Source organism: Carassius auratus, chromosome 19 (genome assembly GCF_003368295.1).
Source record: "Carassius auratus strain Wakin chromosome 19, ASM336829v1, whole genome shotgun sequence".
In the NCBI taxonomy this organism is placed as follows: domain Eukaryota; kingdom Metazoa; phylum Chordata; class Actinopteri; order Cypriniformes; family Cyprinidae; genus Carassius; species Carassius auratus.
Window position 1 is genome coordinate 3641854 of NC_039261.1, and position 144179 is coordinate 3786032.

Genomic DNA, 144179 nt, shown 5'->3' on the forward strand with positions numbered 1-144179 from the left:
ACTCCCACTCACTACACATTTATATTACATACAGGATGTTCGGGTTCACTGGACCTGGAGCTAGTAAAAGAGTATAAATTTTAGGTCCTGTGTACCTTCACTCTGTCTTCCTATTTTCTGGGCCTGCATTAGTATGTTTATGTTTGTGGTTGTGTGTTTGTGTGTGTGAGTGAGAGAGAGTTTGTAAGAGTGTGAGTTTAGTCTTTCTGTCCCTGCCATTCCCACACAAGGTTGTAGCACTTTAATTCATGAATGTGATCTAACAAAGGTAAAGTGCACGTTTTGACCATATATCCTGTCTATATTCCATGTAATTGGGATGAAATAAACATCTGTTGAGTATTTTAAAATATCATTTTTGATTGTGTTGAATTCAAAACCCAAATCTGCAGTGGGTCCACCAGACCCATAAACACTGGCTGAGTAACAAAAATATGAACACCACACAAGGGTTAAGAAAAAAGAGTGTGCCAACTAGAGTTGAAGGGGTTCAACCCAGTAAAAAACCTCACCCACTCTTAAACTGGACTCACATGATTGCTGCCAATGGTGCATTCTGGGTATTTGTTGGGTAACTGACTTCTCTGAATCCACAGTCTTTATACTGATGCTCTGCTTACCTGCAAGGTAACAGTTTACTGATGCTGAGAATATTGCATAACCAAATCCTTTTGGACTAATATGTGAAGCCTACAACCACGTGTGCAAATCTGACATCTATAGCAGACATCTGGGTTTACTTGCTACCAAGTACATTAGACAAAACTTGAATATATTTAAAATATCAGATGACATTAACTAGATGCAGTTTTATTTCATGGTTCTCTGAAATACTTGATTCTAATTGGTCAGTCGCAACATTGAGCAGTCAGATTCACTTTATTCGCCATTGTCCATGGCAATGCTGCCACCAATTTACTCAACCGGGTAACTGAAACTGCATCTACTTCCATGTGCATACTCTGTTACTGTAGTGCTGTTGTAGTGTTTGTCTTTGTGCTGGGTAGATAGTTTTTGAATGGACTTTAATTTCTTCTTAATGTAAGCTTTACCATAATATAATCAAATGAATACTGTATATCCCATCTACAATAGCAAGTATATTCTTTATTATAAGCGGGGTAATGCACAGCCTGTTATAATTGCAAAATAAAGACCAATCAGCTCACTGTTAGGGTTTGTTTTGTGATAATGACCAGCTGATTGTGAATTTTTCTTACTTGATTTCCCTTACTTGAGGCTCATATCAGGGCAATATTGTTCTCATTTCTGTCGCAGGTCAGTATTGCATTGAGAGAAAAATAAATAATAAAATCAGATAACCTGCATCAGTGTATAAGTCACATTTTATTAAAATGGCAATAAATGAAATGAAAAGATGCAAACAAAAACACATGTATTTTAGTGCCCCTAACTCCACAAAACAAATCCTTTACATTCAACAGTATTCAGAACAGAATAGGACAGAACAATTTAACAGTAAAACATATTTTCATTTTAGTGGCATACATTGTAAACAGCATTTATTATAAATGCCAGGTCTAAAATAATTTATTCAAGCAAAACATAAATTACCGCCATGTGGGAAATACATACATTTTGACTCATGTACTGTGGCACAAATCCAAGTGTGTGCATTTTGTGTATGGTTTGCATCCTTGACATTAAATGCATTATTTTCAAATTAGTTTTACACAACAATACTCGTAGCCAATTTTAACTTGCATGTGCAAGGCTTTTGTTTTTGTTCGAAAACAATACATCATGCTGCTTGATTTACAAACTGGTATTTTTTAATCGTATTATTTTAAGTGATTATCATAGAACACATTTACTGCACTTTCATATATATCTCGCACATTCACTGAAATAAGATTACTTCTAAATTGAAAAGAAAGGCAGATAAGTAGCAGCATGTTTTATATGCTTTAAAAAAAAAGTGATTTATAGCTAATGTGAAAAATTCTCCCTCAGAGAAATCATTGTATAAACTCCTTCCTTGAAAGTATTCTATCCTTCTAGCACACTGATAAAACTTATGAATTTTGGAAAGTTACGTAAAAGTTTCAGCCTGTTCTTCTATATGTTGTGTGCAGTATAGAAGGTCTTGGATGCTGTATGATGGATAGATAATACAGTCTAGTTTCCATTCTAGTTTCCATCCGTGATAAAGTTGAATGGTTTGTCTCATTCATGTGACTGTTTATCCATAAGTATTATGCATATATATATTTTCAAAGTAAATCACATGGTCAGTGAAAGGTCTGTGTCTTAGTCTATGTGTCCTGTACTTCACTCTGTACAACTTTATGGTACTTTTATTTTATGCAGATTAGATGCAGAGATGTCCAAAGGAAAATACTGCACAGCAGTAAGCGAGAAAGTAAAGTAGTAGCATCTAAACATGAGGAACAGAGACATGATGACTGCGCTGGAAGGTTTTTGTCAGTCCCGTCACACACCACCACAAGCATCTGCTGGAATTCCATCACAACAGAAGCTCTGAAGCCCGAGGTACGAAAATCACAGGGTGTGCATGAGAGCCCAGAGGAAACGCTTAATCTCTTTTCCTGCCTCCCTTTCTTGGGTTTGCAGTTCTGAGAAGAGACGCACACACGTGCCGACCAGGCCTACCATCACAGTTTCCATTCGCATGCTATCTGGGAGCCGGCAACTGAATATTTACAAGGACGGGGAATAGAGAAATGACAGGAAAACCGGAAAGTACCAGAAGTATCAGCCTGCCTTCAGAAAACATTAGAAAGTGACTCCAGTGACGGAATTAGCAGAGCTGTCACTGTGGGCTTAGTTAAATGTAAATGTGCATTTAAAGTCGGCGTATACTCTCAGACACAAATGAATCCATCAATCTAGTCTGTGATTTGAGAAATAGGAGATTGTCAGTCAAGTCACGCGTGCTTATGGAGAAACAATCACATGAATATGACATAGACAAACCATTAAACTTTATCCTGGATGGAAACAATACTGTAGCATCTAGACATCACACAGCATCCAAGATCTATAGAGCTTGCAGTTCAGTTGGGATTGGGAGAGATTTAATAAAAATCATGATCTATTGAACATATCAGAGCATCTCAGGCTTAAAACAATGCTGTAACTTCAAAGTTAAATACTGTGCTTCATTTTACATTGCGACGTAAAAGATTTGTTTTGAGTTTATCGGACGTTGAAAAATGTCCATGAGTACACCATTGATCTGTACCACTTGCTTGCCAAGGTATGTTACTATTGCCTTCCAGACTTGTATTTGGCAGTTTGAGATAAGCCAGGTATGTTCATAGTGATACACCCGTGCCTGTGCGTTCAGCCCAGTTAACTCAAATAACCTTCACAATGTGCACAATCAAAGAAACCCTGAGGAGATTCTGCAATTTAACCTCATTCTGAATTAATTAGCAGTCATAAGTAACTACCACTAATGACAAAGCAAAATCTATCATTATATTAACTTAATTAAATGGTTTTATTGACCATGAAGAAAGATAGCTTTCTCAGAACTCTCTAATTAACTAAGTATACTACACTTGGCATGTACGACAGATTTCCATGCATTTTCCAAACCTGTTTGTCTTGTGTAGAGTCATATGGATACTGGAGCCTGCTGATGCAATGCACTGTGTTGCATCTGACTCTAACGGATTCTGCAGTGGGGCCTCAGTTTTAGTTTTTCTATGCTGTTACACTTTTTGCAATTTGGTCGGAACCTTGCACTTGGATTGATGACTGGAGAGCAACTATACATCATGACTTTCAGTCTTATAGGCAGCAACCGAGGCTCGAGACGTAATTTTAAATTCTGACACCATTTTTGTACACCAAATTGACATTTTGGAAGTTTTGCTCATGCCGTATGCTGAGTAAAACACAACACAATTGACCATCCTCAATCTGATGATCTGTATAAAGACTAACAGTCAAAAACACACACAATAATGCAGCAAGAACTGCAGGCATATTGAAAACGCACCATCTAGAAGTGGCACAGAAGTTTTTTGAAAGTGTGCTGTCAGATCTTTTGTTCCAGCACCTCCATCAACAAACCCATTAATCACAGCTTTTCTGGTCAGCGAAAGAGTCAGAATGAGGCAAACACAGATCATGTAGACCAATCATGTGGTCTTTGTTTGAGTACTTTGTTTGATGTCAATCTCTAAATATGATGGAAAACACCAAATCAGCCCAATAAAAGTAGTCATATGACTCATATGCTGTATTCCAGGTCTTCTGAAGTCATATAATAGCTCACTGGGTGAACATTTAAGCTTCCTAAGCTATATTTTATCAGCACAGCACCTCTCAAAGGGATTTCTTTTTCTCTAGCAAACTCGATAAATGCTTGGCGTTCATACCTCCTGTGTGTCCTGAATTTTTCCCTTTAAGCTTCTGGAACTAACTCGTAACTCATGCAACGAGCCCGTTTTTCACGTTCTCACACTGTTTCGTTAACTTCTGAGCTCTAACCTTTTAAACTCCAGCAACGCCTGTCTCTCGTATACTTTTAACTTAAAATCCTGCACCTTGAGCTTCTGTTGTTTCACTCATAAACCAAGTGTCTTTAAGTGAACTGAAGCTGGAGACACGTAGGGACGATCAGGGGAATTCTTTGCATGAATATTAGGTTCGACTGAAACAATTCCAGTCCATCATATGAAGAGACTGGTCAAACATCATGGAGTCGTGATGGATGTCTTCTCACCTCAGTGTTGTTGAAGAGTTTCACATGATGTCAGAGTAAACAGAAGTGCATCTGGGAGCATATCTGCAGCATTTCCAACAAAGAAAACACAGTGCTGCTCCAAGATAAGATTCTTGGCATATACCAGTCAAGGTCAAAGATAGGTGAAGCAGGTGAAACCTGTCATAAAAAGATGAAAAATGTGGAACAACTGTGAATTTGCTTGGAGTTGACTGATCTTCCAGACATGAAGAGCTGTAGAAGAGTGGCTTTCAAGAGGCCTACAGCAACTCTGAAGGTTGCAGAACCAAAAAGGGCACAGTGTGTGTTGGCGGTGACAGCGTCATGCTTTGGGAATCCTCTTTGTGACAGGAACTGGGAAACTCATCAAGAAGGAGGAATGGATGAAGCTAAGTGTAGAAAAATCCAATAAAAATGTGCAGAATTCCACAGGAGCACTGGGACCTGGAAGATGATTCGTTTTCCAACAGGACAGTGACCCGTGATGCTTTAAAAACATCACGTTAGTGACCTGGAACGGTCCTGTTTAAGTACAGATCACTCAAATTGAGCATCTGTGGAATGAGTTTTGAAAATGCGATTGCAGTTTCCATTCAACTGAATGGAGCTTGAGCAGCTCAGCAGCAAATATTCCAGTAAAGAATGCTTAACGGCGGATCTAGGGAGATGTTGTCCTGGTAAGATTGATGATATCCCAACTTTTTACACTACACTGTTATAAAGTTTTGATAAATAGAATTAATGTCTAACTCAAATTACGGAGTGTCTATTTCAGTGTTGGGGGTAATGCATTACAAGTAACGCAAGTTATGTAATTTTATTACTTTTTTAAGTAACTGGTAAAGTAACATATTACTTTTCAATTTAGAATGAACTATCTGAGTTACTTTTCTCAGTAATAAGCAACGCCAGTTACAAAAAGCATTTGAAAATATTATATAGTATCAATATTTTATTTATAGTTAAATATTTTATAATATAAAGTATATTATAGTAGTAGCCTTTCTATTTAATATATAAATCTGTTTATTTTAAAAGTATATTGCCGAATCTTTTTTTTGAGCTTGCTGTGATTATTAAATCAAAGGTCGCAGGATCATGAAGTACAGTCTGTACAGTCTTAATGCTGCTTTTCACAAACTCTAGCTCTGCATGCGCTGAGAGTTTCACGGGCATTAAGGAAATACTTTTGGGAATGTGCTTGGTTCGATTTATTTGCACATTCGCACAATGTTTTGACATTTCAGAATGGTATGTTACTTTGTTTGTTATTGTCTCTTAGTACTTTTAGATACTCCATTATTTGTAAATGTTTTGTTAGCTTCTAATATACGGTTTAATCCCAATTAAAGCTTTAACACAGCAGAGTACATGATTGCGCTGTAGCATTTTTGTAACAGTAAGAAGCGTTTGCTAATGAGAATTGCTTGCCTCCATAACAACTGGTAAATCCTGGAGTTTTCAAACTAAAATGGGGTCTAATGGGGGCGTAACCTTAACAAAAGTTATTTGTTTTAAAACGAAAATGCACTGGTGTAAACGTAGCCTAAGAGCTACTGCTTTAGAACATTGATTTTGAAACTTGTGAATCCATTAGAATCATAGAAGACAGAATTGTGATTCATATATGAAGAGATTCTTTTGTGCACCCCTAGTTTTGATGGCATGGCAACAACCGCTCTTCTCTAAAGCAGTGCAGCATGGCCTCGTCTCCTTTGTTGCATGCCCCCAGGTTTATGTACATTTCTGGGTTTGTGATGTCAACAACCCAGGAAGTAGCTTGTTGTAGTCCCTACCAGCCTTGTCCCTAACAAAGTAAAGCATAATATATACCCCAATAATGAGATTACATCCAAATTTAGTAATCCTTACGAACATTATTATTATTATTTTTTTTTTTTTTTAAGTGCCCCCTTATTAAGGAATTGTGGTACGACATGACAAAAAAAAAAAAATCTTCAAAATCCAATGTGGACATTGATTTAACTATGTTTGCTTTATTTTATTATTTTTCTCATTGTAAACATAGCACAGAATATATAGGAAATGTATTTATTTTATTGGGAAAATATTATATTTAAAATTACAATTTTCTTTAACATGCCCTAAACTACTGTACCTAACTATAACAGACAAAAAATATTAACACCAAAAAAAAAATTGAAACTCTGATCTGCTGAATATTACATTATTTTCATTTACTACCTCTGTATTTCTTTGTTTTATCTATTTATTCTTATTTCATTTTTTTTTATTTGTCTTCCAATATGATTTCTGTATTCATAATGTCATCCAATGCTGTATTTAATTGTTGATGTTAATTGTTTATACATATAAAAAAATCTGAAAGACAAATCTCTGTTTGCAATTGAACTTTCTGCATTGTAACTTTGCAGATATTGTTTATGCTCAAAAAGCAACATTACACACTAAATAACGTTAAAAAAGAAAAAGAAAAAAGTGTGTAATCAAAATCAACCACCCCTTTAAAACTAAAACTAATACTAATAATAGTAATAGTAATAATAAACTTTTCCTTTTTGGCCAAGTTGTGCAGCCCAGTAGCACATATAAACAATATTAAAATTAATATGTTTAAAATAAAATATTAACTGCAAAAAAAGATGATATATTTGGTCTGTTTACCTGTTTACAAGTCACTTTTGACCTGAGACTTGTTTATATGGAAGCCCGTTCCCGCCACTAAATCAAACAGGAATGAAGTCAGAATTACGAGATGTACAGATTCACAATTGCGTGTCATTTAACCATTAGTCAACAGCAGACTTCAAGTAAATATTTAACATCTTAGGGGTTCTGCTGACAAATATTAGGAAACCCCTGCACCGAGATATTGTCATCTGTAATAAAAAATAATAATAATAAAAACAATAATTCTTTCTTTATCACAAGCATGGCAGTTACTCTAGTTAGTAACATTTTCCAACTATAATGATTCACAGACAAATAGAAGTGTTTTAAAACAGAGTTTAATTTCCACATAATAATCACATTTCCAAAATTCACAGATTTTCACTGTTTTGAGTGAGCGTGGGAAAGGCGAATACTAAGACGGCTGTGACACACACTTTCACACAGTTTGTGTCTCCGCTTTCACAGCAGCCACAGGCAGCCAGACAGGAAGGGCCGTTCACACACCGTCCTGCCCCAGAGAGATCTCCAAACACACCCCAGATACATGTGATGCATGTGACCCTCTGGGGCCAGGACCCGCCCCATACACAAGCAGAACCTTTCCTACCTGATGTGTGCTTACGACCGACACGCTGAACACACCGCCTCCACCTCACCGTCTCAGACACACACGTGCACCTCAAAGACACTTTATCTCACATCAAAAGCACACATTGTTTTTGATCGATTTTTTTGGAGCGTGCTCAGGCATGACTAGAGTAACATGAGCTTTGCCGAGGAGCGTAGAGTGAACTGTGTTGAAAAGCTGTGACCTGGAGCTCTGTCGCCCAGACAAAGGTGCCTCTCATGTGCCCCAGACGTGGGATATCCCTCTCATCTCATACCAGCCAGCCACACAAGCGCAACTCCCCGCCTGGCTGCTCTCCAAACACACATTTATTTTTCTAAAGAGCTCATGAATGCTTCAGAGTTGCTTTTCTCCTCTTCCACTGTCCCCCATCTGATCTGACAGACAGCAGGAGAATTTATGGCATGTGGAGAGAAGGTTGAGATCTTATTGCAGGTCCTTGTTAGCAGTGCTGGGTAGATTACTTACAAACTGTAGTCTGTTACTGATTACAGTTAACATGACAAAAACTGTAGTGTGTTGTAATGTAATCTAGATTACTTTTAGATTACTTTTGACCTGAGACTTGTTGATATGGAAGCCCATTACAACCACTAAATTAAAGAGGTATGAAGTCCAAATTGCGAGATATACAAATTCGCAATTGTGAGAAAAAAAGTTGTGACTTCATATCTCACAATTCTGACTTTATATCTTCCAATTTTGACTTTATAACTCACAATTGCGTGTTATAAAGTCAGAATTGCAAGATATGAACTCCAAGCCTTCCTGCTTGTTTGTTTTTAATATAAAAAGTTCAATATTTGGCAAAAGTAACCAAAAGTGAAATGAATAAGCCTCAGGCTGAAGAATTCAAAAAGCTCAAACAAACCGTTAAGCTGTGCCTCCATTCTGCATTCAGAGAAAAAGATGCAGTTGAAGAGAATTTCAACACTTTCTTCTCAATTACATAACAAAATGATATACAAATTTTTATGCTTAAAGGTACAATTTGTAAGATATTTGCAGTAAAGTATCCAAACACCACTAGGCTTGTGTTATATATTTTGTCCAGCTGATTACTAACAATATGTAATGTAATGTAACCAAACGACCCAAGAAGAGTTTGGGACAAGAGGAGAGAAAGAGCGAGGATCAATATTGGTGTTGCATTTTCTAGATGGAGAGAGCTTCGCGACAAACTTCAACTAGAAAGAGAAGCCGATCTCACTTGTGTTTTACTCGACAGGTGAGTTGATTTGATTCGTATCTTTACAGAAAACGTATACTATTATAACGATCAACAAGATCAGTATTGCAGGGCATACACGCCAAACGCAGGACATCGCGTCTGATCCATAGTCTGATCGCGTCTTTACATAGACTTTATGTAATCTACTCGCGCAAATCGTTGAACTCGCGTTTGGAAATTATGACATCAAACACAACATTTATAAAACTTTACCTCATCCGTTAAATCCATGACTTATCTTTCCGTCTGATTGATGGCCGTCAGTGGTTGGGTAGAAGACAACAAATCCCATAATTCCATGCTCTTTCTTAGCGTCATCAAACCATGCACTTGTTATTGTTTTGGTAGTGCGCCCTCTAGTGGCAGGTCCTACAACCTGTACCTTTAACTAAATATTTAATAATCGCAGGTTTGTGTAATTTCCTAAGTTTGCAGTCCACTCCTTTATTAATTTTGAGGAATACTGAATCTGTTCTTGTGTGAGTGAGATGAGTAAATGCATGTTCACATTACGTCTAGATCTACAGTATCATCATGTCCACACTGCACAGCTCTGCACTTACTCCTGATTTCTCTCAACATGGCAACACAAGAGCTGTCAGTCAATACATGGGGAAACTATTTTTGTGTGTGTGTGAGAAAGTAACTTGAATATGTAAAACGATTTTCATGTAAATGAAAAAGGAATCCATTGCTTTACTCGTTACTTGAAAAAAGAAATCAGATTACTTAACAAGGATTACACACATGTTATCATAACCAATCTGTAACACAAGCCCCCGTTGTTGTTCAAAAGCTAAAAAAAAGTCTTTGTTTATTACAATATACGTGTGTACAGAATTACTGAGACAATGTTTGTTTTAAAACATAACTCCACTGCCTGAAATTAATTTCAGCCTTCTTAAATTGAAATATAATTTTCATATCATGCAGGAGTAGCTATAGGATAAGATTGGGGAGGATACTGATTGAGAGCAATGTGTATTTACTTTTAAATTATACAAGACATAAGTTCAGCATGTGCAGGATGATGGTGATGATGATGCATCTGCCAATGTGTTATCTGATCATTTAGTTATCATAGCATAAAATGTTCAATGAGGGTCTCCCAGAAGGGTCTAATTTGAACTTATTACTCAAAAATAAAAATGGTCATTTTTATTCCACACATCCAAAACATGTGCATGCCCATAAATCCTTTATTAGCAAAAAGACACACAAAAAAAGGTTGATATCTGAAACTTTGACATGATACAGTGGTCATAGATCACTATTTTCCAGAGACACTCTAAACAGCTTCAATTTACCAGTTCTCACAAATGTTGATATTCAGATGAAATGACAACATTATAAAAAGCATATCTGTTCACCAAAAGTGCTGAGATGAGATTCTGTGCCATCTATGGTTGAAAATCTCATTCTGTGTAGTGTGCAGTATGCTAGTGTTTAGTTCTGATCACAGCCAGAGAGGGAACTTTATTATAATCTTTAGCCCAATTAAACACTGACTGCTTGGTGTTGTTTCTTCAAAAATAGTTGCAGTCGCTTAATGCATTTCCATCTTTGATTTAATTTGACTTCAGTCAAATGAAGTGAACAAATTGTGGCTGTCAAACATAAGTGCCTAAAGCAGAGGACCAGCTCGAATCACACTGAATAATCTGCATGCACTAATAAGCACTTGCTGTCTTGACAGCTATTGCTGCTTTCAAGTGGGTACTGATTTTGGTTTTCCTGCTCTACAGTTTCACGTCACAGATGATATAATTGATAAAACAAAAAGTGTTTACAGTGTTGCATCGCTGGCTGTGTGATTATCATGAAGTGGCTCTTCAGAATCTACATGCTTATAAATGCTGCTTATTTCAAACTGAATGCAACATTGATTGAAATGACACTGTTACATCATCACATGACCTCATTACAGTTATGAATCCAATTTTGTGTCGAATTATCTTAACGTCAGGAGGAAAGATCAAATAATGAGTCAGAAGTGTTAAAATCACAGATGTACAGTAATAGCTCCTAGTTTATGTATCACACTGAAACGTTTATCGCATTGCATTCACTATTCTGTCAGATGAAGAGGGTCTTTTGTGTGTAAATCTGTAAACTGTAGACAGAATCAATTCTGGAGAAGCATATCACCACGCTGTCGTGTGAGTTATAGCCTACGTAAAACCACTTTTCCAAACGCAGTATATCAGATCTGTGGGTACACTGGAAAAACATGAAAACGTCTCAGATCAGTTCCAGAAGAAGCTAATAAAACATTTTAATGATTTTAGGAACTATTAGTGGGGAGCTTTTCATTTATTTTCTTATGATATGCAGTGATTTAATGATATAAATAACATTAAATATGTCCTCACTGAGATAAGCAAACAGAGCAACTATAAATAAACATTTCAGTGTGCGATCCAACAGAACAGCGTCCAGGGAACTTGCATGGATCAAACTGTTTTCTTGGCACTCAAGCGTCATCAACCAAATCCAAATCCTCGGGCTGGATTTACGAGATACTAGCGCCATCTAGTGGCACGGAATATCATGTTCAGAAAGAGCACTCCTAAAAGGGATCTGTCACTGGCAAATATTAGAGAAATGTTGCTATATAGAGAGAGAGAAAGAGCGCTGATCATTTATTTCATTTATATTATAACTATATAACTAGAAAACATAAATACAACTAAAAGTTTTGATTTATATCACATTTCAAAAATCTTCTGTCACGTATTCAGTAAGTGCACTTACCTTGATGTGTTGACAAGCACACTAAAGCACATGTGAAGTACTTGATTATAACTTGAACTGCAGTTATTTAATATTATATGTATTGTTAATATTAATGTTAATTACTTTTAAATGTCCTAAATTTCATCTTTACAAATGTATAATTACAAATATATTTAAATTCATGATGTTCTCATAGACATTAAAGTATATTTCAGTTTAGTTTAGTGTATATGCTTGTCAATGCATTTTACAACACACAATATTTCAAAGACAACAGAATTATGAAATGACAGGATGTACTATATGTGGTTAAAAAATGTCTAAAGTTCAGCTAATCGCATTTAACCCTCTGGTGCTCTTCAGTCACTTTAGACAGAAAGAAATTATGTTTAGATTTTTTTCTTTTAATCACAGCTTCATCACAACGGTATGAAAGTAACTTTTATAGCATTTGGTATGTGAACGCAAAAAATAATAATTTGAGGGCATTCAGTTCACACTTAAATGTATTGGTATGGCTATAACCACACAATCAAACCGAGAATGAGAGGTTGAAACCATATCAGACCCAGAAGAATTAAGCTCTGATAAAACATTCCTTTTTATTTTTATTATATTTTTATAGAATTGTAATGTTTTGTGTAACACAATGCTTTCTCTGCGACCAGGTTTGACGATAGTAATAATAATTCAAAAACTGACACTTTCCATTCAACATTTCTGACATTTATAAGGCTCCAGAATGCATGACGAACTCCAGACTGGTCTGTTAGTACTTGGTATTTATTTGTGCAAATGTTGCAGAGGTCTTGAGAAACACAGGATCAGTATCAGCATTCATAAATAACATTCAGTTTGCATATCAAGTCAAAACCTGGATAACAACACGACACCCACATTCCCATCCGAACACAAAGTGTCCATGCATACAGCCGCACATGAGTGCAACGATGAAGGACTAAAACATTAACGTATTGCTGCATTGAGAGTTAGTGCATTAAGACTGTTCCTTTACTAATTACTGATAGACAGCGGTGGGCAGGAATACAACGTGAAGAACAACAGACCTGACCAGGTTTAGAGAGAAACACTCAGATTAACTTTTCAACTAGATCTTCAACACGGTGATCAGGAAACTCGGAGGCTTCATCTCATTCACATTAGCAGGTACTTGTGCACACTATGACCATGTTCAAACACAAAATGTTACAAAATCATGCTCAAGTCCTTTGGGAAAATGAGAAGATTCTTGTTCAACATGATGGATCAGGGCTGCATCATGATGGTGAAATGGTTGATTGTGATTATTTAACTCTAAATGTATTATCACAACTTTATACACATCTTTTATTTGAGCAGAATATCTCAGAGATGTTTTCAGCTCAAAAGTGCTTTTTCCGTAATGTAGAGAAAGCGTGTGTGAATGGTTGCCTAGTTGGGAAGATTAGTGTTGCTCATCATTTTCAATTGAAAGTAGTTTCGGAAAGTAGCTAAAGTCTGTCCAAAAAGCTGCTAGATTTGTCGCTAGTAGCTGCATTTCCATTACCCTTTAAATTGCACAAACTGAAACTGCAAATTGAAAATAAGCTCAATGGAAGCACGTCAGACTCCCATGTATCACAAAAAGGTCCTATGCTCGCATGAGGTGGTTTTTCAGGAAATTCAAAAAGGAATATTTCGCAAAACTCCAATGGAAGGTTTTTCACATTTACAGGTCACATGGGCGTACGTAAAAGTCACATGATCATTCTTTGATGTACTATAACTTCCAAGAAGCACCTCATATGTGGCCACTCTCAAGTATAAAGGGCTTTCCTAGCCATTAATGCTTGAATAACCCTTAATTACACTGTGGCACGTTACGTCTATCACAGCCATAGAAGCTGAGCATGGCCGCTTAAGTCAGTGCCCGTGTTTATACCAGCCGTACCACAGCATGTTTCAGAAGCATCCCAGAAGAGGCTCGGGTATACGATGCTTCGCTAAAGATAACGCCTCTGTCTCCTTCTAAAAATAATGGCTAGTACGGTGGGGATGATATACATAAACCTATCAACATCCAACAGCATGACTTATCGCAAGAGAAAAAAATTGTGTTTAGGTCACTTAACACTGGTTAATGGAAATAGTTTTCTATCAACATTTATCAAATGTCGCAAAAGATTTGTCCAAATCTGTAATAGAAATGCATCGTGAATTAAAAACAAAACAAAAAAACAAGCTTATCGCTTAGCTGGCGACACTGATTAAGTAAACCACTGGTCAGAAAAAGTATCAATTCATGAAAGGAGCTATGATTGCGGGGGATTTAAACTCTTGACATCTGGCAACCGCAACAATAAAACTGAGAGGTTTTGAGGACAAATTACCAGTGGGCAAATATCACAGAAAACCATGATGGTGATTATAATACAATTCATCGTGAAGCCCTATGACGGATGAAGAATGATTGTGAGCTATATTCTCCAGGCATGCTCTTATTTTTGCATAAAGATGTTTGGTTCTTTGTTTACTGAAGCCTTACCAATGCCTCCCCAATGAGACCTAAAAGGGCAGAGAAAAGCATCCCAGAGTTCATGTCCACATCAAGGACGACAGTGTTGTTGTTCCATTAGTGATGTTCTGATGAAGCACATTTTGGATTTCACTGTTAAGATTTGCAATTGCTCTGCTTTTCACTCTTGAGACCTTTGTGCTTGTTTATATGGAAACACTTTTCCAGTTTCCCAGTCATCGATCTGTTAACAGAAGTCCATACTCATATTTGTTCTCCAGGTTGCAGATTTGATGGTGTTCCTCAACAGAAGAATAATACAGTCGGCAGTTTCATAAAGCTGGAGATCTTTCTGGTACTATCATACCTGTTTGTTTGAAGTCACAACCAAAGCCAAAGTCTGATGAAGACAAATTCAAATGATCCAGGAAATGCATTACCATGCACCATCACAGGACGTTGCAGGTCCGATGCTCAGCGCAGAGAACTGAATTTTGGGTCTCTGTTCTTGGAGTCTTTCCGTCTTGAACTGTGGCTGTGATAAGGTCTTGGCGAGGAGTTGGAGGTCTTGTGCGTGTGATGAGTGGTCTGTTTTGCCTTGGATCTGTGGTGGGAGTGATGTTTGTGAGGGGTGTTGGTCGACTGGCGTCCTCCAGTGGTTTTGGGAGGGTGGGGTTCAGGTGACGGGACGATCTCTGGAAGAGTCTCCAAGACGGCCGGCATGGCTTGAGGTTTGGCCTGCGGACAGGAGCTTGTGAGGAGAGGAGATCGAGAGGCCGTTTCCAGCAGACCTTTGGTTCCCTGTGTGCACTGTGGAGGATGACAGGAAAGATGGATGGAGGGTTATGATGGTGATCAAGAACCAGGGATAAGGGAATGGGTGTGACAAAGACAAAAAAAGAAGTAGATTTGTTGTTAGAAAGAGTGGAAGTAAAATATTTTGAGGTGGTTTAAAAGGAAAAGCTAATATACAGTAGCTAAGCAGTAATGCTTGAGCCAACCAGATATCAGCATCACTGATGACTCATGCAGATGATTCATCTTCTGCTATACTGAACTAAATATGAACAACTGAGTCATATTGAAGTGCTTGTATAAATTCTGCTAGGAGAGAACAATGGAAATTTACAGAAGCAAGATTATAAGATTAGACAAAATACCATCTTAAAGGGTATTTCACTGAAAAATTTCAATTATATGGTTATGTATTCATCCTTGTGTTGTTTAAAACGTATATTATCTCCCATACAATAAAGGAGATGTTTAGCAGTAAATGTGCTGCAAATAAAACATTCAAACTTGGCCCCTCCTCATTGGTGGAACACCATAAGAAGCCACGCCCCTCTTGCTGACATCATCAGTGTTGCCAGATGGCATTTTTGGGTTTGATTGTGTGGGTCAAAATTGGTTTGGGTGGGTAAAAAAAAAATGGGCTAGTTTGAAAACAGTTTGTTATATTTTAATGTTTACATTTTATAGGAAAGTAACAAATTTGCCTATAGAAGGCAGATGTGATGATTCATGAGTGATGGGTTTTTAACACAATAAGGAGTCAGATTTAAAAATGTGTTGCTGTGTTTTAAAGTGATTGTTATGTAAAAGTTCATACATTTAAGTTGTAGCTACAGTAAAAAGTGAAAGAGCTGAATATAATGGGGTGGGATTTTCTTGAAGTGTGCAGGTTTTAAAGAGATTGTGTGCTTAAATTAATTTAGCCAATCTGGCAACACTAGACATCATATCAGTTGCCAGAACACATACAACCCAACCGACTCAAGACTTCCTGTGGAAAGATAAGTGATGATTTAACTTGTTTCCCAAATATTGTGTTTATCATGCATAATAATTCTTTCTTTTTTTTACATATATGAATGAACACACACTGGCTGCAATTTGCAAGCAATTTTAGCCATCTTCAGGCTTGTTTACTTGTGTCAAGACAGAGGAAATTATTGGAGCTCTCCAAACTTTGAAATAACCAGAATATGATTTACATCAGTCTATTTACTGACTGTTCTCATATGACAATGTGTCATTAAAGATGCATATTGTAATAAATAAAGAATCAATATGATCTGAAGCACTTCAAAAAATAAAAAGACAAATAAAAAATAGAGCGAATAAGACTGAATAATGTAATTGTTTTTTTCTGGTTCCTCTCACAGAGCTATGGCATGGCGTCAAAATTTATATCATATTTATAGATCATTCTGACTTACTGAATTTTTTTATGATAATTTTACAGGAACAAGGACTGTAAAAGCTTGAACATGCATCCATTGTATGGAAAACAAAGAGCTTGGACATTCTGCTTAACATCTCCTTTTGTTATCCACACAAGGATTTGCAACAACATGAGGGCATAAAAATGACTTATGTTTGGATGAATTTCCCTTTTAGATTCTGGTCCATGGCATGATACTACAGCTTGTCTAGTAGTACCACACTGACTAAATGAAAGTCAAAACATTTATACACAAACGAAACATGAAATAGTGGTAAGTGGTCAGACTGGGAGGAGGAGGAGCAGTGCTGATCGTGTGCTGATGCTGTAAAACATCAGCCGTCGAGCATCAGCACTATTAGCTCTAGCAGCAGCATGCAGACCGAAAGCATGTGGAGCCAATGTGACACCACCTACAGGAATATATCAGTGTGCCCCAAACACCGGCCTGAGTCTTACCAACCTCCCCACAATCCCCTACTTCTGCCAACTGAACCATCAGCCGGCACAAGACAGGGCGAAATCCAGGCAATCTTTCTCCTAAATACACATGCACACACACACACACATATAGAGGACAAGGGTTAATGCGCTAAGACCGATAAGTGTGAAATGCATCAGAGCATGCCAGGAAAACATACACAACTGTGAGTAAACAAACAACTGGATACCTACATAACAAATATGCATGCAGGACAAGAATTCTGTGGTTTAGTTTGAAAAATATTTATTTAACATTGAAATGCATTTTTAATATTTACAAGCAGAAATATGTTCAAAAAGTACAAAATGTCAGGAATGTTCCTAATTTCAAATTTGAGCCCATGCATTTATAACACATAAAACCCCATAGGGACATTTCCAGGTCACATGCAAACCATTTCACAATATATGCACATGCACACAGACACAAACACACATCAAGTACTGGATCCCTACACTGCTGTGCAGAGATGCATTAGCACCTTATTAACTTTACCTGCATTTTTTTCTGTAACTCAAACAGATATTTTTCCATAGTTTAATAGAAGTGATATTTACCATAGCTATTTATTTTGGACTTCACAGAACAGGATGACATGGACTTTTGCGTAAAGTTACAACCAAAGAAATGCACATAAACACTAGAGCTTTTAGCTATTGGTTTGTTTGTTCACTGATGAGAGGCACTTTTGTTTTGGTGATATAAACCAGAAAGATCAAGGCACATTCACATTGATAAACAGCCACAAGAAAATTCAAAAACTAAAAACAAACATGTTGCTTGTTTCTTTGAACCAAACAACCCAAATTATACAAACAAACAAACAGCTTGAGTTGTTTTTACATGCTCAAAACAAACAACTTTAATAAATTAATGAAAAATAAACAACATTTGTGAGAGGTGTTTGCTTATACTCAGATGTTTTTCAAGAGCACCACTGTGCATCATAATCTCAAGTCTTTGAACCATCGTTTGAACCATCGAAGAGCTTAAAAAAAGAAACACCATCACCTGAAACTACAGCGTCTTTCCTGCTCACAAACTGTGAATTCTACCTAGTGTCACAGGAAGCCAAAAGTTTCATTTCCTTTTTTTGTAATAAGATGCTGCACAATTGTGCAATGTAACTGCTACACCCATTGCTCTATAAACCATAAACACTCTAACCCACTATCTACAAGGGAGCCAATCCATAGAGAATGAGTCCGTTAACAATTATTTCCCTTTCAAACTCTGAGTAAACAACACAAATCTCATCTATAGAAGTGACTTTAACCAGCTGTAACAGCTCTCCTCAACACCAAACAGATCTGAGACAGCCGCACTTGGCTGTAGCCCAGCAAGCTGAACGCTGTCGGACATCTAAATGAAGGGTGCGACCCATGCCAAAACGCATCAAACAATGCAGCAATAAGAACAAATGCTGGCTTTGGATCAGACACAGGAAGTCAGGCTGTCGAGTGGCTCTGAATGGAGATGGCAGGTTGCTGTAGGGTTACGACCGGGGGTGGAGGAGGAGGAGGTCGGCCTGAGGTGACTGCTCGTCCTACCATGTTTTTGTCGTTTTTAGCAGCTGGGAGCTGGATTTCCACAGGACTGGTCTGGACGGAGTCATCGGAGGGCACAAAGCCTCGCCTGTCAATCAAACTGACAAGACGAGAGGAGTCAAATGAATTACATCAAAGCCACAGTGATAAACAGAGGCTACATATTGTGGATCCTGTTTTTACTGGCACACTGGAGACCATATACACTCATCTACACGCGTCTCACCTGGGAGGCATGGGTCCACAGAGCACAGAACAGCAGTTTTTGATAATGCTGTTGTAACTGTAAGGATTTCCAACATCCTCACCTCCACTTTTCCCTGACCAGGAGCCTTTAATCTGTAATAAATACACATACAATCCATGAAATATCTAGGCCTACATAATAATAAAAAAAAATATATATATATATTTGTATGCATTTTCTATTTGGTTTCATTGTGAGTATTTGCAGCATGTTTCTGTAATTAGTTATGGTTATGAGTATTTGCGGCATGTTTCTGTATTTGGTTTCATTGTGAGTATTTGCAGCATGTTTTTGTATTTGGTTTCATTGTGAGTATTTGCGGCATGTTTCTGTATTTGGTTTCATTGTGAGTATTTGCGGCATGTTTCTGTATTTGGTTTCACTGTGAGTATTTGCAGCATGTTTCTGTATTTGGTTTCATTGTGAGTATTTGCAGCATGTTTCTGTATTTGGTTTCATTGTGAGTATTTCCAGCATGTTTCTGTATTCAGTTATGTTGTGAGTATTTGCAGCATGTTTCTGTATTTGGTTTCACTGTTAGTATTTGCGGCATGTTTCTGTATTTGGTTTCACTGTGAGTATTTGCAGCATGTTTCTGTATTTGGTTTCATTGTGAGTATTTGCAGCATGTTTCTGTATTCAGTTATGTTGTGAGTATTTGCGGCATGTTTCTGTATTTGGTTTCATTGTGAGTATTTGTGGCATGTTTCTGTATTTGGTTTCATTGTGAGTATTTGTGGCATGTTTCTGTATTTGGTTTCATTGTGAGTATTTGCAGCATGTTTCTGTATTTGGTTTCATTGTGAGTATTTCCAGCATGTTTCTGTATTCAGTTATGTTGTGAGTATTTGCAGCATGTTTCTGTATTTGGTTTCACTGTTAGTATTTGCGGCATGTTTCTGTATTTGGTTTCACTGTGAGTATTTGCAGCATGTTTCTGTATTTGGTTTCATTGTGAGTATTTGCAGCATGTTTCTGTATTCAGTTATGTTGTGAGTATTTGCGGCATGTTTCTGTATTTGGTTTCATTGTGAGTATTTGTGGCATGTTTCTGTATTTGGTTTCATTGTGAGTATTTGCGGCATGTTTCTGTATTGGTTTCATTGTGAGTACTTGCGGCATGTTTCTGTATTGGTTTCATTGTGAGTATTTGTAGCATGTTTCTGTATTTGGTTTCATTGTGAGTATTTGCGGCATGTTTCTGTATTGGTTTCATTGTGAGTATTTGTGGCATGTTTATGTATTTGGTTTCATTGTGAGTATTTGCAGCATGTTTCTGTATTTGGTTTCATTGTGAGTATTTGTGGCATGTTTATGTATTTGGTTTCATTGTGAGTATTTGTAGCATGTTTCTGTATTTGGTTTCATTGTGAGTATTTGCAGCATGTTTCTGTATTCAGTTATGTTGTGAGTATTTGCGGCATGCTTATGTATTTGGTTTCATTGTGAGTATTTGCGGCATGCTTATGTATTTGGTTTCATTGTGAGTATTTGCAGCATGTTTCTGTATTTGGTTTCATTGTGAGTATTTGCAGCATGTTTCTGTATTTGGTTTCATTGTGAGTATTTGTGGCATGTTTCTGTATTCAGTTATGTTGTGAGTATTTGCGGCATGTTTATGTATTTGGTTTCATTGTGAGTATTTGCAGCATGTTTCTGTATTTGGTTTCATTGTGAGTATTTGTGGCATGTTTCTGTATTTGGTTTCATTGTGAGTATTTGTGGCATGTTTCTGTATTTGGTTTCATTGTGAGTATTTGTGGCATGTTTCTGTATTCAGTTATGTTGTGAGTATTTGCGGCATGTTTATGTATTTGGTTTCATTGTGAGTATTTGCAGCATGTTTCTGTATTTGGTTTCATTGTGAGTATTTGTGGCATGTTTCTGTATTCAGTTATGTTGTGAGTATTTGCGGCATGTTTATGTATTTGGTTTCATTGTGAGTATTTGCAGCATGTTTCTGTATTCAGTTATGTTGTGAGTATTTGCAGCATGTTTCTGTATTTGGTTTCATTGTGAGTATTTGCGGCATGTTTCTGTATTTGGTTTCATTGTGAGTATTTGCGGCATGTTTCTGTATTTGGTTTCATTGTGAGTATTTGGAGATCAATCTGTATTTATTTACCATTATGGGGTCAGCTGTGGCCTAATGGTTGGGTCGCAAGTTCGCAACTTATAAATTATCTTAAATTTAGCCTAAATAGTTGAGTGTATTAAAGGCAAAAACAACTTGTACACTACTTAAGTTATGAAAGGAAAACACTTACATCCTCATTGGTAGTAAGATTTGCAGCTACCAGGTATGTATGGAAGCCTGAGAGGCCCAAAATGGACCAAACTGAAAAGAAGCAAACCACTAGCTCAAGAGCAGTGAAGAAAGTAAAGGAAAACTTCAGAATTTGCACCAATAATGAATATTAATAGCACACAGTGCAGGAATATTCTGGGCTAAATATAACTCTATCATCAGAATCTTTTTGACTGGTCCCTTGGTTTGTAAAAACATTGCACTTATAATGAAAGTGCACCAAACTGTTGAGCCCTGGATATGAAACGCAGAGGAAAAAAACAGATATCATGGCCATGGATTAGGAATTCATTCCCTTGTTTTAGTTAAATCATGGCAACACTTTAACTAAACTAAAGGGAATAAAATATGGTCATGATTTAACTAAAACAAAAGAAAAAATACAAATGTGGCCATAATATCTATTTCCCCCACATGTCATGTGTGGTACTCCATACAGAAGTGTTCAGAGCAGAAATGTGACATTTTGGGTAGCTGGAACAATTGCATTAAGAGGCACTCAAATATGTATTGTAAAAACCATGCTGACTATACTTGCTATATCATACGATCACAAATACTGTATTTTACGTTGTTGTTTTTTTCCAGTATGACTTGCCCCATAGATTAACATTGTAAGCACATTGCTACAAACCTAATTTTCCTTTGTTTTTATAAACTGAGGCACAAGTTGACATTATTTTCTGTCATTTCTTGTTCATTGAACATCACTTGTATTTAACCCAGCACATTCCTTTACGGCAATAACAGACTCTTTGTAAGTTAAACATCTGAAATCACACAACGAATGAAAGGATATCTGGCAGGACTCTCTTGGAGAGCAATAACCAACCCATTTCCTCCTCGTGACCCTATAAAAGAGAGCATTAGTCACTAAAAGCTTTTATCAGATCTTAAGTCATTTAGGTCCAGTAAGAGATTCACATGGCATCTGTGCTTGCCTTTATAAGATCAGCATAGTGCAAACAAACCAACTCTATGATGGGAACACTACCAGTCTATTATCTGGACAAATCTTACTAAATTAAATAGCTTATGCTTAAAAAACGGAAATTAGTTTTGTTTAAATTGTTCCAATTCGGAACAATGGAACATTATAATGTTACATTTAAAAACCAACAACTCCTTCAGTGCTGTTCAAACGCATCCCATGATGCACCTCATGAAGTACATGTATTATAAGTTACACTATTATTCAAAAGTTTTTGGTTGCTACAATTTGTACGGTAATATTGTGAAATATTATTACAATTTAAAATAACTGTTTGCTATTACAATACATAGTAAAATGTAATTTATTTCTGTGATGAGAGCTGTATTTTCAGTATCATTACTCCAGTCTTCAATGTCACATTATACAGAAATCAGTATAATCTGCTGATTTACTGCTCAAGAAATAGATTTTATTATTATTTTTTATTATTAGCATTTTAAGGAAAAGCATGATTTATTAGAATTTTTTTTAGGATACTTTGATGACCAAAGTTTAAAAGAACAGCATTTATTTGGAACACAAATCTTTGTGTAACATTATAAACACTTCTAAAGTCCCTTTTTAGAAAGGCAAGAGCTACTCTGGTTACTCAACTGGAGAGTGGCACGACCTCACTGAACGAACACACCACTCAGAGATGTATGTATTTGTTTGAGCTCACAGAAACAGGAAGTGTAGTCAAGGAAAATGAAATGACACATACTCAGAGCCAGGTGTGTGGTTGCACAAGCGAAGATGAAGGTCGTGAGGAAAGACAGCGAGACGATGAAGGCGTAGAAGAAGCGATAGTTTCGTTTTCCCACACAGTTGCCGACCCAGGGGCAGTGATGATCGAAGCGCTCTGTCAAACACACACACACACACACACACACACACACACACACACACACACACACACACACGCTTGTGAATTAAACAGGCTGCTGGCTTAGGAACAAGTGTGAACTTCAGATATCAAACTGCTTCATCAACCTAACGCTATAAATAACACCACTAAATCTGAGAAGGATAACATCCTACATGCATTCACAAGCAGAAGAGTGTGAAAACTGCACATAATAAACACTCTGGCAATTCATATTGAATGTTAGGAGTAGAGTATAGTCACATAGTTAAATCTTCGGAGCAGTGTTTGCCTGAACAAAAACAGGAGCAACTGTGAAGCAAAAAAAATGTACATTCTTCATAGAGGAATTGATTTTTAACTAAATAACAAGCAGTTAAAGACAGAGCTACTGTGAGCTCCAGTCTTGTTAATCAATGCTACATGCATTTACTGAAACCAACCGATTTAAATTTGATTGTGTCGTTTGCAATGCTTCATGGGACTCTACTGCTTTTCCTCAATAAGGTTGTAAAACCACACGGTTCTGAACCTTTTTTGTATTTTCAGACACTCAAAGCATGTGGTTTTGCTAACACTTCAGATTAGGGAACACATTCACTATTAACTAGTAGCTGATAAGCTCCTCTAGATGATGGGCTCATGTTGCTTTCACAAATGTGCATTACAGAGACTCAAACTCAGAGCAGATGTAGAGCTGAGTTTATTACTGTGAGACGCAGTTCAGCTCTTCTCTTGCAGCACATACATTGAATTAAACTACAGCTTTTGCAGTTTGATCATCCCACTAAGCCATATCGCACTTCCGGTTTTTATTTCAAGTAATACTGCAGCTCCAGCATGCATCACTGGACGCACACACACTGCGATGTTGCTCCAGTTATGTCTGACCCAGTGATATCTCCGGCACATCAAACAACGTTAATGCACTTAGACTGGTGAACTGATGTGAACTGATAATGCATACCTGGAGAGCAGTGTAAGCAGCTTTAGAAGCAGATGCATGAATTTAAAATGTTTACTTATAACCTCTAGTATGAGCAATAGTGATAATGAATCTTGCATTAGCTATCTCCACTAATAGTTATCATTAAAAGCATGCGAGCACTGCTGTAGACTTCTGGAGGCTCATCTCACCCACACAGTTGTCACACAGGCTGCAGTGGGAGGTGCGCGGCGGACGGAAGATCTTGCAGGTGAAGCAGTACTTGAGTTTAACCACCTGCTGGTTGATGACGACCTCCTTGGTGCGCGGCGGGGGGCGGTAAGACGAGGACGAGCCCGTCGGGTTGTCTGCCAGAGAGGAAAACACATTAAAGGCTCTTTAGAGTTTGCTCGAAACAACTGAAACACTTCCTGTCTTTTGAAATTAGGTGAACACTAGAAAAACAAAACCACTGGCACAAGGGAGAACTGTTTTACGCTTGAAGGAAATCAATTTAGTGTAATAATTAGAGCAAAGCGTTGTTTAAAGGTGCTGCAGTGCTTTCACCACTTCACATGAAAAAAGATCCATTAATAATATGCTACATTAAAAGCATTAAGCAACGAGGCAATCAGAAAACTTTATCTCATGAAAAAAACGATTCGTCTAATGTTGGATTTGTGGTTGTTTAAGTCACACAGAGGAAAAGAATCTGTTAAATAAATGCACACCACTGTATGAGGTTTCATACAGACTCAACTAATTTTAAACTCACTTCTTGTAATCTTTCGCTATCATGATGCAAACAGCTGTGTTCCAGTTCATCAAAGCAGAGACACACGCACCTATACTAAATTTATTCTAACGTCGATTATAACGATGGCAACAGATGTGAGTAAAGGTGATCGCCTCTACAAACAGTAAAGCACACTAATAGTTCAGAGATTTATAGACTGTTCACATGAAATAAGTTTTTGCATTCAACTGCTGATTTTTCCATTGTGCTTCTATGTAAACATGTTGCATCTTCTGCAGTCATCACTCAAAATAATGCATGACTCTATTATCTGTATAGCATGTGTGTAAGACTCTAATACAATTATGAAGTAATAATTTTATGACAAATAAATATTTCAGTGAGTAAAACTGGCTGTGTCTATAGTAGGCTGTTATGGACTGCACAGCATTTGTATATTATTTTTAAATATTTTTTTAATGATTATTATTTTAAATTATTGTCCCTGGATCAGTACGATACTCTTGTAATAAAGTAGCGGTGGTAGCAGACATATTTTGAGTATCAGTTCTGGTTGAAAAGAAGCGATCTAATCCTGTTTACATGAAATAAGCTGCTCCCGAGCCGGTTTAAGCTTATGACAGCAGCTCCGGGATGAGCTTCGAAGAACCAAACGATCCAAGATCACGCCAAATCCTCAACAATCAAATCCAGCTAACTGAGTTAGCGACGTACGAAGAACGGGCCCCTGGGCAGCATTCAAGCGTAGCCCCACAAAAAGGACAATATATGGTGAACTTAACGTCAGGAGCAAGCAGTGTTAAAACTAATCAAAGTACTTCAGACTGCGAATACTTGTGACATGCACACAATTGTCCGTTTCTACAGACCAACTGCCCCCTAGTGGTTGGGAGCATTTTAGTTGTGTTGTGGCTTAATTTTGTTGTGTTATGAGCTTATGTTCGCTTTTTAATTGCATTGTGTTGTGCATTAGGGCTGCAAAATTCAATCAAAATTAAAGCGCAAAGGCAATAAAGTCGCAATCAGACAGAACCTGTATATCTATAATGAAATGCTAACCGACATAGCCTTTATCGCTGCTTAGAATACAAAGAAATATTGTGTGCCTTAATTATTCTGCTTAAGAAGTCACATCATTTCACAGAAGGATTTATTTCAAACACACGACTGATGTTATGAAGTGAGTTTGGAGTAAAAAACATGCTATTAATAGGGATGCACGATAAAGATCTGCTGATATTTAATGTGCATCTTGTCAGTAAAGCCGGTTCTGTAATCAGAAGTAAATCTCTACATGTGTGTGATTTCACATGGAGCACATTCACTACACAGAGCCGTTGTTCACCGACAAGCTGCGCCAAACCACGATCATGTTTTGCGCAGCTTGTCAGTGAACAACGGCTCGGTGTAGTAAATGCTGCTCAATCTGAAAGCAGGTGATGGAGATTTACTACTAATCACAGAACCGGCTTTACTGACTAACTGTGCATGACAATCGCGATTAATCGTGCATCCCTATTGGGCCACCGTATCAAATGCTCTCAAAAACAAACTTTACTTAATATCTGCCACTTGGATATAAATTCTGATTTTAAATTTCGACTTGCAACAGATATACCGCAAATAGCAAACTTGCAACATTCATCACAGATATAAAACATGACAACTACACGCAAACTAAGCCTTTATTCCAGAAGCAGCCTGCAGTGAAGGTCAGAGGAGGACAAGTAAGCCAGAGGGCTATGAATTCGTCTTAAAACAGAAAAATAAAATAAAATGCTGTCACAGAAAAAGAGACACGTCATGCACTTCTCCATTTCCCAGTTCCTCACAAACACATCAGTCTGAACCACTTGAGCGGATCAGAAATTCGACGATGATGATTATTTTTATTATTGTTCAAACTAATAACTGCAGCTCTCTGACTGGCAGATTATATTCCTGTTTGGAGGACATCTGAGATAATGGATGAGTCTGCACCGCAATCATGTGACCTCGTTCAGAGAGAAACATACTTCTCACTGCAACCACCAGACGTGAATGTGCTACTACTGAGCAGGTGAAGATCTCAGTTTGAGTTCTGAGGAGTGTGTGTTCATGACAGTCGTCCTCTGTAATTAGGACAGGATGTCCTCTTATTTATCATAGAGAAGAAGAGATGGCAGCACGTCCACTCGTCCAGGCCAGTGCAAAGGCTTATTTGGCATTCGGCTTTCTCTGTTAGAAGCCAAATTCCCAAATCAAACCAGCTCAGGCACTTCTCTCAAACAAGGTTATTATTTACTTTTATGCATTTAGCATACACTTTTATCCAAAGTGACTTACAGCAGATGAAAAGGGCCAACAATATCCATGATCTGCTTTCCAAATCACGGTCACTTTAGCAAAAAAATTGCAACAGCAAATCTGAGTGTTAAAAGTTTAACAAACTAGAATCCATGCAGTCAGTGATTTACTTCACAGGAACTTCCAGATCGTAGGGACTGCTATTGAGACGACTATATTTTGTCAACAGAATTTCATTACACAAAGGTAAGTGTGAGTGCAAATTTACAACATTTTGTAAAAGATAAAAACTTGTGGAAACTTTGGCAAACTTTTGCATACAAAAAGGTTGACCGTCTGTTGTTAATAGTTATGTGATATATGAAGCTCACACAGAAAGTCACTCTCAAACCAAGCAGCTTCCAGACGGTCAACGATGCAAATCCACGGGACCGACGTGAACCCGATGCAAAATTAGCATTAGGAAGTCTTTCGTGTAAAACTCTTAATCCAAACGGATACTTTGCACCATGCAAAATTTTTATAAGGTCTTATGCTAAATATGCAACAAACGACACCAAGTCAACAGTCCAAGACGTGCATCTAGTGCATGTTTACAAACGCATAATATAAATAACAATTCAATATTATATTTTCATTTATTTGTCAGCCAATGTTATTTCTGTTCATACACTGTAAAAACTAAACAAAAAAAGCTGTTTCAACAAAGCGTTTGTGCTGTTTTAAAACTTTGTTCAACTTGAAAATATTTAGTTTTTTTTAACAGTGTAGTCGATTTACTTTTTTTTTTTTTTTTTGGTTTTAAAATTGAAAATTTGGAATAACATGATTCTCTTTCTATATCTGTATGCATGAATATGGAGGACCTTAATGCATTTGCCGAAATGTAGCAGCGACAGAACACACTGCACTGAGCCCTCCATCCCATAATGCATTGCCTTATGACTTGACCTTACATATCCATAGAGACGAATGAAGCAGCAGCATCACACATCACATTTAGTCAAACCTAGACTAAAAATGCTAATCAATCCGGTGTGTTTCTGTAGATGATAACTGATAGCAGTGCTGTAGTAATCCTGAGACGAGTGCTCCTCACCGATCTGCTTCTCGACGTCTGCCGCCTCCTCTGGTGTGGCCCGGGGCAGAATCCCCGGATCCGTGAAGCTGGTCTGGAGGAGAGAGACCATCACAAACACAAACAGGACCCCTCCGATGGCCGGGATGCAGCCGGTGAGGTTCTGCACCAGGTACGGGCAGCTGGAACCACACAACACCTCCGTCAGCAAAACACCATAACATACAGATCTGAGCGTTAGAATCCAACACAGTTTCTACTTAATGTGCTGCATCCACAGGGAAGAGCTGTACAATACGGTGATTAACGCCGCAATTAAATGAGCCACGTTTAAGTAACCATACATTGTTAATTAAGTCCCTAAAAGTGACCTCAACACAAATGATGTCCTGAGAGAGACTACAGTCACTGTGTGAAGCAGCTAGTGTTTATATCACAGTTATTATTCTTGCCTACTGAGTATTTAGTTAATATTATTATTATAATAATGAAGGTACTGCATACAGATAACATTGAAATTAGCTATGCTAGGGTTGTCACAATAGAAACCTGTTTATCTTGTTGTTGCAGTTCAATATTATCTTCATTATGTAGTTTATGCTTGACTTAAAAATGAAAACCCTTTCATTTCTATTTCATTATTTCCTTTTCGTTCTACAGTGAACACAAAATCTGATTTCTTGACGAATGTTAGATTAGATTACATAACTTGTATTGACATGATAACATTGCTCACATTAAAAAAAAAAGCAATACATTATTCATCATGCACTCATCTTCCTTTATTCTTCTTTTTCACCTTTTAAAATGTCAAAGTCAAAAGTAATTTAAAAATGATCTGAAAGTATAATGCATCACATTACACTTAACATTTGTGTAATGCACTCTTTCCAGATCAAGAGATCTTTAACAGTATCTAGCTTGAATTAACAAATACGTCCAAATCCATTGGCATTTTGAAGCAGGTGTTTTATTATTATTATTATTATTATTATTATTATTATTATTATTATTATAGTTTAAACCCTGAGCTGCACAGTCGGTGACTCGTCTAATGTGTTTCAGACAGTGCTCGTGTTCTCCAGAGAACAGCACACTTACTCGAATATGAAGAAGAGTCCGCTGGTGAGCAGGATGAGCGCCAGTGTGAGCGGCAGCACGCCGCTTTGACGCGCCGCGATGATGCGTCCCTCGCAGCAGAAGCGGTTTTTCCCGGGAAACACCTCCCATTTCCTCCGGAGTCGTCTGGACGTGTGATCGGGCGGAGGCGTCGCGAGCGCCTGGGGATCTATCTGCTGATATTCTCGGTTTTTCATCCTTCCCGGCGATCAGCGTCGGTCAAACATCAGCTGCTGCGCGGAGAGATGTCGCGCGATGGCGTCATGCTTTATTAGAGAACAGACCGCAGTCCGATCGGCGCGCGACGTAACGCGACGTCACAGACGCGTCCTCGCTGCAAGCTTCAGGAAAGCGGCGGCTTTGCTGTGGTCCCTCGGTGTAATAAAAACCTTGGTGTAATAAATGACGGACGCAGAGCGAGCATCAGTGTTTACATGAAGAGCGCAATGAATGATGATCCGCGCGCAGATGATGCTCGCACACAGGATGTGACGTAACAGTCCTCAGATGCTCTTCACATGACAGCAGCTGCCCAATATCTCTCATGGCATAATCTGTTGAAAGCTTCTCATGGATTAACCATCAATGGTGTTTAGAGTCATCCTGGCATATCTATCTATCTATCCATCTATCCATCTATCTATCTATCTATCTATCTATCTATCCATCTATCCATCTATCTATCTATCTATCTATCTATCTATCTATCTATCTGTCTATCTGTCTATCTGTCTATCTGTCTATCTATCTATCTATCTATCTATCTATCTATCTATCTATCTATTTCTGTCTGTCTATCTATCTATCTATCTATCTATCTATCTATCTATCTCTCTCTGTCTGTCTGTCTATCTATCTCTCTCTGTCTGTCTGACTATCTATCTATCTATCTATCTATCTATCTATCTATCTATCTATCCATCTATCCATCTATCTATCTATCTATCTATCTATCTATCTATCTATCTATTTCTGTCTGTCTATCTATCTCTCTCTGTCTGTCTGACTATCTATCTATCTATCTATCTATCTATCTATCTATCTATCTCTCTCTGTCTGTCTATCTATCTCTCTCTGTCTGTCTGACTATCTATCTATCTATCTATCTATCTATCTATCTATTTCTGTCTGTCTATCTATCTATCTATCTATCTATCTATCTCTCTCTGTCTGTCTATCTATCTCTCTCTGTCTGTCTGACTATCTATCTATCTATCTATCTATCTATCTATCTATCTATCTATCTCTCTCTGTCTGTCTGTCTGTCTGTCTATCTATCACTCTCTATCTATCTATCTATCTATCTATCTATCTATTTCTGTCTGTCTATCTATCTATCTATCTCTCTCTGTCTGTCTATCTATCTCTCTCTGTCTGTCTGACTATCTATCTATCTATCTATCTATCTATCTATCTATCTATCTATCTATCTCTCTCTGTCTGTCTGTCTGTCTGTCTGTCTATCTATCACTCTCTGTCTGACTATCTATCTATCTATCTATCTATCTATCTATCTATCTGTCTGTCTCGCTGGTTGTCTATCTCTCTCTCTCTCTGTCTGTCTGTCTATCTATCTATATATCTATCTATCTTTGGACTTTATTGTTAAACATCTTGTATGATTAGCTCTTGAGTTCGTTTTTTTTTTCTTTATTGTTTTCATCTTTTCCTTTTTCCAAAACTAAGAATTGCAGCAGCTACAAGGATTATTATTGAAATGTCTCTGAATCACTTTTAATCCATCAATTTAACCCTTTTGAGAAAAGGTAATCATCACAGTTCTACTTTAAGTAAATACTATTCATTTATAATTTTTATTAATCTTGAAAAAGATTTCACTAAACAAACAAACTTCAAAAATAAAATCCACACTGATATGATAATCAGAAATGTTTCTTGAGCAGCAAATCATCATATTATGCTGATTTCTGAAGATCATGTGACATTGAAGACTGGAGGAATGATGCTGAAAATACAGCTGCACATCACAAATAAATTACATTTTAAAATATATTCACATGGAAAACAGTTATTTTAAATTAGAATAATAATTCAAAATTGTATTGTTTTATTTGTTTCAGGAAATGCAGCATTAAGCGGCATAATATTTAAATCTTCCTGACCTCAGTGTAAAATTCAATAATATCTGTTGGCCAAAAAAAACAAAAACTAAAAAATAAATTCAGTATTACATTTTTGTACATAACAGTGGGTACGGAAAGTATTCTCTTTGTTATATTGCAGCCAATAAAATACTGTTAGACCAAATTAAATCATGTCAATAATGCTTTTCATTCTGAAAACATGCAGCACTTTAGGGTCATTGTGTTGAGTGAGAAAAGCTTTTTTTTTCAAGACTTAACAATAAAATAAATCTAACTAAAGAAATATTCAGTTCCACACACACACACACACACAGAGAGAGAGAGAGAGAGAGAGAGAGCGAGCGAGTATCAGTGACAGCTTGCCCCATTCTCACATCATTTGTGTTTGTGGGGCCGGACACGGCTTAAAAGTACTCATCCAGTTGAATCAATCAATATATTCTAAAGCTACAATCAACACATTCTGATGCAGCTTCAATTTAACTGAGTATTAATACATCTGTGATCCCGTTCATACAGTTCATATAGTAGTGTTCATACTCATCCCTATTTCATCTATTTATATTTCAAAACCATTATTTCAATGCAACACAACTAAGAATTTTGTTATTTATAATAAAGTTAAAAAATATATATATAAATATTAAGAGAATAAAAATGTAGTTCTGTGTTAACTGTTAGTAAATGACGAATGTGTTGAGTCATTCTGTTCGTTCTTCTGGAAGTGTTGCAAAGTATTTTGCATCCTGTTGCATTTCTGAGGTTAGAAATGATAAACTATAATTAGATTAGTTCATAAGAAAAACACATACTTCATGTTTGTGACTAAGTGAAATGAAAGACTAAAATAAGAACCAGAAGGAAGATATAATGGTAGAGAATTATATCTTCTCTATCTATTATATCTTATGTATAATGTATGTGCATATATATATATATATATATATATATATATATATATATATATATATATATATATATATATATATATATATATATGCACATACATTATACATACACACACAGAACAAAATTATAAACGCAACACTTTTGTTTCCCCCCCCCCATTTTTCATGAGCTGAATTCAAAAATCTAAGACTTTTTCTATGTACACAAAAGGCCTATTTCTCTCAAGTATTGTTCACAAATCTGTCTAAATCTGTGTTAATGAGCACTTCTCCTTTGCTGAGATAATCCATCCACCTCACAGGTGTGGCGTATCAAGATGATGATTAGACAGAAGGATTATTGCACAGGTGTGCTTTAGTCTGGACACAATAAAAGGGAACTCTAAAATGTGTAGTTTTATCAAACAGCACAATGCCACAGATGTCACAAGTTTTGAGGGAGCGTGCAATTGGCATACTGACTGCAGGAATATCCACCAGAGCTGTTGCCTGTGAATTAAATGTTCATTTCTCTACCATAAGCCCAGGACCTCCACATCCAGCATCTTCACCTCCGAGATCGTCTGAGACCAGCCACCTGGACAGCTGCTGCAATAATCAGTTTGCATTACCAAAGAAGTTCAGCACAAACTATCAGAAACCATCTCAGGGAAGCTCATCTGCTGCTCGTCCTCTTCATCGGGGTCTTGACCTGACTGCAGTTCGTCGTCGTAACAGACTTCAGTGTGCAAATGATCACATTCGATGGCATCTGGCACTTTGGAGAAGTGTTCTCTTTACAGGGCAGATGGCAGACAGTGTGTACAGATCTTTGCAACATGGGGCCGTATATCGATCTGTACATCTGTGTATAAGAATGAGTAAAGCTGTTTGTTGTTAGGAAGACAAAAAGATTGAAAAGTTTAACTTTTAGACTGGTCTAGAGCCCTGCATTGGGGAGGAAGGAGATATTTGAGTATCGGTTCATTTTTGTGAAGCGCTCCTGTTAAATACAAGACGGCAGAAAGTGCACCATGATTATTTTCTTTATTTTATAAAAGCACAACGTTTTGTTGATAGTGAGTGCACACAAATAAAAGTAACCCTTTACAGTTACGAATGATGCATTACTCTTACCTTTATGAGCAAAAATGATGGCGTAACCACAGAAAAAATTGCAAGTGATTGTGCTGGCATCTCCGTGTCCTACAGAGCACACCTTAGCTAGCTCTTTCCGCACAAACGATTGGATATACAGCACATTTATCTAGCTTTAACATTTAAACATGCTTGAACTGTTTTTTACAGTATCTATAGATTTCATTTTAGGCAAGTCGTGATGATTTGAGAAGGCTAAATTGATCAAACATAGGTTCACTGTCTGGCGCTGGTCGCTTGGTCGTAAAAAAAAAAAAAAAAAAAACAAGACAAAAAAACTTGTATTTAACATACAAAAAAAAAAAAAAAGTCCAAACGTTTTTCTAAATTAAATTCAAAACTTAACGAAATATAATCACTTTGCCATTACATACAAAACTGAATTATTTTAATATCTGTAACAGTAGTAGGCTATTAGCTGTTTTGGGAGGGAGAAGAAGAGGCCCGTGCAGGGCTCTGGTCTGCCTCAGTGGTGCAACACACTCGTCAATGTCAAATTCATCGACTTGACCAATCAAATCAAATAATGCGGGTCTTACTACTGTCAGAACAGGAGTTTGTGGAAAGATGCGAGTAGTAGTCTACTGTATTAGAAAACAGTTTTAACGATAGAAATGTTTAGCAGTAATGGATTATCTAGTGATGCAAACTATTCAAACTTTTATGAAATTTCGCCGTTTTGAAAGGAAAATATGCGACAGGCAGGCTAATGATTCATGTAAAACATAAATGTGACAATAGACGTTTGCATTTTCGACTATTAGACATATGAATAAAAAAGAGTGTGCACCTTAAAATAAAATATTATTTTCAAATAGTGTAAATTGATTACTTCATATGAAGAGTTCAGATGCAAAAGCCTCTAAGTGTCGTTTGAAATCTTCTAAAAATTAGCATTTTTATCAGGCTCCCATGTGTAGGTTCTGTAATTTCACTTTAATGGCAATGAATACTCCCAATAAAGTAAAATAACTGAACATAAACATAGGAGCATGAGAAGATAATCAATTCAGAAGAACATGTTGGATGGCACTTAGAGGCTTTTGCATCTGACTCTTCATATATAACTTTCTACAAGCCTAGAACTTATTTTAGCATTCACTTATTACTTTATTATTATGCAGTAGATCCTTATGAGTGTGTCAGCGAGTCACAATCGATCATATATGGGTTAAAGTTGCCTTATAGTTACTATAGCAAAACTTACTATAGTATTTTTTCATGTGGGTTTAGAGAGCAATTCCTGTCCTGTTTATTAATTATGTCTATGTATTGGATAAAACGATCAGCCTTGAATGATGGTGTTTTCACTGTAAACACAAAGTGCTGTTATCTGCGCATAACCACTAGATGGAGCTGTGGGATCAAACATTATACTTTAAACGCAGCCTGCTTCCGTTATTAAAAGGGTTTGGTCTGATATAACGACATTAATGCAGCCACGTGTCTGCGTGCTCATTATGATTCAAAAGCGCATAACATGCATGTATAAAATACAAAGAATTAATAATCATTGAGGATTTAGAATATGCTTATAACACAATTGTAAAACACATTGGGAGGGATACATCTATAACAATGCACTGCTTTCTAATCACTCGGTTTGCAGTATGAAACATTTACACCGTGAACAAGAAAGCAGTTTTTATGTATGCATGGAATGTGCCGCTAATCCCACAATGCAATGCGCTGGCTTTGACCTTGACTTTCCCGCCTAATGAAGTGTAAGTAATTACAGCTGCAATTTTACCATCTCTTTGAGCCTACAGTGTTCTTCATTTCATCAAGCAGCCTTGGTGTTTCTCCACACGGTTAATACTAAAACCATACTGCAGCAGATGCCTGTAGAGTCAGGCCTCCAGTCTAGTCCTGTCCCATCAGTTGTGAAATTGTGGAGAATGCTGATTACAGAAGTGAACAGATTTTTGCAAATTACAGTGAAGTAGTGACAATGCAAGCAAACGGGACATGTACTGAAAAATTACCAAACGAAATGGGAGACCCGAGTTCGTATTGAAGCACCTACCTGAATTTTGACAACGTTTTGGTTGTGCAAATCCCTTCTGTACTGATATCACTGTTCTAGAATAGATTAACGAATATTAGTTGTGTCACCAATGTAAACCATAAGGATTTGGTCCTGTTAAGAAGCTTGTGTGCCTGAAGATCAATTGCTTTGTTCTGAAACCGGGATTGAAATTATTGCGTTTTATTCTGGGTTTCACACTGCAAAGTTTCTAGACGTAACGTGCGAGTAAAGATTGTCGTGTTCACATATGCCCAAACGAACCAAGCTAATGGGGTAAACACGGCAGGTATAAAAGCACCCTTAATGCATATTAAATTTGGATATTAACTCTAAGAATTATTGGACAGCAACTATGCACAGATGGTTTTTGACAGACTGCACCACAACATCTGAACATGTATTTTATCGAAGTCTTGCGACTACACTTGAAAATCAGTGGCATATGAAAATTTTACTTCCATTATAAGTGCTTTACTACTACCTTTTAAAGAGAGATTAATCTAAATGTTTTTTATGGTAATTATCGATGCAACAAATGCAGTCTGTAGAGCTTGACGTGTATTAAATTCATAGACCTCCAACTGCATGATTATAAAAGTCGTTACAAATGAATCAATCACACGCGTTTTACCAAGATTTAATGTACATTTATTCTTAACACGTGGAACATATAGTATAAAGATTTCATACGGAATAAATGATTTCATTAAGCCAAAAAAGGGGGAAAAAGGAATTTACAACAAGTTTTTAGCTACATCATCTGAAATACAAATATGAATCCATAGCACTGGAATCGACTAAAGAAACCGCTGGGAAAGAGGGAAACCAAACTCGTTTACTGTATCTGTTCTGATGAATGATGATGAAATCAGTTGGAGTAATGGACTTGTCTGGTTTGATATATGCCTCTACAGCTTCGACGAAAGGAACTGAAATGTTATGTGCATGGGATCGCAAGGGCAGAAGATTGCATCCCTACAGTCAGAGATGTGCGGAGAGGAAGGTGGTAAATAAACACATGGCAATGCGCAATGAGAGATCTGTAGAGTGAAACCTTTAATTCGTCAAATATTAAAAACGGTGAAGAGCGCCATAAGATGAGAGAGAAAGAAAAAGAGCAAAGTGTAATTTACAACATCATTATATACACTGCAGCCTGGACTGCATCTAGAGCTCAAGACCAGTCCTAAGAGGTGATTTCTTTAAGGGTCAAGTCATACAATCGAGGGACAAAGAAGAGGTCGGGGTGTTGTAGGTTCACGTTACTTTGGGGGGAAAGCCATTTTTTCCTCTCTCAACATGAACTAAAATCATCATTTTTTTTAAAAACTACAGTTTTTTCGCTGCCAAGCCAGCGTTATCTCAGTGTGAAACAGTATTGTTACAGTATGTTTACAGTTTTAAGGTGTACAGTACAGAAAAAAAGTTCTACAATCTACTGCACAGGCCTCCGATTTACATGTCTGTTCACAGCCAATGACCTGGTTCCTTTAGGGCTAAGTATATATATAATCCAAGTTACAGCAATTAATACCACACACCAGAGTCTGAGAGTCCGTTTAGCCTCAAGAACCAGATAATGGTCGCCTCCGTGCCCGTCCTCACCCGGAAGGTGAATACAGGCACAGTTTTCCCCCAAACTCACTGTAAACGTGACAGCAACTTTGGTTACAGTTTTGTTGTTTTTTGTCTTTTCGTCATTATTTTTCCTTATAAAAAAAGTCCAAAGGGCAGCGCACTCTTGCAGGCGAGAATCTCAAATTCGTATCCATACATGTTAAATCCGTCGCGACTTATATCCGTCCTTGAGAGCGAAGCAAGGGTAGACAAACAGTGGAATCTGAGGTGATTTTGCATAAATTAAAAAAAAATCAACATACAGTCCATCAGTTTCGCTGTTAAATTTTCTCCACTCACGCAGACACACACACATTAAAAACAACGAGTGGGGAAAAACATGATCGCCCCCACGGCTGTCATGACTTGCCAATCAGAAAAAGTACGTCACAGATTACATGGGACACCAAAGAGTTCATGAGCGGGGACACTGATATGTCCAGTAGCCGTGACTCATACAGCCTGAACTCCGAGTGGTTCTCTTCCACTTTGGCAAGAGCGTGCAGGGCACGAGCCGCCCGCCGCATCATGTCCACACTAGTGGGCTCGAAGTGCGCACCCTGTAAGTGCATCAATGAGCCCTGACTCTGTTGGAACTGGGTGGCTGCAAGACTGTCTTCCAAGAAGCCAAGAAGGTTTCCTACACTGCCTTTTTGCACAGCAATAGCCCGGGCCGTGACGCTGTCGCCTTGCGCCAGGTTGGCTAGCAGCACCACCGCCATCTCCCGACAGACGGGCACTTTGCGGTCGCCAACCATTCGCACGAGAAAGCCGTAGAGCTTCTCAAGGCGGCTGAAAGGCGGTGTAGCCAAAATGAGGTCAACATTGTTATCCTGGATGCTAAGCTTGCTGAGGGTTTCCAGGACAAGTCTCTGGGGAGACAGAGTCCCGTTGAGCCCCAACGTGGGGAAAGGGTCAACAGCTTCCGCCGAAGGGCACACGGCCCAGTGGAGCAGGCCATCCAGCAGCGGCAGGCAAATACTTTCAGGGTAGATGGACAGATCCAGCTGGCCTGAGATGTTCGCTAACGTGACCAAGCAGTTTTCCCGCAGAACTTCGAGACAGTCCCACCACCACTCATCTCGCTCACAGCTGACACCTTCGTCTACCTCTTCCTCTTTCTCGTAGGTAACCGGGGCCTGCTTGCGTTCAGGATGCCAATGATGCAACAGCACCAGCCGGCCAAGCAACAGCAAAAGTCCTGGATGCTTTGACATCTCCAGATCATTGCCAGGAATGAAGGAAAGGCTGCGAATGATATTGCAAACGCAGATGCAGCGGCGGGCGAGAGAGTCCTGCCAATCTGAGAACATACAGAGCGGGGTCTCGTCTTTGCTGTGTGGCTCGTCCTCTAAGATCTTGATATTGCGACTCTGTAGCGCTAGGTCGATGCCAAATAGAAACTTATTCTCCTTGTCGCTGTTTTGATTGCCTCGGACCGCTTCCTCCGTTACAGAGCCTTGCCGAGCTGAGAGTACGTCATCAATGGTGGCCGTTATACTCGTCGACGTGCTTGCTGTTGTAGTGCTTTTACCTTCGGACGATGGTTGGACTGGGGATGGTGGAGGTTGTACTTTCTGATGCTCTTCGTTTATCTGAGGCTTCTCAGCATCCTCCGTAACAGTCTCCACTACTTGAGACACCTTCTTGCGTGGCTCGACATTCACTGACATCCGTTTCCGATGCTTCAAGAGCTCAGTCCTGCTCTCAAAATGGGTTTGTATGTGTTCTGTGGTGTCTCCACCACCCACACTCCAATGAATAAGACCGCTATCAAACGCTTGTCGCCGACCCAATTTACTAGCGCGCCCAATCACAAACAGGTCTTTTTTCCTCAATATCTTGATGGGAAGCTTGTCGAATTTACTAGCCTGCTTTGGCTTCTCCTGGGAGGCACTGGTGTCCTGCAATGGGGTGGATGATCGGAAATCTTTGCAAGAATTATCTTCGCCTTCCCTCTCTTCTACATCATTCTTGTCATTAGATTGTTGGACCAGCGTAGTCTCCTCTTTCTCTTGCTTGACCTGAACCTGTGACGTATGCACAGTGTTGCTCTCTATATCTTCATCGTAATCCTCATCCTCCTCTTCCATCTGCTCTGCCTCTGGCCCTTCCTCATCAGACATCTCGGGGTCAATGGCATCTGGGTCAATTAGTGTACGTTGCCCAGGGTCGCCAACCTCATACTCTTTCAATATGCCAAATATCTCGATTAGGCACCTTCGGAAATACTCAACAATGAGCTCAAGGAAGCCAGGAAGCTGAAATGAGAAGATAAAGATCAATGAAATCACACTAGTTGACTAAACTGGCCCATCTCTAGTCATATGGTCTATACCAGCGATCACAATACTCGGTCCTGGAGGGTCGCTGTCCTGCAGAGTTTAGCTAATTAAACACACCTGAAGCAGCTAATCAAGGTCTCACTAGGTATACTTGAAGGTTCTAGTCAGGTGTGTTTGAAGCAAGTTGAAGCTCAACTCTGCAGGACACCAGTCCTCCAGAACCAAGTTTGGTGACTCTGGTCTATACAAACTACTCACCTGATTCAGATTAAAGTTAGAAATGCTGTTGTCGTCATACAAAAGAATGTTAATGGTATCCAAAGCCCAAGTGCTCTCAGCTAACAAGCCTGATTTGAGGGACATCATGACTCGCCAGGCCTCTGGTGTTCCTGAAACCAAACAAAAGCAATTTTTAGACCACCCCCAAAACCAAAATGGATTGGGACACAAGTACTCATGGGAACAATGCAATGAGCCTCTTACCAATATCCTTCATGGTAAGCCGACGCCGTGGTTTCAGAATGGGCTGCGTGGCCTCTGTTGAACCTGGTGGGAATGCCACATCTCTCCGAATCAGAGGGGGCTGCACTGGCGCCTGGGCAATGTGTGATGCAGGAACTGGAGGTCCAGCCTTCTGGATCTTCATCCCTGCGTGCATGTATAGAGACTTACTGGGTGAGGTCCTGTTCTCCATTGGTCTTGGCATGGGTGCAGGGCTGGACACTTGAGGAATGTGGTTCTGGGAGGACTGAAGGGACTGAGGAGGTCTGGACATTGGCGGCCCAGAGGCCCCAGGCCCGTACGGGTGCTGCCGCTGGTTAACATGGCCAGCCCAAGGTCCCTCGTGGTTCATGCGCTGATCTGAAGGCATCATGTCTTCAGAACGATTCATGCCATGGTAGCCTTGACCTTGGGATGGGACACCAGAGGGCCCCTGGCGATTGTGATAGTTTGGGTAGTTCATCTCATTACGCCCAGGCCACATGGGACCTTGGGGTCCATCGGGAACTGAAGGCATGGAGCCACTCATGGAGCTACCCATCATCTGTGGTGGCATGGAGGGCTGGGAGTTTGGACCACCCACGTTAGGTCCTCGATCTCTCCCAAAACCGAAAGGAAACTGGCTCTGTGGGCCCGGAGGTCGTCTTTCTGCGCCTGGATAGGCATTATACTGGTTATACATATCAGGTTGGGACTGAGGTCCACCTGGAGCCTGGGGTCCCGGCTGCTGACCACTGAAAGGGTACATGTCCCCTTCATGACGCTTTGCAGGAGGACCGTAAACACCATCAACTGGTCTCTTCTGTGTGTAATTCTGTATTTGAAAATTATAATTTTTTAATATTTAAGGCAATGTCACATCTAATAACAATGTTCTAATTTTAAAAAGATTGTATTTCACTGACCGGTTGCTGTTGCGGGTAAATTCCTGACTGTTGGTTTGGGTATGGTCCACTAGGGGGAGCACCTTGGCCAGGGTATTGATTACTGTAAGAATCAAGCCTGCAAACCAAAACATACTTGTAGTTTCAGAAAGGCCCAAAAAGCATGAATGCTCAAAAGCAAATAGCATAAAATGTTTATTAAATGCTAACCTCTGTTGCTGTGGGGGCCGGTTGGGTGAGTACATCCCTGCATCTGAAGGCATCATGTTAGGCTGTGGACCCATACTGCCATCTGGGCCCATACTTGAATCTGGTCTGTGAGGAAATAAAAAAACAGCAACTGAAGACACAACTCCTTGGTTGGGTTGTGTGTTGAAATGTGAAAAAACCATTGCAAAGCGACTATAACGTGCAACATTATCACTCAATCTGATTTCTGTATTAATGGATTGCTACAATAAACTCGCTGGCTACACTTGATGCAAATACTTGGAATAAATGCACTCACCTTCTCTCATATCCTGGACCATATGGGTACTGTTGTCTTTGACCCATCTGCATATTTCCCATTGGTCCTGGGGGGCCTCTGTTATATTGTTCAGTTATGCCACTGTTTGGGCCTGGACCTGGGCTCATGAACTGCTCCCCTGCTGAAAATGTAAGCAGAGAGTCAAACCGAGTGTCCTCTTTTGTACACTAAAATATAACATACAACCTATAATTTTATGAGTTAATTACCACATGCCAAATCATCAAAAAGCACAATCTACACTTAAAAGTATAACAGTCACCTTTTCTCATTCCACCGAACGGGTCCTTATTGGGCTCATAAGGGCCCATGCGGCCCATCATATCTGGTCCACCCATACCAGGCTGATAACCTGAATTGGGGGTCACAGAGTTTCGTCTGGAAAAAGCTGGATCCCCACCATCAGCAAACGGGTCCTGCAAATTCACACTGCTCCTGTGTGAGACAGATAATGTCAGATGTACTCTGGCCCTTGACAGTCATCCTGAATATCCTATCCCAAAACTGAGAGACAGCATTGAGATGTACCTAGCACCAGGCATGGGCGGCATCTGAGGGTGCGGTGTTGAGGCAGGTGTAGGGGGCTTTAGGTCTCCCCCTTCGGCCATAGAGCTGCTGGTCGACTGAGGCGTCTGAGGACCCTGTAACGATCCCGATCCAGCTGGGAGAAAAAAAAAGATTGGATCTGTCATTCAGCAAATCCTAAAAGAGGTTCAGTCGACATCATATTGTGTGTAGTAAACACTGTGCTTTAATAAGAACCACAAACGAGAAAACCCAAATCCTTGTCCACATGACTAGAATTTAGACATCAAATACATTCCCACAGCCTGCGATTGTCGCTTTCACAGCACTTTTTACTGTCATTGTGGACAGACAGCATGCCAACACGCAGCGACACGCTTTCGAGGAAATGCGCTGAGCTCGGCTCATTTGGCAACCTTCCCCTGCCTGAAATCACGCTGCTTTTCATGCCGCTTAATCTCATTTGAGGACTTTCCCCCACTGGTGACACAGGGAGAGGTGCTCTGCCAGCTAAGTGCTCAGAGACTATCATCCTTCGGTTTAAAGCTCCATATCCCAGCATGAGAGAGTCTCCATTACTAGCACTCAACCAGCAGCTAACACTTACCACGCAGATAAGTGCTTACTCATGTGTTGAAGAAGAAGAGATGAGGCAAAGCTTTACTTTGACGTCACCGTTTCTCCAAACGCTCTGTCAGATGCCAAAAGCAAGGAACACACTTTGCAAATATACACTCACGGTTTGCTGTAATACTGACCTTCATCTCCACACTGTTACCTCAGATGCCCAGACAGTGATTCATCTCGGGTGAAACGTTAAAATATTTTGTCCGGGATGCCATGAGCCCGGAGACCAGTGTTGGGAGTTACGTATTACAAGTAACGTGAATTGCGCAATAAGCTTACTTTTAATAAAGTAACTATTAAAGTAATGCATTACTATATTTGAGTTCGACATTTTCAAATAAGTGTACTGACTGACAGCTCTCAAGAATATCCTTTATGTACTCAATCCCATTTTAGTAGCTAATGTGTTTGCTGCTGACCTACTAATACACAAAAATGACTTTAGATAAACATTTGCGTTTCATGATTTGTTTTTTTTTATTGCTGAAGAGCGTTGAACTTTCTTCCCCTGCATCTTATTCTTTATACAATCCAGAATGGCAGCACAGCCGAAAGATTGTGGAATAAATAGTGCTCATAAATGGCTGTTCATTTAAAATGTGCAGTGGCTTGGACCTGAAAACAGTATTTCCTTATGACTGAAAGGAGCAGTAAACGATTTCAGAGAAACACTTGAACATTTAAATGAACACTCAAACACTTGCTAACTCTCGGTTCTGTGCGTGCTGGAAAAGATACTGTAATAACTGTATTATAGTGAAAAAACCGAAGCAGATTGGAGAGATCAGGCCAAGCACCACAACATTCTTGTAGCCAGTTAGCAATAGGGTGTTTAACCTCCATGATGGGGCGAGAGATAGAGAGAGCAAGCTGGAGGTTTGTAGACTGTAGAAAAAGAGATGGCCTAGGCATTAACAAACAGGAAAATATCTCAGAAATATAACCTAATAAAGAAGATTTATGAATGAGCTAGGACTCCAATTTATATTGGAAAAGCTTCCCAGCGCTGGATGTTAGAGAGTGGGAAGGACCAGAAAAGGATGCCAAGGTTGCTTTATTTCTGCTCGACATGTAACATTGGCTCTACCATTTCACAGAACCAAGACATGCTGCTGTAGATTAGCATTAGATTCATCCATACTTCAGAGAGGCGTCTGAAGGGTGAACAGTTAGCCCATGCATGCGTTGCATAGCATGGGATGAATTTGGGGGCAAAGCAATGAAGGCAGGGGTGTGTTTGTTTGGGTTTTTCTTAAATTACTTACTGCACCTTTAAGCAAACCGCAGAGGGGTCCAGAACAAAAAAATAGATGTAAGAATAAATAAATGTTTTCCCCAGTTTGAAGCACTGAATGAGCGATTACATATAGGCTCTCTTATAAATCAGCAATTATAGACGAGAATTGTAAACAGTATTGCCAATATCCACACAGCTGACAGCTGTACCTGTTGTAGTTTGTTGATGCTGTGCACTTTTACTTACGCGTGTCTCCGTCACTGATATCCCTCCCTCTGCTCAGCTGAGCTGTGTTTATCAGGTGTGTGTCAGCGCTGCTGTGCTGCAGAGATCAGCACGCTTTAAAACTGATCTTTACACTAAAACTCTGATGTGCATCATCCCAATTTAATAAGCTGAACATAAAAAATGCATTCAATAAGTCATAGTTTTGGTCGCATATGCAACCGTTTTAGTCTCAGTCTGGTGCCCTGCTGCACTTTGATCAGTTTAATTGCTTATTAACCCAACAGATAAACCCGAAATCTGACCGAAAATAGACCGAAATACTCAAATTAACAAGGGAGGCCCCATGTGTCTCATTCCTGATCTAACTATACTGTTACTTCACGTCCTTGAGTGCTCATGCCCGTCCCTCCAAGGCCACACGCCTCACTTCACTTGTGTGTGTGTGTGTGTGTGTGTGTGTGTAAATGTCAGAGTGAAAGGAATGAAGCAGAGAGAGAGACACACAAATGTTTGTGGATGAGCAGCATGTTTGAGCACCACATGTTGCAGCTCATCTTGCGGCCAGCTAGAGGATGACTCATGCTTCCATTCATTAGCTCGCACACAGACTGGGGTCACCGGCAGGTCAGACATATCCTTATCTCACACTTCACTCCTTAGACACACACACACACACAATACCTCAGCCTCCCTCCTCTGGGCAAGTACATCACACTAATGTAGATAAAGAGAGGGGAGGGTGGGAAAGAAAAAAAGATGAGGAAGAAAAACCCAGCGTGACTTTACATGCCACCACCACCTTCGTTTTTTTCCCCCATTCATCTTTTTTCTGGCTTGGCTCAACCCTCCAGGGGGTTGCCTCTGAATCCTGAGGCCAGGAAAAAGCCGTCTGCAGCAGGGAAAGAAAGCAGTCAGCCCGGAGCACCTGACCCAGTGCCAAGCAGACATGCTCTACATCACAGGGGAACCCCTTCCTCGCCCCATTTCTCTTGTAATCTCAGTCACTCTCTACTGAACTCTCTCTCTGGCTCAGAGTCTTTTACATGGGACGCCGTTCTGGACTGAAAAAGCTGGACGGAGTGAAATCGAATGGAGCGCATAACCCATCGGTCTGCTGAAGCGTGTTTAACACCCAGGCTTTTAGCCAGCTTCATACAATAGGCCGGACACACTGCCATTGATGCAGACAAATGCTGTGCTTGCTACAGTAAACACGCTCGGGATGCCTGTCCGGTACATTGCTGCTTCTGATTAATGCATTAAATAATCATAAAAAAAAACAGCATGAAGCACTGGGAACTTCAAGGACGCATCTAAATCTATCAGTTGCATATGTGCAGATAGTAGTGTGTTCATTCTGATGATACACACAGTTGAAGATGATAAACAGTCACACTTTTCAACCATTTTAACGACTGTTGTTGTAGTTTAAAAAGTCATGAACTTTCACTAAAAGAACAAATGGAAGGATATTCATTTTTATTTATATGCACCTATATAGATCTTAGAAAAACAAAAACGACAAGAAACTAATTAAAAAAAAGGATGCACCAAATGTTCAGCAAAAAAATAAATAAACATCACATTTTAGGCCTAAATAATTTTGTAGGGCTGGAACCACTGATCAAAACACTGTGACGTTTTGCATGTGTACAACGTAGATAAACTATAGCAGGTAAAGACGTGAGCTTTGTGGACACTTTACCACACCCAAAACATTTTGACTTTTAGTGTGTTCAGCTTAATGAAAACTGTTATTTCCGTTTCAGTGCCTTCTGGACTTCTGTGAACATTTTTGATTGATCACGCAAACAAACCATGGCATGAACGTTTTCAGTCAACTTCCTGAACAATCTCACAGAAATGTTTATCTTACAAACTAGTGTTTGTTTTTTCTGAACTCTGTTAAACCAAATGTAGTGATGATGAAACTAAAGTTGAAATAAAAAGTGCATTGAAAATGATGCTATTCATAATAGGGTTGGTTGAGGTCTATAAAATTGGCGTTGGACGAGGTCTACAGTGAAACGATGGACGATGACATTGGTGGAGGCGGGGTTTGTTGTGGGGTGTAGTTAGGGGGTGTGTCCAAAGCATGAATCCTTATAAGGCATGGAAAACAGACTCTTCATAGATCAGTGTATAGAACTCCGTATGATCAGTGATGCTGTCAATACTGGATGCAGCGCGACATCATAACCGTCACAAACAGTGTGCACGATCAGGAATCTCGAAATTGAAAGTGAAACTAAAAAGCGATCGTGCACTCAAAAGCAATTTCAATGACATGCATTATAGAGTCTCGCTGATGCCTGAAATATAAATGTAGTATAATTACCTAATGATATAATATTCAAAAACATATTTTCCTCCCATCTCATATTTATTCCCTTGAGAGTTTCCATAAACACGTCATTATTAGGTGTGCGGAAGATTGCGGGGATCACGATGCCGGCTCAACATCATGAAGTCTACCAGCCATTTGCGATGGACGATTGCATCGTCTATGGGACCAATCCTAAATAATACTGTTGTGTATATTGGCAGCAAAACTCATTAATATTTCCCAGCTCTACTCTGAACACAGAAGGGCATAAATAAGCAATGCTATCCCAGCAGAACAGAGTAGTGTGGTAGCTAGCAGTACCGTAAATCACTATAAACGACACAAGGAATGAGCGTCAATCATTACCAGCTGTACTAAACCACATCAAAGAGAAACTCCATTGAAACAAGACATGCACACTATAAAGATTCACATTAATCTAGCTGTTAAAGGTGCGTTATCGGAGCAATGGGAAAGGGTTTATGTCAAGGCAGTTAACGTCTTTTAAGGCTGATTATATGTCCGTTTCCTGGACACATTGTATCTGCATTTGTGAAACTGGCTCAGAATTATACCGCATTTACCTTTCCTTCAAATTTATCGCAACTTGCTTCAATTCTGCATCACACGCCAAACATACATCGGAATAAGAAATGCTGAAAGAAAGCACTAGTCAGAACATTTTCCTGAAGACAGAGTGTGGAAATACACAAATGCAAAATGGCAGAGCAACCAAGTGCAATGAAGACTGAAGCACTAACACTGAAAAGAGGTCTTTCTGCATCAAACCCGGCAAGGACATGAGGTTGGACTGGTTTCATTTAAAAGAGGTGTCTGCACTGACCTGGTGAAGGAGGCTGGACCTTGGCCTGGTTCTTTTTAGGGTCATTGTTGAAGATGTCGGGCGGCGGGTCTTCCCCTCGCTCGATCTTGCACTCGAAGGCGTACAGACACTGGATGTACTGTTTCTTCAGAGAGCTGGCAGCACTACTGGATGTGCCCACATTCAGGTTAGTGGCTATTTCCCTCCACTTCTTATTCTTGTTCACCTGATAACGGCAGACAGACAGAAACAATGACTGAGTGGATTCAAACCCAGCACATACTGTACAAATCCAGCTAAAACTAACATAGTCTGACTACAAAAGTCAACAAGAAATCATAAATGAAATATAAAACTGTCGTTATGTTCTGGTTCTTATTGTGCAAATCATATTACAATTATAATAACAACCAAGGCTGTGTGGATGGCAAAAATAAGATCTAATACTATTATAATTCTAGTGATCAGCTCTAGTTTTCATTTCTTATTCAGATATACAATACAACATTTTTTTAACTTAGTTTCTCTTAAAGTAACAATGCACATAGCATACACAGATTACTGGCTGTCAAGTACACTATGAACAGTGCTTAGTGAGGTACACACATTGACAGAAAACAGCTTAGACTAAAAGACTGTTCTTGAGATTTAAAAAGCCATCTCGGTATCAGTTGAAAATTATATTAGATATGGCAAATACAACCTTAGTTTATCCTATTTTCGGTAGCCGAAATTTGGGTGCTTTACTACAATTGTTTTAATCTGCAATCCAGTCAAACTATATAGGAATCAAATTACCCTCTAAATTAGGGCCCAATGAAATCAATTTTAATTTTTTCCAAAAAATTCCCTTTTTCCATTTTTAATGGTTAAATTAAAGTGGATTAACCAAAACGATTTTTAAAAAGTCTTAATATCAACAACAATTTTACTCAAGTTGGTTAAAAGTTTAACAAAAATTGCATTTTTAGGGCCCTATGAAATGCATTTTATTTATCTATAATTTTTTCTGGTATTCAAATTAAGTCATAAGTGTTTTGTTTCTGTGTGTATTTATGATGATGTGCACATACTTGCTGAGTGAGACAGCAGATGCTAGAAACACAGCTAGCATCATGCACACTTCAGTATTTATAGTAAATGAAACCTGCGCCATTCATTCACACAGATATGAAGAACATGCAGGATTCATATATGAATGGTCTTTTTGGGGCGGAATTTTCAGACGCTAGTCCATACCCAAATTCCGTGACATTCCAGCTTATACAGTAAATTCCATTTTTACGACCGTGTTCCACAATTCCGTCTGCGTTTTCCATATTGTATTGCGTTAAAAGCCTTGTTTACACCCTTTCATTACCTATTAGCTCCTAAAAAAACCTTTCTGTAAGGGTCAGTTTCCATATCACACCTGAGTGAGGCCGCCAATCTCTTTGACGGACACGTAGAGGCGGAAGAGGTCCAGGGGCTTGCGGCCCACCGCGGGGAGATTGTTCATGCCCATGGCTTTCTCCTCAGTAAACGCAAGGTAGCGATCCACCCACATTTTGCGCTCCGGTTCTGGCCCCAGCTCATATAGACGGGTAATCTTCTCATTAGTGGTGGTCGAGGAATTGGACTTCTACAGGGACAAAAAAAAAGGAGCAAAAAATGGTAAAATGCACCCAAGTATTAGATTACTGCTGTTTAGTTATGGGGGAAAAATTCCCCAATGCAATTTTTATAAACGGGAAGCACACACTAGTGGGTATATCAATGCACTGTATATGTGCAATGTGCATTTCAGCGGAAAAGCATTTTCATTAATGATGTATGAAGCCAGAAAGCCCTGAATGTGCGTTTCTCCTCCTGTAGTCTCCAGCTATCACAGCTCTCCATACAGAGGATCGGTCAAGAGCCGTTCACAGGGCTCAGGGCAGACCGCCCGCATCAGCCCGGACCCGACCCACTCAAATATTAATAGCTCTTCACCTTCTTCGATTCGGTCTTAGGCGTCCCATCCACTTTGTTATTCAGCTTCTGAGATTGGTTGAGCTTGTCCATGCCAAACTCTGGACTGGGAGCCATGCCTAGGAGACAAATGCAAACACTGTGTCACTGTGGGCCAAAAAGCATTTTATCCTCTTCAAAAAGCTCTACAGTTTGAACTCTAAGCAAAAAAAAACTAAAATGCTAGAAGCAAAGCAAGTGAGTCAAACTGCTTACTGGCCGAGTTGTTGGACATGTTTCCGGGCATAGGGTACGGTCCCGCTTGATTCATCATACCCTGCATGCTGTTCATGGGCGGGGCATACGGCGACCCGGCTCCCATCATTCCCTGGTTGATGTTGGGATACCCAGGCGGTCTAGAAGAGAAATGAATGAGAATTTAGCTAAACTGGATGTTTTCTGTGTCTGTCTGGATAGGGGTTCACGCTCCAGGCACACCTGTACCTGTGTAATGCGTTGGATGGGACATGGTGCATCCCCGCCGCCGCCGCAGCGGGATCCTGAGGCTTTCTGTTCATCCCAGGGGGCGGACACATTCCTGACGCCACCTGAGGAGGCATGCCGCCCATGTTGGGGCCCATGCCAGGGCCGTACGGCCTCGTACCCATCTGCCCTGGACCCATGCGTCCCGGAGGCATCCCTCCATACGGCCCCCCTCCACCCTGCCCTGCCATAGGGTTCATGTTCCCGCCCATGCCAGGACCACCCGGATAGTTAGCGTTCGGCATGCCTGCGTAACCCTGAGGCCTCGGGTAACCTGTGCAACAGATTTGAAGGTTAATGCACACTCTTGGCTTGTGTAAAATGTGTTTGATGTTCCTTGAAAAGCATCAGTGTTCAGTCGAATCTAAGCTTCTCACCTTGTGGTCCGTACTGGCCACCCTGTGGCCCAAAGTTGCCCATGGAGTTGTTCTGCGGGAAGGAACCCATCCCACTATGCATTTGGCTTCCAGATGACTGCCGTGGGGATAGAGTTGAGCCGGGTTGAGGAGAGCCGTAAGGCATCTGGGGGTTCCTCAGGTAGACTGTAGAGAGCAGACAGAGTCACGCTACAGTAAACCACCCTCCAGGTTATGCTTTCATGCTAGGAGTTGTGCTGCGGATCCAAGCTGGACTCATGAGCACACAAGTACTCACAGTACACATGAAGATGGCCATGTTTTGACCAGCTTGTCAGTGAACAACGGCTCTGTGTAGTGAATGTGCTCCACGTGAAATCACAGATGTGTAGAGATTTACTGCCGACTACAGAACTGGCTTTACTGACAATATGCGCATTAAATATCAGCAGCTATTTATCATGCATCCCTAACAAAATCCTATAACTCACTGATCTATACATGTTCTCTATTATAGATCAGTGCTATGACCGCTTCTGTGTATCACTGAGCAACACCTTTAGCAACATAACCAATAACTATAATGTATTTTGGCAGAATTAACAGTTTTTTTTATTTATTTAATGAAGTAGGAGTTACCCCTGCTGGTGTAAAGTTACATCTTTAATCATTAATTTTGAGACCCCCCCCCTTCATCAGTCTGCTTTAAAGCTAAAAGACTGAAAACAGATGTTTTCTCATGCTGAGAGATAAGATGTGTGTGTGTGAGTGAGTGAGTGGTGTTAAAATAAACGACAGAGCGGATAAGAGCTCCTCTTCTCTGTTTTTATTGGAGCTCCATTAGATGAGGCATGTTCAGACCATTCTCTTGCGTCCACTGTTGCTGTCAGGAACTATTTTTTTTTAGCAGAAGGATAGCATTTAACAAACCTGCTTCAATACACTTTTTGTGTGTGTGTGTGTGTGTGAAACAAAGTGCCGTGCTTCACTCAGACCAAACATTTAATAAACACAGCCTTCACCATTAGAAAATAGCCTTAATCCATATTGTGACTTCATTAATCGTGCAGCAAAGATCACGTCACAGGACTCACCTCTATCCTGACCCATGGAGGAATGTAACATCCCATCCGACTGGACACTGGAGGGTCTGGGGGGCATCTGGGTTCCTATAAGAGGGGTAAACGTCACAGTTAAACTAATGTGACCCTAGAGCACTAAACCAATCAGAAGTAGCTCAGGTATATTTGTAGCAATAGCCAAAAATGCACTGTATGGGTCAAAACTATCGATTTTTCTTTTATGCCAAAAATCATTAGGATATTAAGTAAAGATCATGTTCCATGAAGATATTTAATAAATCTCCTACCATAAATATACAGAAACTTAATTTTTTTTATTTGTAATATGTGTTTCGAAGACTTCATTTGAACAACTTTAAAGGTGATTTTCTCAATGTTATGTTTTTTTTCACAAACTGCATAAATGCGAGTCCCACCAGGCATGGCTCCGGGGGAGAGGGGTCCCGTGCGAGAGGCCGGGCCGCTGGCGGGCGAGCCCACAGGTGAGGGCGATGGGCCGCGGATCCCCGGCAGGTGAGGGGAGGTGTGGGGCGAGAAGGGCGACTGTGCCGGGTTGCTCTGCTCGCCCTGACTGCTGGACACTCCTGATGTACTGACGCCCGGACTGAGAGCACCCTCCGCGCCTGTGGGGAGGTCATCGATGGAGCCCGACAGATCCTGCACAGCACAACCAGACGGACAGAAACCTGTTATCAGTGCCAAGCCTCTCTCTTACTGCTGCTCCTCCCACACTGTACTATCACTCAAATCACACGCCTGGGTTTACTGAAGCCCTGAGGGGACACATGAGATGAGAGGACCAAATATTTGAAAACTGTTGTGCTCGCTTCTCAGACATTTTGCTGCTGATGGAAATATGAGATGGGAGGAACGATCTATATTTTTACGATTTCACGATTTTCACGATTCTCATATTTTACCCACAAGTGCTCTATTTAAAAAAATAAATAAAGGAGAAAATAAATAAATAAATAAATAAATAAATAAAAGGCTGTGGCTGATAAAATGAGCAATTATTGAACAAATCTAGCATCTCAACTGAAATCTTCAAGAGACCTTATCTATCTATATACTATTCAGATCTGGAGAAAAGTATAAAGAGAGCACTCAGAAGATTCTCTGGATTAATGATTTATAGTTGTACATTTGATTAAACCAAAGTTGTGTTTCATCCTGTAAACTACTGAAGACCTTTCTTCTGAAATGTACATAAAAATGTTCTAATTTAAAGCATGAAATGACAATCGGTCAAAACAACAGAAGACGCCATTCTTTCAGACGTGTTTTTGATTCATTTCAATACCAAAGTTTTAACTTCTTTAGAGTTAAGAATCCATATTTGGTGAAATAACCCTGATTTTTAAATCAAATGAAAATGCTATTTTCTCCAAACGCAAAAGAAAAAGTTTGGAAGAAATGCTATCAGACCCTTATAGAATAAAACCAATATTCACATTACTCAAGCCTAGACCATGTACATCTAGTAAACACAGAAACTAAGAATTTAGGTGGTCTCTGCTGTTTTCCCCCATAGCTGTATATTTCTGTTCATCCGTTAAAAGTCCACACAAATAAAATGTTGATGCCCTCAAAGGCACAAAATCAATGGCAGTGAATCAAGCAGTTTAATCCAGGCTTTCTACACAGATATAACAATATTCATGAAGCAAACATGGGTGTGTTGTATGACCATGTGTCTTTGATTCTTGATGGTTTTGCCTGAAAACAAGCCTGAGAGAAATGAGCAGTGAGTCCATATGGGCTGTGATGCTGAAATCACTCTGGCAGTCAGTCATAAAGCCTCCCGGCAGAGGCGTGTGTGTGTGTGTGTGTGGGAATATTTACACACTCGACTCGTGTCACGTGGAGCGCATGTGTTCAGTGAAAATTTGCAAGCTCATCTGCCAGTCAGATCAGAGAGGGAAAGGGAAAAGAGAGGGAGTGGAACGAGAAACACACACACACACACACACACACGAGGCCGACTGGAGCATGGCCAATTATTCCCATAGAAATCTCACACTCGCAGACTGGCTGCGGCCCCAAAGTCGGCGGTTTTGCACTTGAAACGGTGCCCGCTGCTATTTTTGGGCCGTGACCTGCTGGGGGATCCCCAGAGGGAGAGACAGGAGGAGGACGCTGATTCAGACACACACACACACACACAGTGTCTGCATGACCCAGCTCTGCTCTCCAAACAGGAAACAATCCTCGGCGGATTGGTGTTTATGTTGGCATGTGTGCGTCTAACAGGAGATTCCTGTGTGTGACCCATGAGGAAGGTGTTTATTACCCGAGAGTGTGGCGTAGACCCAGAGTCGTAATGTCTGTGTGTGTGTGTGTGTCCATAACATGACGCAATGGCACTTGGGAAAGTGATCTCAAAGCATCACTGATCCCAAAGCAAGGGCATTAATTAATGAAGAGACTCTGAGGACTGAGGCTCTGTGTGTGTGTGTGTGTGTGTGTGTGTGTGCCTCCAAAACAAAAACAAAAAATGCACACAAAGAAAAAAATTATCTGATTTCATCGGAGCCTATATAAGATTGGGTAAACTGATCAAAGTTCATTTATATAGAGAACATCTGTCTTTGCAGCTTACTTTCTCGTTCTTAATTAAACTGCCTTAGTGAAAATACATCTTGACTCATGTTACAAAACATATCTGTATTAAATTAACACTGTTCAGTTAAACTCTCTATTCAAAGAATGCTGGGAAAAAAATATCATATTAAAAAACCTGAAGACTGGAGGAATAATGCTGAAAATACAGCTGACAAGAGAAATAAATTACATTTTATATGATCACATAGAAAATAGGTTTATAAATTGCAACACCTTTACTGTACTTACTGCAAGATGATCAAATCAATTCATAAATGAATTAAATACATTAACTGTAGCTTAAGCGCACTTAAAGGATAACTGTTTGTCCATTTGCAGCTAGCTTTGTACAGTTAGACTGTAAACGAGAGTGGATTATGTAAATGAACAATCATTTGTTCTGCTAGATGAAGCAAAACCTTTGTGTGACTTGCTGACAAATATGTGTGTGTGCAGGTAACATGGAGAAAGTTCATTTACATAAACTACTGACATAGAAACAATACAGAGCTGGTTGAAAATCAGCAAAGTTGTCTTGTAAATGCAGGCTAAGTGCAAGAACGCTCCATTACCGTGACATTAATATTTCATCTGAAGAGAGTTCAAACAAAAACTGAGACATCTCATTAAACACAAAGCACAGTGAGAGAGTTTCACAGCTGAAGCACTCGAATCACACGAGACCAGTCATCTGACCGACGGCTGAGCGGCGATCTTAACCCCTTCAGTCCTGAACCTGTCTGACCCGGGACTCTCCTGATGACACAGAGGTCAAGAGCAGCTGCTGAGGTCAGGGCACGAGGGAAACACATCACACTGCCACTGTCTGACCAGAGATCACAGACAGACACTTGTCCTTTACTCTCTCTCTCACTCGGTCTCATTCTCACTCGCTCACTCACACGCTCTCTCGTTCACTCGCTCAGTCACTAGCTCCCTCCCTCCCTCTCTCTCTCTCTCTCGCTCGCTCTCTCTCTCTCGCACGCCTCTGGAGCAACTAGGGGTTAAGTGTCTTGCTCAGGGACACATTGGTGTCTCACGGTGGATTCGAACCCGGGTCCCTCACACCACAGACGTGTGTCTTATCCACTGCGCTAACACCACCTCTCTAGCGCGCTCTCTCTCTCTCTCTCTCTCTCTCTCTCTCTCTCTCTCTCTCTCTCTCTCTCTCTCTCTCTCTCTCTCTCTCTCTCTCTCTCTCTCTCTCTCTCTCTCTCTCTCTCTCTCTCTCTCTCTTCTCTCTCTCTCTCTCTTCTCTCTCTCTAGCTCGTTCACTCGCGCACTCACTCGCGCACTCAGTCTCACTCTCTCTCGCGCTCGCTCTCTCGCTCACACACTCTTTCTCTGAGCTTCAAACAGAAGCACATATGTGCTTCTTAAAACCGGAGCACACTGCATGATTTCTGCCCTGATTCACAGTCCAGAGAAGTCCACGCTGGCTGCAAGATTCCAGGGCTGTAAAATCAATGGATTTTGAGCTGCTCACGATTAATTGATTACAAAACAAAAAAAGTTTCAATATATACAACATATATATTTCTTAAACATATAATGATTTAATAAAAAAAAAAAAGGTGGGATACAAGATGTCATTTCGGGTAAAAAAAAAAAAAAAAAAAAAAAAAAACACATTTATTATTAGTAGATGCGTAATGCTTATATTATTTAGAGCGCGACCAATAATATTCATCAATAGTGATCTGTACCATGATGCATTGCATAGCATCATATTTGTTTTCATTGCATCGCATTGTGTTCGATCAAATCATATTGCACCACATCGGTAGCTGCTTCACAGGCATCTTTTAATTATGTTTTTATTAAATATTTATTTGTGAAAAACGCTGTCATCTAAAGTACGTTTATTTTACACATTTATTCTTTAATCCATTGTCAAATGATTTCAAATTTCTTAAATGATAATACAAAATAAAAATAAAAATAAAAGATGCTGGCAGTCAAAAAAAAAAACAATATCGGTCGACCAATAGTATACACTCATTTTTATTATGCAAGCGATTATTTGCAATTAATCGATTTTACAGCCCTGGTTCATTCAGTCGTTGGAGATCAAACGTATATTTTGAGCCAATTTCAAAAACACTTTCATTTGACTTCTGAAAAACATTAATAAAAATAAACACCCAATAAAAAGCGAGAGCTGCTTAGCGGTTGTCCCTGAACTGTGAGAGACTGGCTATATACTGGTGTGGCAGCCATTTTAAGCTCAAATTAGCGCCAGTGCTAGCCTGTCTGTCAGGTCTCAAACAGACCAAATCTAGTCTATTTAAAACACTTCTGCAGTCCAACAAGATTAGCAGAAGCAGTGACTCTGCCGAGTCTAAAAACAAGCCGCTTCTATCATAAAACAGTGAGTGGTCTACAGCAGCCATGTTGATTCACCACAGTGAGACACTCAAAGAAATCGTTTCTGAACTCTGTTCTGATGCTGTTTGTGAGGAGCTGAGGGGAGATCCTGTCAGAGATGAAACACAGGCACAGACTCTGTGTGACCCTGGCCGGCCAGGGACACCTTTCACTCACACTCACACACACACACACGGCCATTCATCTGCTGCCAAAACAGCAGAATGAGGAAGAGAGGAGAGAGGAAAGGAGGACACACACACACACACACACACAGCCGCATCGGTGAGGCTGCCATAGCAACCGTCTCCACGTGCTTGACACATTAGTGCAAAGTCGCGACGCCCCTCCCCCAGTGATGAGGTCACAGCGCAGTCGTTCACACACACACACACACACACACGATGCACCGGCACGGATGTGTTCACTCACACAGAGCAGATTAACCGTACGATTACAGAGCCACTAATTCTTGCTCTTCACACCCAAATCAGAGCAGGATGAGGGGTAGAAGCGTCCCCTACACAGTGAGCAGTGGCTGTACAGATGACAGCCATGAGGGGGAGCCAGCAGCCCACCGACTGAGAGGAGCGGGCATCACTGCCTCACACACACACACACACACACACACTCACGCACAGAGCCTGCTGATGTTAGGGTTAGGGACGTGAACAGACGATGCAGTCAGGCTCTCTGGACCCCTCTCTGATTGATCTTCCAGCACCGTGGGGATTTATGGATGGAGTCATGTTAGTGAGCATCCTTCTGGAGCACCTAGAACAACCTAGCAACCGTCTTACTGCACACTAGCAACCGTCCGCAGCACTGAGGCTGTGAGGGTTTCATGGGTGAGCACCACTCACTACAGCTGGGCAGTTTTTTACATTTTAATACATTTTAAAAACGTGTTGACAATGACCAGTTTCTCGTTACACATGTGGAAAGAGGGTTGATGCATGCTCGAGCACCCAGACAGAGCCAAACCCAAACTCAGAGCCCACGAGACACTGAAGCCCCCTGATAATGAGCGTCTCACACTTCACTCTGAAGCACAGCGGATGTTACTAAACCAGTCCAGATGCATCATGAGCGAAGCTGCAACAGTCAAGGATCGGTCTCTGTTCACACTCAGGGTCTTCTTCTCAAGTCAGGGCTCCTTTTCTCGACTCCGATGCTCAACAGGTAAACTGGCTGTTGCACTGCAACTCATCCTTTACTCAATACTCCTATTAAATAACACTTCTCAAAAAAGCATTGGAAGACTGCAGTGGTCTGGTGTGAACGCCCCCTGATCTCCTCTGGAGCGCTGCCCCGCACTCAAGATCACTCTCTGATGAATCACAAATAAAATACTAAGCCTCCTTTTGGCACATAGTCGTTACTGAATTTCAATCGGTGTGAAATGCTCAACTAATCCAAAAACAGATCAAGTCCCAGGACTATGGTTTCTGTGATAAGTCGCAGTGGTCACGTCTGAAGTACTAACAGAGAGGCCTGGAGCACAAACACTGATGTGACTGAGGGCGAGCTCTTTTCTGCTTCTACTAAACACAAGAGTGGATTTACAGGATACAAGCTGCGCTCCCTGAATGACGGCGTGTCTACTAGGGCTGCCAAAATGCCTGAACATTTTAAATTTAAATATAATTTAAAAAGCATAATTTCAGTAAATGTGGAAAAAAATAACTTTTGGCTTCTCTCCTGAGGCCACAAGAGGGTACATAGGAGTAAAATGTTAATTTATATAAACGCACGATTCTTCAACACTATAAAAAAAAACATTTTTAAACATGAGCTACATAGTGATGGGGGGGAAACCACCATTAAGTCTCGAGACATGATCTTAAACTTTTACATGACTTTCTAAACATGCGGCTCTCTCGTGCGAGACTCGAGTGTAACGGTGATAGATGTCCTTCTAGGAAATGTGATAAATATGTTCTGCGTGAATGGCTTGGTTTCAGTTTTGATGTAAACAACATCTCTGCATTGATCTTCTCTGTTTCCACAATATACTGAATGAACAACAGCAGCGCTGCATTTAGTGGCTTCAACCCGATAGACTAAGAAAAACATTCAAATGCAACGACACTTGTAAGTGTCTGATAAGGCTAATGTAGATTTTTATTTTAAATTCAACAAAATTAGATTTTTTTTACAGCCTTAAGGCTCATTCACACCAAGAACGATAACTATAAAGATAATTATAAAGATAACGATATTAGTTTCCACACCAGCGGACGATATATTGTCTGTTTACACTAAGCACACATGTGTCTGTCACTTAAAATTTTTGGACATATATGTAGTATTTTTCCCTTTTTTGTTCCATAAACGTCTGAAAATTAATGAATGAAGAGTGTAAACCATAAACTGAACCAGCTCAGAAATCATTCATTATCGATTACTTTAAATTGATATGATCAATTACTACTCTGACTTCATCGAACAGTTGTTGCAGCACTAATTTAAAGTAATTTATAATGTATAATCTACTCGTCCTATGAAACACTGCAAATGACCATTTAAACTACTGCAATATATCCAGGATTAAATGTAGTTTATTACAAAATATTAAAAAATATACCAACATAAAGTTGTTTGACTGTAGGGAGACTGACACGATTATGCCATTCATCTCCAACGTTTTATGGGACTGCTACTTTTGGCACAGTGTTTCCATGGTAACAGCGACCTCTCTGATTGGTGGACTGTTCTGTAGCATTATGGGTAATGGAGTTCTTCACTTGGAATTCTGCAATTTAGCACTTTTCCGGAAAAAAAATTCCGAAAATTTCTTCCGCGAGTTGAAATCACACTGACTACAGGCTTTTACAGAAACATACATCACTTAACCTCGGAGCTCCTGGCGTGTCTTGAAACCTCTCACACATTAATCACTACAACTCGATTTATCCATGGGGAAAATGAATGGGGTTTTTCCGGAAGCACTGTATGCCACGGTCACTCTCTCCAAGAGTGATTGAACGTCTGTGACTGGATTTAGCAGTAAACCAATCAAAGCTGGAGCCACCGAGCCAAAGACTGGCAAACGCTCTCGGTGTCTTTTGGCATTTCTCATCCTTTTTTGGTCAATAGAAACCGCACTAGATCAGATATGTTCAAATGACTGAGGGTTAGGGTTAGAGTTAGTAAAAATAGCCTTCGGTGATGCACTGAATGATTTTGTAAACCAAACGTTCCTCCATCAGAGCTGTAAATAACCTCTATTCACGTGCTTCTGGATGGATCTCTGCTGTTTGACGCTGGCGGGAGGCGTCCTCTGTGTGACTGCCCTGGGGGTCTATTGTGTGGGTCACAATAGTAGCGGGAAGCACAGATGCTTCGGAAAGGGAGGCAGCCACGCGTCTGGGTGGAAACAGAGGGACAGAGAAGGAAGGAGAGGTGGATACTGGGGGGCTGGGTGTCTGACACAGAAAAAAGAGGAGGAAAAAAAACCAGCCTGTCTGCCTCCAGTCGTCTTCTCCAGAGCAACGCCCCTCCCACAGCAGAGCGGCCCCAGAGTCACTGCTGGAGACACCAGAGAACCCAGATCTGCACACAGATTCATCTAACGATTCAGATTCGAGGTTGCTGCCATTTCTACAGATTTTGATCAACAAATTTACTTTATCCCAACTCAAGCTACTACTACTATAAAATGTGCATTTCTTAGAGATAATATTATTATTATTATTATTATTATCAGGCAACACAGACCTGTTTCTTGCTTTGAAACCATATTGCTCAGAACATGCAGAAACTACAACAAGAAATGCACTCGTTGTATTTGAAGCCTACACTGGAAGCGCGTCCGTCTGCGTCATACTGTAGTCGTCTGCTCGCCGCTTGATTTAAAGTACACCACAGATATACAGAGGAGTAAACAACACAGCAGAGTCTACCGTCAAATAGTACAGTCTGTGTAAAGGCAGCTAATGTGACCAAACATTTGAATACAATAGATTACGGAGTCATTTTAAAAAACTGAGATAGTTCTAAATAAGAACGGGTTCTAAACTCTAAACCCATCTGCAAACCTACAAGAAATAGCAACTCAGTAAAGAACACTGGATTGATGCAATTCTCAAAAGTATGGAAGAGGAAAGACGAGGAAAAACAGGAATAATGGGAGAGGCAGTGGAAGGAAAGACAGAGAGAGAGAGAGCGAGAGAGTGCTGCAGTGAGACACGGCCTTTGTGCTGCCGTCAGCCGAGCAGGAGCGCTGAGAGAGAGAGAGAGAGAGAGAGAGAGAGAGAGTGTGAGAGAGCAGGAGGGAGAGAGAGAGACCGAGAGAGAGACAGAGAGAGAGCAGGAGTGAGAGAGAGAGAGAGAAAGAGAGGGAGAGACACAGAGAGAGGCAGAGAGAGAGAGAGGGAGAGAGCAGGAGGGAGAGAGAGAGACAGAGAGAGGGAGAGAGCAGGAGGGAGAGAGAGAGAGAGAGGGAGAGCGAGAGAGAGAGAGAGACAGAGAGAGAGACAGCGAGAGAGAGAGAGAGACAGAGAGAGAAAGCAGGAGTGAGAGAGAGAGAGAGAAAGAGAGACAGAGAGAGAGAGAGAAAGAGAGAGGGAGAGAGCAGGAGGGAGAGAGAGAGAGTGAGAGAGACACGGAGAGAGAGAGTGAGAGCAGGAGGGAGAGAGAGAGAGAGAGAGAGAGAGAGGGAGGGAGGGAGGGGAATGGAGGGCTGAGAGTGGGTGTGTGAACGAGAGAGCAAGAGACAGACAACGAAGAGAACAAGAAGAAAACAAAAAAAACTACGAGTAAAACATTTGATGCAAGAATCCTTAAATTAAAGTGAAAACTGCAGCTTTTTTGCACCCAGCTTGATTAAACGGTCGCACAGGACGAGGGGAAAACTGTGTGCGCAAAAGAGAGCGCATGAAGGAGAGCAACGGCCCCTGAACCTGAATAAGCCACGTGCACACAGGAAGACCCAGAATAGCAACAGGAAACACGCCCCAGACTGAATACTGCAACGACACAGCCGCGCAAAACAGGACGAGAGCTGCACTGAACCACTGCCTTCAACAGCATTCAGATCACACAGACACACAATCAGTTTTAGTTCAAAACAGACAGTGTTGTTCTAAAGGCTCACAGTAGAAATATACACTAATAAAATCTGATGATATTTTATTCTGATGAAATTGGGAATAGTGCCTGTTAACATGCAAAACGCCACCACAATGCTAGTGTGTGTAGTATGTGCCAAGGGGAGTCAAGTTTCCATCCTAATAAAGCATTATTGTGGCGATGATATAAAGTGTCGATCAGAGACTTTATCACAATTCATAGCTGACATGCATCATGTTTTATAGAGTTATTAAATGCAATAAAATGTCAAATAACTCGATGCATGATGTGTGGAGTATTCACGCAAACACAGCTGATTTATTCCTCAAATCAATGTAAAACACTGAAGCATGCACAGTATAAATAGCAGTATAAACTACATTAAGAAATAAAGTCTGTGAGAAGTCACAATTAGTATTTTTTTTATTATTATTACCCCATGGTGGAAATAGGCTTCCATACCAGTCCTATTCATCTCCACCAGGAAAAAAAATGTTAAGCCGATTACTTTCATATTTTAGTAAAATACTATAACTATACTCAAACCACATTTTCTGAGGCATCATTAATGTAGCACAAAGAGTGCAGAAGTGAGCTACTGTTGTTGAAATCACTTACGCCAAGTATTCGTGAGTATAACAGTCGTGCTTGCTTTAGCAAACACTATTAATAAATATAAAAGCTACAAGCAAAAAAAGAGAAGCATAAATACACCACTGAGTAACCAGACAGCACAACAGAGAGAGAGTAAGAGAAGAAGGGACAAGAACAATGCTGTTAGATGGGAAACTAAGTGAAAAGGAACAGGGCAGAAAGGGAAGACGGATGGAAAGCGCCGCAGACATCTGACAGTACTGGAGCACTTGGCACTGGCGCTCTGTCAGGGTGGGAATGTGTGGAAAAATGTGGGTGGTCTTCAACTGATGTCATGATGTCAGCCGCTGGGGTTCCTGTGTGAAAATGGCCCAGTGTCTCGCTCGCTCCAACACACTTTTACTCTCTTCCCTTCTATTTCCTTCCTTCCTTCCTCAATATCCTGCCTCAATCCATCTCTTTCCTACTAAATTTCCATCTGCTTTCATCTCAGTGATCGTTACAAAACTCAATTTTTGCAGCAACTTGCATAACTAAATACTAGTTTTAATTAACTCTTTTTAATGAACTTTTCCCGCCACTGACAAAATTCTGACCTCCATCTTCTACCCCCCCCCCCTTTGAAGCATCCTAGATGTATGTGACGTTCCTCTTTCAGAATAATCCAATCGGAGTTATATTAAAAATTGTCCTTGCTCTTCCAAGCCTTTCAGTGAGGTTAGCAGGTGTTTGTTGTAAACGGTTCAGAAGACGTGAAATAAAGTGTGAGCATCTGTAATAAAATGTCCCTCACGCGGTTCCTGGGGGGGAATAAAGGCCCCCTGTAGCGAATCCAGGCGTTTTTGTAAGATAAATATCCAAATTTCAAACGTAATAAACACTTTTTTTCTAACATCTGCAGACTGTGGGAAGACGTCGAGATGGAAGCTGGATGACGTTTGCGTCGTGCGAGCCTCTGGGAAATGTAGAAGCAAAGAAAACAAAGTTTCCTTACTTAGCAAAGTCTCTTCTTGGCTTATTTCGAAAATCCTCCAACGTATTTCTTTACAAATCCTCATTTTGTGCTCCTAATTCATGACCAGTGTTTTGTTTTGGTCTCTCTCTGCACTCGTCACTAACCACACAGCACTGATGAACTACAACATCCACCTGCACGTCTACTGGTTCCCCAGAGTCAGCAGAAGTGAGATATAAAGTGTTTATTACATTTAAAAACTGGATATTTATCTTACAAAAATGCATGGACTTGCTACAGGGGGCCTTTATTCAGCCCCTGGAGCCGTGCGAGGGACGTTTTATTTAGGGCTGTGTTTTGCCAAGAATCTGGTGATACGATACGTATCATGATACAGTGGTTGCAATACGATATACATTGTGATACTGTCAGTAAAGCGATAAATTAGGATATTTCTTATTTTAGGAATAGCATAGATTTTTAAGAAAGCTATCATTAAGAACACAATTCAATTCAAGTGTATTTGTATAGCGCTTTTTACAATACTAATCGTTGCAAATCAACTTTGCACTAAATTTCTACAATATTTAGTCACTTTTCAGTGGTGACTGTCAGTTTGTGCATATGGCAGAATGAAATGTTGATTCAGGAACTAGTTTAGGACTGTGAAGCTTTGAATGAGTTGACGGAAACAATCTATTCCATCTATGTTATGATAATCACTCCAAAACGGTTTAAGACGTAGTCTTTCACATAGTCTTATACAGGAAAACTATTGTGTACTGTTTACTAAAGAAAAATAAAATAAAAAATCCACAATGTTGCTTTTTTCATGAAACAACCATATTCAAGTTTTGATAATAAAAATAATAAAAACCTATGAAGCTAAAATAGAAGGTTATTGTTTAAAAGAGCTCTGTTCTTTCTTTTGACATATTGCATGTTTAAATATTCATACACCAAAATATTCTGGGGGCAATGAAAAGGCTGGCAGGGTGTAAGAATTATCTGTAAATTAGTAAAACCAATAAAATTACAATTTGAGAATGTTTTGTCTGTTTGCACAAGCATGTTGCCCATTCGATGGATATTCAACAATTGTACATGTACACATTTAAAAATGCATGCAATTTTGATGATGCCTCTCAATCTACTGAATCGTAGCATACACAATATATTCCAGTCCCATTTTCTCGTAGCGTCCCTCTTGCATTCCCAACAGGCCGGGCCCCTCGGAGTCAGAATTACTACTCAATAAAACCCTTCCACTGGGAGGAAGAGGGGAAAAACGAGTGAGCATATGACTACCATGTGACCTTCTCCTCCAGGCCCAAGCACACTGACTCAATATGCATCTGAGAATAAGATGCTGCAAAAAGATTACAGACAACAGTTTAAGTGACGATTCAAACAGAGCACTTACAGGACACTGAGGATATTCACTGGGAAAGAAAGAGAATGAGAGAGATATAAAAGCAGCGGGGAAAGTAAGGGGCTGAGGGTGAAGGACCCCTGAAGTCACAGAGTTTAGGAGTACAGAGGGGAGGCGGATACTGCTTGGGATTAGCCACACTTTGAGGAAGGGCCACAAAAGGCCGTAAGAAAGGAACTGGAGGAGATTAAAAAACGACTGGAGGGAGCGTTCATGTTCTCTCACACACAGAGAGGATATATCACTTCCAGGGCGTCCCACAATTGAAATCCCAGGCTATTGGAAATCTTGCCACGCCAGATCTCTGTCGCTCGTATACGCAGACATAAACACCATTATCATCAACCAAATGGAAGAGGATTTGATTTGATCCTCAACCGATATGAACCGCACTGCACTGAGATTAATTTGGGAGATGAAAAAGAAAAAACATAATTCAAAACTAATTAATCAGGATCACGGCAAAAGATGCCCAGTCTTTCTGCCGATGAAGACGCAATCTGGGAAATCAGTTTTTTGGATTCAGATCCTCTTCAGAATCAGATCGGCTCCAGCTTTCTGTCCTTTTCCATCTTGGCGTGCATCAGCGTACATATGACAGAGACATTATGGTAAACCAGAGCGCGTCTACGGAGGGATATGCCAAATGGGTATTAAGTAAGACAAATGCAAGCTCATGAAAAGCTGTCTGAAGGTAGAATCTCGCCAACAAAAACCCACAAGTCCAATTATTTTTGTTGTCAATATAACTGCCAATCACAGAATGTGGCTTCTCATTTACAGCAGTAAGACTTCTTTTAAAAGCATCAATGCTGCAGGTTATTTAGGGGACAGTGAACTATGGTTGTCTCGCGTACTGTTAAAACAAAAGCACTGATGATGCCCCTTTATGATGGTGGCTCCTAACCAGGGCGTCAGGGCCCAACAGGGGCCTCAGCAAACATCCAAGGGAGACAGAAGATGACCTTTCATTGTAGGAAAATATACTGTGGAAATATTTGATATGTTAAAATCTGGAAATATTTTCCAAACATTCATTTAGCCATTAATTGTAATAATAATCTAGTGAGATTCTTGAATGCACATGCAGTCTGACAATAGCCGGTGCTCCACATGGAGATCTGATCTCGCCATTACCAAATCTGTCTGTAATTACATGAAGAAACAGATGAAACCGAGACAAACTAAACCCAGAAGAACTGTCGCTTGAAGAAACCTTCCTGCAAATCTACCTGAAAAACAATGTGCAAGTGTACCTGGACGAAAGCGGTTTTAAATGCAAAGGTTGGTCACACCAAATATTGATTTGATTGATTTAGTTAATAGAAGTGAATTGATAAAATCAATTTATGACAATATTTTTGAAAGCATCCTTACTTTACAGCATTTGTACACAAGTGCCTAAAACTTCTCACAGTACTGGAGCTTCGGAGGCAGGTTTCTTAAAAGGTCTTGAAGGCATTGCTACAGTTCTTCTGAATTTAGTTTGTCTCAGTTTCATCTGTTTCTTCATGTAATCACAGAAAGATTCGATGATGGTGTGATCAGATCTCCGTGTGGAGCACCGTCTGTTGTCAGACTGCATGTGCATTCAAAAATCTCACTAGATTATTATTAAAATTAATGGCAAAATGAATGTTTGGAAATGTAAACTGATATTTCTTACTGATACACATAATGACCCAGATTGTGAAATACATTTATTAGCCTTAGAGTATGGGACGCTTGGGAAATGAAAGCATCCAAGGAGCGTGTGAATGCTATGGATTTATTATAAATATTTTAATGTTCATTAATGTTATCCATAGTTCTTTGTGGCTTTTCTTGTTTTTTAAAGAATCGGTAAAGAAAAATTTAACACAACACAGAGTTCTGTTGATTAAAAAACTAGTACTACTAGTAATATCAGTATTCCTACACATTATCAGTGACATTAGCTCAAACAGAAAATAGATTCACAGGTGGAGAAAGTTAAATTGAAGAAGATTTTAAAATACCACTTTATTCTTTGGAACAATGTACAATGTTAAAGTAAACAGAAGTTTATTTTGACTTCTCGTCAATGCGCAAAATGTGTTTTACTGATAACATGCACAAAATATAATGCTGCCTTTATAAATTTGGCTACAGCAGCCACAACAGAATCAAATGTCCAGGAATGCTGTAAATATCGTTCAGTAAAGATAACACCACATGCATGAGAACAAACAGTACACAGAGAGCTGACAAAGTGTACGCTTGCTAGACGTGTTCATTCATTGCAGTGTAAAGCAACGATTATCAGGAAACCAGCTCAACCAGTCAAACTGGTCCCTATTCACTCGCTGCAAAGTCTCTGTAGTTGGCAGCTTTAATCCACACCAGCGTTCATGCAATCAGTCCTCAGAACCAAACAAATAAAGAGGACAATTCCAGGTGGAGAAAGAACTTAATTTTGGTATCAATCCTTGTAGACTTCAAAGCAGCAAGGAGTAGCATATAGACCCTAAAACAAATAAACCCTGCACCAGTACATGAATGCCCAGTATTGCTTGTCAGCATGGTAGTACCATTACGCTTCTAGCAGTTTTTGTTACACAGCTGGATAACTCGCTCGCAGGTCAGGCAGTGATTTGGAGGTGTTTTACCTTTGGTGTCGGCCCGGCTAAAGTCAGCAGTAGGGGCTAATCTACCATGAGAGCAGAGCATGAGGGAGATGTTAGTGGAAGAAGAGGTCAATCGAGGGCTACATTATTGCCTTTCCCGCTGGCAGCCATGGGGATTCCTGGGATTGAATAAAATCTCAGCCAATCTCAGTCACTGACTACGTAAGAGTGAAATGCATAAAGAAATTAGGAAATCACATCCTGAGGGCATCCCCCACTGGCAGAGACTGAACGATCTCCGTTCTCTACCTCATTCATCCCTCTTTTACCTTCTCCAGCCCTCCAGCTCCAGTCATTTGCCAGCTCTACATTAGACACCTCTCTCTCTCTCTCTCTCTCTCTCTCTCTCTCTCTCATTAATTATCGCAGCTCATTTGGAAATTTCGGAGGCACTGTTGCTCTAAATGAGCTATTTGTATCTGCTAACCTATAAACACACTCTGACACCATATCCTGAAAGACAGATGATGTGCACACCTTCGAGTTTTCACTGACCTGGTTTCCAAAAGCAACTAATCTCATGTAGCCGACTTCTGGCGTCTATGCTTATCTTGGACTGCAAGTAACCTTGTGAGCAACGTGTAGCATGATATGAGGTTCATGCTGGTTAAATTAGATAAGTCAGTGCCACCACAATAACATCCAGATGCAAAAAAGTATACAAACTTACTCCTGTAGGACCACGGTCCTGTAGAGTTTAGCCGCAAAGAACTCCAGCACACTAATGGGCCGTTCACACAAAAATGTGCTACTTTTCCATTGTTTTTCTATGTAAATGTGCTAAATGGGCATGTATTAAGATGCCGTTCCAAATTGAAATATTTTCAACTTTTATGCGCAGTGCTGCTCATCATATCAGTTCCAAAACGGGAACAATCAGAAGATCCCAGAGGCGGGGCCAGCGCTGCAAGCTTTTGTTTACAGAAGTTGGCGTGGCAATGGTTTTATTTGCTTTTTATTAAAAAAAGCAAATAAAACCATTTTTATTTATTTGGGGAAGTCGTGGCCTAATGGTTAGAGGGTTGGACTCCCAATCGAAGGGTTGTGGGTTCTAGTCTCGGGCCGGACGGAATTGTGGGTGGGGGGAGTGCATGAACAGCTCTCTCTCCACCTTCAATACCATGACTTAGGTGCCCTTGAGCAAGGCATCGAACCCCCAACTGCTCCCCGGGCGCCGCAGCATAAATGGCTGCCCACTGCTCCGGGTGTGTGCTCACAGTGTGTGTGTTTGTGTTCACTGCTCTGTGTGTGTGCATTTCGGATGGGTTAAATGCAGAGCACAAATTCTGAGTATGGGTCACCATACTTGGCTGAATGTCACTTCACTTCACTTAAAACAACTAAGTGTGGTCTCGTGCATTTTTAGATGCAAAGACGCTTTCCGTGTGAACAGCCCTTTACCTTTAAATTTCTAGTAATCCTGAGGACCTTGATTAGCTGGTTCAGCTGAGTTTAATTAGCCTAGAACTGGACCTAAACTCTGCAGGACAGTGGCCCTTTAGGAACAGGACTGGACACCCATGACATATGCTGTGTTCCTTTTGTACTCCGAAGTTGGAATCTTGAAGGAATCGGAACAGTGCCAACTTCAGAATTCAATATGGCTGCTCAGTGCTTCAACAGAAGAGAATCAGTAGTACGGGCTGTTGTCAGACAGTATCGTTTAGTCCTACTATTGTTTGTCTGTCTCTCTGTGGTGCACCCAGTAATAATCAAAATCTATTTGTGGACATGATACTACAGCATTATCTGTGCAAAATACCACTTTTTGTGTGTTTTAATCGACAATTATTAATGACATTGGACTTGTCCATCTCCGTTTCCTGACCTCTCTATTGAAAGAAAACAAAATTACAAACATAACACTTAAATTAAATTTTATTTATACGTTATTAATGTGTAATATGTTATATTTTTTAAACAAATTATGAGCTCTTTTACCATTTACAACTCTTTTACTTTAGACCATTTAAAAATGTTAATAAAATAAAATGTTACGGTTATCTTTCTAAAAAAAAATGCAGGGATTAACATATAATTTAATTTATAGTTATTTTCAAATCTTCAATGTACTGTCATTATAAAAGATCTTCTATATTATATTTCATTTAATTCTAACAAATTAAAAATTAACACAATTAAAAATAATTACATATCGGTATCGGCAAATGGCCAAAATGAGTTGAAAATTATCGGCATATCGGATATCGGCAAAATACAATTCCGTGCATCCCTTAATCCAAACCCTGTTTTTAGAGGAAACCAAAAAGTACACATTTTCCATTTCAGGTTGTGGAGTCCCAAGTGAACAGCTGATGTTTGATTAGGAAGAGTTTGAAAATCTGTGGGGCACCTCCAGGAACGGGTTGTGAAACACTTCTGTAAAGCTTTGTCTATGACTACAGTCGTCCAGCCAACTATCCCATAGAAAAATTAAAACAACCTAAGGCCATTAACAGATTTGCCCAGTGATTTGAGACTGAAGTGAGGACTGGAAAGCTTTTGCATATTAAGTCACAAAAGTATATGCTAGCAGAATTGGTCAAGTAAAGATATTCTGCTGAACAACCAAAGCACTTGCAAGAACTACAAAACTAATCCCCTTGTCCAAAGGGCTGGTCTCCAACCGCTCTGAAAGCTTGCATGGCATGAGGTAAATCTGGTTTGAAACCTTCATGGGACTCACAGGTAGGCTGGAAGGTCGTCCCTGCATGGTCTCCTCTGGACCTCCCTTCCCGGACCCCATGGGCTGATTGGAGGAAGGAGCTGAAGACTGAGAGCTGAAGGAGTCTTGAGATAGCTCCTGAGGAGTAAAGAGACCACAATAAAATGTAGAAGCACTTTTGAAAGGGCAACAAAGATAGTGTTCATCAAAGAAACTCCAGGTATGTGGAGTAGTCTGATTACCTGAGGTGGAGGAGGAAAGCGCTGGAAGGGCGACTGCTGCTGCTGCTGCTGTTGAGACTGCAGTGGAGGGGTTTGGGAGTAAGGTGAGGGCTGACCTTGTCCTGAAGGTTGCTGGGATGACTGAGGGGGCGCAGAGCCGGGCAGCTGTGATTGTGGCGGGCCCTGCTGCTGTTGTGAGGGTCCCTGTTGCGGAGGAGGCTGCCCTGGAGCCGAAGCTGGTTGCGAGTATCCAGGCTGCGACCCCTGCTGGCCCTGAGATGGACCCTGGGACTGAGGGGGACCCTGGGACTGGGGAAAGGGTGGCTGTCCTGACTGTGACTGTGGAGTCTGGGAGTATGGAGGCTGGCCCTGAGGGGGGCCGTGGGGACCCTGAGGTTGCCCGTAAGGGGCCCCACTTTGGCCATGGGGAGGACCAGGAGGTTGCTGGGAGTAAGCGGGCTGAGAGACCACTCCAGTGGAGGGCTGCTGGGAGTATGGAGACTGCTGGGGGCCTCCGTGAGGTGAAGGGCCCTGTTGTCCATAATAACCACCTTGGTTCTGACCATAACCACCTGGGCCATGCTGTCCATAGCCCATCTACAGAGGAAACACAGCAGGAACCAAATAGTCCATCAGTTAACAAGCAAAGTAATTTTACAACATAAAACTTTAAACTAGAGACATTTGTGAACAATCTGTAACTATCGGCAAATACTTTAATTCCTGATCATGCATTATAATTCCCATGCATGCAAAACCATTTAATGCTACGATGAAAAAAGAAATTGTGGCAGATCTTTTCTTCCATATTGCGCATACACCTGAGATGATTGTATTTTAAAGGGGTCATATGATGCTTTTTTAAAGATCATTATTGTGTGTTTTGGGTGTAACAATATGCTGACGTGCTTTAATGTTCAATAAACATTATTTTTCAAATACTGTACATTATTGTAGGTCCTCTATGCCCCGCCTCTCTCTAACGTGTCGTTTTCTACAAAGTCCCACATTCCAACAAGCGCAGTCTGCTCTGCTTGGCAGAGTGACCCAGTGCATTGTGATTGGCCGAACACCACAAGCACTTGTTGGAAATGTAACACCCCTTTCCATATTCGCGAGCTTAATCTTACAAAAAATGTAAAGACAGTTAATAATGTCCTTAGTTTTACCATCAGTTCAATCCAAAAAGGGGAACAGAGTGGTGTGACAGACACAAGTGATGAAGCTCATATTTGTTTGCAGTAAGGCTGAAACGATTCCTTGAGTAACTCGATTACAAAAAATGATCGAGGCAAATTCCTCTGCCTCGAAGCCTCTTAATTTATTTTAAATCCCGTCAGGTTCTTTCGCAATCATTTTTGTTTTAATGTGGCACAATGCGTTTACACCACCCACAAAGCGGAAGGAGACACAAGGAGGCAGCAGTGTTTTGATTTGAGGGCACGGGCAAACGTAAAGAGAACGTCGTGGCGTGTGTCTATTGCAAGATAAAGCTGGCATACCACAACTAGGGCACTATGATTTCCGCGATGCAGAAAACATGGAGGGAATTGCAGAATCCAGTCATAAAAACGGAATTTACAGTTTAATGTGGAATGGCATGGAATTTGCCAAATTTTGAATGAATTAATAAAAAATAGGTCATTGCACGATATGGACTAATATCTGTAAATATTAAGCCGGAACAGTTTATTTAAATCCTGCATGTTCTGGGTGTCTCTGTTAATGAATGGAGCAGAAGCGCGTCTTCGTCTATTTTACACACACACATAGCGCGTGATGCTCCGGTGATTTCAGAGTCTGCTGTCTCACTAAATAAGGATGTGAACACATGAACAACATCTCCAGAATTGCTCTGACCGTTTGATTTGAGTAAAACTAGCGTCCAGGTTTTGGAAGCGCCTTTCATTCGCTTGTGGATGTTTGCATCGCAAGAGATATTGCATTGTACTTGCACTACTGCTTTATTTTAATACAGTGTAGCATATTTTGCAAGTAGGTTAACTTCGTTATCCTTTTTGTCAAAATGCTCCCACATAGTAGCCTACTTTTCGCTCGCTTCATTTGACTTGCTCAGCTAAATAGGTCTATAGGCATGTGTTTGCGTATGTCAACACGCCCAGTGAGTTAACATATATTACCATACAGCAAAAAAAAAAAAAAAAGTCTAACTGATAGTATTAGGGGTCGACCGTTCACATGTAGCGCCTAAAACGCATGGAAAACGCTAGGCACGTCGCTTTCCCCTCTTTCCAAAGTGCTTGGGCAGTTGCGCTCCTGAGGCGTCTGTAGTTGCTAAGCATCCATCAGCTGTGCGCTCTGTTAAAACCATAGACTGTTTAAAAATGTTACAACAAGGAAATTTCAGCAATGGATTTCCATCAACGAAAAACACTTGCTGCTGTAACTCTGCTACAAGATTTCTTTACGTAGTAAAAAAAAAACTCTGCAGTGTATGGGCGCACCCCATTTTTCAAAAACAACGGGGAATTTCACCCCGAAGGAAGCCGACTGAGTTGGTTCTTGTCGCATGACCTGGTGTGCTTGCGCCATTCTGAAAAGATGAGGTTTTTTTTTTTTCATTTATGAGCACGCATACTGCTCTTCTACATTTGAAATCATGAACTTGAGCCCCCAAAAAATGCGATATGTGAACGGCCCCTTAATCAGTGAAAATGTTTACTTTCGGTTAACTGTCAATATGAGCATCCATAACTGGCATATACACACAATATAACATACAAACAAAATGAATTAATTTTAAGCCTCACGTTTACTTTTAAGTCAACATGTTGGTATTTCTTGCTCAGAATCTGCCACAAACACTCTCTCTCGCTCTCGTCCTTGGTGGACATAGACGGCAATACACTTTTGCTTTATTTGAACAAAGCTTGATGATTTTTTTTGAATATGGCCTGGTTTACAAATGTTTTTTGAAGTGCAATTTTGATTACATCCATTTGGTATTTATTCAAGTGCATTTTTAACATAGACTGACAGTCCATTGCTTTTTATTGTTTTTTGGTTATTTTGTTAATTTATTGTGGATATTTAAAATGTTTTCCATTTTCAGTGTTAAATATTCTCTAGAAATAAAAGTTTATTGATCTTTATTGGTTTATTGAAAAGTTGTACCTGCGTTATTATGCAATTATTATATTAGTTGAAACTGGTCTTTTACATATATTACAATACCGTTTATCGCAATCATTTCTTGGACAATTTATCGTCCAGCTAAATTTGTTATCGTGACAGGCCTAGTACCTGCATGGTGAGACGGTGTGTTCATGTTTCACAGTTTCTGAAAAGGCTCACAAGGCTCACAGCAAAGAGACATTTTTTGGGTTTCAGCAGGCCTGAGGTCAGTGTTTTACCGAGCTCTTATCCATTTGAAATACCAGTGTGCACACATGCTTTCAGAGAAACGCTTGAATTTCATTACTTTCATTCAGCATACAAAAAAATGTGACCTTGCTGGAGAGTGTACTGTGTGACACAAAAGCCTGATGGTGACGAGCTGGGCACTTTCCCTCTCAAAGAGAAAGGAAATATAAAAACGGGGAAGAAAAACGCCTCTGACAGGGAGCTTTAATAAAAACAACCTGAAGTGCATGCTCTATGCCAGTCTACAAATGGATGGCACTCCAGCGCATCTGCTTACTCGGCACAAGCACAATGGGGCACCCGGCGCAGACAACAGGATGAAGAAAGGCAGGCACTTGAAGACTGCCATGTTCAAAACTTCAGATGTGCGAGGAAATCCCCATGTGACAAACCTGAGCCTCGCCGTGACCTCATAACCACCTTCTTTGAAAGCACAGATGAAAAGACCCATGAGCTCATGCTGCTATGATCAAGAATGTCTTAAGACTGTCAGAAGCCTTCAGGTTCAAGCTGAGACTGTGAAAAACAACAATCTGGAGCAGAGGAAAGGTCTGCCCCCTGTGTAAACGAACAGAATGACTGGACCTGAAGTCTACTGTATGGAGCGAAAATAGTCTCAAAAAAGTTTCTCTACCATTTTGAAGAATGTGGGTAAAAATAAAGAGCTTCTGGTCCATTTATTGACTTCCATAGTAGTTTTTATCTTTCTTTTTTTTCTCCATATGATGACAATTTTTATTTTTGGCTTAACTGCGCTTTAAAGTGTTGTCATTACTATTAATAAGCATTGTGCCAACAATTGATTGAAAAGGCGTTTGTGATGTTTTGATGCACCAGCAACAAGTGAAGCCGAAAAGTGATGGAAAGCGACTCTTTTACAACCCATTCAGCAAAGGTGAATAAATATAAATATAGATTTAATTTCAGCAATTGTTATGCATGTGTAATTAAATATTGTGGAAACATATACACTGCCGTTCAAAAGTTTGGGATCTGCTGCATTTACTTGATAAAAACACAAGAAATAGTTTTTCTGAAATATTATTATAATTTAAAATACATTTATATAAAAAATAAAATATAAATAATTTTATTGTTACAAAGTATAATCTTTAATAAATGCTGTTCCTGAAAAAAAGACACAATATTATGCATTGCAATGGTTTCCACATTAATAATAAAATAAGCATATTGATAATGAAGGAAGGATCATGTCACACTGATAAATGCCTGATAAATTCAGCTTTGCATCAAGGGAATAAACTATATTTTAAAGCATAATAAAACAGAAAACCATTATTTGATTCATTTTAATAATATTTCACTACGTTAGTGTGTTTTTTAATCAAATAAATGCAGCAGATCCCAAACTTTTGAATGGTAGCGTATGTCGACTGCATTGGCCATTAGTCACCCTGCTCTCTAAATTACACTGGCCATCCAAACAAAAGAAAACACCCCAAAATCCCAACAACATGAACATCTGACCTGTTGTCCATACTGCATTCCACTCATGCTCCCGGGAGTGCGGCCCTGCATGCCCATAGGATACCTCTGGGGTCCCGGGGGTCCGTAACCCTGTCCTGGGTAAGGAGGACCCTGTTGGGAGCCAGGGGGAGGCCCCTGCTGCTGAGAATAGGGGTTTCCACCACCATAGTGCTGCCCTCGTATTTTCCCCACCTGGTCCATGGGGCCTGGAGGCTGAAAAAGACAAAGAGAATGAGGGTAAGTGCTAATAATCCAGAGGCACAGTTAAAATCAGCGAGTGCCACACAGGAGAGGAAATTACTGCGGTACGTTTCAGTTCCCCACAGCATTGAGAGAACTGAACGCCAGGCATCTGGGTCATTCGTTTTCTGATAGCATTCACTTAGGCATCTCTGGTTAAGATGAAGTCAATGGAGATCAATATCAAGAGAGGCTTGTTTCCGCTGTTAAGACTGAAAACAATCACAATGCCATGACAGAGTATTAGCCGGAGCATGGCGGAGTCACACCACCCCAAATCAAAAATAGATCCGTACGCTTCAAACACAGTGCCAGCGAAGGGAGGGGAAACTGGCAGTGAATGAACGAGAGCATGAAAGCAGCGGTTCATCAATCTGCCAGGGGCTGGAGACTGCATGAACAGTCAACTTCCCTTTGAAAACAGACAAGAGGAAACAAATGTGTGTGGAGACTGGAGTGCGACCCGAACATCAGACGAGAGTCGGAGAATTACAAAGAGATGGGAATAAAGTCTGTGGGATGATGGGACTAGAAGACGGTGCGTGGGAATTACACAAAGACAACCGGGACAGGAACTGAGATGAACTTAAATCTGGCGATGAACTGCTCCGCTCTGTTCTGTTTGAAAAGCGTTCCCATTCTGAAGTGGTTTTACGAGTCTTGAAACGAATAGTAATGTAACATGAGATACAGAAAGAATAAAACTACATCGTTCACATTATAAACCTGCAAAACGGTCTACAACGCAAGTGAGCAGAGCTGTGCAATTAATTTCATTAAATCACAATTTACGTTTCTCGATTATCCAAAATTAATAAGTTAAAAATCAGGACCAAACCAATCAGACTTTTTTTTTTCCTGACTATATTTTAATTTAATCTTCCCAAAACAATCTGGAATAGTTGGAGAGATTAGAAATGTTTGCGTTTCAGATTTTGAGACAAATGTTTTAACAGTTTTCATAAATATTAAGTATTAAGTCATATGATAAATATAACCAGTTAAGTACATGAGGTAAAAAATAACATACAAATGAGTGAATTTGTAAAAATAAACCTCAAATCACAAATGTGATTAATAAATACCGATTATAATTGGAGCAAAATAATTGTGATAAGTTTATCAATTATTGTTTAACCCTACTACTGAAGGTCTTGAGTCTTTCATTTTGAACTCAAGTATAGCATAATATGAAGCTGTCATTTGTCAAACTATACATGTAAAAAAAATCTAATTTTACCAAACAGTTGCTGGTAGGCACTGACATATCATGGGGGAAAAACTATTTGGTTACCGACTTTCTTCAAAATTGCACTCTCACCAAAAATAAGAGGGGCTGCAACCAATGCAGTGTGGACCGCTCAGATGATGAACGGACCAAATACAGTTTTACAACTCAAGTTCAGCACAGACAAAACGTTCAGTCTTCATTTTTAACAATACACAGAGTCCTATGATTTCTGCGATGCGTGGTTGGAATCAAGGAATGGGTTTTACTGTAATACAGGGAATGTCACAGAATTTGCCCAATTTTTTATGGAGGCAGGTCAGTACAATTCAATCAAACAGCGATATGGACCAGTGTCTGTGAATGTTAAACCAGTCTATTATTTAAATATGAAATTTGAAGAAAACTGCAGTCAAATCACATACACAAACAAATCTTTTCATGGCAACCCATCAAAAAAAACTTTGAGGTTTAACTTGAAGAAATTGTGATAAATATAACTATTCAGTACAATGTGCATCTTGTTACTACTGCTGCTGTACTGCTACTAATATAAGTATTGAACCTTTACTTTTAGGAAGAATCATTTTTACCCATGTTTTAATGTTATCAGTAAACCACCGTTGTGCAGCACTTTGACAATTTCAATTACAAAGAACATTTAATTACAGAACACAATAATCAACCATTTTGATCATTACTCCGTATTCATTTAAACGAATAAATTAGAATCCAGTTAAATTTAAATTAAAGAATTTATTTGAAAAAAAATGCAATAATATTTTATAAGGTTTATATTTAAGCTAGTATAAATGTTATGATTTTAATTAGTTAGACAAGCTTTTTAATAAATAAAATTAAACTTTAACCATTTGGAAAACCAAATAAAAAAAAAGGAATTTAGAAAAATATCAAATAAAACTGATTTTACGGGCCCTAATTATAAGAACAGTAGATGCTTGATCTCGTGATGAAGCATGAGGTAATGGAAGAGGATGAAGAAGATGAATTATCCTTGAACAAAGATCTGAGCAGACCTCTGACCTCAAGTTGCCATCTCCACTTACAGTCTTGGGATCTTACATGGTTAGAAGAAGTAAGATTTAATGCCCCTGCCTTAAGAACATGTCCAGTGGAAACCATTACTTCAACAACAAATTCATTTTTGTGCGTGGCTTTGAGGAAACGGCCCACAAATCCAGACGGCAGGCCAATGGACGTCTAATTCCTCCTCCTGCTCGAGACTGTGGTAAACATGCAGTTGCCTTCACACAGTATTATGTAGATGAACTACCCCCGGCTCCTGAAGTGTGGGACTGAGGGTGGGATGAAGAGAACGACAGTTGTGAAGAAATAAAGTGCTTTTAATTCATCCTCGCGCAAGGTCAACATATCTCGCCATCTCTGGTTTATAAACAGGAATACGTTCTTTATTGATCCCTGAGGGGAATTCAAGGATTTCCCGCCGCAGTCTTACTCGCCGAGGGCCACAGCTTCCCCTTTCACTTTTGAATGAATGATACTAGTTAATAACAGCAATAACAATGAGCCAGGCGTGGGATTTTCTCTTGAAACACCCCTGACTTTCCTGAAAACAAGACCTTGCAGAATCTGAAACCAATCTGAAACGGGATATTTAGGGAGAAGTAAACGCAGGGTGGAAATTACTTATTAACAACTGACTGGATCAGGAAATAATAATGCAGAGAATATTTTACTTCCATCTTTCAAGAAAAGCTCAAAGTTACTCTAAGAAAAAGACACAAGTGTGAACTATATTCTTAAAAAGGGTGTTAAATAAGGAAGACTAAAAAAAAAACTATACGTTTTGATTCAAGAATCTTTCATTTACAGCAGTAAACCATGGTGTAGATTGAAAAAAAAGTTATAATAAACGTTAATAAACAACTTTTCTTTCTTGGGTTTATCTTTTCCTATTGGATCAAAAAGTTAAAGTTAACCAAGAGCACATGGGATATAGGCAACATCACACTAAATAAACACTTGAAGATTAATTAGAGGAAGAGGAGGTTATTACTATTGGATTTAAAAAAATTATACTTTTGGAACAGAAAGCACATGGGGTTGGCATTTTTTATTTTTTAACTCTTATGCTCGCCTACACTGCATTTATTAAAAATGTTAAATAATTAACCATTTTTAATATATTGTAAATGCTATTTTTTCCCTGTAATGCACAGCTGAATTTATTTTAAATGTATAATTCAAACTGAATTTAAAATATATATTTTTTGTAAAATTTTCAATGTCTTTACCGTCAATTTTGATCAATGTATCCATCCCTGCTGAATAAAATTATTAGTTTCTCTAAAAACCCAACCTCGAACTTCTGAATGCAATGTATACGTGGTTTATTTGGATTCTGAAGTTGCTTGTTTCAGATATTGTCTCTAGCGTCTGTGAATCACTGGTCAAACTGAAGTAATGTTAAACTCTGCTCTCAACCCCTCCTACTCATCCACCAATCAATCGCTCGTCCCAGGCTGATCTCCTTCCTCTCTCACTCCCTCTCCAGAAAGGGAGGGGAAAAAATAAATAACTGCAATTAGCACATGGCTAATCTGCATAGAGGAAAGCCAAGCAGTCTTGGCAGAGGAGGTTACACCGGGTGGAACGTCTCACTGTCTGCTGGGGAAGCGGGAGGATGTGTGTGTGTGTGTGTGTGTGTTGGACTGAAGTATGATAGCACAGATAGCGCCGGCTCTACTGAGCCAGACAGATGGATTGGGTACGGACGATAAACAACTGCTGCTAATTTAATCCTCCACACGGACAAACGCTCCAGGCCTACAGCACAGGACGACTGTTGTGCCAAAACACCAACACACACCAACTCTCTTCACAGCCTCGTGTGTAGTTCATCCAGGAGCGTAGAGCTGAACATGTACAGGCACGCCGAAATCAGGAGCAAGCCCAGAGATGTCAGCTCCTCCAAACGTGCTGCACTCTTACTGAGGGAATTTCACGAATACACTCAACTTTAACCGTTCAATTAAATATATTGCCCGTCAATAGCATCTTATTCTTCCCATGGCACGATGTATGACGCTCCCTCTTAAATGAAATGTCTGGTACATATTGTATCTGGCAGAAAAGATAAATCATTTTTGTGTAAAGATTGATTGATTCTCCGTTTTATGATTTAATACAAATCTGTTGTTAAAAATGGTGTCTAATGAAGATGCATGGATGAAAAAATGTCTTGGTTGTATGATGCATAAATCATATCATACTAAATCTATTATTACAACTACTACTATTATTATTATTATTAATAATTCTGAGAAGCACATTCAATATTAAAGTTTTTCCATCATTTCAAGTTAAAATGCTTTAACTTGGTGGATTGCTGTGATGATCTCAAATGAAATATAAGTGTGGAAAGTGAGCTCTGTAGATGAAGTTGATGTCCTCGTATGCTGAAACACAGATGTGTCACGTATGTTTGAGTTTGAGTATCAGACAAAACCATATTATTAGTGTTTCTTCCTGCTGTTTCATTCATCCACTGAATAAAAATGTCCAAAGCTTATAGTAATTGACCTATTTTATTGCGATTACATACGGTTTATCACCCAGCCCTAATTTAAATAAGATTTAATTTTTTTACTATTCTCAAAAAAACTTCAATTTGTAATGTTTACTGTCTGAGGTCACGAGGCAATGCTTTCGAATCCTCCGGCCTCTGATTTGCTCCACAAATGAGATTGGGTCCTCTCTTAGACGAGTCTCATCTTCTCAACAGCAAATTCTCTTCATTTGTTGAGTAAAGGACCCGCTGAAGGAGAAAGCCGTACTCCCTCAATTCTCAATTACACCTCACCGGCTCGAGGAATACCCAAGCTATAAATTGAGAAAACGACCACCAGTGGCGACACGGTAAAGAGGAATTATTAGTGACTTTTGCAGTCAACAAGCTTTTCCATGCGCTCGACTCACGTAATGATACTTCAGACAAACTCAACAGCCCTGACGCTCCTGCAACTGTCCTGATGAACGCCAGAGAACCGGAGCAGATTTACAAATACAGAGAAGACCCACTGATCTTCAACTCCAGCATTTCACATACACAATGAATAAAGCACTATATCCTAATGTAATTTAGTTCCTCCCACCATGTTTACATTAAATATATTTATGTATATTAAAGGGGTTATATATATGACAGATGCTAAAAAGAACAGTATTTGGTGTGATGCAGAGTTTACACGCAGTTTAAGGTTTAAAAAACACATTATTTTCCATATACTGTACATTATTGTTTCTCCACTATGCCCAGTCTTTCTGAAATGCGTCGATTTTTACAAAGCCTTTCGGTCTGAAGCAAGGTGTGCTCTGATTGGCCAGCTATCCAGTGTGTTGTGATTGGACGAATACCTCAAGCGTGTGATGGAAATGTCACGCCGCTCACTATATTTATAAAAAAAAAAAAAAAAAAGTTACGCCTATCTTTGCTTGAACATTTGGGAGGTGTTATGCAAATCTTCCTACATAGTGATGTAAAGATGTGGGGGCGTGTTAGAACGAGCCGCTTTGGGAGGGCAGTTTTCACGATTCATTAACAGCTCATGTACCACGGTAACTGTTGTTTCTATAACCCAAAAATACAACTTTATTTTCACTTCGTTTCGTTTTGTACATGTTTAAATGACTGTGGTGGCTCAAACCAGCTTAACTATTTACAAAATCTAGTTTGGGACCACCTTTTAAAAGCCTTACATTATAGGATGTTCATTCAGTATTAATCATATTCTTAACAGTCTTCATTTTTGTGAAAAATGTTCCTTGTTTTTTAACATATATACATATACACACACCTTTATGGTCAGTGGGTCGTGGCTTGGTGACCATTTGAAAAAATGTGGGTCTCAAGGCCAAACCAGTTCTGCTCAAAAGGTCTGCTCATGACCATATCTACAGCAATGTTAGCATCCACACTAACATTATAAATACCTTATAATACATTCTGTATTAGAATACTTTAATACCTTTTTTTGAAATTCAACCAAATGTAAAAATTCTAAAGTTAGTTGATTTAATTTTGGGGGGAAATGTTTTGCATGCATGCAAAAACAAGAGATAAAACAATAATACAAAATCAATAAAAACAGTTTTTAAAAAGAATAGCTCAAACTCTGCAATGTGGAAAAGCTATTTTCTGACAATAAGGGAGACTTTGACTCATTATCCACTATAGGTAAATAACTAGAAGAATAAAGTGCAGTAAACCTATTTGTGCAACAAACCAGCATGTTAATGATTATGATGATAAACTAAAATTTGACAAATACCAGTTTGCAGTATAAATCAGCATATGAACTGCTTTTGTAAAAAAAAAAAAAAAAAAAAAAAAAAAAAATGGAAGTGAGTGACACCGGAAGACACACATAGTTACATCCAATCTTACATAAAAAATAAGGTTGATACACACGTGTGAATACATATCAGTTAAAATCTGTTATTTAAGTCAAATATAGATGCAAGTATCTAGGCAGCTGTAAACAAACAGACTGCTTCACGCCGTCCTCTCCCCACGTCCAGCCTCATTTGTTTGAGACACATCCCACTCTCACATTAGCCCATGTTTCTGATCTCACTCGTGTAAATAAAGCAGAGTAAAGCGGTTCAAAACATCCAGCATGCTACAGCGAAATCTCTCGCAGCTGACAGACTTCTAGCATACTACAGGACCAATGAGTGGGAGAATATGGAGTCACCGTGTGATAAAGTGGCATGTGTTTCCAGCTGCACTCGGTCCACGTCAATCCCAAGCTGTCTGAGTAAGCCTTCCTTTAGGAAACGCCACCATGGCTGACTACACTGACAGCAGAGATGGCATGTTTCTAGTTAGCGTGTTGATTTGGACCCGCTGTTCAGACAGTGCTTTTGAAACATCAGGAGAAGGTGGTTAGCTTCACTGCTCTGTGGTGACAGCTGTGAGTTAGCAATGCCCTCAGCACACGATTACAGAAAGAGACGTTAGAAAGAAAGTCAAGACTGATATATTGCCAAGGCCTATATATATTGCCGATGAAATGTTGAGTGTTTTTTTTATTTAGCTGCTTGACCAGTGTGTGTTTTTTTTTTTTCAACTGATATGTCAGAACATTATTTTTATGTTGCACTGGACTTCTAGATACAGGGCATCAAGTCATCAAAAAAAATATTGAATTGCTTTAGTAGTCTAAATCCCAAAGTATACTTTGGTGTTTGTGCATATGCAAGGTGTATAACAGATTTCATAAAAAAAAGTATGTGCACCCGTGCATCACCCAATTTTTGTAACCACGCATATTTTGTATGCACAAGTTTGTTTTTCACTAATCAGTTGTTCCACAAGGTGGCAATCAATTGCGTTCAATTGGCAATAAACGTTGTTTCACATTAGATACGGAACAACAAAACAGCAACAATGACATTGACAAGCACTCGTGTGAGAGGGTTAGGAGTACAAACTTCATAAAAACCAGCGCAGACAATGGAAAATGGAGCATAAAAGGCTATGTGTTTGACTGTACACACACTCTAATGTACACTTAAACTAGTGTTGTCTAAAGTACTGACCACAATATTATTCAGCACTGAAATTTTAAAAACGCCCATTTCCTGCTAAGATTTGAGCGCTATGGAGCGGATTGTTAAACGGTGCTGATTGGTCATTGTGTTCACGCGCTCGACAGATACATCTGTGATAGGGTTCAATGATCATCGTCTAGTTGTGGCGTAAATGTGCGTTAGGTTTCTATTTGCATAAAAGCCTACTGAATATTAAAAATTTGGCACTGAAATAAAGCAGATACAAATATTTCAGACTACACCCTGACTGATCATTCACGTTACGCTGTAAAAACGTAGGTTTGTTTAGCGGCTCCAGGCCTTTGCATACTTCTCAGATACCGTTGGATTGTGGGCATGCAAATCCTCAGGCCAGTTTTTATATGAACGGAGAGACTCCACATAAACAACATAAGAAGAGCACTGAAGACCACAAGACCACCTTTACGTTCTGATGTAAACCCTCTAGAGGAGCGTCAGTCAAAAACTAGTCTGTTTTCCAACAGCAAGACAAAGTGTCTTCTAATTGATGAGGTGTATTTGCGCCAACTTGAGTGATACACAAGTATGGTTAGACATTGTAGTAGTACAACATGAAAAGCAGGGTCTGAAACCAACTTTCCCACCAATCCTCATGTTGTGGTTTCAGATAACTGGGCTTTAGTGTGATTTCTGATGTGCGTGTCAGACTCAAAAGGTTAATGACGTTCTCTGCATAACACACACATGTGTGTGTCATGTAAACGAAGCCTGCAGACTCCAGGACCATAAGTTTGAAGAAGGAAATTACTATGCTAATCCGCTACATTTTAAAAGTAAATGTCAAAAGAAAATCCATTACCCTCACATTTCCAAACAGCCCTGTGGAACTGCTTAAATGTGACATTTCCCCAATTACAGAGGAGAAAGGGAACACCTCATCATCAACCGCACGCTACGGCAAATGATCAGCACTGAATTTATAAAAACTGATTGTGCCAAGGTGGTCCTTGGATGGGTGTCTGAGACTATTCCTCGCTGCACGAACACGCAGGACTTCCAACGCAGAAGAAGTGAAGGAGAAAAGAAACCAGGGACACTGCAATGGAGAACCAATGAATACAGCCAAAGAAGATGCATGTGGACTTGTGTGCACTCAGTCCTAGACAGTACACAATACAAAACTAATCAGGATTTGTTTTATATATATATGCATCAATGCTCTGCAGCTGGTGCTACTCTTACAACTCGTTTGGTTACTTAAAAAGCATTACAATAAAATGCATAAATTACAGTAAGCATTTATAGGCAGATGTAAAGTCTTTTTTCTGATGCGCATCAATAAACAGACACAGTTACATGGTTTTGTTTTTGCAGCTGTAAACTAACTAAAAGATTGTGAATAACAAATGCATCTGAAAACAGTTAATGTTTAATATACATTAGCCACTGGTAAATGCAACATTCACTTATTTACATTTAGATATGAATAAGTCAATGTGTCAGCAGAATACTGATGCAAAATGCACTGCAACTTCCCAGCAAGCGTTTCATCTGGATTCCTCTTTGTAGAGTGTAATATTTTCACTGGCAGTGCTGTAATTAGTATGCTCACAGTGTGCTGTGCTTTAGCTGAGAGACCAGCGCTTTTCAGTCCTGCAAGTGAAGAAGCACAAAACGGCACATTTTGGACGCCTCCTTTTACTTTACACAGAATATTTTGATCATCCTGAGCCGGCTGCACTAGATGCACAAGTCAAATCTACGTCTAGTTGTGGCGTAAATGGGCATTAGGTTTCTATATGCACAGTAACCTACTAAATATTAAAACTTTGTTAAATGCAACCATGTACAAACTAAATAATTATGGAGTATGAAATGGAAATGAAACTTCAAACATGCATCATGTTGACATTTATACATATTTACATTAAGAGAATGTATTATGTGAATGAATTACATGAAGCTGATCTAAACAGTGCAAATTGGTGTTCATGGCAAAAAAAAAAAAAAAAAAAAAAGAATTACGTAATTAATTTTTTGAACCAATATTAATTTATTGCCTCCTTTAAGACATATTACTGAATGTTACTAACATAAAAATGCCTAATGATATTTCAAGAAGAGTTGTGCCGATAGACGATACGATATTTAGAGATATCGCCTGGGGCTAATGCCTTTGACGATAGCAAAATTATTGTTATGTTAGAAATACTAACTTAAGCTAGTATGATTATGACAATAATATTTTTTTCATAAATATATACGAAAAAAAAAAACTGTTGCTTTTAGGTTTTTTTTTTTTTGTTAAACCGAACCATTCGGTTCACCACACACGGCTCGTGCTGGGACCACGGTTCAATTTAAATTTGACAAAGCATCTGTAATATGGTTACAGGGCTCCAGACTAACTTTTTTCACTAGGAGCACAGTGGCCCCCAACTGAAAATTTTAGGGGCACAACCAGAAAATTTAGGGGCGCACACCGTAAATCAACATGCTAACCAAATCTACTAATTTCCACTGTATTACTAATAAATACTTTAATAATAGATGCAGAAATTACAATGTGCTGTTTCAAATTCAGTGTCACATTTTATTCTGCACTTTTGAAGATGCAACAACAAGGTAAACTGACAGCACCATCGCTGTCAAGACAGTACAAATAGTAAACAAAATTCCATACACTCAGAATAAAAAATGTGCATAGTAAAAAAGTTTGTGTGCATGCTGTATCGTTGTTGTATGTTTCGTTAAGTTTTAAGCCATTCTTCCTTTGAAGGTCGAGCTGGCTTTTGTATTTGGTGAAAGGTAGTTCTAATGCTTATAGTACCTCAGTATCTGAATTCTTACAGCCAGTCTTCTCAAAAATGGTGAGTGTGGATCAGGGCCGGCCCTGACCAATTTGCTGCCCTAGGCATGATTTTACCTGGCGCCCCATGTGTATGTATGTATGTACATGTATATATATATATATATATATATATATATATATATATATATATATATATATATATATATATATATATATATATATATATATATATATATATATATATATATATACACACGCATACACACACTACAGCAGAACTGTTTCCAACACTCATAATAAATCATCATATTAGAATGATTTCTAAAGGATCATGTGATAGACTGGATGTCACATGTGACACTGAAGAATGGAGTAATGATGCTGAAAATTCAGCTTTGCATCACAGAAATAAATGATAATTTAAAGTATAATAAATTTAAAACAAATTATTTTAAATTGTAATAATATATCACAATATTACATTTTTTTCTGTATTTTTGATCAAATAAATGCAGGCTTGATGAGCAGAAGAAACTTCTTTCAAAAACTTAAAAAAATAGTAATGTTTCAAAACTTTTGGCCTGTACTGTATCCCCCCCAAAACTGCACAACTGTAGAGTAAAACATTATTTAAAAAAAAGTGATAATAAAAAATGCGTCTTAAAACTGACAAGATTGTACAAAATCACAGTCTGGGGACTCAGAACTCAGAACAACTGCTAACATTAAGTTTAAGGTAAAAATAACTGCCATGAAATTATAGTATCTTACTCCTATTCAATAAATAGTTCTTTCACTACATCTCTTTACCTCTGTCTTTATCCTCTTCTCTTCTTTTTGGCAGTGTATCTATCGCAGACTATGATCATTTATAATGTGTCATGTAAATTCGGCCTTGCGTCACAATCAGGAAACTTTCACCGTGTCTAGAACGGGCGCGAGCCGCCAGGCCCGTTTCTACGAGCTGTGTGTTAACAAAAACAGTGCTGTCTACATTGGATGTGGCGTCGGGCACGCTACACAACAAATTACCAACAACTAATCGTGCGCGCGCTCTGTTTCTGACGCACTTCAAGCACTCGATGGGTGGGGGAAGATTGAAGAGCCAGACTTTTTTTTTTTTTTTTTGCTTTATTTGGAAGTGTTTCGAATTGTTGGTTTTTAAATAGTATCCTATTATAAAAAAAATATAGGTAAAAAAAAAAAAAAAAAAAGTTCACTCATTCTGGCGCCCCTATGGATGAGTGGCGCCCTTAGCATTTGCCTATGCCGCGGGCCGGCCCTGGTGCGGACTTTTTTTCGCCACACCAACCTCTGACTCTGAATCATCATCTGACGGTGACACTGTAGACTCTGGCATTGGTACACTAGCCGCAGGTCGGAAGAACGAATCAATAGTTCGCTTGCTCATAGCTCAGACGCACGCACATATCAGGTTGTGATGATATTTGTCTCTGTTTCCTTCCCACAGATGTTTACTCGCGCTCAATTATCTCTAGGCCCCTCCCCCTCCACAGATTTTAGCCACTTGCAGTGGCCATTCCCTATTCTTCCCACACGCATTTGCCGCCTCACAGACAGGCATCACTCAATGAGACGCGAGTGTGTGCTCGCGTCTCATTAGTATGTGTGCGTGCGTGCGTGCGTGTGCAAATCTACTGGTCGCACATGTGCGACTGGATGTAAAATTCAGTCGCACACTCTCAAAATTTGGTCGCAAAATGCGACCATTTGGTCGCAGTCTGGAGCCCTGGGTTAGCATGTAAAACAAACTGGGTTCAGCTAATATATGTTTCTGTTGATGGATGTGCATTCTGGATTCCCAGACATTACAACAACAGTGATGAGGAAAAAAAGAAAAAGAAAAAAAAAAACCTGGACAAACCATTCACTCTTGATCAATGTGAATTAATGCTGGAATATGAGCAGTCATTTATTCCGTCATCACCCGGGTGCTGACAGCGCGTGAGCACAGCACACGTTAATATGCGTTTAAACTAAACTCATTTAAGCTTTGTCAGTTTAAACATTTAAGAGCCAAAAGGACACGAGCTCGCGCGTGCAGTGAGAAGAATTGTGCATGTGCTCCGCGCAAACCCGCGGCCCAGAACGTGCACAAATATTAAGATCTCTGAAGTAGCTATTGCGTTTAAATGGACAAATTCACACAAATAATATGTCAAAATGCCCGTCTTGGTAAGTATCCTACAGCAGACATAGCCGCCAATCTTTCATTTATACAGTCCAATATGCAATGCTGTTTTACATTTGATTACTTTATTCAATTTCTGTACCTAAAAACTTATGCTAGACCTGCCCAAAAAAAATAAAAAATAAAAAAAAATAGTAAATCACTGTTTGTATCTTTACTCTATTGTATTTATTTGTAGTACAATATATATATTTTTTTATTAGAAAGTATAGTTTTTCCATAAACATTGCACATACCGAACTGTACCGAAAACCGTGACTCTAAACCCGTGAAACAAACCGAACCGTGAAAAAGTTGACCCATGCCACCCCTAGTTTCTTTGTATTTATTTTAAATTCAACATTTATTGTCGATATTGGGCTTGCGGATCATGTGGGTACTAGGGTACTCTTTGCTGTGTGTGGATGACCATGTCGGTCAGCCACCACCGAAGACCAATTCTGACCCAGGAAAAACCCTGTTGGACTTGGAGAAGGAAGACCTCCTCCAGAACCAGGACTGAGAACCAGCTTTAATACAGTCAGCATGATAAAACCTCTCAAGATGTGTTCAATCAGAGTCAAGTGAACTCAAAACCAGCTCAACTATATAAGCCTTCCTGAACACCGACTAATCAAGTAGTCGTTCAGACAATCCAGCGACTAGACCGTGTTGAAATCACACACTAGTGCTTGCTTTACCTCAGAAGTACGTTCTTTGCAATCATCAGATATATCTGGTGCACAGTCGAATGCAAAGCAGTGTACAGCTTGAGCAAGTGAAAAGTGAAGAAAGATGCATGAGAAGGCCGAGCCAGAGGAACGTGAGGAGTGGAGCGCTGCACGAGTGCTTCTGCGTGGGTACAGCAAGCGTACGAGAGGCCAGTGTGTGTGACCTAAACGCTCCTGAAGAGACGGAGGGATGGCCGGCCGCTGGAGCATACAGCATGAGCGGGTCACAGCTTCTCCCGGCGTCTAATAACACGTGCACGCTCACACACAAACATTCATAAGTGCACAGCTGTCACCGGCAGGCAGCAAAGGATCATTCACAAAAACAGCCCCCTCCTGGCTCTGTTTCCCTAAGTATCTATGACACACACACACACACACAGAGAGAGAGAGCATGTGGAGATTCATTACTCAGCAGTGCACACAGTGTGCTGTGGCAGCAACGGTTCACTCTTTACCCTGCAGGCGACTGAGAGCGTGCCCTTCACTCGAGGATGCTGGGATAGGATTCTCCCTCTCAAACAGCAACTCACTGCACTGGCTCTGGGTCATAAGCACTGGTCTGAGAACAGTTTTTTGGACGACAAAACTTTACATGAGTGACTTATTTAAAGAGGTGTTTCCTGTGAATAAGGTAGCTATGACATCTACATTGTAGAGACCAGCAGAATTACAAACTAACAAACAAAGTCCTCAGAATAATCAAACATAAAATCAAACATATCCTGCTGTCACTTTAAGAGCCGGACGCATCCAAACTACTGTTACACGCGTATTTTCATTCTCAACTCTTTACGTTCATTTATTACATGAACGATGAAGGTATACGCATGAATAATCACCAAGCGCAGCACTTTGACACTTTTATTTGAAAATAAAAATGACGTTAGATGACGTTACGTGTCCGTGTCCTGATCCATCTCAGAGCGCATTTCTCTCTTCACGCTTTTAAAAACATGAAGTAATAGACTTCATTAAATTTAGCAAATGTGTCATTACATGATTTTTTGCACGGGAAATTGGGCTTTTATGGAGGAACGAAAGCGCAGCACTGCAAAAGGGGAAGAATGGAGTGAAAATCGTTTTATCTCGATTATTTTCATAATCGTTGGAGGCCAAATCGAAATCAAACATTTTTATTTATTTATTTGGGGGGGGGGGGTGTTAATTGCACAGCCCTATGATACATGTAAACACCTAAATTCATTACAGTCCCATAATGGAAATTACACAATTTCCCTCTTTTCTCATTTCAATTTCAAAACTCTTGGTCAACAATCCACAACAATTGCTCAAAAACTAGTTCACAGAAGTCTCATAAAATAAATAAATAAAATGAAAAAATAAATTAAATATTTGTGAAAAATTACATTTAACACCACATTTTACATAAAGTATCTACTTGTTAATAAATGGCTTTTGGGTGAAAATTATGGTTTCTGGAAATAAATGAAAATTTTTTATTTTTTTAAGTAGTGCTGTCAAACGATTAAGCGCATCTGAAATAATGCATGCATTTAAATTATATTATAAATAAATATTTAATATATAAATGTAACATTTTTCTTAAATACATTTGTGTGTATTTATATATTAATTCTGATAATTTTTCTATAGTGGTTAATATAGAATATCTGCATGGTTTTCCTTATTTGCATTAAATTCATTTTCACCAAACACACAATCTGATGCCCTAGTTTATAACGTCAAAATAATCTGCTAAAGAAAATCGTTTTACTCATTTTATCTTCAGGACATATTTATCTCTGGGCTAATTAATCTGACGTGAAACAAGCTCACCTGCAGGAAAAATAAATAAATAAAAGTAGAGCTGAAACAACGAATCGATTTAATCGATTAAAATCGATTATTAAAATAGTTGTCAACTAATTTAGTAATCGATTCGTCGCTAAATAAATTTTATTTGCCATAAGCGGCTCATTTCGTGCATATTTCATATCTGCGGTGACCAAAGTGTGGCAGTAATGAGCCACCGGAGCTTTTACTCAGCCAGTACAGCAGGTGAAGTAGCAAATAGCCAATAGCTGGCCTCGTTTTATGTCACGTGCTTCCCGAACAGCGTCTCTGCAGCATTCAGCGGGAAGTGGGAGTACTTTACTTTGAGCCTTCAAAATGAAGAGTAACCTGTAAACTCTGCACTACTGAACTGTTTAAAGGGCCGTTCACATATCGTGTCTTTTGCGTGCTCAAGTTCGTTATTTCCTATGTAGGCGCGAAGTATGCACTCTCATAATTGAAGCGACGCGGTCGCGACACGCACGCGGTGCGATGCGCCCGTTTTTCCAGGCGCGTTCACACCGCATCCATTTATCCTTTGCTGAAATTTCCGGGTCTTCATGGAGAGGGCACGTCATGGAGAGAGCACGTCATGGTTGCTTAGCAAAGGCAGACGCCTCAGGGGCGCTTCTGCCCGAGCGCTTTGGAAAGAAGGAGAAAGCGGCGCGACTAGCGTTTTCCACGCGTTTTTAGGTGCGATATGTGAACGGCCCCTAAGAATTTTATTTGTGCAGATTCTCCAGTACAAGGTTGTTTGCAAATGTTTAGTCGTAAAAGCTGATAACATTGCTTTTTAACAGTTAACATTTAAAGCTTTACAAACATGTTATGTGATCAGTTTGACGTTTACCAGTTCATAATTCAGACTTGCAGCCTAATTATGACTGAATGAGAGAGGTAAATGTTTGAGTATATTTAAAATGCACTTCTTTTCTAAGTATTCACTGCTCTTTTTCACACAGAAGGTTTTTTGTGTGTGTCCCAATTTTTTTTTCTGGACAACCTTCTGATGGATTTTACTTTAAATTGTGAGTTCCATTCAGGTTTCATGCCATTGGCACTCTTTTTTCGAAGGATTGTTTACAGTTTCACAGCATAAGCTATAAAGCTTTTTCCCAGTAAATAATAAAATACAATGCACTGCAATTTTATTCTGTTTTATCCTTATACTTCGTGAAAATATGTTCTCAAAGATTCCTTAAACTTTGTTTGGGATGTTAAACTACTTTAGGAGCTCTAAGGACTGCCATGGTGAAAACAATATTTGAAATCTCCTTGTGAATTTTGCTAGAGTATGGGTCAGTGTTTTGATTGCAGAAGAGTTCGACAAAGGATTAATAAAACAACTCCAGGTATATTTTTGATGAGGATATGACAATGCAAAATGGTTAAAATCTCTTAAAAATCTATGCTGAATGATAAAGACCCTTTATTAATAATTTACTTGGGGAAAAAATGGAAAAACTAAAATATAAGTACATAAACCGATTAATCGATTAATCGTAAAAATAATCGACAGATTAATCGATTATCAAAATAATCGTTAGTTGCAGCCCTAAATAAAAGCTTATGGTTACAAATAATAACTAGTAGTTTATTTTGGCACTCAAAACATATAGTGCCGGTCATTCATGCAAATCTGTGGTGCCAAAACCCTCACCACCACACATTTCTCTTGCTTCAAACACACAGATCTATGCACTATTTTGAACTGAAGGGATGAACACAAGCTATAACCAGCTCCACACATCCTTTAAATAAGTTCATGTTTTCAGCAAACACTCAGATCTCAATCAGCACTTTATACTGTGCAACCAACACAAATGCCAAGTTTTAAAACTCTCACCGAAGATTTAAAGCACTCTAGACAAGAACGGATTCATTGTTTAAGAGAAATATTCTTGTCTTCCCATCATGATTATTGCATAACAAACCGTAAGATCATCTCTGCCTCTGAGGGTCATTAAAACCCTTCATTTCCTCAATGAGAGCCCAGCCATCACGGCTTTAAGCTTCATTCTGTCATTCAGAAACAAGAGGAAAGGTGTGATCCTGAGAAAGAGCGAATAACACGGCTGACGATCACAGGACGCTTGTGAACTTTTGACATATATGTTACAAATCTGCTTTAATTCACAACAGCATTGGAAAGATTACACATGACGTTATCAGAAAGAACCGATCCATTATTGAAACGCTTGTGAATCAAAGATTGTTTTTAGTCAGTCTTAGTTTATTTTGGACTGTTGAAAGTGATCTACAGTGAGCACTTGCATTAGATGAAAAATATCCTTGAACGTTTTCCCCCAAAACCTTATTTTCTCTTCACTTGAGTAAAGAATGACCTCCACCTCTTGGTGTAAATAAATCGGGAAATTCATATTTTGGGGTGAACGGTCTCTTTAAGATATTTGGATGCCACAAATATCAGGATGTCACAAATAACAAAAATACAGCAGTTCCACATATTCTGTATATTAATATAGCATTTCACATATCAGGAAACCTGGATGCAGAGAGCTTGGATAAGACAAGAGAAGCAAACAGCACATGAGGTAACCCAATTCATCAAGTTAACTCCTTTTTATAAACAATGCAAACATTTTCAGAGCATGCAAAAAGAAAAATACATCACTAAAAAGTGTGCAACCCAACTAAACAGATTCATAAAATGTGCAATTACGCTTACTAAATTAACAAAGGATGCACTGCTGGAAAAATAACACACGTGTATCTTTATTGCATGCATTTAAATAAGACCTTGAATTTTATTACTCAATTTAAGAGTTAAAAACAAACCAGACTTCTGCATGGATGCCCTTTGCTTACGAAATGCTACAAAAAATGCAGAACAAGTTAAATAAAAAGAGTTTAAAAAGACTTAATTGTAACATCAGAAAACATATTGCATGCACTCAAACCCTGTAAAGCGCGTGCATGCACAGCGCGAGTGTAAGTGGAGCAGCTCGTCGGCTCTCTGCTGCATTAGATGCAATTATAAATGGCCAGGCGCAGGAGAAGAGGCAGCCAATCAGAAGAGAGCTCGCGTGTCAACCCAAGACCAACTGTCTCCTGCCTTTGACAGAAGGATTTTACCTCCATAATTCAAATCCCAAAGCAAAGCAGCCCGCTGAACTTCCTCACAGCTCTCAGTCTGTTTACACACACATACACACTAAAAACGCCTCAAAACACACCCGAACAAAACACGTTTCAAAGCCAGTCGAGCTTAACGGTCGACGGTGTTCACGTTTAGCCCCCGGATGTGAACATATTCAGTGTTTTTAGCGTCGGAGCAGAGTCAGGGAATAAACTAGCCGTGATCAAACAACTAACGTAGCGATAGCATCTCGCACTAAACACGGACTTTCATGAACAGCATCTGTGCTGCACAAACACCTCCAGTGTCTTCAGAGCTGACGTTAGCAGTTAGCCAATACATAACCAGTCTCCCTTTCCGATTAAAACTGGGCCGAGATACATGTTTGTAACGGACTTCTGACCGGTCTCTAGATGGAAACACATTAGACGGCTAACCTTTTTTAGGCTAGTCAAGCGGTTTACACACTGCTGTATGCACGCAGCCTCGAAAATTAGCATTACTTCCCAATTCCTCTCGCCCCTCTCACCCCAGCACACAACTAGCCCGAAGTGAGACAACAACACAGCTCAAAACAGCTAATTCTCTGGACTGTGTTCGCTGGAGAAACACAGGCAGCCATTTTAGACCAGACTGAGAAACAATGGCAGACTCGCTCTCTCTCTCGGTTTACCTGGCTCCGGTTGAGGGTTTGTCCGGTGTTCCCGGGGCTCATTGGAGAGGGGTGATGGCTTCTTTGTTGCCAGGCCGGATGTCCCCCGCCGTACTGCCCCATGTCCGCCGCTCCTTTAGCCGCCTCCGGGCCGAGCTCTGCGGCGGGGAAGCTCTGGTAGCCCCGGGCCGAGCTCGGGGAGGTCAGGAGCTGGTTCAGGGTCGGGGTGGACGTGGGCTGAGGGGTGCCCATGTTGTACCTCTGGCTGTTGTAGGAAGCGGCGGTCACGTTGGCGGTAGTTCCTCCCGGCGGCGGCTGCTTGCCTGGCGGTCCCCCGGATGGAGGCGGCTGGCTGTTCCGCGGGGAGTTCACGCCGTAGCCCTGGCCTTGGTGGTACGGAGTCCGGTTTGGGAAGGCGCTGTAGTTGTTGAAGTGGTTCTGGTAGCCGTGCTCGTGTGAATTGGGCGGGTATTGGTCCATCCCCGCCGGCCCGGCCATGCCAGGGCTTTGTTGTCCGCCATGTTGATGAAAAGCGGGCCGGTTGTAGTGCTGGTTGTAGCCGTAAGGAGGCGGAGGGAAGGCGGCCGGGTGTTGTGGAGCCATACCGGGGTGGTTAGTCCCGTCGGGATCATTCTGGCTGTTGTTATTGTTCACCCTGGACGGGTTCCCGTTACCGTTCTTCATGTCAGGGTCGCCTGCTCCTCCTCCTCCTCTCCCGGCAGCAGTGTTCCCCACATCGGCCCCGTCGCGCAGCTCCTTCTGTCCTGGGGATCCGGTGACGGTGCTCTCATGCGGCTTCTCTCCGAGCACCGGCTCGTCCTGCGGCTCCCGCTCCGGTTTTCTGAGTTCGGCGGGAGGGCTAGCGTTGAGAGTGGCGACCTGAGCGGCCATGATCTCCCTCTCTCTCGTTCACCGCGAGTCACTTTGAATATAAACACAGCGCTCTTATGAAGACGTTATAAAGCCCGCGTCCCGTAGCATTCCTTCCGCTTTCAGACCGGAGTCGGTCTTCTCTCCCGAACGCGGCTCGAGCGGAAAAAGTTTCCAGGAGAATATAAATAAAGGTCCCGGGAATGGATTTAACCGACACCAGTGTGTGTATGTGTGAGTGTGTGTGTGTGGAGGGGGGGCCTCTTACAGAGCGAGAGCGCGAGAGAGAAACCGATCAAACCAGCACGAGGCTCCGCGAGACACAGCCATTTTACTGAGGCGCGCGGTCACGTGTAAAACGCGTCGTGGAGCGCGGATCCGGAGCGGAGCAGAAGAAGTGTGTCCTCTCGAGCTTTTTGACATAGTTTGGGTTCCAGCACGAAATACGCCTGCGAGCCTCGGCTTTTATTGTGAAAAAGTGCATAAAATATGTGTTATTATTTTATCTTTTCAGACTGAATCTTTAGTATAATTTTTTTTATTATTATTTTATATTATGCTTACACTAGCACTATCTGTTCTCAATTTCTATTACATCTACTAGTTTTCTTTTCTTTTTTTATTACAAAAAAAAAAATAGTAACACTTGACCTTTAACACTTGCACTCTTTACAATACTCTCTTTCTTTTTATTTAAGAAATGTGCCACTGGAACAAGAAACCAGACTTAAGGGTCAATTTACTGAAATTAAGATTCCTACATCATTTGAAAGCAGAATAAATAAGCTTTCCATTGATGTATGGTTTGTAAGGACAATATTTGGCTGAGATACAACAATCTGAGGGTGCAAAAAAAAAATCAAAATACTGAGAAAATCGCCTTAAAAGACGTCTGAATGAAGTTTGTAGCAAATAAACAACACTAACATAAGTGCTGCTTCTGACTGGTTCTGTGCTCCAGGGTCACGAATGATCCTCTGACACTAGTGTCATCTTATTTTTTTTTATTTTATTATTATTATTTTTTTTAAATGTGATGTGCATTTAAAGATCAAAACTACATTTTTCATAAGAAAATGTGTCTATTCAAAGCTCACTGTTGCAATACATGCGTGCTGTTTCCAGGACATTATATTCCACCTCCATGTATTGATAATACCTTTGTATCTATGCCTCAGGTCCCTCCTAAACTGGCATTTATTCACCCATGCCAAGAGAAAATATGTCTTCAGGCTGAGCGCACCTCAAACCGTCTGACAGGAGACCTCTTTCATGTCACCCGCACAAACAGTGTGACTTACAATCTTAACTTTTAAAGGGGAAATGTGTCATTTCAGTGCCAAAGTGGCATCAGACAGAATTAATGATCAAGAGTAATGACTGTTTTCAAACAGGTTTCCTGAACACTCCTCCCATCTACCATTGGTCAGGACAAAAGATAAGCCCCACCCCAAACTCACACCATGGTTGTAAAGCCATGTTGTAAATCAGTATCAAATATTTTATTTACTACAATAGTATTATATTTGTATTTTGAATTAGAAACTATTTTTAGATTGTCAGTTTTCACTTGAATTTTAGTTTATTTTATTATTATTATTTTTTTATTTCAGTTTTAGTAATTTTAGTTTTGTCAAGGCAACATTTCAAATTTTTAAAATCTAATGTTTATACTTTTTTCAGTTTTATTTCAGTCAACAAAATATTTGATAATTTTTAGAATTAATTTAAATTATCTCCCTATATTCTTTTGTCATTTTTAAATCTAGCTTTTGTTTTTTTATATATATATTTTTATTTAGCTTCAATTTATATTTATGTAAGTTTTTCATTAACTTAAGTACTATTTACCACAAATATATATATATATATATATATATTTTTTTTTTTTGCAGTTAGTTGATGAGACAACATTTCTAATTTAGTTTGAAGTTGAAATTGTTCATTGTTCAAATCGTACAATTATACAAAAAATCTACATCACATGAATGTACAACAAAGCATAGCTAATATACAGAAGTGTTAAGGCCCAGTGTGTTCTTGCATATTTCGGAGAGGGTTTATTGCAGCAGCATTATGTTTGATCTGTGCAGAGGACAGCATGAAATTACAGCCTGTGTGCTAATGTGTATGTGCGCATGTGTTCAGAGAGAGAGAGAGAGGGATGGAAAGGGAAAGAGGATGGGGGATGGACCGAGAGCAGGAAGTGAAAATGAAAAAAAGTGAAATGCAGCGCAAGCCAGAGAGAGAAAAAACTGCGTAGGCCGCAGCAATCAAATCTGGCACACCAAATCCAACCCCAAATTCAACAGCGCAACGTGTATTTGGTTTGGTAAAGAGATAGAGCAGAGCTAAGAGACAGCTCAGAGTAAATAACCAAATGGAAACAGCTATGCTCTTTCCCCCACTCAAACACTGCTCTCTCTCTCTCTCTCTCTCTCTCTCTCTGTGTGTGTGTGTCTCTCTCTCTCTCCCTCTCAGTCTCTCTCTCCCCCCCCCCTCTTTCTCTCTGCCTCTCTCTCTCTCTCTCCCTCTCTCTCTCTCTCTCTCTCTCTCTCTCTCTCAGAAGCAGAAGCAGCAGAACTTTGCTGTGTGGGGGAAGGGAGGCTCTCTTCGATGCAGAACCTGCGCCTGCGCCTGACCTGTGTCGCTGCTGCGGCTCACAAACTGGTTTTTACTGTTGTGAAGTAAAATAGAGTCAAACTGCTGTTCTAAATGCGCCCGTGTGTGTGTGTGTGTGTCAGTCGCTCACTATATCAGCAGAAGTGCAGGGAGAATGTAGACAGACAGGCAGCAGAGGGGGTTGGGAGCTCTCTCTCCAGCATTTTTGCATTTAAAATCAATTTAATGTCTGTTTCGAAGCATTTCTGCTGTTACTCTGGCAAATTAATATGAATGTGAAATCAGAATTGCTTTCTTAATGCATGTTCCTAGTCATATTGCGTGCAAATTCATTGGTGCATGTTTTTTTTTCTTTACCAAGAAAGTGTTTTTATTCATATTCCTTGATCAGAATATGTGGCGCTCCCTCACCGCAGAGGACGCATGGCTGTCCGATAATGTTAATATACATAGGAACATCCCTAAGTAGTCTTTGTTTTTTAGCATTCTAGCTGCATTCTATAATCAACACTTTCCCCACAATACAAACAAGTCCAACCCTACACTTTTCCTTGAGGAATATCCCGTTTTATGTCAAAATTATGTCAAATTATGGAGGTAAAATGGTTTGCAATGGTTTGTCACATTGATTTTTTCCCCCTCCTATAAATTTATCTTGTAAGTTTATTAGACATAATACATTTTTCCCAGTGCTTGAAAAACACACTTGTTCTTATATGTTTGCCTTAACCTTTAACAATACTTAATTGTGTTGAATGTGCACCTGTAGTGTATTTCAAATCTTAAACGCAATTAAAAAAGAAAAAAAAGAAAACATAAAATATATATATTTATATATTACTAATCAAATAAAAAGACAATTAAGTGTACTTAAAATATGCTTTTATGTTTCTTAAGTGCACATTTTAATAATGTTAAAGTATATAATTTATGGTAAAGAACATTTTAAATCAATGTTTAATAATCTTGCTTTGAAGAAGTGCACTTATTTTGATGTGTTGACTATGTGACTAATAATATTCAAAATTAGATTTAAATTGAATATGAATATAGAGTTATAGTATATTTAAGTGTACTTGCATTAACATTTAGTCATTTAACAAACGCTTTCATCCAAAGTGACCTACAAATGAAGACAACAGAAGCAGTCTGAACCAACAAAAGACATGTACTTCATTACAAAAATATTTAAATACATATAGAAGTGACATTTAAGTATGTTTTAGTTGATCATAAATACTTGTCAGTGCATTGAGCTTGACATTTTAACCATGTTTTAAAAACACTTGAAGGCATTATGAAATTACATATAAAGATATATGATTACTACTTAAGAGGGTCGGAAACACTTTAAAATGTTCAGCTACTCCCGTTTCATGTAAATCCACAAGTACTTTAAGTATATTCTTGTGAAAAAAGTGTATTATTTCTGTGATAAGTGCTCTTTTTATATGAAAGCTGTGTTTCTTTTTCACGAGGGAAGGTTAAGCTGAAATCTAGAGTTTGGTAAAAAATAAATAAATAAGTAAACACATGAACACAACAACAATAAACCGATGGCAGGCTATTGAGAAGGAAAGGCAGATTTTAACAGCACTTAAGCAGTTAGGCAGTTGTAATGGGAAGATTTAGGTTGAATGCTAAGAATCCAGCACAAAGACCTTTAGATCCAGGGCTCATTGAACGTCGTTGACTTTAGGGGCCACGCTCCTTTCAAACACTTGGCTCCGGCTGCAGCTCCTGGGCTTTCAGACCGAGGGAGCAGGTTGTATAGCAACACAAATGCTTGGCCACCCGCTCTCCCCCACTTGAAAAGAGTGAATCACAGATCCTTCCACCTACATGCAGTTCACATTCACTCTCTTAGTCATAGTTGTCCAAGGATAAACTAAGCGTCTTTACCTCTAATTTCTGCTGTGAAAGTCTTCTGATGAACTCGGATGAAGAGCTTTCTCAGAGTCAGATAGCATCTTTGACAGCGCTGTGATCTACGACTGTTTACTCGGTCCCCCTCCACCACGCAGCTACCCATGAGTCTGAGCGTGATGCATCACCTGTGGTCCGCTGCCGAGGGCTCTCCCCGCCACCCCGCGCCTGGAGCCTGGCCAGAAACACACTGTATTCAGAAGATTTACACAACCTTACTCAAATATTAAGCACAGAACCTCACAGGAATAGTAAGTGGAAGCTATTTATTACAACAGCCTGTTGATTTGCGGTGAGCAGCCACTGGTTAGAGTTATTAAGAGAAGCTCTGTTGGCTTGAAATTAATATTTTGACCTTTGCATTAATTGTAAGCCAACATCTTTAATTCCAAAGATAATAACGTTTGAAATTCATTAAATAGTGGCCAGGGGATTTGGGAACTTATGTCACATTTGAAGTGATGATGAATGTGACTCAAATGCTGCTATGCAAAAAATGCTGTAACAATAGGACACAATATATAGTGTTAATATGAAGGATTTTATTTTTTTCTTTCTATATTTTGAAATTTGCACTTCATTGTGCTGTGGTGGACTGGCTAATTTGTTTTGTTCTGTTTTATTTCATGTATTTAGAAATTTGCACCTCACTGCATTGTGGTCGACTATCTAATTTGTTTGCTTTGTTAAATTTCCTGTATTTTTTATTTTGCACTTCATTGCATTATGATCAACTGGTTAATTTGTTTGTTTTGTTTAATTTCCTGTAATATAAATTTTACACTTCATTGATGTAATATGCGTGGGTGTGCAAAGGAAGGCGCATGACGAAGGAGATAACAAATAAGGCTTTTTAATAATCCACGGGAGGAAAAGGGAACATCCAAAAATAAATCCAAATAATAGAACTTAACATTAATAGCGGACAAAAGGGAATTAAACAGATATGGTATTTAAACACAAGGAAAGTAATGAAAAGAACGGGAACAGGTAGGGATTAATCTATTAACTAAACTAGGAATGGAACATGACCAAATAAGGGAAACGCAAAAGGAACAAGTCCATGAACGTGACAATTGCATTTTGGTTGAATGGCTAATTTGTTTTGTTTTGTTTTGTGTCCTGTACTTTGAATTTTGAACCTCATTGCATTGTGGTCGTCTGGCTAATTAGTTTTGTTTGGTTTTATTTCCTGTATTTTGAAATTTTCACTTCATTGCATTGTGGTCGACTGGCTAATTTGTTTGCTTTGTTAAATTTCCTGTATTTTGACATTTTCACTTCATTGCATTGTGTTGGACTGGCTAATTAGTTTTATTTTGTTTTGTTTTATTTCCTGTATTTTGAATTTTGCACCGCATTGCATTGTGGTCGACTGGCTAATTAGTTTTGTTTGGTTTTATTTCCTGTATTTTGAAATTTTCACTTCATTGCATTGTGGTCGACTGGCTAATTTGTTTGTTTTGTTTAATATCTTGTATTTTGAATATTGCACCTCATTGCATTTTGGTTGACTGGCTAATTTGTTTTGTTTCCTGTATTTTGAATTTTGCACCGCATTGCATTGTGGTCGACTGGCAAATTTGTTTTGTTTTATTTCCTGTATTTTGACATTTTCACTTCATTGCATTGTGGTCGACTGGCTAATTTGTTTTGTTTTGTTTTATTTCCTGTATTTTGAATTTTGCATCACATTGCATTGTGGTCGACTGGCAAATTTGTTTTGTTTTATTTCCTGTATTTTGAATTTTGCACTTCATTGCATTGTGGTGGACTGGCTGATGTCCTAGCAGAAAATCTTATGTATTATTATTTTTTGTTGTTGTCGTAGTTGTCTGTTTTTATATAGTGTCGAGGTCTTACAACATATTTCTGGGACAGTTTTTTTTTTTTTTTTTTTTTTTTTTATGACACCAACTGGTTTTGAGGTGATTCTTAGCAGATAATTTTTTCTCAGTTTCTTACAGGTATACTATAGCAAACCCTCATGGATAAAGAAGCACACTTTATCATTCTGTTAAAAAGAATACACTACAGGAATACTATACTTTAAAATAATAATCTTAAGTGTTAACTGAATGTAATGTTTTTGGATACTGTACTGAATGTTAACTGCAATTAGATTCAAATTAATTTAATTATAGGTTTTTTTTATATTAAATGCAACGATTTAGGTGTTTTTGACCCACTTTGTACTTTTTTTTCTTCCTTTCTTCAGTTTGAATTGGAACATCATATGTATATTATTTTATCTTGTATTAAAAAAAAGAATAAATAAATAATAAAAATACATATAATTTGTCCCTGTGTTATTTTCTGACTTCTAATGACATTCGTACAGTTTTAAGGATCCAAATACTTTTTTAACTTCAGTTTGAGCAGTCTATATATATTTTTCCATCGTTTCAAACTTAACTGACAACTATTAGTCAATTGTTTGCTTGAAAAATGTTCTTTTGCTGTCTTTCTTGAAAATAAATGACATAATTTGTTGCCTAATGCAATGACATAATATCATTTCATGAGCTTGACTTAATTGTTTGTTATTATGCTCACAGTCTGAAGAAAGGGAAGCAAAAAGGCCTCGAAATATCCAACGGTAATCAGTGTAAACGTGTAACAAGTCGTGTGAAAGATTTGAATCACCAGAGAGGTCATGAAATGTGCCTCAGTTCAGTGTAGACGTTTGTATTCGGTATCATCGTGACAATCAATGCAGCCATGACCAAATCTAGCACTTTCCAAAAGGCAACAAATCATACTCTTTTCTTATAAGATGCTGAAAACCGCTTGTAACTGACACGTTATAAACCACATTGTGTTTATACAGCTCTGAGGTGAAAGCCACAGGTTTTGATCCTAAACCAAAGGCATCTGAGGCTATATCTTTGTCTTCATAGTGTGACTCAACCACACAGATTTGCATGCTTGCTACATTTGCAGTTTTCCTCGAAGTTCACTGAGAATCTTTGTAACCACACTCAGGTTTTTCTAGAGTTTTAACTTCAAGAATAGATAAATCCTGTGTAGCGTAAATTAATAATCATTTCTGACCCAATCAAAAGACCCTGTCAGGCATGAGAAAAAGAGTCCTCAAGGCAGGTACTTTTTTCCCCATTTTTGGTAAATCCCGTGGAATCCAGTCTGGGAATGGAGCCACTGAATTGTCAAGACAACTCAATAATCCAGAGTGGAATTTTCTAACAAGCCTGGAGTCTGCTTTGGCATAGAAACACACGGTTCACAGTATTGCTCGTGCTCATTCAGCAACACATCCCGGGTGTGAACTCTAACTGTGTTCTTCACGCGAACCAAACGCATCCAGTGCATTGTTGGGTAGCTGTAAAACACACTGTCTGGAGCGTGCAGAGGAAGGAAGTGGCACTTCGAGCAGACGAGCAGATAAGCAAACTGAACAGACTAATATTTCGTCCAAACACTCCTGTGATCAAACCAATGGAAACTCCTTCTCATTGGACGTTGTTGGTGATATGATAGTGTAGTGTAATGAGCAGAACGGTTTTAGCATTTGGCTGAAACACCTGAAATGTACATAAGTGACACCGAGCTGGCAGCTGCACACTCAAACACGATCAAAACACTGCTCCAAACTCAGCGTCAAGAGCTGAACATCGGGCTTTGATGAAAAATAAACTACAGAAGAGTATTATTAGAATCAGTTTTACTGAGGTTACAGTGAACTACTGAAGATAGATATAACATATATCTTGATTATTACTTTGGATTTATCTACATGGCTTTGGTTTGGCTACAGACAATCTATCTATCTATCTATCTATCTATCTATCTATCTATCTATCTATCTATCTATCTATCTATCTATCTATCTATCTATCTATCTATCTATCTATCTATCTATCTATCAATATATTAGTGCTGGCCAACGATTAATTGCGATTAATCACATCCAAAGTAAAAGTTTTAGTTTATTTAATATATGTGTGTGTACTGTGTATGTTTATTAAGTATAAAGACACACACATACAGTATATATTTAGAAAATATTTACATGTATTTACACATATATATTTATATTCATATAATTTATATTATATAAAAATATATTGAATATAAAAACATATCTTTCTTAAATGTATAGCATTTGTATGTATTTATATATACATAATAAATATACTCTGTACACACTCATATATTAAATAAACAAAAACTTTTATTTTGGATGTGATTAATCGTTTGACAGCACTAACAGACAGGAAGGAGAAGAATGAAGAATAGTACAAGCTTGAGTTTTTATAAGAGCAATTAATACTTTGCCAGGTGAAGAAAAAGCTGACTGATCCATCGCAAGATTTGTGCTTACAGTATGAATGACTGACTTCTGCGAGAAGGTACAGATTTCCACATTATAAATTCGCCTGTATACATGCAATGTTTATTAATAGTTCAAGGAGTTCAGATTTCCCCTTGAGGACATAAAGTTCGCTTTCACTTTGAATGAATGATTTGATAAGATTTGTTTAATTTAATCATTTTAAAATAATTTACCATCATGCAATCTCTGTTTTTTGATTGCAGGCTATAGCAGATGTTAGAAAGTCAGGCACACTTGGAGGCAATGATGGTGATAAAGTTTGGGAAGCAAGAGACTTAAAGTGATAAATACACTGCAGTCATCATCTACTCACTCTCATGTACTCTAAAACAAAGACTTGCGAATTAAATCTGTTCAACATAAATAATAAACTGATTGTGTGTCTTCAGAAGACTTGAGGCATGAGGCTTATTCATTTCACTTTCGGTGTGAAAGGGCTTTTTCACTATTTGTTCACAAAGTTTGTATTTTAAAAACAAACAAGCAAGCCCAGCCCAGATGAGAAAAAGTAACGCAAAAGTAACGTGCCATTAATTTCCATAAAAAGTAACTAAATAACACAATATGTTACTTTTTTATGGAGTAACTCAATATCGTAATGGATTACTTTTAAAAGTTACTTTTGCGGGACACTGTTTTGTGGCTTTTAGCTTTTCAAGGTCATGTAATGTGCAGCTGAAAGTATTCATATTGATCTCAGAAAATGAATCAAAACTGTTGATTACATCATCAAGCTCAGAGGCGTATTCAAATGTTTTGTCGAATCATATCCTTAGAGTGTCTCTCCCCCAATACCTTCTCAAAAGTTACTAATATGCACCTATAAGGTACTTATTTGCACACTTTAGCATACTAAAGTGTTTTATTTAGCATAAGTACTGCCCCAGTGACAGATAACCCCTTTTTCTTTTTCTTTTTTTCTTTGTAGAGTGTAGCAATACAGTGCAACAGTCATAATGCAATGATAATCTGGTTCATTTCTTCACAGGAGGACTGAATTTTAAAGACAGAACTACTGTTAACCAATGGTGGGCAAATTTGGGTTTTTGTGGTATATGCTTTTATTGAAGCCATCAGCCCACATCATTCATTTATTTATTTATTTGAAATAGTAGAATTTCTGGTTAGAAACAATATTTTCCATGACTCTGCAATTAAATATCCACCAATCATTATTTTTATTATTTTCTATTTATTTTACCTATATGGGAAAAGTACTTCCAGATCCAAGGCCACTGAAAACATGGGTTAAATTTTTGGGGTCTTAAAAGTGTTTTGGTTATCTAAAAAATACCAGCCCACCTTTCTGATTTCACATGACTTCCAACAATGTAAGGGAAATTACATTTGTCAAACCATTTCAAGCGCTCTTTAAGTGCCGAAATGTCCTTTCACTGAGAGCAAAATAACAGCTATGAAATAACAGGCAGTTCTGGTGTTGGTTTGTTCAATTTTTCCCCATGTGCTCGGCTCTGTGTGTTTCTAGCGAGAGAGAAATCACAGCAATAACTCTTTATGTCTCATTGTTTCTCTAATAGACAATGAGATAACAAGATCAAAGTGAGATGTGCTAAGCCTGCGGTTTCTCAGATTTTCCCCTGTACTGTAATTTCATACGTATCTCATGTAGAGATCTCAACAATGTCTCAAACCGTGCTCGCCCTTTCCAAGATACCAAAATTTGTACTCCAAAACTCAGTTATGAATGCAAACATTTCTAAAAATTAGCTTAAAAAGGATTTTACAGCTCTGTACTCTTACTGTACAGTATGTCAACATTTGTGTCTCTTATTAATCCTCCAAAGGAAAACGTTAAAAAAGCTCATACTTCATTGAGTTGTATTACATCCAAGCTTTGAAAGAGCAGCATCTGTACATTGCAAATTTCCAGGCACAACAAGCTGGTTTGTCATGTAACATCTGCTGTGCATTTCCAGTGAAACCCTAATGATTCAATCCCTTGGATGGACACTTGTTGAGGAGATGAATTATCCCTATAATCTTGAGGCCAAGGAAGTGCCAAGTGAGCTTTAGAGACGCTTCAGGTGACCAGTAAGAGATCAGGCCCTGGAATGGATGCTGTGGACATACTACAGATGGAAAGAGTGAGTTCATGCCTGGAGCCGCTCGTATCAGTCTCTGAGAAGATGGATGGATCCCGTGAAGAGCAGCGACCGCCCAGGATCAAAAAACCTCAAGAGTAGGGCCATAAAGATGAATGCTTGTTCAGTTGCATGTGTGTTTATGTGTTGCTGTGGTAGTTACAAACTCCAGTACTTAAGAGGGCGATAGAGTTCACTTCAGATGCCTTGTCTTTAAACCGAGAGTGTCAGTGTTCAGCTAGCTAGCTGTAAACACCTCTACACTTTAACTAACTATAACTAACTTTGCTCAGCAAGAATCTCTTTAAATCGTTGCACCGTGACGGTAATTGACCTGAACGAGGATCTGACAGCAGAAGAAGATGGTTTTAGCTAAAGCCCGCTATAGCGCCTCTCATGGTAATGCAGACAATGCACTGAAAAAAAAGGTAAACATCCAACTTAACTGGTTTTTATAACTGATAAGGCTAAAATATTATCTGATATCACTAAATCAAGCTAAGTACATACATTAATTTATACCAAGAAGAAAAAAGAAAATGAATTAAAAAAACTGAAACGTTTTCAGATGCTTGCCTCCATGTTCCTGCTGAACTTAACTAAAATTAACTAAATTATACTCTAATGTCATTTCTACTGAAACTTATATGTCATGTGTTTACATATATTTGATGAAGTACACAATGATGAAGTTGCAATTTGGTGCATTTAAAATCCATCGGCTTTAAATGTAATAGTGAATAACACACTTAAATGAGAAAATAGCAATTATAATATGGAGAAGTTCAAATTATAATCAAGTACTTTACATGAGCTTCAGGCCACATTTACTTGACAACAATGAAAATATTTCCCTTTGCATTTATTTGCATATAAAAGACAAGGACCCTTTTCACACGGATTCACAAAAATGTATATAAACACTGTTTTATTTATGCCTGGCCAGTAGATGGCGCACACATGTGCGTCACTATAGACTGAACACGTAATACACACTCACATGAAGTTACCGTTTTTACAAATGTGCAGTTTCATAGTTTTCGAGGAGACAATAACAACATTGTTTTCAAAAACTTGCACTTCGAAACCTGTTTTTGAACCCCGTCTTTGTGTAAATGGCTAAATGCAATTTTTATTACGTTTTTGAAAACTATGTAGTGCACACCATCTTAATATGTCAGTCAACACATTTATATATATAAGAGTACATTACTAAAAGTACAGATTTTTATAAAAACTTCCGTTTAAGATTTAAAATTCTCTAAAGTGCACATGCAGTACAATTAAGCGCGTTTCTTTTTCACAAGGATAGCTACAAGCGTTTGCATTAGCATGCTTCGGAGTACTTTTCAGGTCTCGCTGCTCTTTCTGTCTGCTTTTTAGTATAAGATCGCTCATTGCCCCTCAAGAGGCTGGTAGTGTGCAGAAGTGCCTTTGTGCTCCTGGGCTCATGTAGGGTTCTGCTTTAGACTTTATCTTGTTTGCCGTGTAAGCAGCGCTGTGCACCCAGGGCCCGAAATTCAAATACAGGGAATATATTAACTGTGCAGATAAAGGGAAGGGGGAGGGGAAGCAGTGCGGGAAGCAGACCCAGAGGAGAAATACAGAGAAGAAGAAATAACGTGCAGAAAAGTGCATTTAGAAGACATCATATTTTACTCGGCCTGTAATTCTAATATTTGAGAAATATTAATGGAATCACATATTTCTAAACCTTCACCTCTCATCCGCGGTCTGTACAGGGTGACTGTGTGGTCCACCTCCGGGACAGCTGGGGTATCTCTGTGTGGAGCGGCACACTTTAGGCGTGACCCTAAAGTCACAGACCCTAAGCTCTCCAACAGCACCCACCAGTCATCTGTGTGAAAACAAGACGTGCTGCTGCCCCGCAGGGGGTCTGAATGCTCCTTGAGGGGTTTGAGCTTTGGGGGAGCTGGCGTGGGCTTTTGCCCCGGGGCAAGTCTGGAAGAGGTGAGGTTTGGGGGATATAGGTGCACGGGCAGGATTTGGGCTACATTGAAGTGCTGATGAGAGCACTGCGCTGTAATGTAGCCAGACCTCCATAATGCAAGAACGGTTCTTTAAAGAAAAACACTTTGAAGCTTAATTATCTTAACCTAAGGGTTGCCATGTGATACACTTTATCATATGTATTACAGAAGTATTATCAATTAATGCAATATACTTCAATTAAAATTTAATGTAATGATTTGTACATGAAAATAAATTTTAAGTGCAATTAAATCATAATGTAGTATAGTGTAAAATTATATTAAAAGCAATTATATGAATGTAAGCGTGTTGAAATATGGTTAAAATGTAATGACAGGCATTTATGATCAACTAAAATATACTTTAATGTCATTTCAGTTGAAAACTGTGTATCATGTATTTAGATAGATTTGTAATTACACATTTAGAATGAAGTTGCAATTTAGTACAATTAAAATATATTAAAATGAATACCGCTATCACACTGCAGTTTAATCAGTGTGCTTTCAGTTTGTAAGTCAACACATTAAAATCAGTGTACTTCTTTAAAACATGATAAAAGATTTTTGAAACGATGATTTAACATGTACTTTAAAATAACTTAAAATTTCAACATTATTACAAAGTGACGTTTTGTATTTGTAGATAAACATAGTCATACAAGAGAACTCTCTTTAAGCACACTTATTGGGCTTTTATTCACCTGTTTTCCCACATGAAATCAGTGGCTACACATTTTCTGAGAATTCAAACACATGACATTCACAGAGGTCCGTGTGTGTGCGTGTGTGTGTGTGTGTGTGTGTTTCATGCACAATCCTGATATGATCTTGCACAATTCAGCAGTCAACATTCTTGTGAATACAATATTAATTCTAAATAAGTAATAATCATTTTTTATCAAAATGTAATAGCTTGCTCTGCAAATAAAATGTCTTTTCTTTGTACAAATCGCTCTTATTTTTCAACACCTCTCCTCCAACCACCTGGCAACATTGTGGTATGTAACACACACTTTTCACAATTGATAAAAACGTCCCACTCTGCATTTGTTTCTTCTTCTTTCATTGGATCTCCTGTTTCAAATGGAAAAATATCTTATAACAAGTGTAGAATGGATTATTTTGGCTAATGTAATTTTATGCCACCAATTGTGTAGTACTCACAGCTCTGTTTAACACATTTTTACTTGTTTAAAGGGATAGATCCCTAAAATGAAAAATTCATCATTTACTCACCGTGTGTTCCAAACCTGTGTATGTTTGTTTCTCCTGTTGAACATAGAAGAACACTTTTGAAGAATGTTGGTAGCCACATAGTTGTTGGTAGCCACTGACTTCCATAGTATGGAGGAAAAAAATACTATAGAAGTCAATGGCTACCAGCAACTGTTTGTTTACCAACTTTCTTTAAAATATCTCTTTTGTGTTCAATAGATCATACAGGTTTGGAACAACAGTGTGAGTAAATGATGAAAAAAATGTAATTTTTGGGTAACTATACCTTTAAATGTATTCAGTTGAATTTCCCACATTTCCTCACAAAAAAAAAAATAAAAAAATAAAAAAATCCTGCCAGTTCAATCTGGGCGAGTTTACAGAGTATTACCACCAGATGCTTTTGACCTGTGACATGTGTTATTGGAAATATCTGGGATCCCAGAGCTTTGGACAACATCGGCGCTCATTTGGAAAGGATGCTGGGATTGCCTCTGAACTAATCGGGCATTAGCTCAATGCTGGCACCCGACCCTTGGACACGGCTCCTGGAAAAGGGCAGGATGCCCGCTATGGAGTTGCTTGGCAAGTGCCACTGTCTGTCATGTTTGGCCCTTCTTGAAAACAGAAACAGGACTCGATGATGCTGATGTTCAGATGCCGTTGTCTTTAATGTTTAAGGCAGGTCACTGCACAGGTGCAAACAAACAAAGCTCTCGCTGTCAGGATACGTGCGCTAATGAAGAATGACTGACTTGAGCAATATTCATCAGCCGAAGAAAGAAAAGACGAAAACGCTGCATATTTATATCTTCCTTTCTGATAGTAGTCACAAACAGAAGAAAAGACTAGTACTTTTGAAACAAGGTTACGCTGTGCACAGATCCACCGTTCATTTGGTTCTGGCAGGACAGGGACATTTTTAGATGAGAGAACATGGAAAGGTGAACTATGAGATGAAACAGCTTCTGCTTCAGTCCATTTCATTTGTAGTACAACACAGCTTATCTTAAAAGAGAAGACTATAGATGTGAGTGAATATAGCAACCAGATCTCAAAACACAAGATTTCACACGATCGGCACCCATCTCAACTCCATCTCAACCCAAACTCAACTCCATCAGGTGTCCTTGTCACTAGACTGTTGCTACGTGGTTGCCAGGGTCTGCTTGTTAGTTACTAGGCCATTGCTGGTGTGCTCTAAGTAGCTACTATACTGTTACTATGTGGTTGCCAGGGTGTTCTGGTTGTTGCTAGGATAATCAAAGAAGTATACTGTTACTAGGTGGTTGCCAGGGTGTTCTGGCTGTTGCTAGGATACTCAAAGAAGTATACTGTTAGTAGGTGGTTGCCAGGGTGTTCTGGCTGTTGCTAGGGTACTCAAAGAAATATACGGTTACTAGGTGATTGCCAGGGTGTTCTGGCTGTTGCTAGGGTATTCAAAGACGTATACTAAAACTAGGTGGTTGCCAGGGTACTCAAAGAAGTATACTGTTAGTAGGTGGTTGCCAGGGTGTTCTGGCTGTTGCTAGGGTACTCAAATAAGTATACTGTTACTAGGTGATTGCCAGGGTGTTCTGGCTGTTGCTAGGGTATTCAAAGACGTATACTAAAACTAGGTGGTTGCCAGGGTACTCAAAGAAGTATACTGTTAGTAGGTGGTTGCCAGGGTGTTCTGGCTGTTGCTAGGGTACTCAAATAAGTATACTGTTACTAGGTGGTTGCCAGGGTGTTCTGGCTGTTGCTAGGGTACTCAAAGATGTATACAGTTACTAGGTGGTTGCCAGGGTGTTCTGGCTGTTGCTAGGGTACTCAAAGATGTATACAGTTACTAGGTGGTTGCCAGGGTGTTCTGGCTGTTGCTAGGGTACTCAAAGATGTATACAGTTACTAGGTGGTTGCCAGGGTGTTCTGGCTGTTGCTAGGGTACTCAAAGATGTATACAGTTACTAGGTGGTTGCCAGGGTGTTCTGGCTGTTGCTAGGGTACTCAAAGAAGTATACTGTTAGTAGGTGGTTGCCAGGGTGTTCTGGCTGTTGCTAGGGTACTCAAATAAGTATACTGTTACTAGGTGGTTGCCAGGGTGTTCTGGCTGTTGCTAGGGTACTCAAAGATGTATACAGTTACTAGGTGGTTGCCAGGGTGTTCTGGCTGTTGCTAGGGTACTCAAAGATGTATACAGTTACTAGGTGGTTGCCAGGGTGTTCTGGCTGTTGCTAGGGTACTCAAAGATGTATACAGTTACTAGGTGGTTGCCAGGGTGTTCTGGCTGTTGCTAGGGTACTCAAAGATGTATACTGTTAGTAGGTGGTTGCCAGGGTGTTCTGGCTGTTGCTAGGGTACTCAAAGATGTATACTGTTACTAGGTGGTTGCCAGGGTGTTCTGGCTGTTGCTAGGGTACTCAAAGATGTATACAGTTACTAGGTGGTTGCCACGGTGTTCTGGTTGTTGCTAGGGTACTCAAATAAGTATACTGTTACTAGGTGGTTGCCAGGGTGTTCTGGCTGTTGCTAGGGTACTCAAAGATGTATACAGTTACTAGGTGGTTGCCAGGGTGTTCTGGCTGTTGCTAGGGTACTCAAAGAAGTATACTGTTACTATGTGGTTGCCAGGGTGTTCTGGCTGTTGCTAGGGTACTCAAAGAAGTATACTGTTACTAGGTGGTTGCCAGGGTGTTCTGACTGTTGCTAGGGTACTCAAAGAAGTATACAGTTACTAGGTGGTTGCCAGGGTGTTCTGGCTGTTGCTGGAGTACTCAAAGAAGTATATGGTTACTAGGTGGTTGCTAGGGTATTCTAAGTAGTTACAAACAGTTGCTAGGTGGTTGCCAGGGTCTTCTAGTTGATAACTAGGCCATTGCTAGAGTGTTCTCGGTAGTAGGCTATTGCTAGGAGGTTGCTAGGGTGTTCTGGCTGTTGCTAGGGTGTTCTAAGTACATACTAGTGTGATGCTAGGCTGTTGCTAGCGTGTTCTAAGTAGATATCTGACCATTGCTAGGTGGTTGCTAGGGTGTTTTGGCTGTTGCTTGGCTAGGGTGTTTCAAGTAGATAGTACACCACAGCAAAGTGGTTGCCAGGATCTGGCTGTTGCTAGGGTGTTCTAATAGTAACTACGCTGTAGTTAATTACTAAGCTGTTGCTAGGGAGTTGCTATGTAATTACTAGACCATTGCTTGCTGTTTTCCAGAGTGTTGTAGTTGATTAATAAGTGGTTTCGAGGATGATCTTGTGATGGTTAGGTGGAATCCATAGACTCGTCAGTGAAACCATCCAATAAATCAACTGAGTGTAATATTATGTATTATTAATGTCTGACTTATGCGAAAAAGTTTCATATTTAAGGTCTGCTCAAATAATGAACCCTTAGTATGAGCAATAATAACAGTGATGTCTAAACAAACACTACTAACCAGAAACAGCTTATTCGCTGATCAATAACTGAGCGTTATAACATCAGATCAGTTTTAGCAGACTCTGATGTGCGTTCAGATCTGGTGTTTATATATATATATGCACACTGACAGATAAAAGAAAACGGCTGTATTTGCCTGTTAAAGACAATGAAGCACTTGCTCTGCAAGGAAAGCAAAAGAGAGACAGAGAGGCCCAGCAGCCCAGAAAAAACACCAGAGGCCCCGTTATGCAGAAACACAGATTTAATGTAAGGCTGGGCTCCCTGTTATGGTCGACAGAGAGACAGAAAAGCTGGTCTGGATCTGACAGGGAAGGAGTGAGGCATGGAGAAAAAAAAAACAGCTTTCTGTGCTCGTTTGTACAGGACTCCTTTGAACTGACGGTCCTGAAGGTGTGAATAGGGTGATACTGGCTCTCTATATTTATGGTATTTAATTTAAGGATTATTAATCACTGTTTTGGTGCGTGTGTTTTTTGTGCTGGTACAGGCCTGTCATGGATTAATAAATATGACCACCTGTAGGTGGCAGCAAGTGATTCATTAAATCATTCATTCAAACGATTCGTTCAAAACGGCTGATTCATTCAGAAACAAAGCAAGTGACTGGCTTTATGAAGTGATCGTTGATTCATCGACTCAAATGATGGTTCAAAAACAGATTCATTCAAACAAAAAAAAAACAAACAAAAAAACACAGTGTTGCTCTGAGATTCACAAATGCTCTGTTGATCTGCCAAACAGAAAAAATAAAACACACACACACACAAACACAATAAAAAAAAAAACTAAAAATATTTAGGAAAACTGCACTGTTGCTGGCATGATATTACTAAACCACACAGGGGTATATTTTGCTTTCATAATTTGATTTATAGGACAATTCTAACAGGCTTCATCACGAATGAATCTTCAAGACGTGTTTTTTGGTTTTCTGCAAGGTGAGTGGCATATTCGATAATGTCAGCTTGCATATCATTACAAAAACAATTACGATATTATCGCAGATGATAAAAATCGTACACCCTTAGTCCCTGTGAAAACTGCTCACAAATGGGTCACGTTTCAAAAGCCAGAGGCTTTCCTTCAGGATTTCCTGTTGTCCACAATGCCATCCTGCATTAAATTAACAACCTACACCCTGGGGAAATCAGGGCAACTTGCTGTAAATGGACAAAGCCCACACCCTTCCACTCCCTTATTTATAGTTTCAAGCTCAATAACCTTGTTATTAAAGCAGGTTTACAAGAAGCTCGCATGCATCTCTGAATTGGATATATGAAGTAGAAAGGTTACCATCTGCCACAGCGATAAACACCAATTTAACCAAAGGTGAAAAAATTGAAGTGAACGCTTCAATTGGATCTTCATTTTCAATAAAGATGCATTAGTGAATCAAAACCTAAAATGCACTATAAAAAATATCAGTTCGAGAACGCCTGGATGCATTTTTATTGTCCACTAGATAGCAAATAAGAAAGGAACGCTGTAACAGAATAACATGCCAGTTGCAATGTCGAAAATTCAGAGCAAAGCTGACAGGCGCGGATGCTGTTCAGAGAGAGACGACGGGTAAAGCATGCAATTTCTGAGCGAGAAACTCTGTATTGAAATTTTGCATTGAACAGGTAATATTTATTCCCCCGTTCAACTCAAATTCTGACCTTTACTCTAATATCAAATAAATAAATAAAAGCCCATAGGTGTGAAAACCTCTTGCTTCATTAGCTCTATCACGCTGCAGTTGTCAGTAAACTGCCATCAACAGATGCATGTGATTTATGCTCATTAAGCTGCATGATCTCCATGGACTGTCTCGTGCTTTTAATTATGCCACTGCATTAACAACTAGTCTGTTTTTATACACACTACATAATATTGTGAGTGATCAATGCCATTCTGTACTATAACAGAGTCTTACACAAGTGACAGGTGCATCCTACAACCTAATTCCTGTAAAATGTGTAAAGTTTTTACAAATTATTCAAATAAAATCTGTGCAAAAGACAGTGGCATAATATTTTAAAATATGTATATGTGTGTGTGTGTGCGTGCTAATATAAGCATAATAAAAAACACAGTGCACATATATTATGTAAACGAATACATTTTTTGAAATGTGATTAATCGCATATATTTTTTTTGTAAATATTGTATTATCTGAGAATAACATGAACTACTTGATTATGTATTTTAAGTATTTCAGATAAAAAAAATTACTTAAGATATATATATAAATATATATATATATATATATATATATATATATATATATATATATATATATATATAATAGTAATTAATAATTGTATATTATAGTAAATAATATTAACTGAAAAGGTTAGGTAAACAAAGTTAGCATGAATGCACTGTAAGTTGCTTTGGATAAAAGCGTCTAATAAATGCATTCATTTAACTTAATTTATTTCAAATAAATGTAATTAAAATACTGCCCATCTCTGACACAGACCAGACTGACCAGAGGCTTCATAAACTGAACTGTTGGCATTCATATTTCTCCATTACATTTGTGAGAAACACCAAAACATTGCAAATTACAATTTTCGTGTGTTTGAGAGTGACTTTACTTAGCGATGGTGTTACAATGTTTAAAAAAATGAGCTAAAGCAACACGACACAGCATTTTGCCCCAACTTAACTATGTTCAATCCCCCCGAGTCTTAACTTGTGTGTTTGGACTTAACTAGCCGGAATCATCAGCATTAGCAGGAGAGTAAAGAGTAAAGCACAAGAAAACATCAAGTCAGATCATCTCATCGCAACAGCGTATTTGTATCGCATTCTTTTCCAAAGTGAATGGAAACAACGGTCAAAAACAATCAAAAGGTGCTCCTTTAAAGCAGTCGAGACAGATCCCAGTGTGAGAGTGAGCTAAAAGAGCTCCCCGTGTCCTCCACAGCCACTTCTCATCCACTGCTTAATCTCAGCCGCAATCATGCTCAGTGACAGGCGCACAAAGCCAGACACAAGCACAACAAGGCCTGTCTATTATGTAACCAGCGACAGCTGGGCGAGCAGAGGAGGGGCGACCCAGCCGCCCCGGCAGCTCTCTGTGACACCCAGACGTGACAATCAGGAAGAGGACAAGGACGGAGAACGTGGGGGGTGTGAAGGATAAAGCAGGATGGATGCAGCTCATGCTAATGCAGGAGGAATCAAAACACAGGCAGCGTGAGGGAGAAGGATGCTGACCTTTCTCTCAGACGCCCGTCACGCAGACAAAAGAGTCCGGCCGTGTTTAGGAGTGTTTCGGTGCAGCAAAAGCCTCGTTCAGATATGGGACGGCGAGAGAGAGTTATTCAATTTTAGCCATCTTTTCACAAATTATTATCAAATTTCATAATTATTTCAAAGCAACACATTCAATGAAATGTGAAGTTTTGAAGCAGAAAGACTAAGAGTATTATTTTTTAAAACGCAATCAAATGATAGGCTTTGCAACAAAAGTAAAGAGACTTGTGAGTGAGCTTAAATCTATTGAAATGTCCTGAAATTGTGAGGAATTGAAAAATAAGGAGAATTGTATAATAATAATAAAAGTCCTAAAAATTACTTCCTTTTCTTAAGCTATAAATATAACTCTTATTTTGTATAAAGAAAGGGAAAATATATAATAATACACTGTAAAGAAAAATTAAAAATACATTGTTACTGTATTAATATGAAGGAATTTTCCAGATCTATAAATTTTTTTATTTTTCAGATGTTTTACCTGCATTTTTAATTTTGCACTTTATTGCGTTTTTAGGGTTAGCATTATAATGTCCAAGCAGAAAATTACCAGTTCAGTTTGTGTACAGTGTGAAACATGTAATATATATATAAACACTACATGTTATTCATCCATATCTGTATATGAGCTTTTATAATTAAGATTATGAACAAATTGTATTTTATTACTTTTTTTACAGACCATGGAGTAATATAACAGTATAAGTTAAAAAAGTACTCAGTAATAATAATAATAATAATAACAACAACAATAATAATAATAATAACAATAATAATAATAACAATAATAATAATGTAAATGCATTACAGTAATTTTGGAAGAAAATTAAAATAAATTTGGTCACAAAAAAAAAAAAAAAAAAAAAAAAAAAAAAAAGTGGACCATCTCAGTGGTGCTATAAAATCATCAATGTGTAGATATTTTTATTTTATTTTTTTCAAATTTTTGCTTAAACCTGTACACTGTCAAGGAACACAAGTTTTTTGTTTTTTCCAGTGTGCAGTGTGTGCAAAAAAGGTCTAAACGTCTAGCTGCACCACACAAAGGGAACTGACTTTTCTTTATTCTTCTAAAAGGTGACACGGTGTCACTGTGTTCAGAGGCGCCCAAATGTTTGATTGAGTTCCCGTCTCGTTCCTCATGACGAGGCGTTTCTGAGGAGCCCGTCTGTGCCAGAGAGACATGTACTGGCAGACGCTCCTGGAGCCAGAATAGCAGGAGCTAATCAACAGGAAGCGGAAAGATTTGGCCGAAATCCCAAATACTTGAGTCAAATCCTTGATACCCCTGTCGAGCGTGCCAAAAAGCGACAGGGCTTCCTCACAGGTCTTTACACCAGCGCAGGACTAGCAGAATGAAAAAGCACTCACAGAGAGCCATTACACTTATTTAGATTTATCATGATAATTAAACATACCATTAATATGATATTCCAAACTTAATAATAATAATAATATTTTTATTAAACAATACTAAAATAAAAAAGCTATTTTATTGGTTTCTAATTTTTAATTTGCAACAATTAACATGATTTAAATTGATGGTTCTGTTTGTTGCACAGCCTGTATGTAGTTTATGCTGCAATTCATTCAATAATTAATCACCTTAGAAAATAATAAGATAATATTGTAGGGTTAAATGAGCTGAATTGTTCGGGAATATCCTAAAATATATATTTAATATTCCTATATATGAGATTCATCCATGCACATATATCAGATTTTACAATTCTCATTATAAACCTATACTTTTACTATAAAAAAAACAACAAAAAACAAAACAAAACAAAAACACTGGCCATCAATACAATTGTAGTGCATGCCTGTAGGAGTAGACTCAATGCAAAACATCTTGGGATCTGTATAAAGCATTGCATCGATAAAACTTCCCGACTCGTGTAATGCATGAGTGCGCATATTCCCGTCGCATTAACTACAGGACTATCAGTGTATCTAGAGGTCAGAGTACAGAGGATCCTGCTTCAGCTCGGACTGGGAGCGTTTCGAGACGCTTTACTCCTCTTCATTTGACCGTGAAATAAATAAACTAATATTTACTTTTCCTGTTTCACTATTTAAGTACCCCACGTAGCTGATCCCGGTTTAAAATCAAGCCTCAGTGTTCTTCTTTGGTGGTTTTTCGTACTTGAAAACATTGTAGTCCACTCCAGGTTTTCAGTGTGATCCTCGCTTCAATTTACTGTGTGTGCTTTCAGAGCCGCAGCACGCGCTGACAACCTCCGGGACTCCTCCGCGGCTCACTTGTGTGACACTGAGGGGTTTTTAATGCAGTGAAACTACTCGACGTCCAGTTGCTGTATTTGAGAGTGGCTTTCCATAAAATATCACGTGGCTCGTTTTTTTATGGACCGCTGAGCACTTTAAAGTATTCGAGAGGGGGAGGATTTCAATTAACTTAGGCACTACTTCGCTCATCTGCCCTGTCTCTTGCACATACAATGCATTCCAGTGTTGCTCCGCGCGTGATGTGGCCGGGCCTGCCTGCTGTTCCTGTAAACTCCCGCCTTTACTGAAGCACAGAGAAATAAATGCCGCTGAAGTCGAGCTGTGTGTGTGAGAGTTACACAGCTAGATTCATATTAGGGAGAATACTGTTAAACATAACCATTTTAAATAAAGTTTTAAGATTTTAAGCGAAATTACAAGGCAAGTACTTAATGTAAACATGAACTAACACATTCATCGAAGATGTGGCATGATATTCTGTAGATACTGTGGTGCACATGCAGTATTGCAACTGCAACTGTTTTTACATAAAGATAACTGGCCGATTTATTTAAATCTGAATGTATTTCTATAGTAAATTTCTTACTTTATAGGCTAGTTCACTTGAATAAAGGCCTATCTGTTGCCATTTACCCACCATCGTGTTAATTAATACCAATATGCTCTCAAGCTTTTGTTTTCCCACTGAAAACAAAATGAATTCTTCGGAATAGAAGAAATTTAACTCCAAATTTTTATTAAATCATCTCTATTTTGCATATTCAGATCGGTAAATAAATGTAGCATGTAAAGTCTTTTCGGGGCTGTTAACGTGACACCGTTTTGTAACTAAAGGTTACGGCAATTGGTGACCTGAAAACGCAAACTTTTAAAAGCAGATCGCAAAATGCAAGTTTCTGAAAATTATGTTTTCTCTTTGTAAACTGTGAAAATGCGAATTTGTGACATTTTTAGTCTATAGTAATATACGTGCACAGTGGTTCTTTACAAAGTGACATCGCCATCTACTGGCCAGGCATGAAAAATAAAGCGTTTGTTGTTACTTTCGTAGATCCGCGTGAATGGGGATAATTTTAACAATGCTGTTGTCTGTATGCAAAACTTCTTCCTTTCTAGTTTCGTTAACGTTTGTTATTGCATTACCGTAGACTGCGTCATATAGACTAATATAAGCACAAAAACTCTTAAAAAAATCCTCTTTTGTGCTGCTCCACAGAATGACATTAAACTAGTTCAGAATAAAAATGTCAGATATTTCTTTTCGTTACTCCTTTATTGGACCTTTATAAGTCCATGAGCGACAAAACCATTTTTCTCTTTTACTTTTATATGCAATAAAGAATTAACGATTGCATTTATCAACGGGACCATCAGTTTTCCTCCATTAACCTCAGTCACGTCTTCAAAACACTTCAAGAAACTTTTCTCCATGACATTTATTAACACTGGCGTGCATTAGGATGTAAAGGTCCAGAACTGAAAGCGAGCGATATATCTTCCCCTCAGTCTCGCCATATCTTAAAAGAGGTTTGCTCGGGATAATTTCATGAAATGTCAATTAATCCGAAGGCCTTTGCTGTTTTGCCTAGCGCTCTTAACAGGAGGAGGACCGTCGATTTCGTGGCTGGAGTTGTGGGGGAAATGAGATTCCTGCGGCCCTAAGTGACAGTTTACGGTCTCTGATTTGGTTTGGGAAGAGATTGCCAGGCAACAAAACCAGCCTGAGTCCTGAATGAAACAGCCATCTGTTCTGCGGCCCGCTAAAACTGAATTAATTTCACATAATCCTGGAATTCAGAGCTAGATTGATGTCTTGGGTAAAAACACTGTAGTTCCCTGAGCCCATCGTGGGTCCGTCTGATCTTATAACCTGGCCTCGGTTGTTGTCTTTTTGGAGTATAGCATATCTGGTGCCTTATGAAAAGAAATAGAGCATATTTTACATTTCCTTTGCCGCAAAGTACAAATCCTGAAGATCTCCCTCAAACAAAAGCAGTAAGCAGACAAAGGGCGAGTGGGCCGGTGCATCTGCGGTGTAAACCAGGTCACACAAGACTAATCCCTCTGTGTATGTGTCATGTTCGGAGGGTTTACCTCGCTATCCAAAAACCAACGCAAAGAAAAATACAGGCCCTATAACCCCTCCAGGATAAAGTCTTGAGCTCTACTTAACTCCCTTTCACCATGTTTTGCTCAATATCTTGAATGTTTGATTGTCTGAATTTAGTCGTTTTCTAACTTCTGAATTCTTGATGACAATAATAATAAAAAAACAAGTGACATTTTAGTTTAGAGACCAATTCTTGCTATTGTTTATGATTATGCATATGACAAAGCATATCTGCTGTTAGCAAATATTAATGGTTTATTCTGCATGACCATATTTAAGATCCCTATTAATAAGCAGCAAATTAGGAGTTTATTGAGGAAGTAGTAATAGTTAACAGTTAGTAAATGTTGAGAATTGCAACTACCGACCTTAAAGTGCCTAAGTTATGGCTGCAATCTACTTACATTTGACCATGTTTTGCATTTAGTCTCATCTCTATGTAGTAGTGAAATCACACACCTGCTCTCCGGGGTCAGAGGTCACTGGAAATGTGTCATAGCAACCCGGAGCACATTTTCTGAGCGACTGTTTAACGCAATGAGATGTGAAGCACCAGTGGCTGCGGTGTGTCTGAAACAAACATGAAGCGAAGAGGTCAAGAAGAGACCGACCCATCAAAGACAGATCAAACTGAGCCTGTCTACAACATCTGTAGCAAAAGGAACGAGTTTATCTCCTAATCTCTGATATCTCAATAATGTCTCAAACTGCGCTCGTTCTCGCTTTCTTCTTGGGCATGGTCTTATTTTTTAGAAGAAACAGGTTTGAATGAAGGAAGCCTGAAATAAGGACAGCATTGGCTGTGAGGAGGGATGCTTTATAGTGCTCTCGACTCAATTAATTAAATGGTGGTTCTACAGTTTGGAAACGCATTGACAGCATAAAGGAAACATCTATCAGGAAACACAGCGAGGATGAGATCCATAAAGGGTTTTAGACAGCAGCAATATCTTTCAGGACTGTAATTAAGTGTCTGAGCTTGTAAAAGCAATAATTAGACTGGTGCATAGCACACTCAACACTGTCATCTAGTGTTTGAGAGGGTGAACTAAACTTTTTTATTTATGGTATGTATTGCATATTTTCAGAAGCACTTTTACGTGTGCAAGTCTAGATATGGCACATTAAGACTGAAGCTGCATTGATTCCCATTTATTGTGTTACAGATTTAAGCTTGGATACACTACTGTTTAAATGTTTTGAGGTTGATAAGATTTTTGAAAGAAGGCTGCAGTGTCTGATCAAAAAATAAATAGTGTGAAATATCATTACATTTCAAAATGACTGTTGTCTTTTTAAATACACTTAATGCATATTCCTTCAGAAATAAATCTAATACGCTGATTTAATGCTTTAGAAACTCTGAACTAAACTTTTTTTATTATTTTTTTATTGTATACTTAACTAAAGTACATACAACAAATTTGGTTCCTTGAAATGACCTTAAAATAATATATATATATATATATATATATATATATATAACCATGACCATGTTTATGTATATAAATGTATATAAAATTATACTTATTTTATTTCAGCTAGTTGTCAGGGCAACATTTGGTGTACCAAAATAACTGAAACTGGAATTAAAAAAATATAAAAAATAAAGATACATATTAAACAAAAAATTACAAAAATGATTAAAACCTTAAATTAAAATGGAAATAGAAAACATAAAAATGAAAACTAATTTAAAATCTGAACAAAAACTACATTAGTAAATTAAAATTAAATTTATGCATTTAGCAGACGCTTTTATCCAAAGCAACTTACAGTACATTCAGGCTATCAATTTTTACATATCATGTGTTCCCGGGGATTCAAACCCACAACCTTCTGCTTTATAGCGCAGTGCTCTACCAATTGAGCTACAGGAACACATATGTATCTCTGTTTATAGAATAACCTTGCAATGCTGAATAAAAGTATTCATTTTTTTTTTACAGAAAAATATCACTGTCCCTAAACTTTTGAAAAGCATATTGTCACCAAGTTTTTGTTTGTTTTTTATTTTAACATCTTCATTTTTAAAGGGACAGATATTTCATATTGTCTCGTAGTGCTGGGTAACAATTAATCACATCCAAAATAAACGTTTTTGTTTCTATAGTATACTGTGTATATTTATTATGGATATATAAAGACACATACATACAGTATACATTTAGAACATATTTACATGTATATATTTATATTCATATAATTTATATTATATATACACACACACACACACATTTTACAAAATAACAAATAAATATATACATGCATGTGTGTGTATTTACATATACTAATATAATAAATATACACAGTACACATATTATATAAACAAAAACCTTTATATTGGATACATTTTATTAATAAATTTTAATAAAACTGCATGTGCATTAACTGGAAAGTAAAAGAATGCATTTGAGAGTAAGTTCAGCTTCTCCCAGCACAGGACTGTTTAAACAGATTTTATAGATTCAAGCGAAACGTCCTTTAATGTAATTTGTATTGTCTATAAATCCCATAAATTCATACACACTGATGGAAACAACTGTTAAGGTTGATACTGTCATTAATCAAAGCTTCACTTAAAGCACGATGAAATGAGACATGATTCACATTATTTTTCATGGTTACTTTTTGAACTTTATTTACTTATACATTTGAATATGTCTTTTCATGAAAGGACAGTGAAAACACAGTGTCATTCCAGCTGCTCATTAATGAAAGCATTACATATTAGTGTTAAAAGCTGGAATACAGACAGTTTTACTAAATTAAATGTTTACTCTCACGATTTTGAGAATAAATGACCTGTAAATTAGCAACCGTCTTTTCCAGATCGCATATCATTTGAACAGGTCCACCTGCATGTGGTTTCTCTAATTATAACAGAATGATTACACCTGTCATCTTTAGCAGATCCAAGAAAAACTACAGCACAAAGAACAAGAAACATTATATGACATTATTTTGTATTACTTGTGCATCAAGCAGCTGTGCATGCTTTTAAACAGCTTCAGATCAAATGCATATGAAGACAACAAGATGCTAAGTAAGTTGAAGCCCATCTAAAATGATGTTTGGCTCTACAGTGTGATCAAACCAAAGCATGCATCTGCAGACGCTCTCTGAGATGCAGGGAAGATGCTCTGTGGCCGAAGCTGCTGCAAAACTCATAAAGCTGGAAGGAAAAATGGATGGGGCTGAATCTATAGGGAAACTATGATGGGATTTGCAATAACGCCGAGACTCGGAAGACAAATTATCTTTCACAAGGACAATGAATATATATGAATTCTTTTTCTTCTTTTTTAAAATATTTTAAATGTTGAGAAATACATTTGTTTACCTTTGACAAGCATTTAAACTGATGACTCTTTGTTGAATAAATTACAGTTTGGTGCTGTGTCAGGTTTCAACAGAAATGTCAAGACTTCTCGAGGCACTTGAGAGCAGTTCCTTCCTCTCAGTGGTGCTGGAGGAAAAGGGCACTTACTGAAGGACCCGCAGGGCCACTCGTTCTCCCTCTCACTCCTTCTTAAATTCAGCACGGCACGTGAAGGGCCACCCGAAGCCTGATTTATGGACCTCTCACTCTCCTTCCTGTGGACAATGAAGTGTCTGGTTATCAAAATCCCTCTGTGATTTACAGTCTCTATCCATGGCTAATGGAGAACAGAGCAGAACGGGGACCGTGTCAAACGTGCGGATGCTAAATGAGCAGCTATAAGGGAGAGATTTTACTGCAGGGGAAAAACGAACAGATTCATTTTGAATTCCATATTTTTTATTGATATATTTGCTTTTGCTGTAATTTAAGGAAGTAGGGCTAAAAAGTATGGCATCCATATTGATACAACTTGATTTGTTTAGCATAATATGTAAATTTTTAGAATTTATTTTGTTCAATAAATCTACTGTCATTAAACATGTTCATTGTAATTTTTAAAGTCAAACTTTAAAGGACATCCTGTAATAATTTAATATGACTAAATATATAATATTTTATTTTGTGATATGATTCATATCATATATTGATATTATGGTTTCATTATAAATATAGTAGCTAAATATATAGTAAATATATAAATGCAGGGGTGATGTTTACTCCAAAAACCACAACTTTTACATTTAGGTTTAATGTTTCCCATTTTTGTGACAAAATAAGGCAGATTAGTTTCTATACTCTAATAAATTCAATTTCAATTAGCACTGCATTATTCAAGTAACTTATTTATTACCTTGAGATGACATATATTGTCGCAGTTGTGTTAAATGTCTTCAAGTTTCATCAGTCCAAATGTTTCTGCTTCTAATCAGCTTATACAGAGATAGCTGGAAGCTTTTGTCCACATTAGGGATTTCCTGGCACGTCATAAGTTTTATGAGGCGGTTTTGGACTTTCTGCATGAGAGCGCCCTCCGGTTTTGAGCATGAATGAAACAGACACTGTGAAACAGTCCCCCACATATGCCCATGCATTATGGTACATTCGTATGCATGTATGCAAACATTGTTTTTTTTTTTTTTTATGCGGGATAATACATTGTGTGTGATGCCAGTCTTATGTCACGATTAGTTATGTCCTGTTTAGTTCAACATTCTCTCTCACCTAGAAAGGTCTTCACTTATATTCTAACGTTAATTAATTTATCACAGTAAACAATGCTATAATAAACTAAGGAATAAACAATAAACTGAGCTTTCAATCTTGTTATGAATGGGGTGAAGCTGATTGGATGGTTCTTGTCACATGATCTGCGGTGCACTTGTGGCATTCTGAAAATGTGAGATGTTTTCATCTCGCTGAGGCATAGACACGACTGGGGAAAATGAGCGCGTCGAAACCTTTTCACTTCTATCATGAGCGTGATTGCTGTGCGTCTACATTTGAAATAACGAAATTGATCCAGATATCAATGCCATCTTTTATTGATTGATATGATATGATATGATATGAAAACATACTGCATAGTAGGAATGATGCTGCATAGCCAATGCATTTTGTGAAAGTACTATTCATATTTTGTCACGTACAAAATATGATGTAAAATTACACCAATTGATCAAAACCCAACATACATACTGATGAAGCAGGTCGACCTAATTAAAGGGAATTGACATTGTGTGCTGTGATTCTCATGTAAGGCAAGTGGGAAGGTTTTACTGATGCCATTAAATGAAGTCATCAGCGGGAAAATGATTGAACTAGTTTACTCATCAAGTAGTTTCATATTCGCGTTACATTATCTCTCCCTCTCATTTGAATATCTGCATCCATCCTTCACCATCCCATCATGACTCCGGGTCACAGCTAACACATCAAGATTTATTCATGCTGACAATGAGCTCCTCTCTCTAATTTACTCATTGAAATTAACATGATTGACGTGTTCATTTTATCACACTGTGTGAAGCCCCTCCCTCCCCTCACCCCTCTGTGGCCATGCGATCTGATTGGCCGAGACAGGGTGTAATCATCGACAAGCCCATTAAAAGCGACTGCGAACAATTATCTTACTAATTCAGAAGATTCTTTTTAATTTGCCACCATATAATTGTCAATTCTCAAAGTGTAATTGCTATTTTTTCTATGCAGTCATTAAGTGTGCAGGTCAGGGAAGGGTATTTTTGGCTTGTAACCTTTATCAACAAATGCAAATCTGGAGGAGGAATGTACTTGGCTTATCTGGTCAACGAAAGTGAATTTTAATAGTCTTAATTTGTATGCTGAGAGCCTTGCAGACTTGCTTGCATTAGTTCTGATGTTGCATCATTAAAGTGCCTGTCATTTGTATGCAACATGCTATTAAATAATTACATCACAAATTAAACTAAATGCTTTGTTGAGAATAACATACTTCCATATTATTATTAGTCTTGGTATTTTTGTAGACGACAGGTTCTTCGCTTTAGTATAGTTTGAGCTCACCTTCAACAGGTGACATAAAGAAATTAAAAAGAAAATTTTGTAGTGTTTGTATTTTTTGTCCAATTTGTCACTTGACTGTCAGTTTTGGCTCTTTTTTTTTTTTTTTTTTACATTTTATAACTCTTTAAACATATGATCAACATATGATAATAATAATAAATGTTTCCTGAGCAGCAAATAATAATATTAGAATGATTTCTGAAGATCATGTGACTGAGGGTAGGTCGGTGGGTTCGCCAGATCAGGGGGATCGGATCACCTCCTGATTCAGACGTTCAGTTTGTCCTTTGGATTTAGGGTGATAACCTGATGCAAGACTGACATTAACGTTAAGATGCTGGAAGAAGGCAGACCAAACTCTGGAGGTGATTTGGGGACCTCGATCCGACACGATAGGGCTGTCCAATTAAAACACATATGCTTGTCTTCAGTAAAGCCGGTCCCATGACTACTACTAAATATCCATCACCTGCTTTCAGATTGAGCGGCTTTCACTACACAGAGCCGTAGTTCACTAACAAGCGCTAACTGAAGAGATGCGCATGACAATCAAATGTGATTAATTGCACAGCCCTACAGCACGATGTCCTCAGGTAGACCATAGAGGTGGAAAACTTGGTTGCAGAGTAATTTGGCTGTCTCAAAGGCTGTGTGGAGCTTGGGTAAAGGGATTAGATGACATGCTTTGGAGAATCGATCGATAATTGTGAATATGGTGGTGTTACCTTGGGAATTGGGCAAGTCGGTGATGAATTCAATGCCAATGTGAGACCAAAGTAATGGGAGGCGTCACACTCACCGTTCTGGTACTGGATGATGGTTGAACTGGGCAGGAGATATTCAGGTGACCCAACTGACCACAGTAGAGACACAGTTAATTCTGCATACGGTGTTCTCGTTCTTCAGGTGTGAGGTGAGTGTATCCCAAATGCATGGGTTCAGCTCCGCTGATGCCTTCATTGGCGGAACAAATCATGTTTCGAGCTGAACATCGGAAATGGATCAAATTGTCAATTTGAACGGCCAGATCGAAGAACTCACTCAGATTCCTTCCTTCATCTCGACAGGCCAATTCTGACTGAAGCTCTGTGTTTAATCCTCTCTGGAACAAGAGCTTTAATGTGTCCTCAACCCACACAGTCTGGGACGCAAGAGTGTGGAATGACAGAGCGTACTCAGCTGCCGATCTCCCTCCTTGAGTCAGGTTTAATAACCGGTCACCCACGCCTCTCTCCTCAGTTGGGTGTTGGAAAACCTCACGGAAAGTTTGGAGAAAGGCTTTGAAGGTGGAGAAGGTCAACCGTCAGTCCTCCATACAGTGGTACACCAATCCAATGCTCTCCTGGTCAGCAGTGAACAAATGAAAGCAATGCGGCTGGAATCTGTGGGGTATAGCAATGGTTGATGGTTGACGAAGAGTTAACACTGAATGAAGTAAGAAGTCCTTGCATTTAGCGGGATCTCCATCAAATCTCTCAGGGAGAGTGAGTCGTGGGCTGACTGGGGGTGTCGGAACTGGGAATGGGTTACTAGGAACAGGTGGTGAATTAGAGCCAGCTCCGGGTGGTGACAGACTGAGGCCTTGCTATACTCTGACCAGATCCTTGGTTGGTGTGGTGAGCCAGTTTAACTGGTGTTGGTGCTGGGAGAGCTGAGACACCTGAGCAGAGAGTTCCCTAGATACTTGCATGATCTCTGCTGGATCGCTATGTGATGAAGTCTTCTGTTGTGACCCATCAGAATGCATTAGATCCATTTGCAGCTTTATTGAGAATAGTCAGACAATACAGGGTCAGATACCGGCGAGGCAAAACAATGTAGACAAGGCTTAGACAGAACCTTAACCAGGCGAGAGATCAGGGCAGGCGGCAGACAGACAGAGTTCAGAGAAGGCAATCTGAGTCGGGGCAAGCAGAGAACAATCAGGGAATCGAGAAACAGTCCAAAGTCAATACACTAGAAAACAAAAACAGGTAATAATGCTCAGAAAAGACAGCTAGGGCAAATCAAGACTTAGCAGAGACTAAGTGTTTGGTGACTGCTTATATATGTGTGTGTGGGCATTTAAATGAGAGTTTGTTAATATTCAGGGGATGGTTCCCTCTGGTGGTGAGGAGGAGGTGGTACGGGAACTAGTGATGCGCGGGTCTGGGTTTTTTCCAACCCGCGGGTCCCGCTTTTATGAAATTATTTGGTGCACTCATTTATTGGTGCACATATTCTTGTTTTCCTATTTGGAATACAGAACATAATTCCACGTTTTGGAATTTCCACCACTAAATCCCATGCAACATAAATTTGTTTATGTTGACATTTCAAAATGTCTCACTTTCAACATTAGATATGTTATCTATATTATATTGCGAATCAAATATAAGTTTATGAGATTTGTAAATTATTCCATTACTTTTTTTACTCACAATTTGTTCCAACTTTTTTGGAATCAGGTTTGTACAAAACAACGAAAGATATAGTTAAAAACCCATCAGATTTTTGTGAAACGTACATTTTACATACATATACTTTTATATGTCACAGTATAAAAAGGCAAAAAGGTTTAAATTATACTTGCTTGTGCATAGAAAGTAACTATTAGTGCATAAGAAATAGCCTAAATCTTCATATTATTCCTTCTAGGTATTTTATTTTATTTTATTTTGTTTTATTTTTTACTCAAGTGTAAATTTATAGATATCTGTTTCCACCATGGGATGAAGAAATTAAATAAAAAACTGTAATTGTTTTATTGAATTTGAATTTATCAACTTGTGAGATTGTTACAGAAGAGGTTCCCGTTAGTGATGCGTGGGTCGTCTCATAACCCACGGGCCCCACGGGTCGGGGTGGGTTAAGAAATTGGCACTTTATTGCGGGGCGGGTTGGGGCAGGTCACTAAAAACAAATTTATGTTGCATGAAATTTAGTGGTGAAAATGTAGATTCTTTCAAGAGATTCGTTGATTTTCTACGGAAGTTCTAAGCGGCCATGCATTATAATATTTTTTCTTCTCGTTTTCTCGTTATAACGACTTAATTTTCTTGTTATCTCGACATAACGAAGTTCGTTTTCTCATTATAACGACTTCATTTTCTCGTTTTCTCGACATAACGAAGTTCGTTTTCTCGTTATAACGAACTAGTTTTCTCTAAGAAGTTACAAAACTGCGCCAGCAGGTGGCACTATAGACCTGAATATAACTGATGGGGTGTTGTATACTATACACTTTACTGTACACGGACCTTCCTCGTGATCGCTATAATTTGTGCAGTCTTCATTACTGACATTTAATTAATTCATAAATGTTAAATATGCTTGAATCAATATGAATATTTTGTGTATTAAGTTCCTGCTAGATGCATGAGTTTCACCAACGCGTTCTGTGTCATAAAATAACTGCTTATCAAAACCAAGGTTGACATCACTGTATTCTGTTTATCTACAGTAGGACGGGATTTAACGATGTAGGCTGATGTGCTTCTTTTCCTTATTACTAATCTTTATTGTTAACCATATTAATGAGAAATGTGATATATATGTAAAATCCATAGGCTTATTTAATTCAGTTTTGTTCTATAATGTTGTAATCATTTTTTTCTCCACACACACACATACACTACATGTACACATGGACGCTCTTTTCAAACAGAAGCTTGTAACACACATGATATCTGCCACATCATATAATGACTACTACAAATTACAAATTATATATAATTTTATTTCAAATAAAGGGAAAATGAAAAGTGAGTTTAATCCAAGCAGCTCTAATTTCGCGGTGTTGCCATTTAAACATGTTAATTACAAAAACAAAATGTTCGTTGTACTGTCTCTGGAAAAATCAACAGTGATTGATCAGCCTTTATTTATATACAGTATTGTAGACGTTATTACCTAGGCGAAATATAGGCTACAGTATAGCCCCTGCATGGTCCATCAGATGCCTGTCAAAGTTGAGTTCGTTACTATAGCAACAGTAAAACTGTCATGTCGTTATAATGAGAAAACAAACTTTCGTTATGTCGAGATAACGAGAAAAATAAGTCGTTATAACGAGAAAACGAACTTCATTATGTCGAGATAACGAGAAAAATAAGTCGTTATAACGAGAAAACGACTTTCGTTATGTCGAGATAACGAGAAAATTAAGTCGTTATAACGAGAAAACAAAAAGGAAAAAAAAAATATAATGCATGGCCGCTTAGAACTTCCGTAATTTTCAGTTCGTTCACCAAAATGATTCATTCACTGATTCGCTCAGTGACCATTTCTTCATATTACACAAATACGCCAGCAGTTGGCGAAAAAGAGTGTCTTATGTGTTATGTCTCAAGTCAACGAACATATTTACTTGTGACAAAAACTGATTTGGCTTTATTAAAGTGTGTGTATGATCACATTAAATAAATAGTCTAAATAAATTGTTCAGATTAACAAACCACGAGGTTTAATCGGGGATTAATTCTTGAAATCCTCATTTTGGATTTCATGAGAGCTACACATTCCAAAAAAGTTGGGACAGGTGTCGGAAAAGTTAAATGTACATATAAGGAATAGCTGAAGGACCAATTTGCAACTTATTAGGTCAATTGGCAACATGATTGGGTATAAAAAGAGCCTCTCAGAGTAACAGTGTCTCTCAGAAGTCAAGATGGGCAGAGGATCACCAATTCCCCCAATGCTGCGGTGAAAAATAGTGGAGTAATATCAGAAAGAAGTTTCTCAGAGAAAAATTGCAAAGAGTTTGAAGTTATCATCATCTACAGTGCATAATATCATCCAAAGATCCAAAGATCCAAAGAATCAAAATTTAAAGATCTTTTTGGAAAACTGGGACGCCATGTCATCTGGACTAAAGACGACAAGGACAACCCAAGTTGTTATCAGCACTCAGTTCAGAAGCCTGCATCTCTGATGGTGTGGGGTTGAATGTGTGTGTGTGTGGCATGGGCAGCTTACACATCTGGAAAGGCACCATCAATGCTGAAAGGTATATCCAAATTCTAGAACAACAAATGCTCCCATCCAGACGTCGTCCCTTTCAGGGAAGACCTTGAATTTTTCAACATGACAGTGCCAGACCACATACTGCATCATGGCTGCGTAGAAGAAGGATCCGGGTCCTGAAATGGCCAGCCTGAAGTCCAGATCCATAGAAAGATATTTTAGCCCAATATGCACCTATTGAGCCTACATAAATGTATTTCCAAAGGGACATTCCACAAAAAAATAAAAATAAAAAATAAAATCAAGGATAATAGTATGAAAAATGAACAGATAAACAGATGCTTCATTTTACCTCTGAAAATGGAAAACGTTTGTTGTATATGATTTAAAGCCATTTTTTATCATATTATTTAAAGGTCCCCTTCTTCTTGATCCCATGTTTTAAACTTTAGTTAGTGTGTAATGTTGTTGTTAGAGTATAAATAATATCTGTAAAATTCTAAAGCTCAAAGTTCAATGCCAAGCGAGATATTTGATTTAACAGAATTCGCCTACAAAAAATGACCCGTTTGGACTACAGCCCTCTAGTTCCTGCAGTAATGACATCACTAAAACAGTTTTTTTGACTAACCACCGTCCACATGAATTCACAAACAGGGTGGCGTGGCCTTGTTGCGCTCCGACGGAGAAGAAGGAAGAACTGTTTGTGTTTGTCGCCATGTTGTTGAAACGCTGTTATTTTCATCTCTGAGTCCAATCATCTTTGTTTGGGCTTCCCAGGAATGCTGTACTTTGAGATTAATGGTTACAATTTATGTTTAACTCGGTTCCCGAAAATTATAATGCACATGTAAAACTATGTGCAGCTCATTTTTCTGAGGACAGCTTGCTGAGGACAACTTTCTCAATCTCAATCAGTTTAATGCTGGATTTGCACAAAGATTATTCTTGAAAGATGGAGCAGTTCCCTCTTTGTCTGGAGAAGGCATTGTTTATGGACCACAACCGTTAAGTGTATTTTATTATTTAAGTTGGTGCGTTTAAGAGTTTCTGTAACTTATTACACATAGGGCAATGCTGTTTAGCTTTGTTAACTAGATGTTAGGGCTGTGCAAAAAAAACGAATGCGGTTTTCATGCGCATCTCCTCAGTAAAAACGCTCCTGTGACTATAAATACATCTCCAGCACATGCGTTCTAGCCCATTCACGTTAGCAGAAGGGCAGCCTGCTCTCAGCTGCTGTCGAATCACTACACAGGAACCGCTGGCCCAATCAGAACTCGTTACATATTTCTGAAGGAGAGGCTTCATAGAACAAGGAAGTCATCAGCCTGTTTTTGTGACAGTGAAAACAGCAGTATACAGATAGGTGAATTGTGTGAAAAATACTGTGTTTTTTTACACGCGAAACATGAACGCATGTTATATTGCACATTGTAAACACAATTAAAGCTTCAAAAAAGCGCGTAAAACGGGACCTTTAATTGTATTTTTAAATAGTTGTAAATCTATTATTTCAGTATTTCTGTGAATGTATCTAAATGAGGCCCCTGAAAGTCAATTCTTGGGCAAATTTTGCTGCAATGCACACACAGAATGCATGTTTGGTCTCAACCAAACATTTGACATGAAAAACTCTCATCATGTAGAGTTCAAGAGAGGCTGTCTGGAATATTACTGCACAGATTCTCAATCCCGTTCCCCTCCCACTCAACTTCACCTCTCACTGCAGGCAATTCAATTACCTCTCATGCAAATTACGGGTGCTTTCATTTGGAAAGCCACGCCTGGGCGCCTCATAAGACTTTCTTACTCCCTGATCTCCCTTAATTAGCCCGCTAATGCACCCGTTTGTCATGCTTCTGAGCGCCTGAAAGCAGCATGAAGAATGGAGGCACTTCTGATGGAGGGATGATGACAAGCGACGGAGGAGGAGTGGGGGTGTAGATTGGGAGACGGATGAAAATAGCTCAGGACCTCAGACAGCAAAGCTGGAAGTGTAGTGTGTGAGCAAATGGCCTTTAACACACGGATCAATAGCGCTGTTATTGAGCATCGAACATCGCTGAATGTGTAAACGGGTTTAGACAAAGAGAACAGAGCTCTGAGTACACAATCCAAATGACTTCCACTTGTCCACAATGTCCTTTACCAACACATGCAGCCAGCTGCTTTGAGTGGACATTTTACACATTCTCAAAGCGTTGCTATTTAACTAGCTGGCTATCATGTGATTGGATTATTTTCACCAGCAGAGGATGCTGTGAGCTGATTACTTCATCTCGAGCCGCTACTGTAGCCATGAAAAGCTTGTAATAGAGCAGAGCGCTGTTATCATCAGTTATCAAAAGAGATTGCGTTATATACATATTAAAACAAAGTAATACTGTTTGTGTGCAGTTTATGTACAGTTTAGGCCGATTGTTTTGCACACAATAGGCCTATTAAATATTCCTGAAAATTCCGCTGTCACAACAACAATTCATATAAGATGTCTCTTATATGAATAATATAAAAAATAATAAACTAATCAATTACACTTGCAAAATTAAATTGGCAGAAAGCACTTCCTTTTAGTCTCTTTGAGCCTAAAATTCTAAATATTAACCCTGACTAGGGATAGAAAATATCCATTCCCAGAAGCATATTTTTATAAACATAACATTTTAAAGATTGTAGGTATGTAAACACAGTTATGAAAATGGTAAATACAGTTAGAAAATAACATTTGTTGTTTTATTTATCATATTCAGTTATCCTATTTTTTTATTTTAATGTGTTTTTGTAAAACCATAATTTTGCTATAATTCTAGCCTACTGTTTTGAGATGTTTGCTATTTGTAGGGGTTTAAAATACTTAAGTAATTTTACTGGATTACTGTACTTAAGTATTATGTTTAGGGTTTTTGTTCTTTATTAATGTAAAATGTTACTTGATTATATTTCTGAAGAAAAAAATGTACTTTTTATTACTTACAATTTTATTTAAACTTAAGAAGCACTCATTCATTTTTTGCATTTTTATTTTATCTCATGCACATTAAATATGGTAAACAGAAACTCAAAAGTTTGTTTTCACGAATCAAGCACACACATTTCAACTTCAGTTATAACTTTAACCAGGTAAATTTTGGGCATCAAAAGTTTGCTATCAAATCTGAAGAAGCATTTTGATATATATATATACAGTGTGATAAACATAATAACACAAAACCATATTGTCCCTGTTTTTGAAGATAATAACAAGTGAGATTTCAATGACATTTTGACCACTGAACTAGGAAATGTCCCCGGTTTTCATTTCAGAAATCTGGTCACCTTACTATAAGGTTGTTGCTATGTGGTTGCTAAGGTGTACTGATTGTCTTGAGTATTGTTAGCATGTTGAAATGTGGTTGTGGGTGTTGCAGAGTTGTTGTCAGGGTGTTACTATGCAGTTGTTCTGAGTTTTGTTAGTATGTGACAGTTTAGTTGTGGACGTGTTGTTTGGTTGATGCTATACAGTTGCTAAGGTGTTCTGGATGTTTTTGAGTGTTGTTAGCATGTGCATGTTGTGAGTGGTTATCAGGGCATTGCTTATGCAGTTGCCAATGTATTATGACTGTTTTGGGTCTTGTTGGTTTGTTGCAATGCCGTTGCTGGGATGTGATTGGTTGTCAGGCTGTTGCACTGTTAAGAGTCATGTATGTTACAGATTTGTTGTGGATGTGTTGTCAGGTCGATGGCTATTTTAAGTCTTCACCAATGAAAAAAATAGCATTTGCTGGTTATGTTTTGATGCTGTTTAATGCCGGTCTTTTGCTGGTTTATGCTGGTTCTTTGCTGGTTTATGCTGGTCCTTTTGCTGGTTTATGCTGGTCCTTTTGTTGGTTGGGTATGTTTTGATGATGGTTTATGCTGGTCCATGCTGGTCATTTTGCTGCTTAGGTATGTTTTGATGGTGGTTTATGCTGGTCCTTTGCTGGTTTATGCTGGTCCTTTTGCTGGTTTATGCTGGTCCTTTTGCTGGTTTATGCTGGTCCTTTTGCTGCTTAGGTATGTTTTGATGCTGGTTTATGCTGGTCCTTTTGTTTGTTGGGTATGTTTTGATGCTGGTTTATGCTGCTCCTTTGCTGGTTTATGCTGGTCCTTTGCTGGTTAATGCTGGTCCTATTGCTGGTTTATGCTGGTCCTATTGCTGGTTTATGCTGGTCCTTTTGCTGGTTTATGCTGGTCCTTTGCTGGTCCTTTTGCTGGTTTATGCTGGTCCTTTGCTGGTTTATGCTGGTCCTTTTGCTGGTTTATGCTGGTCCTTTTGCTGGTTTATGCTGGTCCTTTTGCTGGTTTATGCTGGTCCTTTTGCTGGTTTATGCTGGTCCTATTGCTGGTTTATGCTGGTCCTTTTGCTGGTTTATGCTGGTCCTTTGCTGGTCCTTTTGCTGGTTTATGTTGGTCCTTTTGCTGGTTTATGCTGGTCCTTTGCTGGTTTATGCTGGTCCTATTGCTGGTCCTTTGCTGGTTTATGCTGGTCCTATTGCTGGTTTATGCTGGTCCTTTGCTGGTTTATGCTGGTCCTTTTGCTGGTTTATGTTGGTCCTTTTGCTGGTTTATGCTGGTTCTTTGCTGGTTTATGCTGGTCCTTTGCTGAATTATGCTGGTCCTTTTGCTGCTTAGGTATGTTTTGATGCTGGTTTATGCTAGTCCTTTTGCTGGTTTATGCTGGTCCTATTGCTGGTTTATGCTGGTCCTTTTGCTGGTTTATGCTGGTCCTTTTGCTAGTTTATGTTGGTCCTTTTGCTGGTTTATGCCAGTCCTTTGCTGAATTATCCTGGTCATTTTGCTGCTTAGGTATGTTTTGATGCTGGTTTATGCTGGTCCTTTTGCTGGTTTACGTGGTCCTTTGCTGGTTTATGCTGGTCCTTTTTCTGGTTTATGTTGGTCCTTTTGCTGGTTTATGCTGGTCCTTTGCTGGTTTATGCTGGTCCTATTGCTGGTTTATGCTGGTCCTTTGCTGGTTTATGCTGGTCCTATTGCTGGTCCTTTGCTGGTTTATGCTGGTCCTATTGCTGGTTTATGCTGGTCCTTTGCTGGTTTATGCTGGTCCTTTTGCTGGTTTATGTTGGTCCTTTTGCTGGTTTATGCTGGTTCTTTGCTGGTTTATGCTGGTCCTTTGCTGAATTATGCTGGTCCTTTTGCTGCTTAGGTATGTTTTGATGCTGGTTTATGCTAGTCCTTTTGCTGGTTTATGCTGGTCCTTTGCTGGTTTATGCTGGTCCTTTTGCTGGTTTATGCTGGTCCTTTTGCTAGTTTATGTTGGTCCTTTTGCTGGTTTATGCCGGTCCTTTGCTGAATTATCCTGGTCCTTTTGCTGCTTAGATATGTTTTGATGCTGGTTTATGCTGGTCCTTTTGCTGGTTTACATGGTCCTTTGCTGGTTTATGCTGGTCCTTTTTCTGGTTTATGTTGGTCCTTTTGCTGGTTTATGCTGGTCCTTTGCTGGTTTATGCTGGTCCTATTGCTGGTTTATGCTGGTCCTATTGCTGGTTTATGCTGGTCCTTTGCTGGTTTATGCTGGTCCTTTTGCTGGTTTATGTTGGTCCTTTTGCTGGTTTATGCTGGTTCTTTGCTGGTTTATGCTGGTCCTTTGCTGAAATATGCTGGTCCTTTTGCTGCTTAGGCATGTTTTGATGCTGGTTTATGCTAGTCCTTTTGCTGGTTTATGCTGGTCCTTTGCTGGTTTATGCTGGTCCTTTTGCTGGTTTATGCTGGTCCTTTTGCTAGTTTATGTTGGTCCTTTTGCTGGTTTATGCCGGTCCTTTGCTGAATTATCCTGGTCCTTTTGCTGCTTAGATATGTTTTGATGCTGGTTTATGCTGGTCCTTTTGCTGGTTTACATGGTCCTTTGCTGGTTTATGCTGGTCCTTTTTTCTGGTTTATGTTGGTCCTTTTGCTGGTTTATGCTGGTCCTTTGCTGGTTTATGCTGGTCCTATTGCTGGTTTATGCTGGTCCTATTGCTGGTTTATGCTGGTCCTTTGCTGGTTTATGCTGGTCCTTTTGCTGGTTTATGTTGGTCCTTTTGCTGGTTTATGCTGGTTCTTTGCTGGTTTATGCTGGTCATTTGCTGAAATATGCTGGTCCTTTTGCTGCTTAGGCATGTTTTGATGCTGGTTTATGCTAGTCCTTTGCTGGTTTATGCTAGTCCTTTTGCTGGTTTATGCTGGTCCTATTGCTGGTTTATGCTGGTCCTTTTGCTGGTTTATGCTGGTCCTTTTGCTAGTTTATATTGGTCCTTTTGCTGGTTTATGCCAGTCCTTTGCTGAATTATCCTGGTCATTTTGCTGCTTAGGTATGTTTTGATGCTGGTTTATGCTGGTCTTTTTGCTGGTTTACGTGGTCCTTTGCTGGTTTATGCTGGTCCTTTTTCTGGTTTATGTTGGTCCTTTTGCTGGTTTATGCTGGTCCTTTGCTGGTTTATGCTGGTCCTATTGCTGGTTTATGCTGGTCCTTTGCTGGTTTATGCTGGTCCTATTGCTGGTCCTTTGCTGGTTTATGCTGGTCCTATTGCTGGTTTATGCTGGTCCTTTGCTGGTTTATGCTGGTCCTTTTGCTGGTTTATGTTGGTCCTTTTGCTGGTTTATGCTGGTTCTTTGCTGGTTTATGCTGGTCCTTTGCTGAATTATGCTGTTCCTTTTGCTGCTTAGGTATGTTTTGATGCTGGTTTATGCTAGTCCTTTTGCTGGTTTATGCTGGTCCTTTGCTGGTTTATGCTGGTCCTTTTGCTGGTTTATGCTGGTCCTTTTGCTAGTTTATGTTGGTCCTTTTGCTGGTTTATGCCGGTCCTTTGCTGAATTATCCTGGTCCTTTTGCTGCTTAGATATGTTTTGATGCTGGTTTATGCTGGTCCTTTTGCTGGTTTACATGGTCCTTTGCTGGTTTATGCTGGTCCTTTTTCTGGTTTATGTTGGTCCTTTTGCTGGTTTATGCTGGTCCTATTGCTGGTTTATGCTGGTCCTATTGCTGGTTTATGCTGGTCCTTTGCTGGTTTATGCTGGTCCTTTTGCTGGTTTATGTTGGTCCTTTTGCTGGTTTATGCTGGTCCTTTGCTGGTTTATGCTGGTCCTTTTGCTGGTTTATGCTGGTCCTTTTGCTGGTTTATGTTGGTCCTTTTGCTGGTTTATGCTGGTTCTTTGCTGGTTTATGCTGGTCCTTTGCTGAAATATGCTGGTCCTTTTGCTGCTTAGGCATGTTTTGATGCTGGTTTATGCTAGTCCTTTTGCTGGTTTATGCTGGTCCTTTGCTGGTTTATGCTGGTCCTTTTGCTGGTTTATGTTGGTCCTTTTGCTGGTTTATGCTGGTCCTTTGCTGGTTTATGCTGGTCCTTTTGCTGGTTTATGCTGGTCCTTTTGCTGGTTTATGTTGGTCCTTTTGCTGGTTTATGCTGGTTCTTTGCTGGTTTATGCTGGTCCTTTGCTGAAATATGCTGGTCCTTTTGCTGCTTAGGCATGTTTTGATGCTGGTTTATGCTAGTCCTTTTGCTGGTTTATGCTGGTCCTTTGCTGGTTTATGCTGGTCCTATTGCTGGTTTATGCTGGTCCTTTGCTGGTTTATGCTGGTCCTATTGCTGGTTTATGCTGGTCCTATTGCTGGTTTATGCTGGTCCTTTGCTGGTTTATGCTGGTCCTTTTGCTGGTTTATGCTGGTCCTTTTGCTGGTTTATGTTGGTCCTTTTGCTGGTTTATGCTGGTTCTTTGCTGGTTTATGCTGGTCCTTTGCTGAAATATGCTGGTCCTTTTGCTGCTTAGGCATGTTTTGATGCTGGTTTATGCTAGTCCTTTTGCTGGTTTATGCTGGTCCTTTGCTGGTTTATGCTGGTCCTTTTGCTGGTTTATGCTGGTCCTTTTGCTGGTTTATGCTGGTCTTTTGCCAGTACATGACTAGCATAAACCAGCAAAGAACCAGCATAAACCAGCATCCCAGCATCAAAGCACACCTAACCAGCATATGCTGTTTTTTTTTTCAACAGCACATTACAATACAGTTGTGGGTTGTTGTCACAGTGTTGAATCTTTTGATCTTTTTTGGCATTGCTATGCCATTGTTAAGGTGGTTGCTAATACATTCTTAGTGGTTGCTATCACCGTGCTGTGCTGTTTCTATGGTGTACTGTCTGGTTGCTAGGTTGTTTTCTCATAATGGTTAAATCCCTCAAATAGGAAACTAGATTGTTGACCTGGCAAATATGGCTAGTTACTTAGCAATAGCATTAGCACTCTCTGCTTCACAAGCAGATATGGCTGTGTTTGTGTAAACACTTACACAGTTCTCAGCTGGCGTAACTAGCAGCATATGCTGTGATTGCAGGAGTCTGTGTGTTTCCATGATGGTTTAAAGAGGGATCTGATGGCCATGAATAAAATATTACAATTCTGAGTTTGGTTTTATTCATTCATTACCAGCTATGTTCAGCTGAACCTCTCTGGTTGTATTCATGACTGTCAGGCAGGAGGAATTAATTGAATTTTCATAGAAATGAAACCGCACAACACACCAGCTGTTTTAGTTTATTTAATCCTGCCTCAAAATGTGTTTACAGATTGTTTGTGTGTGTGTGTGTGTGTACTTACAGTATTTAACTGTATTTTATGCACAGAACTGTATAAGTGAGCTAAATTTGACATAAACTGCTTCATGCATAAGTTTTTGTAAATAGCTGTATTTTAAAACAATAGTTGTCTGTGGAAAGTATAAACATTATTTTGCACAAACACAATCATTTTAATACACTTTCTAAAAGCAGCTCCCTCTGTCTGCTGGTTCTGAAGCCTGTAACACCAAACATTAGTTTCAACCCAACACAGTACTGAGTCGATAACTAATACACTGCAGTCTGTTGCTGACTTCTAATTGCATGCCAAAAATTGTTAGTTTAATTGTTATTTATTAAGTTAGTTACATAATCCATTACATTACACATTACATATAATCAGATTACTTTTTGATTACTTTTTACTTTGAATGTAATTTGTTTATCACATTGAGTTAAATAGGATAATCATGTACCATATTTATATAAAAATACAAGGAGAAAGAAAATATATTCCATTTGTTGTTAGTAACAACATGAAGGGCAGCAAACATAACATTACATATTTATAAAAAATACAATAATAATAATAAAAAGTAGATTGCATAAAAATTCAAACACAGATCAGTGACGTGTTGGATTGATGTTTGTGCTTCTGTAGATTTCTCCACATGATCATGGAGCTCAACTGGAGTGACCATCAGGATCTTGGTCAAATTTGCAAAGACGCAAAAAAAAACTATTCTTTGGTATTCCATTATGGTGTATGGAATGTAGATTGATGTGGAAAAAAAGTAATTTAAAGCAGTTTAATATAACAAAATGTGAAAGTGTTAGGGATATGAATAGTTTTGCAAGGCATTGTATTAAGGCTAAATAAATCACTGCGATAACATGATAATAACACAGAGTGATAATTCAGACAAACATGAATGTTTTCGTCTGTAGTTGAAATGTTGAGAAAACACTTCTTGAGACTGAAATATTTTTGTAAACCCAGTGGTTTACAAAACCATGACTGGTGACTGATCTGTGTGTGAGTCTCCACAAACTGAATGTATGTAAGCAGTATTCTGTTTTAGAAAGGAAAATGTCAAAGACAAAAAGAAGAATTAGGGAGAATCCATACATTCTGAATGGTTTATTGCTATTTTGTGAATAATATGTACTCATGTAATCAATAAAAAGTAGCTGTAATCTGATTTTAAAATGTAATATAATCTAATAATCACAAGTAGACCGAGCTAATTGTTGGAATCTGATTATATTATCCAGATTACATGTAATCAATTGCTACCCAGCACCACAACTATAGCCTATTAACTAAATCATAAAGGCAAGTTTATTTAGACTGCAGGGAATATCTGGTATACAATCAGTCCCTAAACAGACAAAGAAAGAGACTGTGTTTGCTTGTTTCTTTCTGTCACTGCTTTAACTATGCTGTATGAAATTCAGTAATGCCAATACAGTGCTTTGAAAAATCGAATTGTAATAGCTCTGTTTGTCCAGCAGAGGAAGCTGCAGCATTCATATTGACTGCAGGATGTAGTTCAGGATCTCTGCAGCTGCTGTTCTTCTCTCTCTACTAACATTATTGCTAAGTTCATTAGCTTTGCTGGTTGACTGCTTGTCATTTATTAAAACTGATATTCAGTATACTAACTGGGATACCATCCATAGACAGAAACAGTGAATAATATGACATAATGAGTGCATAATTCCAAATTCCACAATATACTGACACCATCATTCCAGGCTCTGGAATACTGTAAAATCCCAGGATCTATAACATTTGGACTGTTTTATTCTATGCTCTTTTCGGTTTGGAGTCTTTAATTTTACATTCTATATTATAATGGACCTATACTATTAATTATACATTCTATACCGCAATGTATTAAATCTGTCACATTTTAGAACACTTTCACTCTATAATTCCATGTTCGGTAAATGTAAATGTCTATATACATGATTTTTGTAAATGTTTATATATACTTTTATATATTATATATACTTTTTTTGTTTCTTGTGAATTTGCCACCCGTTCACCGTATAGTTATGCTCTCTAATTGTGATTGGGTTGAAATACTAACGCATGGGAACACAAACTGATGTGTGAGCTGTATCAAGTCTTCAAGGCGAGTGTGTGCAACACAGGCTTTCAGTTGTATTTGTTTCCAGTAGCGTGTACACACATTACTCCAGATTCATGGAAGGCCGAGCCCATTAAAACCGCTAATCTTATTCTCATTTGTACAGATGTGCACGACATGCTTTGGTTCAGTAATAAAGGCTGGGGGAGAGTTTGAACAGGGCGAGCGGGAGGGATCTGCAGAAGTGTCACCAAACCATGAACAGATCCACAGCTGTGTGTCTGAAGAGCAGAACCAGAGAGCTGTTGAAGAGCTGCTCGCGCTTCTGAGCATGAAAACACCCCATACTGACCCCTGAGGTATACAGTCTTGAGAAGTGTGACAAATTATCAGAGATATTGAATCTATAATTACAAATTCTACATAAATATCTTAAAGTGTGTTTTGAAGATGAACGAAGGTCTTACAGGTTTGGATTGAGGTTGAGTAATAATGATTCAGTTCCATTTTGGGGTGAACTAACCCTTTAATCTATATAAGATCTAGCACATTCTGACCCAATAGTTCCACGTTCTGTAATATTTAGACTCTTTAATTGCACATTCTCTAAAATAAGGAACCTAAGTCCTATAGCATTTAGAATATGGAATTCTAAAATATGGAATTTAGAGTTGAAATAACAAATTATCATTTAACTTGCAGATTCAATAATATACACAATTACAACTGCTATAATAATTTGACACTATAATTCCATAAATTTGATAATCTATAGTTGCAAGGCATAGATTCTATATATATTTAGAAAATTCCAAGCTCTATCAAATTGTTACTAGATTTTGACTCCAGGGTTCCGAGTTCTATATTGAGTTCTGTAAATCTAGTTTATAGTTCTATAATGAAGTGACTCAATATTTCCAGGTGTTATAATATTTTGACTGTAATTTTAGTTTTCTCAGGTTACACCATGAGACAGACTGTCTGCAGTTTTTCTCCGCACCCTTGTGCAGAAGTGAATGAGAATGACTGCTGATATTAGATGACTGCAGAAGTGTGATGAGAGCAGACGGGTCTCTGGCTCCGCGGCCTGTAGCCTGCAGCTATTGAAGCTGTCCGCATGGGGCCAGGCACTGGGAGAGGCAGCTAAACTCTCGCTAGGGGTCCTGTGTGCAGAGACAACACTGACAGACCACAAACAGGAAGCGGAGAGAGGAGGGAAACCTGAAAATCCTTTCTAAATCCATAAAAACTATAGAGAGATGCTGCTTTTTTCACTGTAACTTCTTTTCCTGATCTCAAAACTGTACATTTAAACCAGTGCCATGCTAAGAATCCTGTATAGCATGCTCATGTAACTCACATTTTACAAAGAATCAACAAGCGTAAATCAAAAATGTGATGTTCTGAAGTAGAAAGACTAAGATATTATTAGATGTTTTTAAATAACAATAATTCTCCAATGAAAACTCCAATGCTATTTTCTTTTTATAAATTACATAAAATATCATAAACATCATATAATTAACAGTAGATAATAATAATAATAATAATAATAATAAATTCATTGTTTTTTTTAATAGGCGTCATTTTCTGAATACAGATATAATTTCTTCCCTTCATCTTTTGTTGATGAAGTACAATATGATCCCAGTCATGTTCTTGATGGGGTTTGTGTGATTCGACCAGCAGCACAATGACATTATTATAATAAACCCTCCGACATGAAATTATTATGAGAAACATTGTATGTGTCACAGAAACTTTTACAATACGAAACACGAAAACTAACATTTGACCATGATTCACGATTAGTTTGCAGGATAGCATGAAATGCAAATCGTGTGATCATATTTACATTTAAATCGAGTCAATAAAACGAAAATATATCAAAATATTATATGACAGACTTATAATTGACATTCTATAAAGACTCACTTTTTCTACAATAAAAGTCATTGAGACGTCAGTGCCACGGGTTTGATTGGCAGGGAAACACTGACTGCACATAAAGAGCAGATTTACCAAATGCTTAAAACATTCATGGAGATTGAAAAGGCTCCTGATGCTAGCACTGGCACAGTAACAAGCGAGCAGTCCACCGGATGACTCTGTTTAGGACGTGGTGGTCTGATATGTTGGCCGAGGGTGTGATGGGACGTGTGTGCATGCGGTGAAGCTGACGAGATTAAGAGGTGGCTCTTCTCACGCTCTCAGAGAGGGGAGGGCAAGTGATCTCCAGCTTCCTGCTCTCTTCCTCACTTCCTCTAATGAACGAGAGGCAGGATTCATCTGCATATTTACAGAGCTTCGCACTCAACGAGCATCTCATTATCTTTAAAAGCTGTTTCGGCATGAACTTATCATTAAACCATGAGCTTTGTTGATAAACCCAGCACAGACGGTATGATTCAGACTTGTTCTGACTTGAACGCCATATGAAGTGCGTTCTGCACATATCTCTTAGGTTGTAAACGCTAAACTTTCAGACCGTCTAAAACTCAAGCTCACTTGAAATCCCAGAAAGCCAGTGTGAGCACTGATCAGATAAGGCTTAACTCAAAAGGAAGCACATTTTACTAAAGCACATCTAAAGCACTTGATTATCAGTTTAACTGCAGTTTGTTGTTTGATATTACATTTAAGGTTAATGCATTTTTAATGCACTAAATTGCAACTTCTTTGTTATAAATCATTAATTCTAAATGTATTTAAATGCATGATAAAATGTTCAATAGAAATACATTACAGTGTATTTTAGTTGATCGTAAATGCTTGTTTAGCAGTACTTTAAAAACAACAGGACTAAATGCACTTTTGAGATCAACTGATTGCATTTAATATAAATTAAACCATGATACAT

General features: G+C 38.9%; 2 protein-coding genes across 3 annotated transcripts; both read right to left on the reverse strand.

Annotated features, from left to right (window-relative positions):
- Window positions 1-12735: 12735 nt before the first annotated feature.
- Window positions 12736-29876, reverse strand: LOC113119156 (palmitoyltransferase ZDHHC18). The gene is made up of 9 exons (XM_026288401.1): window positions 29260-29876; window positions 28180-28340; window positions 24250-24405; window positions 22972-23109; window positions 22074-22125; window positions 21234-21336; window positions 18946-19058; window positions 18723-18819; window positions 12736-15274 (listed from the first exon to the last, which is right to left on the reverse strand). The coding sequence occupies exons 1-9, from the start codon at window positions 29472-29474 to the stop codon at window positions 14939-14941; spliced, it is 1371 nt and encodes a 456-aa protein (XP_026144186.1). The 5' UTR covers window positions 29475-29876; the 3' UTR covers window positions 12736-14938.
- Window positions 29877-36488: 6612 nt separating this feature from the next.
- LOC113119155 (AT-rich interactive domain-containing protein 1A-like) lies at window positions 36489-94903 on the reverse strand. 2 transcript variants are annotated; one of them, XM_026288400.1, is made up of 20 exons: window positions 93707-94903; window positions 74377-74589; window positions 69526-70101; window positions 69305-69421; window positions 51365-51605; window positions 50961-51035; window positions 49888-50052; window positions 49472-49784; window positions 49244-49383; window positions 49010-49107; window positions 48450-48659; window positions 47060-47264; window positions 41801-41933; window positions 41535-41707; window positions 41252-41390; window positions 40954-41058; window positions 40765-40861; window positions 39842-40673; window positions 39617-39747; window positions 36489-39334 (listed from the first exon to the last, which is right to left on the reverse strand). In XM_026288400.1, the coding sequence occupies exons 1-20, from the start codon at window positions 94574-94576 to the stop codon at window positions 37433-37435; spliced, it is 6735 nt and encodes a 2244-aa protein (XP_026144185.1). In that variant the 5' UTR covers window positions 94577-94903; the 3' UTR covers window positions 36489-37432. The 2 variants fall into 2 exon arrangements, with proteins under 2 accessions (XP_026144185.1, XP_026144184.1); XM_026288399.1 differs by having other exon boundaries at window positions 41252-41393; window positions 93707-94576.
- Between the last annotated feature and the right edge of the window lie 49276 nt (window positions 94904-144179).

Bases quoted from the DNA above. Each gene is read 5' to 3' on its own strand.
- LOC113119156 (XM_026288401.1), bottom strand. From the start codon at position 29,474: ATGAAAAACCGAGAATATCAGCAGATAGATCCCCAGGCGCTCGCGACG. The intron at 21,337-22,073 runs ATATCCTTTCAT...TACTTTCTTCAC, and splicing joins CTCCAAGAGAGTCCTGCCAG to TGCTCTTGAGCTAGTGGTTT. The intron at 18,820-18,945 runs GTGAGACGCGTG...TCGTCTTGTCAG, and splicing joins TGTGGACCCATGCCTCCCAG to TTTGATTGACAGGCGAGGCT.
- LOC113119155 (XM_026288399.1), bottom strand. From the start codon at position 94,576: ATGGCCGCTCAGGTCGCCACTCTCAACGCTAGCCCTCCCGCCGAACTC. The intron at 49,108-49,243 runs GTAAGCAGTTTG...TTTGTCTCCTAG, and splicing joins CATGTCCAACAACTCGGCCA to GCATGGCTCCCAGTCCAGAG. The intron at 41,708-41,800 runs GTACATCTCAAT...TGTCTCACACAG, and splicing joins CCGCCCATGCCTGGTGCTAG to GAGCAGTGTGAATTTGCAGG.